This window comes from Condylostylus longicornis, unplaced genomic scaffold (genome assembly GCF_029603195.1).
Source record: "Condylostylus longicornis isolate FDR11 unplaced genomic scaffold, ASM2960319v2 ptg000080l, whole genome shotgun sequence".
Classification (NCBI taxonomy): Eukaryota; Metazoa; Arthropoda; class Insecta; order Diptera; family Dolichopodidae; genus Condylostylus; species Condylostylus longicornis.
The window spans coordinates 3,613,314-3,723,610 of NW_026578048.1; the positions used below are offsets into that span (position 1 = coordinate 3,613,314).

General features: G+C 23.3%; 6 protein-coding genes across 9 annotated transcripts; 3 read left to right on the forward strand and 3 right to left on the reverse strand.

The window, feature by feature from the left end:
* Window positions 1-2,216: 2,216 nt before the first annotated feature.
* On the reverse strand, window positions 2,217-9,003 carry LOC129613102 (probable cyclin-dependent serine/threonine-protein kinase DDB_G0292550). 2 transcript variants are annotated; one of them, XM_055527028.1, is made up of 2 exons: window positions 8,593-9,003; window positions 2,217-6,101 (listed from the first exon to the last, which is right to left on the reverse strand). In XM_055527028.1, exon 2 carries the CDS (start codon window positions 4,967-4,969, stop codon window positions 3,617-3,619), a length of 1,353 nt encoding a protein of 450 aa, XP_055383003.1. In that variant the 5' UTR covers window positions 4,970-6,101; window positions 8,593-9,003; the 3' UTR covers window positions 2,217-3,616. The 2 variants fall into 2 exon arrangements, with proteins under 2 accessions (XP_055383003.1, XP_055383002.1); XM_055527027.1 differs by having other exon boundaries at window positions 2,217-6,106.
* Window positions 9,004-11,407: 2,404 nt separating this feature from the next.
* Window positions 11,408-16,530, reverse strand: LOC129613041 (protein max). Its single transcript, XM_055526934.1, has 5 exons — window positions 16,311-16,530; window positions 16,099-16,164; window positions 14,560-14,667; window positions 14,372-14,495; window positions 11,408-12,994 (listed from the first exon to the last, which is right to left on the reverse strand). Exons 1-5 carry the CDS (start codon window positions 16,350-16,352, stop codon window positions 12,828-12,830), a joined length of 507 nt encoding a protein of 168 aa, XP_055382909.1. The 5' UTR covers window positions 16,353-16,530; the 3' UTR covers window positions 11,408-12,827.
* A 1,122-nt stretch (window positions 16,531-17,652) lies between these two features.
* LOC129613000 (39S ribosomal protein L2, mitochondrial) lies at window positions 17,653-18,862 on the forward strand. Its single transcript, XM_055526875.1, has 2 exons — window positions 17,653-18,064; window positions 18,113-18,862. Exons 1-2 carry the CDS (start codon window positions 17,758-17,760, stop codon window positions 18,697-18,699), a joined length of 894 nt encoding a protein of 297 aa, XP_055382850.1. The 5' UTR covers window positions 17,653-17,757; the 3' UTR covers window positions 18,700-18,862.
* Window positions 18,863-19,000: 138 nt separating this feature from the next.
* On the reverse strand, window positions 19,001-22,451 carry LOC129612999 (rho GTPase-activating protein 32-like). Its single transcript, XM_055526874.1, has 6 exons — window positions 22,255-22,451; window positions 21,460-22,180; window positions 21,239-21,401; window positions 21,110-21,172; window positions 20,030-21,048; window positions 19,001-19,953 (listed from the first exon to the last, which is right to left on the reverse strand). The coding sequence occupies exons 1-6, from the start codon at window positions 22,363-22,365 to the stop codon at window positions 19,034-19,036; spliced, it is 2,997 nt and encodes a 998-aa protein (XP_055382849.1). The 5' UTR covers window positions 22,366-22,451; the 3' UTR covers window positions 19,001-19,033.
* Window positions 22,452-23,709: 1,258 nt separating this feature from the next.
* Window positions 23,710-38,173, forward strand: LOC129612982 (nuclear factor NF-kappa-B p110 subunit-like). Of its 2 annotated transcripts, none has more exons than XM_055526850.1 (16): window positions 23,710-23,865; window positions 31,683-31,799; window positions 31,911-31,964; window positions 32,777-33,158; window positions 33,265-33,388; window positions 33,516-33,657; window positions 33,734-33,838; window positions 34,716-34,861; window positions 34,939-35,251; window positions 35,321-35,425; window positions 36,262-36,400; window positions 36,473-36,651; window positions 36,864-37,153; window positions 37,226-37,408; window positions 37,549-37,812; window positions 37,871-38,173. In XM_055526850.1, exons 1-16 carry the CDS (start codon window positions 23,841-23,843, stop codon window positions 37,958-37,960), a joined length of 2,658 nt encoding a protein of 885 aa, XP_055382825.1. In that variant the 5' UTR covers window positions 23,710-23,840; the 3' UTR covers window positions 37,961-38,173. The 2 variants fall into 2 exon arrangements, with proteins under 2 accessions (XP_055382825.1, XP_055382824.1); XM_055526849.1 differs by lacking the exon at window positions 23,710-23,865 and adding an exon at window positions 23,873-24,128.
* A 2,681-nt stretch (window positions 38,174-40,854) lies between these two features.
* On the forward strand, window positions 40,855-61,413 carry LOC129612992 (uncharacterized). Of its 2 annotated transcripts, none has more exons than XR_008697285.1 (14): window positions 40,855-41,094; window positions 48,294-48,374; window positions 48,515-48,827; window positions 48,934-49,124; window positions 49,193-49,375; window positions 49,482-49,800; window positions 49,928-50,139; window positions 52,777-52,884; window positions 52,955-53,073; window positions 53,460-54,087; window positions 55,157-55,252; window positions 56,290-56,455; window positions 57,779-57,877; window positions 57,974-58,010. XR_008697285.1 is itself a non-coding variant. In XM_055526865.1 (14 exons), the coding sequence occupies exons 1-14, from the start codon at window positions 41,076-41,078 to the stop codon at window positions 58,121-58,123; spliced, it is 2,595 nt and encodes an 864-aa protein (XP_055382840.1). In that variant the 5' UTR covers window positions 40,855-41,075; the 3' UTR covers window positions 58,124-61,413. The 2 variants fall into 2 exon arrangements, 1 of the variants encoding a protein (XP_055382840.1); XM_055526865.1 differs by having other exon boundaries at window positions 56,290-56,366; window positions 57,974-61,413.
* The last annotated feature ends 48,884 nt before the right edge of the window (window positions 61,414-110,297 follow it).

The window sequence follows — 110,297 nt, forward strand, 5'->3', positions numbered from 1 at the left end:
TATTGTCTGTAATTTTTTTTTATTTTCGTTCCATTTTTCATATTAAATAGTTTTTACATTTGTTATTTATATTTTTGAATGACTTTATGCCAATATTATTATTATAATTGTATTTTTCAATTAATATTTTACTTGTATATAATATGATGTATATATATATATATACTAAATGTGTATGAAAAAATTAAGATGTAAGCATTTGTTATTTTAAGTGTGTGCATTATTAATATTTTTAAATAAATATTTTATTTATTATTCAATAAATTTTAATTTAAGTATTAATTCCAATCATTTAAAATCCATTTTTTTTTTTTCAGATAAGTATTGAAAATTTTATTGAAATACGGTAATTTTAATTATTTGTTTTCATTTTTTTATAAATTTTAATATATTTTTATATGAATATAAATTATATAGTTGTAATAAAATAGTTATTGTAAAAAAAAAAATAAAAAATTTAAAATTTGTTTAATGCACGAATAACATGAAATTCCAAAGAAATAGACTTGTAGAATAACGCAAACATTCAAAACACATTGTTGTTTCTACTTTTTAATAAAAATATGAAAATTATTTTATTGTTTTCTTCTTTTAAAAAATTTAAATTATTTTTTTTTCTTTTTAAATTATAAAATTATAATAATGATAGATTTAAACTTTATTTCAATGATGGTACCTATATTTTTTTAATTATTTAAGTAAATTATTTATCTATTTTAAATTTTTATTTATTTTTTTTGTGTTCATATACTGTTGTTATTGTATATTTTTGGTTCTTCTTGATTATTCAGTACATTTTCTAATTTGTTTTCAATTATTGTAATTATTTGTTTAATTAGTTTTATAAGTATCACATATAATTTACAAATTTTTTAATAATAATAATTATTTTAATTTGAATTTTTATTATATTTTAAATAAAAAGTAGGTGTTCATCGTCTTTTTTTTTCCAAAGTATTTTTTTTATAATTTATTAAAAAAAAAACAAATAAGTATTTTATTTCTTTTTATATGCAATTCTTTTATTGCAATCTATTATCAATTAATTATTAATATTTACCATCTTTTTTAAAATTTTAAAATTCTTTAAAAATACTACTACTTTTGTTTTTTATATACACATACGTTACTTATGTATGTATATATATTTGATGGCTTAATTATTTTTTAATTTTCTTTTTTTTTTTGTCAAAAATTAATTAGAATCTTTTTGTAATCTGTTGTTATTTTGAATAGTGTTATTAAATTGATGTTGTTTTTTATTATTTTCTTAATTGATTTTAGAATGTTTTGATTTAATTTTAATTTTAATATTAAATTTAATATTTTAGAAAATTTATTCAAATAATCACTATTATTTTATTATTAAAGTTTTAATAGTAAAAAAAAAAAACATAAAAAAAAATTTAATAAAGGAAAACAAATATTGGTACCTAGGTAGGTACTTACATTTTTAGTTTTTAATTTCCCTAATTGGTTTTCGTGTCTTGGTAGATATTATATTCAGTTTTTTTTTCCTTTTTTTTTAATTACATAATTTTAGTTTGTATTTACAAAGTTTTAAATAGGTGGGTGGTATATATTTTGAAGAACATTTATAATATTATTTAAATTTATTAAAATATTACAAAAAAAAAAAAAAACAATTTTGCACTGCAATAAATTTTTTATATAAATGAGAAACTAAAAATTTTACATTAATTTTTCCTTCTTCTTTTCATCTTACAATTTAATTGTTAAAGGTGTTTTTGTTTTTGTAATTTTAATGATTTTAATTTATAAATTGAGTTTTACTTTTTTCTTGTTGCATATATGATTATTTATTTATTTGATAAAATATGTGATAAAGTTTTATTTTTTCTAAAAGTTTTTCTTTTTCCTTTATATTTTAAGTTTTTTGCTTTTTTATTTTTGTTTTTATAACATTCAATATTCTTTTTATTTTTATTATGTATTTATTTTACACACTACAATACAAACGTATTTTTAATTTTAATTAAATTTTTTTTTATTTCTTTTACTATTTTTTTTTTTTTTTTGAAAAAAGTCTTTAAATTTCCTTTAAATATCACGATTCGTTGGAGATTTTTTTATATAATTTTTTAGGTATTTTTATTTTATTTTTTTTTTATATAAAATTAATTAAAACTTTGATTATTTTTTTTTTCTATTTTTTTTGTTTTTTTTTTTACAACTTTTAATAATGTTTCATTTAATTGTTCTTATACATATTATTATTTATTATATATATATATTTTATATATATTATATATAGTATTCACTTGTGTTTATTTATCAAAATTTTTAAATTTATTTTTTTAAAAATTGTAATTTTAAATTTTCTTTTTTTCTTTTTTTTTCTAAACCATAATAAATATATGTATTTAATTAAATATTGGTAGAAAGAGTTGATTTCTTAATAAGTTGCAATTTATTTTTTATTATTAATGCTGGGCTATGGAATTTTTATAATATATATACAATATTTCATACATACATACAATATATAATTCATTTTTGTTTTTAAATATACAATATTTTTTATTTCGAGCTGTTTATTTTTGGATTTTCTGTTATATATAGTATAAGTATATCTGTTGTCATATTTTTAAGAAAATTTTATTAAATATTGAATTTAAAAAAAAATATTTTTTCTTTTATTTATTTTTATTATCATACAGTAATTATGTGTGTGTTTGCGTGTGATTGCTTTGGGAAATCTTTTTCTTTTAATTGCAAAATTGGATTTGCATTTTTCACAAAAAAAAAAAAAAAAACTGTTCACAAAAATTTCAGTTAAAATTTTTTTCTCTGTTTCACTTGTATTTAGTTTGATAATAATTTTATATTTTGCATATTTTTAATTTTTTAAATTTTTTTTAGTTTTTTGTGATAATTTATGAATTTTATTTTATTTTTTTTTTAATACAATTTCTTACAGACTATTTTGGTATATGATGTTTTTTATTTTCAAAAAATTTTCCATTTATTTCTGATAATAATTATTAATTTGTTGTGGGTTTCATTGATTTAGCTTCTTGTATTCAAAACCGTTGTATTATCAAAAAAAAAAGGAAAAAAAACACAAAATAATGTTTTTTTTTTTAATTTCATTGTATTTTACGTGCATTTTTCATTCTTAAATTCCAGCAAGTATTTATTCTGAGTTAACCATAATTTTTAAAAATAGTTAAGCTCCAATTTTCTTCCCTATTGTTTTATAAATACATTAAGATATACATACAGATTTACTTCATTCATTTTTACCAAAAAAAAAAAAAAAAAAATTGAATAAAATTTAAACGTTAAAAAAAATATATATATACTGTAATATATAATAAATATATAATAAAAGTAATAATTTTAAATATGATGATAAAGCTTGAAAAGGGTCATGAATGAATTCACAATATATATACTTATAATTTTATTCTAGAATTAAATTTTCTGTTAGTCAAATTGTTTTGGTTAAAAAAAAAATGTAAGAAAACACAAAAAACAAAAACCTTTCTTGTATATAATAAGATATAAGTACATATATATATATATATATATATATATATATATATATATATATATATAAAAACTTTTAATCCATTTATAGTAATTTTACAATTTATGATTGCACATTGAGCAATAATTTTAAATTGTGCGTATTGAAGTCATCTAATAAATTACGTTTTGATGATTTTAAAATACTCTTTGTTGCACTGCTACTACAATTTCTTAATATAATATTGGAAGAAGATGTATTATTTATATTATTATAATTATTAATAATATTTTTGTTATTATTATTATTATTTGCACCATCATTAATATTTACTTTAACATTATTATTATTATTATTATTATAATTAATGATTGGTATTGGAGTTGATGTTGTTGATGGTGGTGAAACTTTTGTAGATGATGTTGTTGTTGTTGTTGCTGTTATTGATGCTGCTACTACTGCTGCTGGTGTTGTTATATTTGTTATAACTGCTTCATTTGATGTTGGTGTTATTCTTAATACATTATTCATTACATTACTATTATTAATATTAATGAGATCATCACTATCATATTCATTATTATAATCATCATCATTCTCAATTAATATATCACTATAAACTGTTGTATTATTTGTTGTCCAATGTTGTGGTGGTTTCGGTAATGCAGTTGGAGCTGGAGCATCAAAACATTTACTTGCAGCAAAATGCGATAAAGTTGGTAAAAGTGCAAATGTTGACGATGTTATATTATAATTGCCATTATAACGTGTACTATTATTTCCAACATTTAATAAAACTTGTACACCATTATTACCACCATTATTATTGTTAATGTTATTACTATTACTATTGTTGTTATTTTGATAATGATGTCGCGAATGGTGATGATGATTATTATGATGATGATTATAATTATGACGTCCTGCTTTATTTGAAAATTTTCCATTACTAATATTGCTGTTACCACTATTATTTAATATTGTTTTATGATGATGATGATGATGTTGATGATGATGCGAATGATGATTTTGTTGATTTGCCGAAGAATTAATTAAAATATTATCACCATTGGTACAACGTCCATTTTTATTATTTTGACGATGATGCCATCCGCCATGAGTTCTTGAAGATTGTTGCGAATGTTTGCGACTGGCATAATAACCACCATTACTGCTAGTACTACTGCTACTACTACTGCTACTGCTGCTGCTGCTGCTACTACTACTGTAACTACTTCCACTGCCGCCGGTACTAGATGTTGAAGTAATGTTAAAACTATTATTTGTACTGTTAGGTGGTGAAGCATTTAACAATGACGATGATATTGAAGATGGAGGTGATGATGATGTCGTTGTAATACTGACGGAATGATTTGTACCATTTCCAATACGTTGTTTTTGTGATGCCATTGTAGATGGCGATGTTGTTGTTGCTCCTCCGGCAGCCATAATTTTATTATTGTGCGAGTAAGTCATTCAAAATATATAGAATTTATTAAAGCAATTCTTTTAATGATTTTTCTGTTTAGATTTATAAAACAAAAAATTGTATTAATTAATTTATATCACACACAATTTTAATTATATATTTATTTATTATATATGTTTTACTTTGCTATCTTTTTCTGAAATGCTTTTTTATATAATTAATTGGTTTCATTAAATATAAACTGATTTTTTAGCTGCTCTATTAAGTTATAGGTATTACGGATTTTTAGCTATATATATATTGTAACTTATTGTTTTTTTATTTTTAATTAACACACCCTTTTTAATTTATTTCTATTTTATATTAATATTTTATGAGTATAGGAAAATTTTATTATATAAATTTGAGTTTTTGTTCAACGTTCAAAATTTTTTTTCAGATTTTTTTTATATATGTTTGTAGTTCTTTCTTATTTATTTATAGGATTAATTAATGTTGAAACAAAAAAAACGTTTTTATTAGCTTTTTCCTAATTGATAATTTTCTTTTATATATATATTCTTTACAAATTTATTTGATTGTATATATATATTATTATTATCTATTAATTTTAATGCTTTGAATTTTAAGAAATGCAATTTTTACTTTTAATTACTGTTTAAAATTTATGACTGTTCTTTTTTTTAATTGTATTTTTTTAACATTAAATTTTTTTAAGATAATCAGATCTCAGTTTGTTCTTTTAATATTTTTAATAATAATTTAGATTTTAATTTTCTTATAAACTTGAAGTTTATTTTGTCGCACTAGTATCACAGAATTTAGTGTTGACACTTTGATTTAAAATTCAATTATTAAATATTTAATTATCATTAAATTAAATGTTTTATATTTCTATTATTGAAGTTTATGTTTTATTTTTTTTTAATATATTAATGCGAAATTGAATTCATATATCCGGAAACAATGAAATTTTTATTAAAAATTTTATTGTTTGATATTTCTTAATTCTATTTTAAAATCTGATTATTTTTATTATTCCTATATTCTTGATTTATTTTAAAATGTTTTGCAAGTTTTATAACAATTTTAAAAGTTTGTACTAAAGGCGTTTTTTTTATTTTATTTTTTAAGATTATTTATTTAATTATTTTTAATCCTTTAAAACTGCATCTATAGCTTTTCTTTAAAAAAAAAATAAAAAGAAATAAAAAAAATAAATATTAATTGACCATTTTTTTTTTAATTTTTAATAAACAAATAAAATATATGAATTTACTTCCTAAATTTTATAAAAGTTTGAAAAATAATTTTCGAAAAATTGATTTTGTTTTAATAAAAGTTCAATGTTTTTTTTTTGTTTTAAGGCAAATAGACCCATATATTAGACCTACTACATTTTTGTCACTATTATCAATAAAAAATTTTCGTACGTCTGAATTGTATCTTAAATGTTAATGTTCACTGGTAATTTAGGAATATCGCACATTATAACTATGTTATTTTTTTATTAACAATATTTTTAAAAATTAAGCAAACAGTTATAACATCTAAACAGCAGGGGGCCTTTCTATGCAATTCGATTTTCATGAAACAATTTTCATATTTGCAAAAATGGAAGGACAATATCAACGATAGTTAATCAAATTACATACTAAGCACCCAGCACATATAAAGGTGTCCTAGTCGTTTTTTTCCTAATCAGGTACCCCTGTTACTATCTACATACTTACTTACTTGCTACTAAGTAAAACTTGACATAAAAGTACAGATCGAATGTTACAATCTAGGTTTGATATCAAGAACGTTCATCAAATAATTTTAATTAAATTACATGTTTATTCGATTAATTGGGACTTAATGATCCCATTTACTGTAAACCTTATTATACGATATTGCTTGTATAAATAAAAAACAAATGATTTTCAAAAAATTTAATACAAATATTCAAATAAATACATATACATATAACGAAAACATTAAGAATTAAAATATTTCAGGTGTTAAATTTTAAGGAAAATTTATTTCGTTTTAATTTATATTTTGTAACAAATAAGTAATTATGTACATATTTACGTAGAATATGTTCACATACATACATATTTAAGCAGATTTGAGAAAGTATTTTGAAAATTTATTTGTACAGGACGGTTTTATTTGTAAGACAAATTTAAGGATAGAAGAATGAAATTTTTTGTTATGTACTCTTAAGCCATTATTGAATATTTTTTAGAAAAATAAGTTTTCTTATTGTTTTAAAAAAATATTGAAAATAAATTTTCAATTTATAGGTATATTGTGGACAATATATGTATTTCGTGTATTCAAAATCATGGCTGTATAAGTAATATTTAAGTCGTGAATCCAAGTAACATACCTATTTATTTATAAAATTAAGTAGGTTCCTATCTATAATTTTATTTAATATTAATCTAGCTATGTACTTTATTGCAATCTAACGTTTTATATTTTTTATATACATACATAAGTATTATTTATATTATTCATTTTCAAATATATATGGATATGTAAATGTATACAAACGAATATGGCTGAAAAAAAAACCTGATCTATGTATAAATATAACAATTTTATTTATCGGAATAAACTGAGAATTACATTTCCTTTATATAAAAAATTCATTATATACTTTGGTAAATAATATTTATTTACATAAATATTACACAAAAAAAAATTATATACTATGCTTATAAACCTTTTTGCCCTTTTTTTTCCTCTAAAATAAAAAATGAAACGTTGCCAATTTTATAAATATCTTATATGCATATGTAAAGTAATTGTTTACATACACTATTAAGTCATTATAAAAGTTATAAAGTTTATATACAGAAACAGTATACTTATCTTGTTTCTATATATGTACATATAACTAAACATCTGAACAACTGAATGTAAATAAATAGATCTATATTTTATATTTGATAAAAACTGACTTAAGGGGTAAGGAAATTATATTTATATATTTACAAATGTAGTTGAGTTTATATACTATATAATTTAATTGCTATATACATGTGATTATATAAAAATGACGATTGAATTTAATTTTTATGAAATGTTTGCCATGAATACAATACGTTTTCTCTTTCTCACTGTAATTTTTTTCTCTCTTTCTCACTATAGCACTTCTATATTCCACCATTCATATAATAATAAATTATACAAACATACATACTATTATATATGTTGCCTTTTTATTTTTTGTATCTATCTTTATCTTTTTCATTTGATTTTGCATTTTTTTAACATGTAATTTTTTTTTTTGTCAAATTTGTGGCACGAAAAAATAATATGAGCAAGTAAATATTTTTTTTTTTTCGAAAATTATTTTTTTTTTTACTTTTATATAAATAAAGCAAATAATGTATTAATAATTTATGTTATATGAACTTATGATGCATAAATAATAAAATTATGGTAAAATTTCATTTCAATATTAAATTTTCTACACAATTTTAATTTTTTCATAATCATTTTAAATATGTACCATTTATGTATATTTTTTATACGTATTAATTGTATATGTAATATGTTATACACAAATCGCCTTATATATTTACAAAATACATAAATATATTATATGAAATAACATATAATACACATGTACATACATATCTCCCATATTATAAAATAATTTTTTCTCAATTACCTATTATTTTTCGAAAAAGAAATTTTTTTTTCTATTCCTGGCTATTTTGAAATTTTCAATTTTTCTTCACTTTATTTTTGATATTAATTTTTATAAATTTAAAAATTATTTGAAAGTGCTCACAAAAATCACTTTGAAAACTTATTTATAAATTTATATTTTTCTTATTATAATTTTTTTTTTTTAAATTTAAAACTTAAAAAAAAAATTAAATTCTTTTCCAAAATTTTTCAACTTTCTCTTCTTTTCAATTTTGAATTTTCTTGCGTGTTACGGATCTATTAATTACTAGCTTGTAAGAAATTTGATTTTAAAAATAATTTTTCAACAAACTAAAAAAAAAAAAACAAATTTTCTTTTTATCTTCCTATACAGTTAACTTATGAAATAAACGTCTTAACACAACGAACTCTCTCGTAATTATACCATGCAAATTCAAAAAAAAAACCTATTTATATCAGAGAAATATGTATGTAGTTTTGTTTTATTTTTACTTTTTCATAAATTTGTTTATTTTAATGTTGGCAGTATTGTAGTTTCAATATTGTACAATGTTACCATGTTGCCAGATTTATTATATTTTTCGAAGGCGTGCCAGATGTCCAGATTTATTACTCAAAATGCCAGATATTTCTCATTACCTGGCATTAAAAAATAAAAAAAATTAAACGTAATTTAAATTGCAAATGCAAAACGAACTTTTTCTATTATAAATAACAATAAAATCAAATACAGAAACAAACTATCAACAAACACATTAAATGCAATAAAATACTACTCCTCCACTATTCAACTTGGCAAGTGTTCAGCACGTTGAATCGTTAGTAGCCTAATTGTTCAATAAAGTTAAAAAGCTTGTCGAAAAATGAGAATGTATCCGTAATTCTAAAAAGTAAATGTCATTTGTTAAATAGTCTAATGGCGTTTTTTTTTTACTTCGAAGCAGATTCAGTTCTTTAAAAAGTAGATTCGATTTAGTTTTTTGCCTTAAATTGTTCGGAGCTAAAAATTTGTATTTCCTTTTACGATTACAGCATGCTGACTACGACTTGCTTGAAAAAAAATTTTCATATTTTAATATATTAGTTAAATTAGATTACAAATTTTGAAAAATTGTTTAATTATAGAATAATCGATACATTACATAATTTTCGCGGCGAAATGTGAAAATTCATATAGAATACACATAACGTATATAAATAAGATCGCCCAGAATAAAGCGAATAAAATAGGCAAGAATCCTATTTGACAGTTTTTGTTTGTCTCCATATTGTGTATATGGTAATATATGAAATAGTGAAAGGTAGATTTTGCCGTTTAGCTGTTATTTCGAGTTAACAGCAAAAATTATATGAATATAAATTGAATTATAACGATTTTTTTCTTTATTGAAAATTTTTAAAACGGCATTTATTTGCTATATAGAAAATTTTATTAACATAACATTTGAACTAAAATATAAAATAAATAAAGTTTTTTGTTTAAATTTTATTTAATTTTTTTATTTTTCTAAAATAAATTTATACACATGTTTTGTTTTTTTTTTCCCGTTTTAGTTTTTAATGTATTTCTGTGGTATTCTATGCATTTATAAATTAAATTATAATTACTAAAATTAATTATATTAAATGTTTTTGTGTAATATTATTATAACACATACATAATAATTTTAAATTAAAATCGACAATTTTTTAAGTATTTATAAATTATTCTATGTGTACCTAAATAGTTTACTATAAATACTAAAAAATTAAAGTTATAGATAGATAACGTAACTAATATTGCGTGATTTATCTGAATTCAATTTAATACGGTAAAAGTTTAAGTATCTTCCTGTCTATTATTTTATTTTACTATATATACACCTACATAAGTATAAAAATTCTTTTTTATGAAAAATACCTTATTAGTAAGATTCTAATAATTTTAACTAAGAGAATAAATATTTTTTTTCCATAAAAAAATAAGAAAATAATTATGATTTAGAATTTTAGTTATTTGGATGAAATAATCAAAAAATTTGGTATACCAAAAAGGTTTTAGGTAATTTTATAGCAGGGAATATTGCGTGATGTATTTCAGAGGCAAGTGCTTCTTAAATTTCTTTTTAGAAATTTACCTATTATCGCATTATTTAATATCGATTCAGATTTTATTATCGATAAGTCATTAATAATTTTCTTTAAATTTAAATATCTGTTTTGATTAAATTAAAATTTTTAAATAATAAATTTGCGTTTAAGTCTACGTTACTATTTAATTAAATTCCAATGATACAAGAAATTTTATGAAAACTCTTTAGTCACAAAAACTACCTGTCGATCAAGCATATGAGTAACTAAAATGTTTAAAGTTATACCTTAAAATGAAATGAATTCAATAATATTTTTTTTCAAATAAATTGAAAATTTCTATAATATGTCAGGGAGTCGCAACTGTATAAAGAACAAAAAATTTTATAATTATTTTAAATAATATTGAACAAAACACAAAATGAAAATGAAAAACATAAAATTTTTAGATTTCATCTTATTTTAATTATTGTAATTTTTTTTATATATAATAATAATATAACACTGTAAATATAATCTTAAATACTTAAAGAAAATTTAAAATAATGAGAAGTTATCGATTTTTTAATTTTTTAAATTTATTTTTTTTTTGTTTTATAAATACTTAAAAAACCAACGATTCAGAAATAATTAATGTTTTATATAGAGCCAAGTATATATAAAGTATATATATAATATATCTTACAATTCGAAAAAAAAAAAAATAAAATAAATATTGTTTTTTTTTTTGTATGTTTGTTTGTTAAAAAGGATACCATATCCTTTTTTCGAATTAATTTCTATAACATATGAAATTTTTTATTGCAAAATTTACTTACAAAAAATGAAAAATAAAAATAAATATATATATATGTATTTATAAAATTTATATTTCACTTTTATTCTTAACACTTAAGAAAGCAAGAACAAGTATAGAAATTTTTAATAAAATTTTAATTTTCGTAAAAAAAATTTAATTATTTTAATTTCTTTAACTGAATTATTTTTTTCTTTTTTTGATTTTTTTACGTGTGTATCCTCCCATGCCTAAAGCGTTCTGTTATAGAACGCCGCCCCACAATATCTTTAAAACATTTTAAGTTTCCTTAACATAATTTTTCAAAAATGAAAATTACATACATAATTTTTGATTAAAAAATATCCTTAGAAAATATACTAAATTAATAACATAAAAATTTTTTTTTTAATAATATTTTGATTTATTTTTTTAATTTCAACAAGACAGAAGAAGTCATCGGAAGAGAAATATTAACTTTTTTATAAAAATTTTTTATTTCCACTTGACGAGATATAATCTATTTTAAACCAAATTATTAATCATTAGTAAATTAATTTTAAAAATAAAAAAAATATTGATTGAAAAGATACAGGAAAAAAATATTACCTGTATTATTTATTTAGTATGTTAAATAAATTTTTTATTTTAACTGTATTTAACATATTTAAAATTTTTAATTTAAACTTTAAATATTTTATGTAAATACCCTGAGAGAAGGTAATAAGTTAACTGGTGTGATTAATGGTAAGGGCTTTGAATTTTTATTTATTTATATATAGTTAAGATTAGTCATTACTTTTATGCTTATTAAGATTTCCAATAAGGATATAGAAAAATCGGATAGGATTAATTTATAGTTTTTTTTTCTTTTGACTCTAAATTATGAAATCGGCAATAATTTTGTAAACTTTATTTATGATTTGAAAACATAATAATTCGTAATTTTCAGAAAAAAAATAATAATTAGTTTTGACACGATTATAAAAAAAAAATGCAACCTCATATAAACCAATCAGAATTACGTAATATTTTCTAAAAATGTCCCTTAATTTTTATTTTAATCAGTTTAAGTTGCAATTTTTCTTGTTTCTGTTATTAATATCTTGTTCTTTAAGGTACCAAACCAGTCTTCATATGTATATAATATATTAATTAATTTCATTTTTATTTTAATATATGTATAATTTTTTTTTTTAGTTTTCCAACTGCCACTTTTGAATATAAAATCAAATTACTTCAAAATAAAAAGTTAAATATATAACTTAAAAACAAAAATGAAAGCAATTATAGAAATAATATTATTTTTGTCATCCCGCAATTAGTTTTGTTTTTTGTAGTTTACACTATTGAAAATTATTTTTTTACTTATTTATATACTTTAATTTTTACGCATGATACGCTAATGGAGTTTTAATTTTTTTGCTACGTGGTCCCAAATCCTGTTCGTCATCCTCAGATGTTTCTTCATTTTCTGATTTTATTTGACGTATAATAGCTTCAGGTGGATGCTCTCCAAGCGCAAATGTGTCTTTGGCCCTCTCAAGTTGGCGAACTAAAATATAAAATATATGTATATATTATGTATGTTATATATGTAAGCTTAATTAGATTTCTGAAATAATATAATTTAATATTTTCATGTTGATGAATACATCTGAATAGAAATAATACTGCAAAGAAAATTTTAGATTCTTTAAAATTTTCAACTTATATTTTACCTATTACTATAGAAATAATCATAACTCTAAAAAGTGGCATATTACATTTTCAGTTTTGTAACGCAACTACTTCTAATTTAGTTTGCAAAATACCTATTTTTGTCTTACGAAATACTTAAGTCTAACATCAATTATCATGCCAAAATATAATTGCACATATTTATATGTAGATAAGATTAGTCATTATTTTTGTGCTTACTAAAGTTTCCAATAAGGAAATTGAAAAATCGGATAGGATTAAATAAACTAACAATGAGACCAAAATAGTTTGAATTTGAATTGGAGGCACACAACATCACAGCCATTGAAACGTTCAACCATTTCCTTATTACACAACGTCTTGTAGACTACTCACGTATTGAAAAACAGAAAAAACTCCTCTGAATACACTCAATCCTAAAAAAATCTATAGCTTGATGTTATAACCGAGCCCAACACGCATATTCTAATAGAGGTCTATTTTAGATCTAATTAGAGATTAAGCCTAATAAAATAAGTGTAAATCTTTAACAACGAAGATGTAAGGACACTGTTTTGTTCACCTAATCTAGAATTCACCTTAATTTTACAATATGGATTAAAAAGAACTCTGACATACAAAAGGTAAACAAATTTTATTATTAAGGCTAAACTTGCTAAACTTGATTTATATTTAGAAAAATGTTTTTGCACAAAAAAAAAACTTATGTATGCAAATTTTATGTTGATTCAAAAGTTATAGAAATATTGAAAAATAAAAATGGGAATAAGAGAAATAAAGTACATGCATACTAATATTTCGATAATGAATCAATTATTATCAATAATAGATTGGCAAGAATTACAATCATTATCATAAGCACTACAGATATAGATCTACTTAGCAAAACAGATTATATTTTCCAATATCTTATTTAAATATAATAACATATTATGGAGGTTATTTTTTATATTGCATATTAAATTTTTTTTTTCTGATTGCTGAAATGCAAATATGTATACTCAATAATCACAATATTAGTTAAAGCATTTATGTACATACATAATGGCTGAAAACAAAGGCAACTGATTTACAGTTTTTTGGAATCTAACTTAAAACAGAATAATGTTTGGAAATACCAATATTATATAAGTATATGAAGTTTTTTAAAAATTTTGCAATTTACGATATACATATTAATAAAAGCATATAAAAACTATATCCAATAAAAAGTTACATTTAATAAAATTACTTTGAGTTTCTAGAACGTTATTTTGTTTTTTGAGATCATCAATGTCTTGTTGGTGGGATTGGTTTTTTCTTCTCATAAATTGAATATATTCTGCTGCTTTTTTCAATATTTGTGCTCGGCTCGCCTAAAATTATAAATCAGTTAAAAATAATGTAAAAAAAAATTGTTTTTAAATAAAATTGTCTTACCTTTTCGCCCTGTAATGATGGAACCGCTTCTCGTAAACATGTAAAACTGTCTTTTATATGATCGCGTCGTTTACGCTCTAATGCATTATGGTGGGCTCTTTTCTCTGCCTGAATTCAAGAAAAATCATATAGCAAAATAACATATATTATATTAAATATCTTAATAATATAAAATTTTTTAATCATAAGTTAATTTTATTTGTGTTTCAATATCTAAACTGAAATTTTTGATTTAAATTTTCTTATTTCAAATTATATGAATAAATAGGTATGTATGTATATTATTTTTCAAAAAAAATGTATATGTATCCATTAACTTATATTTGCCTAAAATTTAGTATAATTATTGTTTAAACGCGATCTTGACTACATAGGGCTGTTCATATTTTTACTTACTATGGAAATGAGTGGCATCATATTTTGCAAAATATACTGGGGAGGGTATGTACATAGTACAGTAAATCATATAGTTATAATAAATATACATACTAAGTATATATGTTTGTACATTATTTTATATCACTATTGTCAATCATTTTTTATTTAAACATAAAAAAATATGTGACTCAATCAAGAGTAGAATTTATTAGAAAAGTTTGAAAAAAATTATTGTTTTACTTCCAACTATATTTTTTGAATTGAAAATAATAGAAAATTTGGAATTAATATATGAAATATCATAAGTATATGCATGCAATATAAAATAGGGACCAGAAAAATTAAATAAAAATACGTATGGGTGGAAAATAAAAAAAAAACCAAACTGAATTCCAAATAAGAAAATATGTATTATTTTTATGCTATGTGTATGTATGTAAGTTGCCAGTATGACACTGGAACTCATTTACAGTCTAATTAGAAAATAAATCTTTTCGTTAGTTTTGAAAAAATCATAATTTATTATTGTGACCAACTATGTACATTTGAATAACTTTCTATTACCAATATTTACTTTTATTGAAAATTTCAAATTTTATGTTTCATTCATGACAATATTTTGTTTGTTATTATGTATAAGGTCTTGTTGTTGATTTAGAAAAAAAAGCAAAATAGAAACGCACATGACACAAACACCAACACAGGCTCTTTATTTAAAAAAGAAAATAATAAAAAACCTTTCCTTTTTATCAATTAAGCCAGCAAACATATATAGAACACTACCACCAACATGCATACACACATTTTTTTTCTTCTTTCTTCCTCGTATAGAACTAAAAAAAAAATTTTGCATGCTTATTTCGTCCACGTGACATTTTGACAGCTTCTAGACAGAGATAACAATGTGTATCAGCCAATCACAAATAAGTGTGAGAGCTCAAAAAAGAAACAATAATATAATAATATGAAAAAAAACATGGCGTAATGAGTAATTACTACATTAATGAAAAAAAAATTCCTACTCTCTTTTGACAATAATACATGGAAAGCAACAACAACGAAATGTATAAAAAAAATATTTACGTAGTTAAAATAAGATTCAAAAATATTTCACTTTTTTTCTTCAAAAATTTCAAAATTTAAATTTTTTTAGAGTTTTACCTGAGAAAAACTATGACTGTTTCCATTTCGTTGGGGTATTCTTGTACTATCCGAATCATTCTCTTCCTAAAAAGGGGATAATTTTTTAAAAATTTTTTTTTGTCTTTCTGCTATATAGGTGGGTGATATACATACATATATACGTATGTATATATACGTGCTTTAAAGAGCAAAAATAAAAAAAGCCAATGACAAAAAAAAAATTTTCTTACTTCACTTTCATCCACTTCAATGTCTCTATCATCTTCACTCATAATTTGTAGCTTTTTTCAATAAAAATATTTTTTGCAATTTTCTTTTAGCTTACAATAAAATTAAAATATTATTTTTTTTAATTTTTTAAAATTATTAAATTTCAATTCCCCGTTCTTAAAAATTAAAACAGCACAATAAAAAAAAACTATGACCGATAACCACAGGTACAACTATAATTCCAATACAAAAATTTCATCAAGCAACTAAACTCTACTATTTAGCCAGCATGAAAAATAACAATAATAAACATGAAAGAGAAAGCATAATACAAATAACAAATTTGTATGAGGGAGACGAAAAGGTAAATGTTTTTTGCAAGGCCACGCTGCATTATATATATAAAAGTATTGCCAACTATAAATTATTAAAGATTTGTCAAATATTAGATATTTCCGTAGAATATGTAATTAAAATATTGCTTCACTGCATTAAAGAAAGCAATTTGCGTTAAATAAGTAAATGCTAGCGCTTGAATTCGCTTGAATATGTGTAGGTATAAGAATTGTGAAACTTACGAATGCAATTTGTGAATGCTACTTTTTGGGTTGTTAAAAAAACTACTGACAATATAATAACGGCAAAATAATTAACTTTACTGTGGTCATGTATATTTTTTCCTAATGTATACATATATTATACATTACATAAATGTATGTAATGTATACATATACATAAAAATTGTGTAACCGTCGAAAATATGTTGCGAATTTTAGTTTTCATTCATTTACTTCAGTTCAAGAAGTCAAAAAATTACTTAAATTGTATCTTTATTGCATCTTGATTAGTCTTGCTTAAGACATTGTTAAAGATTTTAAAGTTATAATAAAAAAAACTTGGGTAAGTAAAAATTTCGTGAAAATTCGTTAAAATTCTTAGAGCTTAGAAACCTTTGAGGTTTGGCACCCAGTCCGGAACAAATGTTTTATCCATTTTCGATCCTCTAACCAATGGTATGTTGTTGTATACCTTTCTGAATCACCCTGTACATATACAACTCAGGTGCCAAAAAATACGGGTATTTCTAGAAGGGCTAGAGACATGGGAAAAAGGCATTAGATAGGGTTCTTCTAAGGTCACAGAAAAAGCATTATGGTGTTGAAAATATTTATTCAAATAAAAACATATTAACATGAAAAGGGAATCGTATTTTTGGATTAGTTTTTCCAATGGTTGGTAATACTTTAAATGGAATTATTTTATTTAAAAAAAAAATGATTCTCGATATCAAATTGTCAAAATAATAGACATTAGATTAGATAGGTCTATTGCCAAAATATGTTTATTTTTGTTAATTTTTTAAGAAGCATATAAGATTAAAAAAGATTAGAATATTGAACATTAATTATTGTGAGAGCACTATAATATTTAAAATTTATTGTTTATAAGATAAAACTTAAAAGCAAAATGTTAAATAGCACGAAGCTTTTTGTGAATAAGGATTTGATTAGTTTTATTTCCATAAATTTACGTAATATAAGTTTAACCACATGTAATAAAAAAAGTTCAATTTTTGTTAAACCTAAACCGGGATGTGGAAAACAATACCGTCGAATTATTCATTTTCCTGAGGAATATACAGTGGAACCATTAAAAACAACTCATTTAGCTGGACGTGATCCTGAATCCGGACGGGTTATTGCTAAAGGAATTGGTGGTGGCGTCAAACACAAATATCATTGGATAAAATGGGTTAGAGATGGTCCAACTGAAGGTAGTTATTTTTTTATGTAAACAAAAAATAAAAATAAAAAATTTACAGGACCTCCCAAACATGAAAAGGTTTTAGAAATTATTGATGATGGTTGTAGGACAACTAAAGTTGCGCTAGTGGGAACTGGTGATGAACTAAAATATATATTGGCAACTGAAAATATGAAACCTGGTGATATAATAAAAACTTCGAAATTTATACCACGTATACCAGTTCGACCAAATGAAGGTGATGCATATCCTTTAGGCGCGTTACCTGTTGGTACTAGAATACATTGTTTGGAAAAAAATCCTGGATATCCCTGTCACTTAATACATGCGGCTGGCACTTTTGGTACAATTTTAAGGAAATTCGACGATAAGGTTGTTGTGCAATTGCCATCAAAAAAGGAATTTGCATTTGAAAAAATATGTATGGCAACTGTTGGTAGACTTTCGAATATAAATCATAACAAGGAACACGTTGGAAGCGCACAAAAAATGCGTGAACTAGGAAATAGGCCTCGTTCAGGCCTCTGGAAACGAAAAGATGGTCGTCATGGTAGGAAAATACGTGCTTTACCACCGATGACAACAATTTCCGGCCCCGCTGTTCAAAAAGAAGAACCGATTAAATTGACTTTACGAAACCTTTAAATCTTATTCTTTTTTATTTTACAATTTTTAAGTATATGAAAAATTAAACTTAAATGAAATATTAAGACTCCGATCAAAATATAACTGAAGCCTACAATTTAAGTAACATTCAAAACACACCAAAAAGCTATTAAAAATAATACTTTAATTTTTAATGTCAAAATCGCATTTTATTTCAAATAAGACGCTTGAAATTAATACATATTAATTTTGTAAACATAAAAAACGAAGAACGTACATTTATATAAAACCATTATATAATAAAAAGGATTACGTATACTTTAATAAACCAAGTGAAAATTATGTATATTAGTCGTGTATAAAACTACATTTGTTAAGCGTTATGATTTTTAATAATATTATGTTGTTGTAATCTTGGCGATTGCCTTAAACCTAAAGCAGTGGTGGCTCGAGCAGGAGTTCGATTATTTCCCATGACACCACGATCTCCCATTTTTTTTATATTGTGTCTTGGTGAACAGTTCAAATTCTTTTTCGTTCGCGGTGTTGTACTTTTCCTAGGACTACACCTTATTGTATTTTTTTCAATATTCCTTAACAGGTTATTTTTAGTATTTTCTTTTACTATTATTGAAGAACTTTGAACAGTATTTTCCTTCATTATATTTGATAAAATTTTTTTATCAGGATATTTAGCCATTAGCAGTTTTGGTCGCTTTTGTATATAACCAGGGCTTTTTGAATTATTTTTACGTCGAGGTGTTTTATTTTCGCGTGTAGAGCTTTCAATTTCATTGATTTTTTCGTTAATTTTATACAATTTTGTTTCATTTGCTTCTTCGAACTTTTTAATCGCAAAATAATTGCTTTGTCTACGGTTTTCCGTTACAGGTGTGTTGTTTGATTTTGATAGTGGCATATTTAATTGAGTTTGATGGTGATCCATATCGTTAAATAACTTTGCTTTGGCTAATACCATACCAGCATTTAAAGCACGTAATCTTGCTATAGAAGCTCTTCCAGATGGATTTTCTTCAATAAAAGGAGAAAACAATGTATTTTTGGAATTAATTTCGGTGTTTTTCTTTTGAGAAGAACGTAAATTCGATCCTGGAGTTTTCACACCTCTTTTTGGAATACTTCGTGGGGGAAGCATTGGGGTCTTATCTTGTGTTTCCATTTTTGTAATTGGTGTAGTTAAATTTGATGATAGAGAATTCTTCTTGAGTGAATGTTCCGAATGAACTATAGAAATTTCCGAATTTCCTTTAATTGGAGTTTGTAACAAAATATCTATAAAATTAATAAAAGGATTAGATATCTATCTTATTTAACATTTGTATATACGTATTAAATCTTAGTTAATTACCATTATTAAAAAAAGATGCCCCATCAACCCACTCCTCTGTTAGTTTATCTTGAGTAATTCCATTGTTTGATGTAAATTCCGTTGATTCATCATAATTTTTTTTTTCATTCTCCATATAATTTTGTATTTCTATTGGAAAATGATTAGGTTCGTCTTCTTGTTTCATTTCTTCTGAGGTATGAATATTTGCAATAGTAATGGGAGTATGCAATCCTGATTGAACTGTGTTCGGACGACCACGTTTTAAATTAGCAGTCGCTCTTGGATAAAATGAAATTCCATTTGAAGGTATATTTTGAATATTGTCATTTGTTGAGCTTATGTGCCATGTTGCATTTCTTGAAAGGCGAACTTTTTCACGAGAACGTCGTCGCATTGAACCTATTTTTCTTGCACTGGGGGAACGAATAATACGTTGTTCGGAGCTTCGACGTATTTTTAAATCACGACTTAATCGTTTAGCCAGTTGATCAGTTGAAGTTGAAATTATATTTTCAGTTTCCTCCATTGTTTTCTCGAATTTAGTTAAAACTTTCTCAGGACCGGTCATTTCTTTTTGACAAGATATCACACAAGGTGGCGAATTTCCATCTAATTTATTTAGTTTTAAGGAGTTTTGAACGAATTCAAATTCTTGAGAAATTCTTTTCTCTATGGTTTTAACCCTTTCTTTAATGGCCTCATATTCAATTTTTGGAACACGAACATAATCGATTGATTTGTTTTCATCACTTAAAGATTGTGTATTAAGCGACTGATCTGATTTTGACAGATTTGATTCATCTTGGTCATCAAACTTAGGGAAATCTAAGTTAGGAATGTTGGGCAACGATATTACAGGAGATAAGGTCTTAAGATTTTCTTTTTTAGACAAAACATTAGTTTTTTTTCGTGTCCATGCTGAACCAACCACACTCCAACGTCTTTCAATAGAAGATAAAGACGACTGACTAGCAGCGGACGAAACATGTTTCACACTTTTTTTTCCACCCATGCTAATACGAGTTTTTTTTATTTCTCTAATATGGAAAGAAAACATTTTATATAAAAAGAAAAAGCTGTAAAAATGCAAAATCTTACTTTATACACATTGGAGTATTTGGCAAAATATTCCCGTCTGGAAAAAGATTCAAGAATTCTTTCCTGTTGAAAAGAAAAAGACATAAAAAAATTTTATCTATATTAATTTTTAGTCAAAGGTATGTATACTTTTTTTTAGTGCTGAAACCGGACACTGCTTCAACCATTTTCCTTTTTTTATTTGATTTTGAAATACATGGAGTATTTACTACTGTATTTTCAGGAGTATTTTCCGCATTTTCAGGCGAGGAACTGATTGCTCCAACAATTTTCTTGATTCCATTAAACATTTCTACAAAAAATTTCTGTATAGGTATAGAGTTAGACATTGATCATAAATTTTAACAAACTATTTAAAGATCCACTGCGACGTTTCTTTTTCTTTTTATCAGTAAAACTCAAAATAGAAGACGTCTCCGCAACTGACTTCATTGGAGTAATGTTAGTAGTTAGTTTACAAGCAACATCATTCGGCAATATACCAATTGAATCTGCATTTTGTATTAGTAATTGCATAATTTTTACGTGGTTGTTAAATCTTATAGAATTGATATCATTTGATGGCATCAATCCAGGGGTAAATATAATGGCCAAATTTGATATTGTCATTTTATTTTGCTCCGAAAATGTAGAAACCTTATTTAAAAACTGCATGAAAAAAGTTAGAGTATTCAAAGTTAACGGTGGTAAAAGTAAACATCCTAGTAACATAGCTTTTAATTTTCCTTCTGCTAATAGATAACCCCGTAAAAGTATTTCCTGCAAATGCCCTGGTATAAGAGGATCTGGTAACTCACGGAAAAAAGCTTTTAAAACATTTGCAATATCAATAACATGATAACTCTTCGAAAGAGGTAAACCATTTTCTAAATTAACCTTGATTTCTTTTTGCCTTAGATGAGATCCAGTTTTACGAAAAAGTCCTTCAATTTCTATTTGTTCACTTATTCTTTGGCAAGCTGTTGAGACAAACGATGGTATTTGTACCACACTACCATTAGTTAAAAGGACATCATTTAACTCCAATTGATGTAAGTGCACGTGAAATATACGCTTTCGACCACACTTTTCCTAAATATAAGAAATTAATTATATATAATATACATTACATTTTGTTTACAACGCTCAACCAATTCTCCACCTACTTGTACAAATTTGCTTTTCTTTTCTTTTCGATATTTTACACCTAGTTGTTTTAATTCATTTATTATAACCATTGATAATTCCTCTTTGTTAAAAACATCATTAACAAACATGTTATTTTTTTTTATAAATTGCTTTTCTTAACAATATTAATGATTTAACTTAAAATGGCACTTTCCAAAAATTTTATAGGTTTTGATTGTTTGTTAAACAGGCAAAGCAAATAAGCATAATACCAGATTTGTATTTTAAATATGTCAACGGCTGCCAACTGACTTTCTATTGAAATGTCATTATTTGCTTCGAGAGTTGTCTTGCCGTTTAAAGTTTGTACTTCAAATCAAATTGATTTAATCTAATTATAAGTTTTGTCTGGTATAAGGAAGTTTTTAAAAACCTTATAAAACTTGAAAAAACTTAAATTTTTTGTATGTAAAGCGCTGGTATAATACTTTTCAGCAAAAATAAGAGAAAATGACGGTGTTTTCATTTTCTCAATGTTTGAAATTTTTCAAGTTTTGTAAAGTAAAATTTAGTGTTTTAAAAATTTATAAAATCTTAAAGCTGACAAAACATATGTTTTTCTTGGTCATGTCAAAGGTTTTATTTTTCAAAAAAACTTTTTTTTCATTTACAATCATTTTTTTTTTAACTTTTTAATTAAAAATTAAATAAACAAAATGAAATCACTAGTGGTTTTTCTAAGTTTCACACTTTTCAAAATTAGAAATCAAAATTTTTGGTTTTTAATATAACCATAGCATCGAGAACATAACGTCAGTAAATAAAGAACTGTCTTAGTGTTCCGTGTTCTATAAAAATCCCTTAATTGATGCTGATGCTGATGTGCAGATTTTAATATTTTATTTTTTCTGCATCATACGAGTATTATTAAAATTGATATTTATTTAAAGAATGAAGAGCAGTGAATTCAGATTTCAACACATATACATATATCTTAAAATACTATATAGAAAAGAAAATAACTAAATATATTATATTTTTTAAAGAAGGCTTTTGAAAATATTGACACTTCTCCTACATAATAATATTTAATTTTGTTTCTCTCACATAATAATTGCAATTTTGTTACTTAGTTATATAAAATTTTTCCGTAGCAAAATAATACAGAAAATTACGATATATACATATATATATCATGTTTAAATTAAAATTACAAAGATTTTATACAAAATATCTACGAGGAGGATTGCAGTTTAATTTCTTATTTGACATTCACCATTTTATAAAGTAAGATGTAATAGAAAAACATACACATATATAAAAAAAATTAATTTTACCAAATTGGCAGTTATTGAAATAAAAACAAAATTATCTGGCATCACTTCTTATATGGACTATTTATTTTGTACATGTGTTCATTTTTTTTTTATTATTTTTTGACAACTAAACTTGTTAGTAAATGTGTGTTGTTGTCATTGCATTGATTACAGTGATGAGTAAATTTTTTTTATAACTTTTTTGTACAAATAAAATAAATATTTTACGTAAAAAAATACAAAAAGGAAAAACAATTTCCAATTAAAAGTTTCGGGGAAAAACCATTAAAAGTGTAAAGTTAGAAATTATGGCGAAAAGAATTCATAAAATCGGTAAGTTTGGTCGAGAAAAGTTTTGTGTTAAAGCAAAGTGGAAATTAGTTAAATTTGCAAAAATATTTTGAAATTGTACATACAAATATTGTGAAAAAGGAATTTATTTTTTTATTTTTTTTTGAAAGTATTTTTATCAAGTGATAATAGAAGTGCGAATATATTATATTTTCTATAAATTTTTATATGAACTGTTGAAATTTGCGAAAAATATAAGAAAATGGTTTCAACATATTTGGATTTAGATACAAATGTGCTTTATGGTAATAATATTAAAAAAATAAAGAAAATAGTTACATAGATACATGCATACATACATACATATACAATTAATATTTATAATTATATTTTATAAGAACTTAAATTATATAATTAATTTTTTTATAAAAATAATATTAAATCCATTAAGAGCGTTTAAAAAAATTGGAAAAATATTCAAATTTTGATTAAAAAATAAATTAATTCATGCAATATTTTTTGAATATTCTTTGTTTACAAAGTGTGCGGCAAGTTTATTATCAAAAATATACATATGTATTTACACACAATTTGTGTTGGTATAGTGGTAATGCGAAAAATAAAGTGATTCAAAACGTAAAAACCCATTTTCATCAAATACATGCATACATTTATACATATACATACATATTTGTGTACGATAAACTATATCTCAAATGTAAATGCATATAGTATTTGAACCAGAAAATATTTTGTAATTTATTACAATAAACTAGGTACTTGTAAAAGAACCTTAAGTCCAAGTAAGTGTCCTACAAAGATTTACTAGGTATATTACAGTATGATACGAGTATTACAATTTTATGAAAATATTCATAAGACATAGTATGTAGACAGAGTACTTATATAGACCCACATGAAATTAATACAGTATTGACTTGTGGAATATTTTTTGAATATTGCATCTAACAATTTTTTACTTACAAAACAAGAAGGTGGGCGGGTAAAGTAGACACTATTAAATGTTTTTAATCATTTATAATTTTAAAATTCATATCTTAACGAGCTTTTTTGGGCAAAAATTACAAATTAAAAAAAAAATGAGCAAATGACTTGTAAGATGAAGAGTGAAGCTATTAATCTTATTAATTTTGTCAAATAGTTTGTAATTATTCTAAAATCTACAAGTTTTTTGAAATATGTAATTAATATCTTGAAAGCATACTTAACTATATTTTAGCATCTAAGTATAATATAGCTCATTTTCTTTTACAAATTTTGGAATGAAAATATATGTACATATATACATATACGTACAGAGACAGAACTGTTTTCATTCTTTAAAATTAAAAAGTAGATAATTTTTTTTTACATTTTTCAGAAAAATTTTACTAGAACATATACCACTTATATTTTAAACTTTAACTGTTTAAAGTAGGAGTTCGTATTCCTGTATGTATTTAAAAATGTACGCTTGTACAACAAAATCTATCCAAATTTATAAAAAAAAATTTTTATTAAATCTATCCAATGATCTACGGGAATTTGTTTTAGGAGGCCTAATTCAATGATGTTTTGAAAAATATTAAAATGTATGAGTATTCTATGATAGATCAAATACAATTTTTAAGTTTTTTGCCTTTGCAATTTTTTTTTAACGTGTTTGAATTTTTTTATAAGTACATATGTACGTACATATGTATGTAGTAAACTGAAATTGAAAAAAATCCCCGTTTTTTTTTAGTTCAAAAGCTATAATAATTATCAGCGATAATTTCCTAGAATTCAATTATAGAAAAAAAAATATGGATGACGCATACATACATGCATACATAGGTAGAGCATTTCATTGTTTAATTAAAAAGTTTTAAACAGAATTTATTTGCGTTTTGCTGTATAAAATGTTATTGTTATTTTAATCAAAGTATATTTACGAGTACTAACAAATAATTTCACTTTCAGCTTGCATAAATTTAGTGTTTTTTTTTTTTCACGATCGTACAAAAATTCCTGCAATTAAAAATGTTAAAAAATTTTTTGAAGGTGAATATACACTTATTATAGAGATATGTATGTACTTTGAACAAAATCAGCTCTTTTTTTATTTTTGATGTATTGTGTACACTTTGTAAGTGCTTCGCTTAAATGATTAAGCTTTAAAATGCGAATGTATTTTTATGTGATTCGAATTTTTCTTTTTTAATTTTTGGTTAAGTGTTCTGCGATTTGCATCGTAATTTTTTTAGTAAAACTTCACTTGTCATCTCTTTTAACTTCTAAAATGAAAGTGATCTCCTTTAACGTTTAGAATTAAATTTGAAAATTAAAATGATTATGATTGTGATAATGATTTTTGATTAATGAACTTGAACATGTATTCAATTTCTACAGTTGCGAATTTTATAATTTATGAAATAAAATTATTTACTTATGAGGTGTTAATATAATACTTGAATTCAAGGGTTAATTGTGTGAGTTTAGAAAAATAATTTATTATTCAATGGCATAGCATTTACCGTTAGCTTTCTGTAGTTATAGAAATTTGGAAAATTTCTAGAGACAATAAATTGAGAGGGGGTGAAAAAAAACTTCTAACAAAATTAACTATTTATGAATATATAAGAATTATTAAAATTCCAGATTTCTATAACCTTAGGTCTAGAAGAAAAACGATATCAAAAATTTGTAAAAAAACTAACTTTATGTAACGGTAAATTTTAACGGTCATTTTGTATTTTTAAATGGTATGCTGCGGTAGAAAAAGCCAGCTACTATTTTTCTGCGTAAGAAGAATTTAAAAAATGTTTCTGGTTTTGCTACAATAATTACTTAATGGCATTTTTAGGAATATAAGGGAGTATAACTTTTAGAACGGAGGAGATAGGTAAAAATTAAAAATTTCTAGGAAAGATTTATGTGTATGTACATACATATATAAAATTTCAGTTTTCTATTTTCAAAGTTGTACAAGTTTTTCAAACATGTCCACGGACAGGCAGAATGAAACTAATAAGAATTTTTTTGAAAATATTTTTTAAAAAGTACTTAAAGATATAAAATTAAAGAGTCAGTGTTATTAAAAATGTTTCTTTCTAAAATTGTTGTTATAACTGTATCATCTTCAGAAAGGCTGTAACTGTACTATTTAACTAAGCATAATGTTGAATTGACATTTATCTTGCCTTAAAAAATATTCTATACTTACTATACTTAGTTACTAATTAGTACCTATTTTACAAAAATTTTTTCGTTCGGATAATATATTTTTAATCAATCAAAATGTTTTATTAAAACATATAATATGCTAAATTGAAATGGCTTAACAGAATATTCCCCCCCCCCCCCCCCTTTTTTTTGACTGAAGGCGAAAGCTCAAAAAACATTGTTTAACTTAACGTTATGATTTTAACGTTCAAATATCAGTCCTTGGGTATTATAAAAGGAAGTAGTAAAGTTTTCTTGTATGTATTCGTAAGTAGATTTAACTAGATATGTATTCGTAAGTAGATACAACTTCAGGTTCATTTTACATAGTGCCAAACCTTTGCAGTTTGACAAAACTAACAAGAGTATATTTTTTCAATTGTATATTTGCAATTTAATATTGATCCAAAATGGAACTGAATTTTCGTAGTTTTACCGTTTTACGTAGAAATATAAAAAGATAAGTAAAGTTTTTAAATTAAAAACTAGGCAAGTAAAATAGAAGCAGTTTTTTTTTAAGAAAAAGCTTTTGAATTCTATAAAATTTCAAAATTTTTGCTTTTTAAAAAATTTGATTTTTAGTTGCCATTCATTAATATTTTGTTAGTAGTTTTGATATTTTTGAAAAAACTTTATGTAGTTTCATATTCCTAAAACTTTTAAAATACATAAGTACATACGTATGAATGTACACACGTATGTAGTTATGTATGTACAACACGGTATAGGAGCTGCAAAGTAAGAAATAAAGTTGCCTATAATGGCAAAATTTTATTCATATTTGTATAACAATAAAATTTCAATAGATTTTTTCTTATGACATATATATGTATATACATACATACACATGTATTTTTTTTTAAAATACATAATATCGTCCGAAACCGAGTATGAACCAACATACTTATACGTGTATACATACATATTTGTATAGGATAGAATTATATTAATGCTATTCTATAGTACTAAAAATAAAATTCCGAAATTAAAATTAAGATTTTAAAAAAATCACGTACCATGGTTTTAATTACATTTCCAAACTTCAGGAACTTATACTATACTTACATATATAGTTAATTTATATATATATATATGTATATATGTTGCACATAAATGTGTTTAAAGTTTTTAATAAGAAATTAATTATTCCAAGCAAACATTTTCTTATTTTCATTTATTCAATTTTTCGTAAATTCAATTTATGATTCTATAGTTGTTATGTATCAAATTTAATGGCTATAAGAAGAAGGGTTGGTCATACATCTTATAAATTTTCTTTGTTCCAGTTCATATTCGAATTGGGTATCACTTCAGCAATTGATTAGTTGCAGTAGTTTTTTATTACTCTATATATTACCAAGTGTTAATTACACATAATATTATATGCAAATATATATATGTACGTATGTAGATTACGACTATACCCAATGAATAATCTCTTACCATACGTTTTATGTACATACTTGAAAAAATAAAATACTTTTCTAATTAGCTACATACGTTATTTTAAATTTTATAGATGTTCTTTATTTACCTGTTATATTTCAAAATTTGCCATTTACATACAAACAGACATGCATACATAAATACATACATACATATATGTATATGTATTCTTTAATGGCAAAAGTTAGAATAGAAAACAACGATTTAAAAAGTTAAATATGCATTCTATATAATAGTAACAATACAACGGTACACTCGCATTATAATTTATTAAAATGATTGCCATTCAAATGATCCTAAAGAAAAACTTAAAACTGATCCTTTATTTTAAAAATGCCGATGTATCTACATACTCGTGGCATTCCAATATAATATACATAATTATACAGTCGAACACGAATATATGAGCAACACGTTTAAAAGCTTAACTCACTTTAGAGCAATCAAAAATCTAGTCACATTTTTTTTTTGTATACCTCTTTCCACGTAAATTTACATTCATGAACGTATAAAAATCACATTCATAATGCCGATAAATGTAAAATTCGGTTAAAAATAAAAAATATTTCCAAATTTAGAATGTTTTATAAAGATTAATCTTAACATTATTGAAAATGTTTGATACTCTTTACAATGACACATACAATATATATTATACAAGCAACACATATAATATACATATGTACTTATGTATATGTACATAGAGTACAATAAATTATTATAATTTAATTTTGATCGTTTGCAAAACTAACGTTATGTATATATGTAAGTAGGTGTGTAGGTTTGCAATAATCAACACTTTTTTAAAATAATATTGTAGATAAGATTTTTTTTAAAAGCATTATACACATAGCAACACACACACTTATTCATATTTATTTACATTTTATTATTTATTTTTAATAAGTGTATACTCCATTTTGAATGATTCTGAGTAAAAACAACATTGGCAAAATTAGAAGTTTTTATTTCAACTCAATTTTTCAAGTTATTGCCATTTAACTATAGGATAATTTGAAAAAAGTGCTTAAATTCTCATTTATATTTTTTTACAAAATTGTAAATATGTTCAATTGAATTAGTAATTTATTTTTTTTAAAGAAAAAAAAAAGGAGGAATGGTAGACTTGATCGCGTCAGTTCTGTGATACCCGTACGATTGAATGATTTGAGGAATTGTAAAATATTATCACATTGCCTCATGATGTTTAATGTATGTATGTACGTATTGTATGTACATTTCTACATAGTGATTTTTATTAAAACATTATTTTTATATTTGTGCTCAATTTTGATCTGTAGTTTGAGTGTTAGCTTAATTGAACAATTTTTGAAGATGTGTGGCAGCTATCACAATGAGTAATGCAATTTTAATGACTGTTATCAGCATAATATAGCTTTAATAGTATATTTATTTGAACGGAATTAAAACTATGTAGGTTCAGCGGTTTTTGAGATATAACAAAATAGCTTTTGAAGTTGTTTTGCAAATACTACAAGGTGTCATGCAATTTCAACGACTCTTTGTTTTGATTTACTTCTTTCTTTCGTTCGTTCTTTCTTTTTTTCTTGCTACATACTTTATTTTTTTTCTTTCATTTTTATTTTGTTGTAAATTTGTGATTAAGTTTAAAAAATTTTTATTTCTTTTTTTTTCTGTTTATGTATATGTATGTATAACAATAATAATAAAGGAAATGTACAGTAAACTCTTTTTTTATACGGTAGATTGGTTTATCAGAAAACATTGTAAAAAAATATACGCTTGTCATATCTAAATAATTGTTTCATCACTTACTCTCTAAAAACCGTGTAAGAATGAATAACAACCAAAATTTACTTACTCCTCACTTAAGTAAAAATTATAAATTAAATATTCATCAAACATTATAAACTAAAAAGTTTCTGAATTAATCTATTTTAATAAAAATGCTTCCCGTATATAATTAATTTGGAGTTATTTTTCAAAATTGTATGCTTGTTTAAAATGTAATAAATTACAAACAGCTAACAATACTTTCAAATTATACCAACATCAACTAATGATTTAGAAAATGAGCTTTTTAAAATATTTTTTTATTTGATAGCTAGCTGTACCACAAAAGAGACAAATTATATTCTACAAAATTTTTTTTTGTGCACCGTGTATTTTCAAATTTGTGTAAAAAATGGGTTGACTGTATATTAATTTTATATTACATTAATACGTATGTATACATATAAATTAAAACCAAAGTATATCTATTTGAAAAGAAGTTCGACTTTTTGTTTACATAACACTAATGCAATAACTTACCAATATTTGTATGCAAAAAATTCCCTTAGCTAAATGAGTTAACAAGGTCTGCCTTCTTATTTTCATTTTTATACACATAGCTATTATACGCAGCACATGGCAACTCATATTTTTATAATGTATTTTTAAAAGCGGCGGCACATTTTCTTACTTTTTCGTATATAAAGTATTGCGAAAAATAGGTATTAAGAATTTTAAAGGCGTGCCTTTTATTTCTGAAATTTATTCAAGTACAAGGTGATAAAAATGACATATCGAGAGTTTAAAATTTATTAAAATGTACTAAATGAAAAATAATACTTATACGTACTGAATTTTGAATTACGAAAATGTAGTAGAATTTAATAGTATAGAATTTAGTTATAGTAAAATATTAACCCTTACTTGGAACCAATCGAACAACTTTCTTAAATAGATATATGTAGGTATGTACATACCTACATTGATTAAAACTTAGGAATATCAAATCCAAATAAATAATAAATATTTTTGTTGTATGGTTATTCCATCCATGCTAAATATATATTCACACATTCATACGTAAAATTTTGTTTACGGTTATTTATTATGTATGTGAAACCAATACTAATAAGAATTCAATATTCTATACATATAATATGTATGTATGTATGATGTATGTGCAATATTTCAATATATTGTTTATTTTATTAATATAAAAAGAATTTTGCTTTCTTTTATTCTTTTAACCAACTTTAATGAAAGTAGACGCGTTACAATATATAGATACATTTATTTAAATTTTGAAATTAAAATATCTAATAGAGAAATTACAATTAATTTTTTTAATTTTTTTTAATATATTTCATATTTTATCATTATTTAAATAATAATATTTTTTACAATATCGTAAATATTAAATATTTATATTTACAAAAAAAAAATGAATCAATTAGATAGTGGATATTCATCTACATCACCAGGATCTTATAGCTCTGCATCATCTATGTCACCATCCCAATCAAGTCAAGATGCACCATATCAAGATTTCCAATCTTTGCAATTGACATCAGGTATTTACCTACATACATATGTACATAAAATATTTAAAAATTGAAAAATTTAATTAATTATTTTTTGATTTTAATAAATTTTAACATTTTTTTTTGTTCATTTAATTTCAGTTGTAAATAATTTTGGTGATATAGATCACGGAATTGATATAAAATATGAATTTGGTAAGTATGTTATATTGAATTGATGAGTTTAAGTAAGTAGTTTCTCGTATGTATGCAATTAAAATAAAAAAAAAAGAAATAAGGATTAAATTTTAAATTGTCCAAAATTTTTTAAAAATTTAGGAATTTTTATTTAAAATATTACATTTTTCAATTATTTCAATTTGTTTTTAATTATTAAACTATAAAATATTTATATAAAATATACTTATTAATTTTATATACATATATATATGTATATACAAAAACATTGCTAATTATATTTTTAAAAAATTTAAATATCTTTAATTTCGAGTTAAATTTCGATTATATTATACTTATAGAATTAATAATTCTGTTTATAATATCATTTAATAAATTCTTTAATAAAAATATGGTTAAAATAATGATGATTAATTCTTTATATTAATTTTTGTACATATAATATGTACATAATATGTATGTATTTAATAATTTCAAATTAGAAAAATTTAGCTTATCATAATATGTATTGATATTATAAGAAAATATTTAAAGAATGTAATTTTTATTTGAGAAATCGGAAATGAAGCTTTATCGTATAGAAGTGTTAGAACTACTAAAGAAACAAAAAAATATGCTATTTATATTTTTTATCTAAAGTGGTTAATATTTTTTAGTTTCAATTGCTTTCTTTTTTTTTCATTTTAACTAAGGTACCAACCGAAATTTTTTATTATTTAATCTAAATTTTAAAATCAATTAATACATATGTATATATTTAATATATATAATAATATTATATATATACAATATATATAAATATTAATTTTTATTTTTTTTTTTATTTAAAGTTAATCAACAAATTTCAACACAATTTGAACAACAATATCAATATTTAAATTTTCAAAATACAAATTGCAATACCATTAATCCATTAAATGAAGTTCAATTAGAAATTGTTGAACAACCAGTTAGTAAATTTCGTTATAGATATATATCAGAAATGAATGGTACACATGGTTCATTAATGGGTATAAATAGCTCAAAGGGTAATAAAACATTTCCAACAGTTGAATTAAAAGGTTTTAATGGTGATGCATTAATTCGATGCAGTTTATATCAAATTGATAAAAAGCAACCACATTCACATAGATTAGTTGTTAGGAAAAATGATCTTGATGTATCAGATCCACATGAATTAAGATTAAATAAAACAGTTGGATATCGTGCTGTGTAAGTTATATAATAATAAAAATAAATTACTCAATATTTAATTCAAAATATTTACATATATATATATATATATTTATGTGTATTTATTTTCATTATTTTGTTATAGTTTTCAGGGTATGGGTATAATACATACCGCTAAACGTGATATTGCCGATGAGTTATATCGAAAGAAAAAAAAATGGGCTGAATTTGAAAAAGGATGTGAATTGACATTAAAAGAAAATACAAAAGTAAATAAAAATTATTAATTTTTTATATTTGTAAAAATAAAATATTATGTACAATATGTATAATACGTATATATATATATATATATATATATATATGTAAATATTAATAATTTTATTTTTCATGTAGTTTAAAAGCGATTCAGAAAAGGAAGCCAAATTAATGAATTTGAATCAAGTTGTTTTAAGATTTGAAGCATATGAAATAAATAAAGATAAATTATTGAGACAATTATGCGCTCCAGTATATTCAACACCTATTAGTAATATGAGTAAGTTAATGAATTTTTTTGGCATTTATGTATATATATACATATATATGATATATTTTATTTAAAATTAATTTAGAATGTGCTTTAACTGGTGAATTAAAAATAACACGTATCAGTACGTGTGTAAGCAGTGCTGCTGGTGGAGATGATGTTTTTTTATTTGTTGAAAAAGTTGGTAAAAGTAAGTATCTCATTAAATGTTTTAAATTGATTATTAAACTGAAATTTCAATATTGATTTTTATTATTTATTGATTTTATTAATCTTTTAAAATTATAGTAAATGTTGAATATTAAATTGAAAATTTCTGATTATTTTTTATAAATTGTCCATTTTTTTAATACATATATATATATACATAAAAGATTATATTATACATACATGAATCCTTATCAAACACTTATCTGCAATGAATTATCGAAAAGAAATAATAAAAATATCTGTAGTTTTGTCTTTTTTTGTTAATGAAATAAGATATTGGATGTTCAATGCTAATATTACCAATCTAACAATTTCAAATTCATTGATTGATTTTAAAACGATGACTAAAAGGCAAAATGGTTGTAAAATAAAAAATGGTTTTTGTTTATTTATTTTAAAAACTGACTATTTGACATTTTTTTTAAGCGAATATTTTTCGTAAAACTTTGTTATTTAATAAGTATACTGATGAAATATTCACAATTATTTACTTAAATATTCAATATGATCCGAATGTATTGATTAAATATTTGTTAGTTCTAGAATTACAAATCGCATTTAAAAAAATATATTTGTAAAAATATTGTTTTGCTCATTTACAACACAAAAAAAAACTGTACTCAGAATCATAATTAAAAATTTTTATTTACTTTATGTTCATTTGATTATTTAAAGGTTTAAAATTACTTAATTGATTATTTAATTAATAATTACTTAATTGTTAAAAGTAATTAAAAAATAAAATAATATTATTATTTATGACATATTTTTTAATACACAATTTTTTATGCTTTTTTATTGCTACGGTAATTAAAAGTTTAATGTTTTTTTGAATATTTTTTTTTTTAATTTACAAGAAAATATTAAAGTGAAATTTTTTGAAATGGAGAATGATGAAATAGTATGGTATGATTATGGATCATTTTTGGAAGCTGACGTACATCATCAGTATGCTATAGCTTTAAGAACACCTGCATATAAAGATAAAGATATCGAGAAATATGTATGTTTTAAATTTTTTTAAAACAAACGGCTACAATATTATAATATAAACTAAAAAAAAATTTTTTTTTGTGTTAGGTACAAGTATATATACAATTGGAAAGACCTTCAGATGGTGATACAAGTGAACCAATTGAATTTAAATATAAACCAAGAGATTGTGTTTCATCACGTAAAAGAGCACGTACATGTTCATCTGGTATAGGTTCACATGAATTACCAGCAACAATTCATAATAATACTATTAATTGTAATATGAATGGTGCTGGTAATAATAAAGGTCCGACAATAAGTGAAGAATTTAATAAAAATGCAATTCTAGAGAATTTAAAAAGTTATATTTCATCAAGAGAAACAGAATTTTTAGAACAAGTTAAAAATAATTCAGATGGTATTTTTTTTTTTTTTTTAAATTATTTTTTATTTAAGTATATAAATTTAATTTTATTTTTAATTTTAGAACTGTTGAATATTGTTGATCCAAGTATTTTTGATCCTTTTGATGAAAATGATAATCTGGAAACAGATTGTCATGGACTGGATCTGTCTTTACATCAAAGGAGAAGTAATTTACCTTTTTATTAATAATTTTATGAACTATTTTTTTTTGTTGTTGTTTTGAATGTTGTTTTTTATTTTTGTTTTAAGTTAATTACTTGTTAATTTTCGTGAACAAGTAATTAATATATATTATGTATATAATTGTGATAGAATAACTTTTTGTATTTTATGTAATAAAATGTATTATTTTAAAATTTTCTAAATATAAAATGAAATTTTAAAATGAAAAATAAAGAGCAAAAAACCCTGCAGTATATAATATTCTTTTTATATATTAAAATAATGGTGTGAGTTCTTCATTTGTTCTATGAGTTTAAGAGCTTTTAACATTAAGAGAATATTTTTAATGAAATTAGAATGTAGTTTCAGAATTTAAATATTTTCTTACATTTATAAAAATTGCAATTGCATGTGGTTCCTTTAGTTATTTCTTGGCTTTTGGGGAGATAATATGAAAGATAAATGTAAAATAATTTATATTTAAACGAATATCTTTAAAATAGCTTATTAGTTATTCATTAAGTTAAAATTATGAATAAATTAAATATCACAAATTAATATTTTATTTTTAATAAATTTAAATAACATCCTGGTTTTGTTATATGAGTTGGGGAATGAATTTTTCTTACAATTGTGACATTCCAATTATTTATTACCTTAATAAATAATAATATTATAATATTATTAATAATAATATTTTCGGTTTTGCTTTCCTTTCGCCTTACTTTGTCTCTTTTGTTTTTATTAACTTAACCATACCATTTTTTTAACTCTTGCTTGTTTTGTCATCAAATTATTACCATTTTACTTTACTCTACTTATATTTTTATCTTTTCACAGCAAATTCTTCATTAACAAAACAAATGTTATTTAGGATAAATAATATATTAAGAATTTCGAAAAGGGATGGAATTGAAGCTGGAAAAATCAGAGAAAATATCGAGACGTTGTTATTGGAGTGTTATGAAAACGATAAAGAGTAATATTAATTTAATTCAATTAATTTTAAAATAAACTTATATATTTATGTACTGTTTTTAATATTGTTTAGTTTGTTACATACAATCATAAGAAATAAGGAAATAAAAGAAGGAATATTTTTGATGCGAATTCTCGATAAATTCAAATTATATGATATAGTGAATTTAAAAAATGATGATGGTGATAATTGCTTACATGTTGCATGCACATTCGATCGCTCTATGTTTATAAGATCATTAATTAATTTAGGTATGTCAATAATTTAATAATATATTTTAATTTTTTTTTTAGCTAATAATAATAATAAAAAAAACGAAAAGTATATGAAAAACTTGAATATAAAGAAAAATCAGTAAAAAAAATTTCCATTACTTTGATTAATGACATATCACAAAAGATGTTACATAATTTTTATTCTTTAATTATTAATCAATTATTACATTTCAATTTAATTACAACAGGAGCGAATGTAAATACACAGAATCATAAGGGTAAAACTCCTTTGCATATTGCCGTTGAAGAACAATTCGAAAATAGTATAATAAAAATACTAGATGAAAACAGTTATTGTACACGTAGTGAAAAATTAAACATTGATTTAGCAAATGATGACGGATACACAGCATTACATGTCGCTGTAAAGAAAGGAAATCTAAACATAGTGAAAAAATTAATTGAAGTTGGAAAAGCATCAACAAAAATATGTTGTTCTAAAAATGGAAATAATGTTTTACATTTGGCTGTTGAAGAAGTACGTAGTAATAAGGATTTTGTTTTATTTGTATAGAAAATATATGTAATCAAAATTTAATAATTATTTCAGAATAATCCTGAAATAGTAAAATATTTATTAGATTTTACAAATGTCCGAATTCATGAAAAAAATACATCTGGATGTACAGCGTTATCGATAGCACAATCAATGGGAGAAAAAGGCAAATGTCTTGTTGATGCAATTTTACAGAGAACAGAAACTATAACTAACAAGCTATACGAAAATGTAAAGGTAATGAATGAAAAATTATAATAAAAAATAATTATTTTATTTAATATAGAAATATTTCTTATAATTTAGTAATTAGAATGAATTGAAAAATCTACTTGATTATCCTTAAAAATTTATTTATAATTTCTCTTATTATATAGTCAGAAAAATCAGATAGTAGTTCCGGAGAAAGTGATGATGATCGTTCAATAAGATCATTAAAGATTGTTGAAGATTCAGATATGGCTTTTGATGAAAAAAAAAATATTACTCTGGTGGATCATTTAGACGATAGTACAATTGAAAAAATATCTACGTTGTTGATAAAAAATGAAAAATGGATCAAATTAGCTGAACTTCTTAATTTACATTCGTCTATTTGTCACTGGAATTCCCCAAAAGCTATGTTTAATTTTATAAATGAGGTACTATAACTACATTACTATTAAAATTGTTGAGTTTTTATTTTGGTTTAATTTTTAGTCGAAAGATATTAACGTGACGGATGTCATCGATGCCCTTTATTTAATGAATGAAGATGAAGTAATCAGTCACATAAAGACTGATGTTTAATCCAGAAAAACAAAAGTTTTTCTACATTTTAATTTTCAATTATCTAGTTTAATATTACTTTTTGTCTCTAATTAAAAAAAAATTGTATTGTATTTTCTTGAAAATTTTGTTATAATTTCGTTGTTCTTTTCGGTAAAATAAAGTATAGTCTTATGTACTTTTTCTTTTAAATTAATTAAGAATTACTATGGTTAAGTATTATTTAGTCATGTATCATAAAATGAAATATATTTTTAGAAGTATAATTTGTAATTTAATTAAATATAATCAAATACAAAGTGGAAGTTTATTTGGTTTTTCTTTAATAGGTTCATAAATTGCAATTTACTTATAACAGAAATGCTGATACTGAAAGTAATTTCCTAATGAACTATGTAAAGGAAAAATAATGGAAAAAACGTAATTTCGTTTTGTTCATAAAATTTTCTTTTCTTAGCCAAAGTTAGAATAGCCATGAAGAATACACTTTTCATTTCATATGTTACATTTCTAAAAGCTTTTGAAGATTGTCAAAAAATTAACCGAAGAATTCTAAAAAATAAAGTATAATATAAAAAGAAAATAAAGTATAATATAAAGGAAAAATTAAATCCATCATGTTTTCATTGTGTCATTTTTTTACTCGGTTCTAAATTTATTTTTACATTTAAGCAACACGAATCGATACATTCACCCATATTCCGCATGAAGTGACACTATTACATCTATGAATTATTCTAGTAGCCAAAGACGTGATAATTAAAAGTGGTACCAATCTTGACATGATCGCAGATGTCAAAATCTTCGCGTGTTCTCTTTCTGTGAAACTTTTCATACGTAGTCATTTTTTATCACCTCAATATTTACACTCGATTAACCATCACGTCAGGGTTCTTTTAGGTTAAATGAAATAAAATGGAAAAATCGACGATGTTGGTAATTATAAAAATTATTTAATTAATATTATACCAAAAATTTGAGTATATCAATTTTTATATTGATAATCACATACATATTTTTGTATTTTACAGAATAAAAAAGAATAACAAATATGAGCATTTTGAGCTTCTAATAAAATTAATGGTGGACAATGTTGATATAGCCGAAGAGTTTGAGGGATACTTAAAAAAGTATTATTAAGTTATTTTCAAGCTCCTCAAGTAAATGTTTTAAACTTTTTTTTTGAAGTACTTTAGAAATCTAGAAAAAGATACGTAAATTTTACTATAATATTCAAATATATACAAAATTTCTTTGAAATATTGTGAGAAATTGCATGGGATTAAAAAAATCTATAACTATTGGTTTTAAATAACTAAAGTATTCATAATTTCATTCACTTTGAATTTTTTTGTGACTTCAAGTTAGTTGTTAATGCTATCAACTAGCATTGTACTAGTGGTAGTACTTTTTGTCAGGTGACGTGACTAACAGAATATGGGTTATTATGAACAGTTGTTATTAACATTAAAATCTAATTACATTGAGTACTCAAGATTTATTTTGCAAAAACCATATATTCCGCTTTGCCAATCCTTCCAAAATATGTTAAATATATCCATGAATTTCAAGAAAAAGATATAATGTTCAAATAATGTGAAAGAAAAAAGCAGCCTATAAATATATGACAAACAGTACAATAGTATCATAACACTTCCCTATTAATGTTATTGAAATTTTTCAAAAAATAGGCTTCTTACTATCAAATAAAGTTGTTCTTCTTATTTTACTTCGACCCAAAAGTCCGCCTGTGTTTAAAATAAATGACCGTTATTTTTAATCGTTTTTAGCAAATTTTCTCGTAAGCGGCTCAATTTAAATTATCCACAATTTAAATTATTCAACACTCTTCAAAAATGGCAAAATTTAAGCTTTTTTAGTTTACAGTTGCTAGTTTTATTGGATAATTCAGTTCTAACTTGGTTCTTAATATAAAATACGCTCGATAAACTGCAAAGTCTGCAAATATGACAGTTGTGCTTAAAGTTCTAAAGCAATATTTAAGTTTTTTAATATCTTCTGCAAAAATACCATAAATTAGAAGAAAAATTACGCATATTAAAGAATTGCTGGAGTATGTTAAAAATTTGCAAAAATTTAAAAGTGTAATGTTCAGTTTCTGCAGTTTGTGTGAAAAAAATTAATTTAGAACTTTCAGCTCCTGCCCGAATTATCGAAAACCCCCAATACAATATATTATTACAATATGTTAAGTTTTACAATAATATCAATGTTTTTATAATAACCAGAACAATTATGTTGAAATTATTAATTCTGTTAAAGGCATATTTAGTAACTGAACATAATGTAAGTATGTATATGTGATGTAAATATAATTTGCAAAAAACTTTTAAATCAAAATAATTATTGCCAATCAATTTCAACAAACGCTTAAAAGATACACACATAAAAGCAAAAAAATATTAGCACAATGTATACTCGGCATTTCGACAACCTTTTTTTAATTTGTTCGTTGTGTCATTAAAAAATTTCAGCTTCATAAGATTACCTTTCTCTCACAATGTCTATGTGGCTTTTATTAAAACATTTTTGAATTTCCAACACATTTATAAAATTAAGAAGTATTAAATAGAATATACATATTATATTTGTGTGTTTGTATGTTTTTATGAATCTCATTCCCAAATAATCCCAATTCCCAACGCACACATGTATACGTTTCTCTCTTAAAACAAATAGAAATGAGAAGCTGGAGAACTACACCTCCATAAATAATTATTAACACATGTATTGTATTATCAATTTTGCAAAAAATTGTATGTATATTTAATCGCAAACGTAAATGACTTAAACAAAAAAAAACTTTTTTGCAGAAATATAAAGCTTTTTGAAATTTTGAATCAAAATTTTAGGTCTCGTCAGATATTTTGTTCATTCTTCAGTGAAGTGCTTAAGAAAAAGGTTTAATTTTCAAGAAAAATTAATTCGTATAAAATATTTGAATTCATAAAATTTAAATTGAAAATAATTTAAATAAAAAATAAAAATTTTAAAAAGTGAATAATAAAAACAAAAATAATAAGTAAAATTTTCTAAATTTTTATAAAAAAGAAAAAAAAAACATTTTATTCTTAAAACTGTTTAAAAAATCGTACATTGTGTTTTGATAGTAAAAATGGCTGTAGTAAATAACGGTATGTAATAACAATAATATATTTGTAATCTAAAATATTTTTCGTTATTTTATTTATTTTACATGCTCTTGTATTACATACATATATCCATGTCTATGACGTTAGAAATAATATTTTTAACTTATAAAATTAATGGCGAAATTTATGGCGAAATGAATTAATTGCGTTGATTTTATAATGCATAAAGAAAAGTTTTCGAAGCTGAACTAAAATAATATTAAACTGTCTGTCTTTAAATAAAAGATTCAAAAATATTGAAATAAGTACATTTCTTTTTTGCAAAATACAGGAGCACATATTTGAGCAAACAATTTTCGCTTTCAAGTATTTTTTTTTAATTTATACAAGTGGCCTATTGGTTCATGTCATTGGTGTACAATTTAGCGTACAATTCCTTTTTTTTTTTGTGTTCCTTGAAATGGCAAACTGTCAATTCTTAGGGATTTTATTTTTTTTATTTTTCTCAATTCTTAGGGATTATTCAAAAAATTTTTTTCAATGGTTGATAATTTTTCCGAAATATAATTTTTTTATTGGTGTGAAAAGAAAACTTCCTTTTATTCGGAATAAAATCAGTTTTGATAAAGTGCGTATGTAGCGCACGAAATATAAAAAAAAAAAAAAGTATTTTGTTCCGAATAAAAGGAAGTTTTCTTAGGGATTACTTGATCAATCTCTTAATACCATATTATGATGTCATAAATCTGATCTGGAAGAAAATTATTTACACATGTAAATGTAAAATGGAAAAATTAAATAACAAATATGAAAATTTGAAAAAATTAAAATAATATTTTGACATGTTTTAGGAATAAAAATGGAAATTAAAACCAAAATTGAATTTTGTATTTGTAATTTCAATCTAGAAATTTAGAAATTTACACACAAAAATATTTTAAAAATTTTTACATGAAATAAATTTTATTAAGAAAGGAAATGCTTTAATAAAAGAAATGCTTAAGAAAAAAATTATAATTAAGTTTTTATTGAGACAAGTTGCGTAGGGAATTATCTAAACAGATTGTTTGAATGCTTTTTGAAAGATTAAATTTATTTAAAGGTTTTAATAATGAAAATAGACCCGTAATGAAATTAAAAAAAAAAAACAACAGATAAGAAAAGTTTTGTTTTTATAGTCCACAATTTTTCATTTAAAAAATAAAATTATATCCAGAAACTTTAACTAATTTTACTTACTTAAGTAAAACAAATAAGGTAGGTACCTCCCTACCTATGGAAATAAATTACAAAAATTTAACAAAAAATTTTTTCATACCCATTTTTCGTTGTGAAAAATTTTTTTGGAAAATTTAGCAATTATTATATAATATTATTTTGTATATATAGATAAAAAGGTGTACAGTTAAAGTTGTAATGCATAAATAAGGAAGCTATTCAGTTTTAATAATTTCTTTGTTCTTCCTTATGCTTGCAGTTCATTAGAAATTTTATTTTTAATTACATATGCATAATAAATAATATTATTCATAATCCCAGTAACTTACTATTCTCTTAGACTTGGGTGTAGCTATAATATGGTTTGTTTCGTTTATTACTATAGTAGAAGTATAGAAATTTCCTTAGGGTTCGAGCAGACGTAATTTTTAATTTGGCAATTACTGACTTAATTGGAAAATCAAGGCGAATAGATCTAGGCAACTTAACTATGTGTCATTTTAAATCGACTACGTTAATTAAAAAATGCAATCAGTTTATAAAAAATTGTTAACTGTTTGATTGCTAATTTGCATGCGATCATAGAGAGTTGCACGTGCGCGAAGTTGAAGTCTATTATAAACCTATCTAACCTTGAGCAATATGTTGTACATATGTACACACTCACATTATGTACTAAAGCATCATTTTTTTTTTGACTTATTTACAACTTTGTACAAACTTGATTATCTTTAATTTCTTTATTATGAAAAAATGAATCATTTGTATTTACAAAGCTAGCCGGACGTGCTCGTTTTAGAATTTTTCTGTAGCATGTACATATGTATATATGTATATGTTACCTTTTTTCAAAAAAAAAATTAATCTTTTTGATTAGTTTAATATTTTTTTTTAACTATGTTATCATTATCGGTTTATAAAACACGCCGTAAAAAATATTCGGTTAGCTTAATGTAGGTGTATTTTTTATTGTGCGCAGATTCGACTTGTAATCATACATAATAATAAATAAATGCAGATATATGTATGTATGTATGTACACATAATATATATGTTCCTACGCTTATTACATTTTTAAATATTTATATTTAAATGTACTTATAAAATTATTAAAGAGTGATAAGGTATCAATAAATGACAAATAGTCTAAAAAATATTTCAGATGCTTATAATATTGCAAAAACTTGTGAAATTCTTCATTTTATTTGATTGCTTAAATGGAGGCTTCTATTGAAAGTAGATTTAAAAAATAAGTCATAATTTTATTATATACATACGTATGTATGTATGTATATACTAGTTTATTAAAGTTTATTATCGGTTTCAATCCTGGAAATATTGTTTTAAGTTAAAATTTTGAATTAAGGTTCTTGAATAATGTTCTGATGAATAATTCGATGAGACATGTATGTTTGTACACATTTGCTTTTATAATTTATATACTATGGTGTATACATACATATGTACATCCAGCCCCTATCTGGATGTTATATGACCTTCGGGATCACATTTAAAAATTTTATGAATTTATAGTTTTAAGTGATTTTTAGAAGGAGTTTGAATAATTTTTAGTAGAGTATTAATATTTAAATAAATATACCAAGGTACATTCATACATATATACCTTAATTTGCATGTTCCAGGCGGTGAAAGCCTAAGAAAATTGGTGTATTCATATAATATGTATGTACGTCGTGTGTACATATTTCATTTCCAAATGTACACATAATATGTGTTGTGTGTTTGTATACGCAATATACCTATGTAAAAATATCTATTTAGGCATTATTATAATGAAAGTTATTAACAACCAATAGGAGGATTACACATTCTAAGAAATTTATATAATTATTATATTTGCGCATATGACATATGTACATACATACATCTATATGAGCTTATTTTAACAATAAGTATTTGTATTTTTTTTTCTTTTTATTATTTATTTGTTTGTTTATATTATTATTTTTAATTTTATTTTGGAGTGTTTCTGAGAAATTATTTCTGTGGTGGAATTAAATATTTTTATATTTATAACACGTTTGCATATTATGTATGTTCTGATCGAAGTTGCATATTATAAAATATTTTAATATGTGACGTACATTCCTATTAGGTGAAATATTGAAATAAAGAAAATCAACTTTAATTTCGTTGAACCTTTAAAATGAAGAGTAGAATATTCTTGTAGGATATTCTATTCAATTTAATATTTTGCATAGTTGACCTGATTAATTAAGTATGTGTGTATGGACGTACATACTTAATTAATCAAAAAAATTTTTTTTTCAAGCCAGTTTTCTAAGGAGTTGTTGCCAAAAAACGCAATTTACTTATTATTTTACAATTTCAAAATTCATCTGATATGTATGTATTGCTTTACAAGAAGGAGGTGACCTTACAAAAGATTTTTGTAATGTGAATTACAAGTTCTTGACAACTATTTAAACTAAAAATTAATTGTTTGATGTTTCTTGGTAGTGTATATGAAAATTTCAATAGAATTGATTGTCTTTCCTTTGTAACTTAAAGTGTAGCAATGGCCTAATTGTGTACATTAGTTGAGTCATCACTCAATTCATTACAAGATTATATGGAATCCTTTCATTTGAAATGTATTTTTACTTTTGTAATTTGTGGTAGCAATATAAAAATAGTTAAAAAAATAAAAGTTTGCATTATTTAGTTATTGAAAGGTTCGTCAACCTTCTACAAACAATAGAATGTTTGAAAGTACAGTCTGGGTGCATTCGTATTTGTTATTTTTGATGAGATTAAAAATATTTTCTTAATAATTTATTGAATATGTAAAAACAATAAATTAGAACAAAAAAGTACAATGGAAATTAAGTAAGTTCACACTTATATATATATATATATATATAAGTACATTACATACATACATATTAACAGATAGAAAGAGAAAAACAAATATTTCTGCTAAATTAATTACTCTATTTTTTTTTCAATTATACCTAGATGTAGGATAATGTACTAACGCTCATAAATTATTTTTTATTTGTACTTAATGTGTACTTACTATAAAAATAATAAATATATAATTATCTGCTTATTTTTAATATTAGATAAGCAAAGCTGTTATATTGTGTTTATAAATTTAAAAATACTTTAAGTATGTTTGTACTTTATATATAAATTTATGTACGGCTTTTAATTTAACTTAGTGTTCAAACATAAATACTTTCTGAACCGAACCTTCTGAAACTCTCGAATGCCGTTCCAGAGATTTTATTGTGTATTAATAAATTTAAATATTTTCAAAAGAAAAAATTGGTTTTTTGATTTTCTGTTTAATAATCGATTGTTTTGGTTCCCAATGCGGAAACGCATATAGTATATTAAACATGTATACATTTTGTGCATACATATGTACGGGCTACGTAGTTTATTAGTTCGTATTTAAATAATGTTCTAGCACATAATACTTCTTTCAACGTTTCTTCTCTTGTACCTACATTGTTGTATCAATTAGAAATATTTTTTGTTGTTTGTCACGCGGTAAACGTAATACGATGTTACTCATTCCTGCACTATAAAATGTTTTTTTTTTTATTAAAAGCTTAAACAAAATATAAAAATATACATGTATAAATATGTATGTATGAAAATTATTCTCATTTTATTGCTTAGAAATTTATTTTTATCTAAAAAGTAATAAATATTAAAAAATACACTAATGAGGTGAGGTACATACATATGTATACAGAAGTACGTGTTAATAACTGATACGTTTATAAAATGTATTTAGAAAAAAATCTTGTAGAAAGTATAATTTAAAATGTATAAATATGTTCATTTATGTATAAATTTTTGTGTTCATACATTGAAAACCTAATGGTTATCATTTTATAGATTTAAAATTGGGGACTTAAATAAAAATTGGTGACTTAAACCTAGTTTAAGCTAAAAATAAGTTTTTAATTTTTTTTATTATAAAGAAATTATAGCTTGAAAAACCACAAATTTTATTTTTAAAATTCATAGAGAATACCTTTACGTTAACAAATTTAATGTCAATTGACGTAATTATATTAAAAATGAATACGTAATTTACATATAAAAGTGAAATGTTTCATTAAAAATTTATTAAGTTATATTTTCGAGGTTACGTTATCAAAAGTAGTTAATAAAATTACAGTATTAATTATTTGTAGGTATAAAGAATTGAATATAGAGTTATTATGGTATAAAGAAAGTTCTCAAATTGAAATACTTAACTAGTTTACATTTTGACTCATGAATGGGTTAAAATTATTGCCTTATTGTTGTTACATGTATGTAAATTTCACAATTAAATAATTCTTCTAATAAATATTAAAGATTATACATATTACAATCTTTAATATTAAAATTGAAATATTATATTATGTAGCTTTTGAATATGTATACTTGTACGAATCGAAATTTTTACATGATGTGCTTTAAAAAATGTGTTTGTTTTTTTTTTATTGAAATTAATTTTATTATATTTATCAGGCAATTGCGTTAACGAAAACACTATGATCTCATATTTTATTCTTCTTAATAATAACAAAAATAATCGTATGATCGATAAAAATGTACTTAAAATTTTTAAATATACATACATAAATATTAACGTATATATACTACATATTACATATGGAAAAAGTATAGTGAGAAATGGGATAAAAAACAATGAGTATATTAAGTTGTATGTACCTGCAAATGTATAAAAAATTTGATTAGAGAATTTGATTGCAAAATGAAGATGTAAAATAAACGTACTGACTTTTATTATATTAGAGTTACGCCAAGCTTAGATATTTTGTTTTTTATATACATATTTACATGAAATGAAATTATTAAAAAAAGAAATTGACTGTGGAGGACGAGTGCTGAGAGCCAGCGTCATGGTTTGAGTTCAATTGAATGAGTTATATATATATACATAAGTATATTTTTTTTTTGTTAATTTCCTACGTATTTGACAGTTTCACGCTGTACATCGTTACGAAGAGATTATTTTTATTGTATTCGATAAAGTTAACACATATGTATGTGAATCTTGCGAGAATGTATTTGAATTAAAATACAATTTTTCTATTTAACATTGTAGACTTTCTAATTCAACCTGTTAAGAGGGTTAGTTATAAGTAGTAAAAGCAAATTCATTATACCTATGATTTAATCATACATAAGTACATATGTATGTATATACATATAACCATATACATACATATTATATTTACGTGCAAAACATTTCAAAATAATCCGCGAAAACAAAATTAGATTATTGGAATTTGAAATTAGCGCCATGTTTCGATTATATTTTTTTTCTTTTTGTAAACATTAAAAATGAAAATTTTTCTTCTTTTTATTTTATACATTCCTGAAAAATTATAAATTTTATAAATGGATTATAATGAAAATTTGTATGTATGTATGTACATATGTACATACGTGTTATATGAAATGTAGTTATAGCCGTAAAAGTTTATTATTTTTATTATTTTTCATAACAATTTAAATATTTTAGAACAAATTTAAAATTTACGGTAAATATATACGGTATATGTACACATGTATGTATACGAGCATAAAAATTTTAAATGCCTCTACAAATTATTATGTGTATAATATTTCTCTATGATATTATTATTTGTACGATATATGTATATGTATTTACGTTCTATGTGTAATACTTTTCTTACAAATCTAGTCTTTACGAATTGCATTGAACTCAACGAAATTTTGGAAGGCTTTACTCTTAAATGTATTAAGAGCTCCGTTGAAATTATAGAGTAGACGTATACTCATCTTGTAATAATTAAGAATTAATAATATTCTCGTTATTTGTAATTTCTTTGAATCTTTATAGACATATGTATTTATATAAATATATGTATGTATAAACATTCACAGAAATACAAAAATATATTCTGTCTGAATTTTTAGAAATTATTTAATATGTTAGAAAAAATATTATACAAACATTATCTGAATGGATTTCAGTTTTAATTAAAATACTTTTTATTTCATAGAATTTATATTGGATGAAGAAGATGTTGAAATTGATCAACTACTTACTTTTTCATCAGAAGAAGGATCACCACAAGTTTCTGGTATAAATCAATTATTTAATTAATGTTATTTTTTAATTTGTTTACATATTATTTATTATATATATATACGTATATAAATATAGATATATTATATGAAATTATATGAAAATTATTAATTAGTTTTCAATATCATTTCATAGAATTGCAGACACCACCAATTTTTTATATATCTAAACAACCTAAAGACTCAACGTTTTTTCACTCATTAACAAGTTTCCAAAATAATGCGAACATTGATGAAGTAACAGCAACTGTAGAATATTTTGCAAATGGTTACAATGATAAAAAATTGTTATTTACATGTACCCCGTATGTTCAAATGAAAAATTCCTCAATTAAAGAAATTCACCCGTGTCGATTAGTTAATCTAAAAGATAAAAAAACATCTAAATTGACTTCAAATTTAATGGACCCAATAAAATTTGTTTCAGAACTTGGAAATAAATCTTCATTGTAAGTAAAATCCGAAAGGAAATAATTTATGAATATGTATATTTTTTTTTTATACATATACATATATGCAAAATTTCAGTGTATTAATTTTTTTCTTTTTTTAAAGCAATGTTAAATTTGCGATTGTGAAACCTGGAAATCGGTCTAAAGCTTTTAAAAGAGAAATAAAGTTGTCAAAACCTGAAAAAAATTACGACTTAAATAAAGTATTTTTGAAGTTCGAAGTTAGGGAATATAAAAATGGTGTCGTAGGTGACATTATATGTGAAATATTCTCTAATCCAATTTCCAATGATGGTATGTACATACATATATACTTATTTTATTTTATTTCAAATTTAATAATGAAATGAATATATTAACAGCTGGAAAAAGTATAACTCCAAAAATTTCAAGTCCATGCTCGTCTTTTTCATTTGATCCGTCATCACCGTCTGCTTTGTCATCACTTGAATATCAAATGTCCTCATCACCATCATCATCATCGTCATCTTCACCAGTACATGATCAATCTGATTTATTATTGACAAATTTGCCTTCCACAAATGGTAATTACATATATATGTATACACATATCTACATAATTTTTCTATATATTTTCTACACGTTTCTATAGAGTTTAAAACAAATTTCAACTTTTTTTCTCTTATTCAGATTCCGCTTGCATATTGGTAATAACGAGACAACCAGAAGAAACTACATATTTTAGAAATGAATCTGAAATAGATACAGATAAGCATGGTCATATTAAAGCTAGAGATGATAAAAAAGAATATCCAACTGTAAAACTTACGGGGTTTTATTCACAAGATGATGTTCTTATAACTTGTACACCACAAGTAAAAAATAAGTTAAATAATACGTTAAGCATTCACCCCTATCGATTAGTCAGACAAGATAGAAAACTTTTATCTGATGATGGAGTTATGGATCCATATGTCTGTATAGCTGAATTCAGCAAAAATTATACAGTGTAAGTTTGGTTTTATTAATTATTTTTTATGTATAATATTTAATTTATGTATAATATTTAATATTAGTGTGTATATTTGGTTGTACCAATAAAAATAAAGTTTGATCTTTTTTTATTTTTATTAAAGTGAAATTAAAGCTACATTTTTGATACCCGGAAAAGATTCTCATTATTTAAGAAACGGCGTAAACATTACTAAAAGAATGAGAAATATTTATGAATTAAATGAAGTAATATTATGCTTCGAAGCATTTGAATTGAAAGATGATCCTAATGGTAAAGGCAAATTAAAAGGAGAACGAATTGCAAAAGTATATTCTGATGTAATTGGAAATCAAAGTAAGTTCTTTTTACTAATCATTAAAAATTTATAATATGCGCATACATATGTATGTATGTAGGTATGTAAGCACGTATATATTTATATATATTATGCATGTATGTATGCATGTATAAAAATTCTTGTATTTTTCCACTGATATAAATATCGTCTTATGAATCATACAAAAAGTTCTAGTAAAAAACGCGTTTTTTTGATTACTCGTATTAATTTAGTTTCTATTTTAATCGAACGATTGCATATGTTATAAGCGAAGTCTTGTTATCGCACCAAATTTTACCAGTCCAAACTTTCAGTGAAAGTATGCACATGTTATTATGTTTAAAGCTTTATGGTATAGAAATTCAAAGGAATTATTTTTAGTGACATCTTCATCTAAAATCTTGTGTCCATACTTTTATTTAAATTATGTACATGAAAACCTGAGTGTTTTTATGGTTCGGTAAATTTCATTACTTTTGGGACTTTATTTTGATTTTATCTAAAACGTTAATGAATATAAATATTTACTTGAATTTCAAGCTCTATTCTAAGGATTTACTCTGTAATCTGATCACGGAAGCACGATCTATAAAAAATTTGAATTTTATATTTTTAGAGCTACTTACATACAGATATCAAATAAAACTATAGGAATTTTGAAATTAGAAATACATAAATTTACGTGCAATGCATGATACAAATCTAGATTTATTTTTATACGCATACAATTGTTCATTAAATAGGCCACATCAGATTTTTACATACCTACTTACTTGTCTATATAATTAGCATGTTTCGGTTGTTTGTTCAATTCGTAGATTAAAAATATTTCAATTTCACAATTTGGGAAATTCCCATTTATATTCCTTATCTTTATCTGAAGCTTTTTTTTGCAATCGCAAAACAAAAAATATGTACATGAGTTTGTGATTGTTAAGGGATGTATGAGCTCATGTATGCTTATGGGTACGAATATGTACACACATATGTATATTTGGACGAACAGTCATAATAAAGTTCAAATTATTTTATATTTAATAATTAAAATATTTCATAATGAAAAAATCTTAAAATATTTGTAATTTATATGAAAATATGAAAGTGTGTGCGTGAGAATATATTTAAGTTAGATATATTTGCGAAAATAGTTTTGTTTGTGTAAGAAGGCAAGAAAAACCAGCGTACATATATTAATTATTGGGCTTGGACATTTAAGAATCACGCAAAAAAAATTAATTTGAAAAATTTCATTTTATAATTATAGAAGAGAAGTACGTACGCATGCATGCGCGCGCACACACATGCGTAAGTTTGATTTTAAAGTAACTATGTACAGTGTATGTACATATGTACATATATCGCGTATTTGTTTTATCTCTTAACCTTACTTAAGATTTAATTTTTAGTTAATTCTCTTTGTTAATTTAATGTTAATCCGTTTCAAGGATTAAACTCATAAATATTTGCATACTTATATAAAATTTTATATTTTTAGAATCGGTGTTGTTTTTAACAAATTTGGAAATTACGAGTATCTTATTTTTTATTATAATCCAAACGTTAAAAAAAAATTAAAATACATGTAAAACTTGAATAACAGAAAGTATAATAATATCATTTTTAAAAATTTTTTGACGAATGAAAGAGAAAGTACCTATCGGTACGAATAATGCAAAAATTTGAGTAAAAAGCACATTTTAGAAATACGTAGCATGTCCACATGTACATATGTAGTAAATTTTAAAAATACAATAAATAAAATTCTAATACAATTTTAATCTGTATGTACATACATATTATACTTATGTACTGTGCCACTGTTCTAATACAAATAAAGCGTTTAAGTATTATTTTCATTTACAATAGAAATAAATATGTATGTATACATTCCTAATAAGATTTATACATATTATGTTATATGTACATACATGTTTAGGAATATACATATTTAATAACTTTCATAAGCATCAATATTGTACACAACTTTATTATTTCTAGTATTAGTATTTTTGCCGAGCATGAAAGCTTGCTTTAACATTATAGAATACAGAAAACACGTTAATTTATTGCACATGTCTTTTGCTATCCCTTTTTAAATTTGTTATGTTATGTCACCTGTGCATGATAAATAATGTAAACAAAAATTTTTTTCCATAACAAACTGAATCGGCGTGTTACTTATTTGGTTTAAATAGCTTTCAAAATATAAATACATATGTAACTATGTATGTACATTCTTTATAATAGTTATCTTCTAATATTATAAGCGGACTATATATGTACATATATGTATATGTTAGCCTTTTGTTCTACTATTTAATTAGGTGCGAAATGAATCTATCATATCTCAATATGAAAATGTAAAAGAATATCTAAATACAGAAGAGTAAAAGAATATCAAAAAATGAATACACGAATTAAATGAAATTGATAACAGTGAAAATTTCTTAAAAACTAGCATGTTATCAATAAAAATTTTATTAATAACTAGTCATTGGTTATATATAAAATTGTTTTCCGGCGAATTTTTGCATATTTTGACGTTTGTCCGAAACATATTTTGAAGTTCTGTTACTTAGAACAATATTAATTAAGTGTGTACGATATGAACTTTTAATGAACTGTAAATGAACTGGTAATTTTGTTTCTTACAGGAAATTCTGATACCAATAAATTGGAAATAAAAGATTTTCCAAGAAATGAAGGAAATATAAAAGGTGGAACTGTAGCTTGGATAAAATGTTCACCAGTAAAACCAGATGGTAACACAAATTATTAAAGTATATTTTGTAACATTTTTTAATAAATTTAAAATTTTTTGTCTCTATTTAGCCATTAAAGTTCGTTTTTCGCTTGGAGAAAAAAAAAGCTATGCTCATATTGAAGCAGCTGACAAACATTTAATTATTATTCGTACACCACCTTTTTGGGACAAAGATGTTGCACTCCCAGTAAGTGTTTACTTAACTATATAAAAGAAAGTAGTTTTTAAAAAAATTTGAACTAATTAAGAATTATAATAAAAATACACATAAGCATGAGTATTAGAGTTCAACTCCGGTTGTGAGTAATAAATTTTAATTTCAATTACTAGAAATATATTTTTTCGTTTTATTTGCTTATACCAAAAGGAAATTTCAAAATTTTATACATTACATTTTAAAATGCAATTCTGTTTATATTTCCTATCTTCTTAAAAAATTTGCTGCAGGGTCTGTGAAAGATCTTTACAATATCACAAAATTAAATTTTATGCACTTATGTTTTCATTCTTCTCATCCCAGATTTAGATCCGCATACTCGTTAATATAAAAATTCTTATATTATTCTTTTTTAGGTTACAGTGAACGTACAACTGGAACGGGGTAACGTTCTAAGTGATGCAGTTGAATTTAAATATGTAACAAAAGCAAGGAAATCTTTAAAAAGAAGTGCAAAAGAATCAGATAGTGGTAATCTATCTGATAGTGATGAAAATGAGGGTCGGCAAAATATGAAAGTAAGAAAAATTTCAAGTAAAAGAAATACAAAACTTTCCAAAAAAGTTGAAAAAACTTCAGTCGAGTATAGATCTGATTCTAGTAATGAAAACGGTGTTCAATGCAAAACAGTAGATAGTCAAAATGTTGTTACACATTTTGAAATGCTTGAAACCAATGTTTCCAACACAGATTATCAGCACGTCAGCAATCAAGAAAATGTACACGCTTCAAATGTTTTACACGAATCTTCTGTTCAATGTGAAACAGTATATATTCAAAATGGTGCTACTGATTTTCAAAGGCTTGAAACCAATGTTTCCAACACGGAGTATCAACATGTCAATAATCAGGAAAGCGAGCACATTTCAGAAATTACATGCAATATTAGTCAACCAATGTTGAAATCCCCGTCAAATGAATTTAGTGATATATTAGACAAGATGATGGTTGATTCAAACTTTGAATTAAATGCTGAGCCACTAAGTAAGTGATGAAAGCTAAAGAATGTTTTGTTTCCTATAATTTTAAAATAAATTGTTACTTTTGTTTTGAATTATATAACTCGTAAAAAGGCTATAATTTCTTACATAATACCATGGACTTTACCGTTATTTTATAAATGTGTATGTATATAGATTTGAAAGTATTCTTATTTTAAATAGAAAAATATAAAAAACTGTGAAATGTGACATAGCGAGAAATTTTTGTTTAAGTTTTAATTTTTGAAATCGTTATTTGAATCAGAAACCAGTATATGTATGTACTGTTGAATAAGACATACTGCCTAAAATTTTGCGTATTATGTGGTTTCCGGTGACAGTGCATTAACTCATTTCAAAATTGACAATTTTAGGGAATCTTAATGCCCATTCATTCAAAATTGATTAGATTTATTTTATAAATTTTTGTTTGAGAACTTAAAAATGGCTTAAAGCATACTAAACATACTAAAGTATACTAAACCGTTCAAGGACCGACGATATAAAAAAAAAGTCCTAATAGAATTTCATCAAATGTGGTGAATAAATTCATATTGCAAAAATCTTACAAGAAGATTTATATAAAAATATTTTGGGGATTTTTAAAAAAATCACCTGGGATCTATTAGTTTTAGCCACTTCAAAAAGTATTTTCTGAAACCATAGTGAATAGATCGCACGTAGTTCGTTCAGAATTTTAATTCAAAATAGTAATACAATACATAAGAGTCAATTTACTTCTTCTAAAATATTAGTTTCTTCTAAAATATTTTTTGCATACAGTGGTTCTTAGTTTTAAAATGTGACACACACACAAACATATAGCGTTACGTATATAATATCGTATTACAGCGCAAAGACTTTTGACTATGATTGAGTTAGCATGTATTTCTGAATATGAAATTTAAATTGATATGAAGAAATTATTATTTATGATAATATCTAAGAATTTTTTTTTTTAAATACATAAACAAAAAATTTATAAACCTTTTATTTGATACATATGTATACATATGTATGTATGTATATACAACTGTAATAAATGCTTTATTATATTAATTTATCTTGCTAAGGTAATTGGAATGAAAATGGATTTGAATCCTGGAATTGGTGGCAGGCAAATGGCGATGAAGATATTGATACCTATATAAATTCATTTGGTTCATTAGGTGAAACGAACACTGATTGCAAGGCTGCTTGAATCAATTCGATTTTGTTTTTATATTGGTCTTTATATTTCACGTTTAAAAAGTATTGAAATACTTGTTCGATATTTTGTTTAATATCTTAATTAATTTGTTTTGTAATTATTCTTAATTATGTATGGTATATAATAAAGTAATAAATTGTTGTAATAATAATTTGTGAAATATTATATACATATACATACAAAATACATATATTGTCATATATATTGTCATATAATATATTGTATTATAGAAATTTATGTACAAAAATAAAATGTAATATTATAAAGAATAATAAAACCGGGGAAAGCCGCTTTCTCTGATACCTTTGTTCTTTATATTATTATATTTTTGTGTCATAATTGTAATAATACTAGTCGGTAATAATACAATATATTTGTAGAGTCGGTGTTCTCAGACGAGAAAAAATTTGAGATTTATTTTTTGCGTCTTTTATGGAGACGCAAATTTAATTTTAATTTTTTTAATTTACAAAAAAAATATATTATTATTAAATTTATAACAAATTAAAAATCGAATTGATGCGCAGCGTTTTGATTGCACAGTGGTCATTTATTTGATTGTGTTTTTCTTTATTCAAGTTGTAATGGGTAAATAATTGTTGCCAAAAAGTTTGATTGGAAAAATTATAAATTTTGACATATGTATGTATAAGTATCGATTTCCTTATACTCTTACATATGTTTTAAAAAATTAAATTTCAAAAACAAATTTTAAAAATTTGAAATAAAATATTATATTTCTAATTATAAAATTATAGAAACGATAGACGACTTTGATATTTTTGATTTTAAAATATTTTTTTATGCTTTTTTATGGTTTGTTATAACATTATATTAAAATTTTTGACGACATTACAAATTAAATTAAAATTTTTATAATATTAATTATTAAAAAAAATTATGGCAGCTTCTATTTTGAACATAATTTACTCATTACAATCAACTGATAAATTATAAAATGAAAATTTTATTAATATTTTTTTTTTTTCATTTTAGAATTTTACTCACAAAGAAATAGCTATCTTTCGATTATAAAAATTTTTTTTTTCAATATAATTGAATTTGCCATAGAGGTAAAGTATATAATGTTTTAGGAGCTTTTTTTTTCAGGATTCCCAACTAGAATTTTGTGTCATCAAGATAGCGGAAAAATTCAGGAAATGTATGTATATGGGTTTTGCTGCAATTTTTTTTTAGACTTCGAATTAAACGGGCCGAAATTTGATATCTTATTTTGAAATAATAGTTTTTTTTTTATTCTTAATAATATAATAGTTACGCAAACGTATATGATTTAACGCGCATACATAAAATTTAAAAAAATTTAGCATTTGTTGGATTAGTCAAATCGATTTTTAGAATAAAGAAATTTTTATTAATATTTGTATAAGAACATTACATTTCCACATCACTATTCCTTTAGGAAGTAATAGCGAAATTTAAGTTAAACAATACATTTATCCATTACAAGATTCGAGTATATTAGAAAGAAATTGAGAAACGCAATTTTCAAATATTTAATCTTCCAGAATCAGCGTTTTTTTAATAATATTTCAATATTTTGTTTAATGATCTTTTATTTGATAAATTTAAATTTTAAAAGTTTTTTTTTTGTGCTTCAATTTAAATTCTTAATAAATATTAATATAAATATTAATATAATAAAATTACCATTTCGGAAACTTAAAATTTTTTTTTGACTTAAATTTTTTAATGTTCAGGATTAATCAGAATTTTTTAAAACTTTTGGCAATAATAGATATTATTATTTTATACATAATAATTATGTAAATTCATATAATAAAGTTAAAGACTAGATTCTGGTTGGGCAAAATATTCTGAAAAATAAATACACTTTGGTTAATAAATTTAACTATAAAAAATCATTGTGGAAGAGCTTTTACGGTGGAAAATGTCGTTTGTGAGAATAAAATGGGGTGTCAATGATTTATAAGGGAAATGTATATAATATTTATTATTATTAATACAATAAAATTAAATTATTTTGAAACAAGAATAAATCAACACAATAAATATGTGTTTATTGTATAAAATAAAAATATTAATTATATTTAGTAAGAAGGGTAATATTCTCGTAAATGTATAAAGTTATTATGGTAAAAATTTTATTTTGAAAGATCTAAGAGTTCATCGACCCTATTTAACAATTTTATACTTTGTTATGCATAATATACGTTATGTATATACTTATTATGCGTATTATTTATAATTTTGTTTCTTTATAAGTTCTGATGATCTCCTTTTGATCTCTATATGATATTTTGTGCCCTAAAATGTCCTAATTTTTAATTCAAATTCAGTTCATTAAAAAATGCTTTACAAAAATTTAATTTAATTGACTTTCTTATAAACAAATAAAATTACCATAAAGCATTTTTTAATAAGCTGTATATTAAATTTTTATGAGAATCCTTTATTTAATAATTGTATTAATTGATTTTATTTTTAATACTTTTCTATACAGATTTTGGAATCACAATTTCAAAAATTCAAGTCTCGTATTTTTACCTATTTGGGGTACAGTGACACATCTGTTGAAGATATCAAATTTTATAATGATGAGGTAATTCAATTTTCATGAAATTTTCAATTCATTTTTCAATTCATTTAAAAACATTTATTTTCGCAATATTAACTATCATTATTATATAACTTGTAGGCGCCAGAAGTTAATATCAACGATATCATAGAGGATAATATCAATAAAACTATTGAAGCAGTAAACAACGAAAATACTCAAAAAGGAACTTCATATTTTAAATATTTTTTTGAGAAAATCATGAAGTTAGATAACAATAAGTGGTTTTAAAAGCAATTTCTTTTAAATTACAAGTATACATATGTATATTATGTTCCATATAGTTGAAATAATGATTACGGCTTATATTTTTTATTAAATTGAATATTTTTCAAACATTGTAAATAATTTATACTAGCTCAACGTCATTTAAATTCTTGCGGCTTATAAGTTGCATTAAAACATAATCTGAAATGTTCATTACCGAAGCCACATTTTCAAAAAACTGAAAATATTAATAATTTGTTTTAAAAAATGCAGTTAATTTTTAGCGTAATTACGAGAAAATTTTTTTTCAATTTATTTACAGTAACAGAAAAATAATAATATTAATTCTAATTATTTAAATTCGATCAGTGAAACGGAGTAATAGAAAGAAAAAGAAAACACACCATCCTGAATTTTATAAAACAAAACCTGAAACTTGGAACTGGCGCCTCGCACCAATAGAGGTGTATGGGACTGTTGCTCCAGCCAAGGAGAACATCAACTATGTTTTGATGACGGAATAGCGAATGCATAAAAATATTGAAATATTAAAAATTAATATTTACTTTCACTAAACAAATTTATCCAGATAGGATTTTTATACTTATACAACAAGATGACGCCAGTATGACAATATGGCAAAGAAGACAAACAAATGGTTGAAATTAAATAATGTTAGGGCATACGAATAATCAACATTCACCCCAAATCTTAACATTATCGAAAATTTATGAGAAAAATAAAGAAAACAATATTAGATGCTAGTCTTCAAGTAAAACCTGTTTTGAAGAAATGTGGCGTAAAATTAAGCTGGCAGAAAATTTGCATGAAATAACTTTGGAGTACGCCTAAGATAATTACAATTCAATGTAAACACGAAAACAAAGCATCATTAAGGTGAAAGGAAGTATAACATTAAACTAGAATTATTTTTGCTTTTCTGTTACTGTAAATAAGTTTGAAAAAGATTTCGTTGTAATTACATACGCTGAAAATTAACTGCATTTTTTGAAACAAATTATTAACATTTTTTGTTTTTTGATAATGTGACCATGCTAAGGAATGTTTCAGTTCATGTTTTTATTTTAATTTATAAGTCAGACGGAATTTGGAGTATGATGCTAGTTTGTAAGCATACTTTTGGAAATGACTGGCCGTATAGTTGTTTCATGTTAATTAATAAGCTAATCGTAGTAATCAAATTGGTTTAAAGTAATTGGAAAATATTGAATGTATGACATTTGAAATTCGTATCATTATCGAACTCAGTTGTATGGTAAATTAAGGATATGATAATATTTTAGGATAAATGTATATTAATAACTTATTCAAAGTAGTACCTGCGTTTAGTATAACAATTTCATATAAGCAAAATGTAAGTCCGAATGTAACATGTATCAACAGAAACTATTTTTATATTTTCTGTTATTTAATTTTTAACTCTAAAGAATACTTGTAAATTTTATAAGCAAATAACTAGATAAAATGATAGCTTGAGATGAAATTTTTTTTAGATTTTGAGACTTACTATTTAATGGAACTGACATATTTATTTTCATTGACACAATTAATAAAGTTACATTATTAACGCTAGTATTTGCTTGACTACTTCCAGTTTAAGAACTTTTAATTTAATGTTTACTTTTGCGTTCATTTCAATTTATTATAATATGTTGCATGTAACACAATTTAACAACATCAAATATTAAATTTTTTTAACTTTTAGTCAATATAATTTTATCTGTGATATTTGGTTTATAGCTCTTATCGTTTTATAAACGTAACATAAACAGAAAAATTTTTAATGTAGTGAAATTTCTGCATTATATATAGAAAACAATGTGCAATGTACAAAACCAGTTAGTATAAAAATTCCCCAAAAATCTTATTTTTTTTTGTTACTCATTATATGTTGATAGTAGTACAAAAAATCTTTTACTAGATATAGGAACTCGAATTACATACTATGTATGTGTAGTACATTGGTAAAAGTAAATAAGTATACATATAATATTTTATATAATATTATATAAAAATTGAGTAATTATAAAATCGATGTTGGTACTACTTTATTTGCGTTCTAATTAAGTTGTAAAACATTCTCTACAATATACGAACTCCTATAATAAAAGATGTTACGAATAGTATATTTTATATTGGTATATAGAGTTTCACTGTTTTATATCTAAATTAAACGTGAAATATTTAAAATTTAAATTTATAAGTTAGTTTTTATTCTTGTTAAACAGTATTTTCGTACAAATTAATGTTAAATTTAGAAATTATTCTCAACTGCTAGAGCGTAGCTTAAACTCTTATAATATTTTCTTAAATTGAATGTGAGCAGTATTAGTTTGAGATAATGATTACGTTCTGTTGAATAATGTATAACACTTTACATTGTGAACTATTCTAAAACATTTTAGTATGAAACGAATAAAATATTTTGCCTACTTTTAGGAGAGCACTAAAATGTTTATTTGAACGTAAAATAATTCATTTTCATACAAATTATAGATTTTCATATTTATACCATTCTATGTATAGTAGTAAAGTAGGATTTGAATGTATGAATAATTAAATATAATGAACTATATAATGCTAAATTCAAGTAATAGTTGCAAAAACAAAAAATTATATCGTAATTTTACCGTATGTTTTATATACACAAGTTTATATTATCTCAAGTTTGTTTTAATAATTAAATACAAAGTTTATTATTTAGTCAAATTATTTACGCTTACCAATACTTTAAGTTCTTACTCAAAAGAAATTCATTTTACTAAGTGTCGTAGTAGATGTTTCATAATTTTATTTTGTTACTGCTCAGATGCAATAAATTTAGTATATTTCATACTATGTTTCATTACGTGCATATTAATGGAATCAAATGTTACCGTCCTTTTTTCATTATAAATGCTCTATAAAATTCGTTAAGCCTTGGCAGTTTATAAATCTTTGATAGAGAGAATAATATTTGTAAAAATATCAACAACTTTAAAACGTGTTCAATTATACTTATAAAATATTTTTTACAATTGATGTCAAGTATTTTGTATTGATTTAATTTTAGTATATTCCCGAAAAAACGGGAAAAGTGTTCTTAATTTTATATGTAAATTTAGAATAAGGAGTAATAAATAGTATTTCGATAATGTATATAGAGAATGTAAGATGTTTTAAAAAAAGTTTTAATTCAGATACCACTAACTTGATTAAAATTTTGTGATATTATATAATTGTTAAAATAAAATGAATGTTTAATTTATTAAGTTTTGTTATTCAAAATATACAGAATTATATTTATTCCTGTATATTCTGCGTTGTAATAAATATTATTTTTATATAAAATTTTTTATTGCTTTTATCGTAACAAGCCTGAAAAATTGAATAAATGTATTAGAGAGTTCTTAACATAAATTTAAGTTTAAATATTTTTTATTTAAATAATGTTGAAATTAAATTAGTAATGCATTCTTTATACTGAAAAACAATTTTTATAAATTAGTTTTTTTTATGTATTTTAGGAAAAGAATAGAATCTTTAGAAAAAAGAAGAATTTCTAAAAAAGAATTTATTTTTCTAGAATAAAAATTCTATTCTTCCTGATTTTAGAATTTAGAAGATTACATTTTTTATTAATATTTTTAATAAACCCTTTTCAGTATACATAACATAAGTATTTTCAGTATTCGTAAACATATTATGTCGCTTATATAGTTTATTAGTTTATAAACATTGTTGAACTATTACCAATATAGTGAAATTGTTATGAGTAGGTTAGGTAAATCATATGAATTATTTAGTCAGAAATAACGTATATTTTTATAATCAAAAGATTTTTGAAAAAATAGTTAAAAAAAATTTAAATAATAAGTAAACTAATAAAATTTGTGTAATCAAATGATTTGCGGAGTAGCAAAACACCTATTTGTATCTTGAATAAAAGATGTTTTGTCAGTGAACAAAATACAGCTTTAAAATGTCCGTGAACAAACGCTATTTTCAAATTTTCGCACACTCATATATGAAGTTTTAAAAATCTTAAAATTATTTACTTAAATTTCATTCTGATTCAAAGTATGGATTTTTTTTTTAAAATTGATTTTCCAGTTATGGAATCTTGTTTGCTTTGGTTTAGTTCTCTTTTTTCTTTTTTCAATGAATATTTTTAGTTATTTAGCTCTTTTTATGTTAACGTTTATTTTGTTTATTTCATTATTTTTAATTGAAAATTATCGTTATTAATCAGCCGACTCGACTTGGAAAAATACATTTTGTTTACTGTTTACTTCTTATATGTGTATATGGTAAATATTATTTTTACTAAATACATAATACGTATATATACCAAGGCGTATATGCACTCTTAAATTCAAGTACACATTCTAAATATAGTTATTCTCATCAAATGCATTAAACTTCAAAAAATTTACCTTGTTTTTTTAATATATTAAAACTGATAAGATAATCAATTTGGGGTTACCAACTTTATTTAAATATGTATATATATTATGTACAAAGAGATTAGAATAAAAAATTCAAAATAAGCATTAAAATAATGATATTATTCAGAAAATTGTGATAGATCAAGAAAAAAACTCATATTACTTTAATTATTCTTTAATTATTTAGGATTTTATATAATGTGATCTATTTTACAAATTGTCCAAGTTACTAAAGTATTATTTGGAATTAAACTATTGTCACCTATATAATAATGAAAGCCTGTATAACAAAATTTGTTTTATCTTGAGTGCATAGAATATAAGATTTATTTTTCTCAATTTGCATCTATGATGCGTTGAAAGGAGAATGAAAAATGAAGGATCCAAAACGAAGAGATTTAAATGGAATCAAAATTTTGCAGATGAAATAATCTGCTGTAATAGGGTTTTTAAGGCAAATGAAAAAACTTTTATGCTCCTGAATAAGGAAAAGTTATAGCTGGTTATTTCGGAAAATTTAATTTTAATTTTTTTAACTTAATAATAAAAATGTATAAAATTCTATCGGAAAAAATCTGATTAATAATTTTCTTAACTACTGCGTTATATAGATTATTTATACAGCAGTAACGATTGCTTGAGGTGTTGTACGTTTTGTTATATTATGTATATTAACATACTGTTAAAAAAAACAGTGCGCTTATATACATACAAATCATTCAATATAATATGGCAACCCCAGTGCAATAAAGCACACATGTATTTAATTTTAAAAATTAAATAGAAATTTTATTCAATATTTGTTGAAATTTTGTATTTTAATAGTTGCTTATACATATGCATAAAATTATTATATAATGTACATATAAATGCATACATGTATAATAAACTAAGTAACGTATGAATTATAGGTATTTGATTTTCATTCACATTTTCTTTAAATCATTTAAAAAGTTAAGAAGAACAGTTAAAAGAATTGATAATTGCATTGATTTCCTTACTTTGACATTGATATTGATGATTATTGATATGTAATGTTAATATAATATAATAATAGCAATAATAGTAATAATAATAATTTTATAGATTGATCATGAATTGCAGTTAGTTCCCAGCATCAGTTGATATTTGTAACTATAATATTTACATATACAGACGTATTTAATAGAAAAAATACATTAATATTTATATATGTTTATATACATACTGATGTATAGCTTAATATTTTATGAGCTAGCCTTGTGTTATAAGAAAATGAATATACAGTGATGAGTATACACATATCAATAATTCATATTAGATGATGGGAATTATAATTGTAATTTGCTCATATTAATTGAATATTAATTTTATATAACAAGAATACGGTTATAAAGAGAAAAATCTTTGCTTTATAAATTGAAGTTCTCCATTAATTTATATTGAATTATACGATTAAAAATTTAATTGACGTTTGACGTAACTCATTTTTATTAAATCAAATTTCACTGTTTCAATTATTTCCAGAGTTAATGAAAAAATAGTAAAAAGTTACATTTTTTTTTTTCATTAAGTTTTCAATTAAGTTTTCCGCGAAATATTTACTTTTATTATAAATAAATAAATCTAATGATGTTTTTGACGAATATGAATTTTTAGTATTATGATCTGTAAATTCGACAAAATTTGTGTTGTCAAAATTATCGAACGAAAATTCTATGTAAGAAACTTGATGAATAAAATTAACAATCAAAATAAATACATTTGTTTTTAAGGCATTGACTATTTTTAGGTTAGAATAATGTCATTTTTTAATTACTTGAGCTAACAATATTTTGGACTTAGAATACCAAATCATTCGCCGATCATAATTTGAAATGTTATTCGATTTGCCTGGTTCATTCGATTCGCCAAAACATTCGCTTCGTCGATTCAATTTATTAAGCATAAATTTCTTAATTGAATTTAAAAAATTTGATTAATAAATTACGGAATGAAAAATATTTATTTTGTTCCAGGTGATTTTTTCAAGGTGAAACTTCATTATTATATATTTGAAAAGTGTCTTTAAATACTTTTCAAATATTTTGCGACGTTCATGTAAATTTTTGCGGCATTTTTTAATAGTTTTTGTTTTTTTCTTATTGCAAATTAAGTTGTGATATAAAAAATTTCTTCGAAAAATTTAAATTACAAAAAAAGGATTTTTTGTTTTAAATTTTGTTTTCCCCTGTATATAAAGAATAATATGACTAAAAGTATATATAAGTATGGGAGTGTGTATATGTTCCATTCTTTTAGTGTTTTTTTTTCTAGTAATTTGGGTTGTTTAAAAAGTTTTTAAATATTTTTTCACATCGAAAGGGAAATTTATGTTTTTTTTTTGTTTTTCTTTGTTTGTTATTGTTTTTATTTTTAATGTTTTCATTTTGGGTTGATTTTCCAAAAGAAAAAGGTTTGTTTTTTTTTGTTTTTATTTTTTTTAACCATGAATTAGAAAAGAAAGTTTATGATTTTAAAAAATGCTTTTTTTTCTTATTTTCTTTTTTCTTTATATTTTTATTAATTATAATGAAGTAAATAAAAATTAAAAAAAAGAAAAACAAAGAACAAAGAAAAAAAATTGAAAGGCTCTATTTGAGCTATTTTGATATTTTTATATATATATTTTTTTTAATTTAATAGTTAAAGTGAGTATAATAAACATTAATTTTTATTTTGAAACGAGAGTTAATAATCCAATATAATTTTTGTGGCTTTCCGCTAATGTTAAAAATTAATAGCATAGCATATGAATGTTTAGTGTGAGTATGTTCAATAATGTTATATACCTTCGTATGAACATGTTTATATGAATGTATTTTGAAAATAGCAGTGGACATATACAAATTTGTGCGAGTAACCTAAATGATTCCTTACTTTGAGTATATTGTGTGAATTTGAAATTTTAAGATTTTGTATTCGAAAAATTTATGGAATTGGGTATTGATATTTTTTTTAGGAAAAATATTTTTATTGAAAAAACAAAAAAGGAAAAGTATTAAATTTTTAGGGTTAAAAAGAAAAATTTTATTTTTCTTTAGGATTTAAATAGCTCTTATGTTATTTTGCGCCAGTTTTTCATATACATATATTATTATACTCGTATTATGCAAGACTCAAAATCATCACATGTATCTGTATAACAGGAAGCATAATTATGTATATAGACAAACAGAATTCCAAAATATGTTAAAAAAAATATATATGTACCTGTATACAGGTACAGTATACAGTGATATATATATATAAAGTGATATATATATACAGGTATATATATATATCACTTTCTGTGATTATTTTGTATATATATATGTATATCACTTTCTCTGATTATTTTCAACCAATTTCACTTAATTTGTTTTGTATCAAAATTGAGCTCATTGAAATATCTTTAATTTCGAGCAAACGAATAAAAAAAAATTCGATTTTGTGAAAAAACGACTAATCCTTTAATAAGGCCAATAACGCCAAAATTTGATTTATATTAAACGGTTTTTATTCCTGAAAATTTTTAATTATTTTTAGAATAATTATTTATTAAAATTATTGCCTTAACTATTTATAATATCATAAATTAACTAAATTTGTTATTCAATAATATAATATGTATATATACATATGTATGTATGAAAATTGTTATGTTATTTTTCTAAAAATTATATACATACATTAAAAGCAATATCAAATAGATTATAATTAGTACACTAACAAGAGGTCTATGGTCAGTTAAATTTTAATATTATATACATATAGAAATAGTAATTTTTTCGATTTTAAATTTCATAATACTTAAACAAAAAGGATATTTATATGTCAATCCAAACATGTAAAACATTATTAACGTAATTTGTATTTTTATTGCGTATAGTCATTGAATCCATTATAATTCATATTTTACATATTCGTATAATATAAAATATATATGTATATATATTCAAATTATATATGTTTTCTAATTATATATATTCAAATGTATATATATTCAATATATATATATATATATATATATATATATCAAACTGTATATATATATATACGGGGTGCCTCGTAACAAAGTACACTGCTATATGAAATTGTATAAGCCCCGCTGAGTAGACAAAACTTTTGTATAGAGACCATGTTTACAGCTCAACGATTTCGGAGCTACAGAGGAAATTTCTACTGATTTTTTACTACATTTGAACAAAAGAATTTATATTTCAATTTAACAACTTGTCTGAGAAAAATTCCTCTTCATAACTTTCAATTAATATATATATATATACTTATATATCATAATATATATTCTATTAGTGATTCGATTTCAATATATAAATTTGATTCGATGACGGGATGAAATTCCAATAGAATACGTGCTTTATGCTACATAAATAAAACACGATTTTATTCTAATTTCAATTTTTATATTTTTTTTTTAAATTTAACTTTATTTTTTTACATGAAACTATGTAAGAATACTTTAAGAGATCGGCTGTTATTATATAGACAAGGTACATATATGAAGATTTTTTTGATGTATTAATGATGATTACAAGAATGATTAGAGATTATTTTATGGTAAATGAACGTTTTTTTGTAAACCGTAAAAAAAAAAAACAAAAAATGTATAAGTTTATTACAAAATACATTTTTGTATATATGTATATATATATATGTATATATATATATATATATATAAATATATGTATGTATATATATATGTAGATCTATATAAAATGTGTAAAAAACAAAATGAAAATCAATTTTCTTGCATGTAAAAGTGAAATTTTTCTTATTTTAATATATAAAAATATTGATATACATGATGATCGTTGATAATGATAATAATTGATGTTATTAATAATGATGATCATGTTATTTAGTTTATGTTATTGAATTTAAGTAAAACACTTCGCTTTATGAATGATAATTAATATTTTAATTATTTGATATTTATAGTGTAAATGTATATATATGTGTATATACAGTGTATATTATATTTATATTTGTATATAATATTGTAAAGTAAAGGTTTTATTTTTTCTTGTTAATAATATGTTGGCTTTGCAAATATTTTCGCTAATCTTATAGTATATATGTATGTTCCTGTGTGTGTAAACATTTTCTATAATTAAATTTATGGAACTAAAAATTGAAAATGCGCAATAATGTCAAATTGATTGAAGTTTTGTATATAAGTTGGTTCTTTCATATAGGGTATGTGAATATGGTATTAAGAAATTCCGGAAGACATTTTTAAGGAAATGTTATTATATTTATAAAACTATGAATTTCTATATATTATTACTTACTCATTTACTGGTGTCCAGATATCTAGCGGGGCAAAAGGCATCTACAATAATTTTCCAACGAACACGGTTTTTGGAGATGTTAATTAGCTCCGTCCAACTGTAATCAAGCTCCGACATTTAAGCTTCCATTGTTCTTCGCCAACGATTGCCTGGGCCGACCCACACCTCTGCCAGATTGGGTGAGCGGATTCCATTTCAAGGTCCAAATATATTATTAAGTGATATCAATTAACTTGTATTCCGAAAAGCTTACCAATCGGTGTTTAGTAATCTATTTTGAACTTGCGAAGTCGTAAGTCTTTTTAGGTTGTTCGCATGTATTTAATTTCAATAATAAGTATAAATAAGTAAATTAAGAAGTTATAGAGTATTAAAAATTATAAATATTGTTTTCATATTTAGAAAAATTTTAGTGAGTTAAACAATATATTAAATATTTTTATACCTTTGAGTTAGTGCAGTCATTATTTAAATAATGGAATATGTTATATAGTTCGCTTCACTTTGTTTTATATACAAAATTATAATTCACAAACTAATTACTACATTGCAATATTCTTCTCACATATTAATTTACTACACTATGCCTTAATGTAGTAAAATGCATATGTGCATTGTGTGATGTAATAAATACGGCTAATACAATTTCTTACGAATGACATTTACTATTAAAAAGCAGTAAAAATTACTTGTATAAATGCTAATATTTAAAACAGTTACTAATAGGTGGTAAATATGTAAATAACTGCTGACTTTAAAATTATAGTTAATGATAGCATTGTAATAAATACGATTTTCCTATACTAAATGAATATTGTGATTTACATTTATTTATTCGAGTAATTTGAATTTATAAAATGCCCACTTGACCTAAGACAATAAATTTTTCCAAAACAATAATAACAATTGTAAAACTTGATAAATTTTCCAAAATTTCACATAAATTTGAAATGACTTTGGAAAATGTTAGTTATATATGCAAGATTTTGCTAATACAATTTATTGAAAGACTTGATTAAGATTTTAATTTTAAATTTTTTTTATCTATTGTACTCTTTCTGTTAGCTCATTTTTCACGGCTTTATAGAAAAAACAAAACAATAATTGATAACAATTGAAATTTTATTATGCCGCGTTTGTACATCAAACATTGTTCAAACATAGACTTAGTTTGATCTGGTGAAAACTCAACGAAAATTTAATGTGACGGATTTTGCCAGATAGGAAAAGTAGAAGTTAACAATATTTAAAGTGTGAACACTGATTTATACGGAAATTTGTCATTTTCTATTTTTATAATATATCGACAAGCTAAAAATACAGATATGCATATAGCAATCTATAAATGTGAAAAATATATTATTGCATGATTTCACATATATTATTCCAAGAATACCATTTCTACAATAACGCCCATATTAAAGACAGTTTCCTTTATTTTTTCAATTCAATAGAATCTATGAAAATTCTAATTATTATGTTCTAAATTTAAAATAAAAGAAATAAATAACAAAATTCTTTATAATTTAAAAAAGGTTGTCAGATATTGAGATGTTTATAATATGAGTACAATAATCTTTCAGTTTCATTTTCAATGTATTGTTCACATTTAAAACTTCAAAACGAAATATTAATATAGTTTATGTCTACTAATTTATAAAAGGGCATATTTACATATTCTATGTTCCAATATACTTTCACTTCAATATTTTTAAAGAATTTTGTTTGATAACACTATAATATGTTATATAAAATTGTGAAGTCAAAAATTCAAAATTCTAAAAATTTAAATATTAAATTTTTTATTTCAAAAAATCACAGAAATTATCATTTATACATATTTGTATAGCTATGCATAGAATATGACAAATTTTAATTAAATATCTTACTTAAAATTGCATATTTTTAAGAAAATATATAAGGTACTTCGATAAATCGATACAGTTTTTGAAGTAAGAATAGGTTTATAAATTTCTTTAATTACTTGCCATTTAACCAATATATAGTTATGTATGTATATAATTTACAATGATATTCATGTTTAAGTCATGTATGAGTTTCAGTAAAACTTTTAAAATTTTTTTAAAATCACATAATCTCGTTGTCTCATCATAGTTGACCTCGTTAATTTTCTACTATTTAACGGATTAACATCGTAACTGCTATAATATTTGTTATTTTTACTATAAATCCTGATTGTTTTTTAATCTTTTTCCGAAAATCCAAATTTTATTATTATTATTTGTAAACAGGAAAAAAAATCTAGGTAATTCCACGTACTCCTACTGTATCACCAAAATTTTTTCATACTTGTATATGATTCATTAATTTAATGAATGAATCGAGAAAAAAATAAAAACCACTTGTATGACGCCTCCTTCTCTCATTCATTAAAATTAAAATGGAAATGATTGAATGGTTACCAGTAGTAGGAAATTTAAAAAAAAATATTTTTCGATTCCGTTTTCACAACATAATCAAAATTATGTAATACAAATAAAATTTTATCATTATCACTCATATAAAGCTTGTCATTGAACTCATTTTGTTGTAGTTTTTTGCTTTATAATTTCTTTTATTTTTTGTCTGTGGTTGATATTTTCTTTTCTTATTAAGCAAAGAAAAAAAAACCCATATGCGTTGTCTTAATATACCGCAATTATATGCTGTTTACGACAGTTACTGTCTGTGTCAATTTACATATTATATATTATGTGCAATTTGATTTGAGTCACGTCTTTACAAAATATATATTGTATTATGCACACGTGTGTATGTTTTATAGAAAATAAATCTAAAATGAAAATGATAGTTAATAACAATAATAGTGAAGTTAAATAAAGAAAAAGAAAGTTAAGAAAACGTAAAATTGAAATGTTCCAATCTTTTTTTTTTGTTGTCGAATATGCAAAATCATTTAAAAAGAAAAAAAAAATGTGAAATAGTTTCAGTCGACCTTAACCGACTGAAATATACCCTACACCATATGACAATGTACTTTGATAGCTGTAATAGATCTATCCGAATTTGTTGGTTCCAAATGGCCTAAACTGCGAAATTTTAGATATGCGACAAATATTTCATTTCAGCAATTGCTTGAAATGGCTCATACAATTTGGCAAGCCATTTCAAAATTTCTAAGAAGTAATTGACATAATATATATCTTATTAATATTTTTTATATCGTATTTAATATTTTATATCGCATTTAATAATTAAAATAATTTTTTTGAGTTGAATGGTAGCTTACCGAGCCCATTGTTCGAAAGAGAAATAATTTCTAGAACTTTGTTGCTATTTGTTTTATTAATTTTTTATTTACCGTGCGATCGGGCGGATTCGCGCTGAGTATTATGTATATGTTCATCCGGTAGAGTGTAGACGACTCCTCCAAATGCTTCAAAAACTCCATATTATATCAAAGTTATATCAAAAATACCCTTCATTAAGGTACAAGTCTAGGTACCTTCATTAAGGTAGAAGTATAGGGTATAAAAAAATGAAATTATTCTCTTTTTTAATATCTCTGAAGTTTGATGATGCTTTGAATTTCAACCAAATTTATTATGTTCATTGTGATCAGATGAAATGAAAATAAAAATGTTTTCTCTAAATACAAAAATAATTACTGTTAGATTATTAATTGTTTATTAGTATTGTTTAATGATTACAATAATTAGTATGTTCTTATTATTTAACAAGAACAGGATCTTATTTTTTTAACAAGAAGAGAATAAGCTATCCAGCAACTATATACGCCATCTATTTTGCAAATAAAACATAACACTGGTAATGTTATAAGATCCAAGTTGCAAAACAAAAAATTTTTTAATAACGTCATATGATCCAAGTTGTAAAGTTTACGTTTTGTTTACGTTTTAACTATAATTGATGACGTCCAATAAAAAGTTCAAAATCATGATCCAAAATGCAAATAGCAAGCAAAGCAACAAGACTGTTTAATAAAGCATTTCTTATAAGCGCTCGATTTGTGCAAACTTTGCAATTACACTTGGATAATGAATGTCACGGTATGTATTCAACTTTAATAAATAAAGTTCATTAAACTTAAATTTTTTTCAAATTTTTTAAACATTTTCTATCGTTTTACTCTCAAAACAGAAATAAAGGATAAAATTTTCTTAAAATCTTATTTAATTGAAATTTTATCTTCGTAAATTGAATGTTTAGCCGAAAATTTAAAATAATTAAAAATGTGTACATAAAAGCTCTAATTAAAGGCTTTTAAAAAAATGTTTGAGTCACGTAGAATTTGATAAAGAAGGAAAAACACACCATATATGCCTTTGGAAGGATTCATGAATTAACAATGTAAACATAACAAATTCAAATTTTTTTTGGCAATACAAAATATCTTTATGGTATAAGAAAATTGAAATTGGACTTGTGATGTGAAATAATTTATGTTAGATATTGAATCAGTATTATTTAAAATAGACGTGTTGAAAAAGACGTATTCTCTTTCATTAGTTTAGACGCTTCATGTAATTTGCAATAAAATTATGAAATGATTTTATAGGTATATAAAACTTTTAATATTTAAATTCTATATGATTATTTATTGCGTGTGTACATTGTATTCATGAGGAGTTTGTCGATATAAATAATCATTCGGCATATCACTTTTCAATTCGGTAAGCCATCCATCGGTAAATGAGAGTACCCAATACGATTGAAATTTAAAATTCATCGATTCATTGTCGGTCACAGGAACTAATGCCTTGTGTGTTTATATATATGAAACTTTTCTTCTAAGATCTGAACTTGATCAAAATCATTGACTTATATTGAAATCAAAATTTGACCTTAAGACGATTTTCAAATATTAATTTATCATTTGACGTCCAAGAAGTTTAAAGTATCGGCAAAAGTAATTTATGCTATTCGTAATAAAGAAAACACCTTAGACATCAATATTGTTGTTACAAAACTTCAGCAATAAGCCCTTAGTTAAGAGCAGCTGTGATAAAAAATCTTACTAAAGCAATAATAGCAAATCAAATTGCCATAAGAATAATATTTTTGTGTTAATATTAAATTCACTTGTATCTTAGTTAAATTCAGATAAATTGCTAATATGAATGAGTGTGCCTAAGTGCATACGGATGAATTTATTTGCTTTCTCTCAAAAAAATCCCTTTACTTTTTGAAAATAGATTTGAAGTGAGATACTTTTTAATGGTGATTATTTCGGAAGATGATAAAATATCCTAAGGAACTAAGGTTTGTTTTGTAATTAAAACATTTTAAGAAATACAAAAATCCCAACAAAATTGAAAAAAAAAAAATAAATAATCCTTTGTTCATTTTGTTGTTTTCTTTCATCTTACTTTTGTTTTTGCTTTTTTTTGAAATGTTATAGCGTAAAATTTATAATTGACCCTTTTCTTAAAAGAAAATTACAAAAACAAAAAAAAAAATAAAAGAAAAAATAATTACACACTATTTTAAAATTTATTGATTGGATCTGTTCTTTGTTTAATGTTTCGCTTTAACATTAATATCGTGCTTCCGATGAATGCAATTAAACTAATTACTTTTTACAACTGCCATGGCAGCAGAAAATAAAATAAAAAAAAAGAAATCAAATCTTTATGCGTTATGCAATTATTATTGAGGTCAATTTTCTTCGTAAATTTATTATGTATTGTAAGTATGTATATACCGGTATATTTTTGGTATCAACTAATGTACCGTTATTGCATGTTATTGAGCGTATTAAATTGTCATGTTCTTTATAAAAAAAAAATGTTTTTTTTTTATTCTTAAATTTTTGCGATTGCAATTTTAATTTTTCTTTTTCTTTAATATTGTTTTTTTATTTTTTTTTTTATTTTTTGGATGAAGAACGTTCAGGTTCCATGTTTGGATGTCTTTACGCTTTCTGTATTTTCCATTACCGATTTTTAAAATATAACAAATTTATTTGATCAGATTGATGAAGAAAATCTCATTAAAAATCGCTTTATTTTATAATGAATGTGGACATACTATAAAAATTTTGTTTTAATGAACCTTTAAAAATTTTAAGGGCTTTACTTTTGTAATATGCTCTTATTATTATTTTCCTTTTTAATTTATTTAATATTTGTGTTTCTTTTTTCTTAATAAAATTAATGATACAAAAGAAAATTGGACATTAAATAACTGGTAAATATCATCCTTGTCTTTTTTTTATTTAAAAAATATATTCAGAATTTATTCGAAATTCTATATATGGTTAATGAGTTCAATATGTTGTGGTGGATTTAATTAGGATTTTGTGACATTTGTAATATAACAAATAAATAATTTCTTTTAATATTGTGTTTATAAAGAGTTTCGCCTTAATTGTTTTAAATTAAAAACTTACATTTTTTGAGGCTAAAATATTTCCGGATGAATTTTAGAATCATATATGAAAGTATTAAAATATATGTAATAATTGTATAAGATCTCGCCCCGGATGCTTCCAACATGTAGACTTTTGCATATACTAGTTATAAGAGTAGCCTATTAGGGATAAAACAATGTTTGAAGTGCATATACCCATAAAACTCTTATACATTTTTAACAAATTCATAGAGATATACACAAATTTATAAAATTTGAATGAGGTATTTTATTGTAAGAGAGTAGAGAAAGTGTTTCTAGTTAAAAAAGTATAAACTTTTAAAAGACTTCTGCTAAATGAATGCCCTTAAAACTTAAACTTATAACAAATTTGTTTTTTTCATTCATAATTTTGCTATTATACCGAGGCAGATAAACGCATGTTCGATTTTATTTAATTCAATTTTTGTAAGATAAAAGGAAAAAAAATTATAAAATGTTCTTTATTTTTTATCTTAATTTTCATTTTTTTTAACCTAGAAACTTACTTTTTCTTCTTATTTCATTATTGCATCTAAAAGTCATGGAATGCGCGCATAAAAGAGGAAAAAAAAGAGTTCGTTTATGAGAAACTTAAAATTTATAATGGAAAGTATATTGGAATGACCGATGCGATGCGTTCAATTTAAGAGTTTGTAAATTTTTTTTTTCGTGTGCGTTTTTCTTGTTTCTTACAATATCCCAGCTAAAAGTTATACTATATATACAAAAAGAGACAACGCCCTAAAAAATACATTATTAAAAATCTTATTTTTCTTGTATCAGTCTATATACTTGTATATGTTTTAGTTTTACATTATATTTACCTTTAGGCTTTAGGACAATACTGACACTATTTATATGTATATATAGCAATTATTAAAATTTAAAATTGGTATAACATTATTGTATTAACAAAATGCGTAGGTATTTCATGTGTTTTTATTACAGGAATTAAAATAAAAAAATAAATTAATGAACGAAATTATGCTGTAGGGATACAAGATTTTAAATTTTCATGTGTTGTCGCGTTAAGGTTTTTAAGTGGAAAAATAACATAAAAATATGTTGTGTATTTATGTGCGATGACTATTTAAAAATAAAATTTTTAAAATTTTTATTTTAAATAAATTAATATTTAGTTTTTTTTCTATTATGCATACGTATGCTTAATAAATTTACAAAAACCTGAAGGTTCAAGTTAAATTGAGATGGAACAACTGCGTGGAGGCAAACTTTCGAGGAGGCAAACTTTTCGGGTTGTAGAGCAATTGATGATGATTATACGTATAGAATATAATGATAAGATTAATGCCGAATAGGGGTAAAAATTCTTATATGAATATTAAAAAATAAAAATTTATTTGTGCAAAAAAAATTATTAAGATTTATGCAACAGCTTTTCAACTAGAATTGGAGGACCAAATACTTACATTTTATATACATACTTATATTATAAATATATTTTGTAAAAAATTTCATCATATACGTTATTATATTAAAGAGATTATGACATTTGGTTAATGAAGACGCCAGGTTTTGCACGCCATTTATACTGCTCATATACATATGTATATTTCTTAGATTACTTGCTGGAAGCCTGTTTGGAGCAGATCCTCATTAGATTTGTAGCGTTGTAGTTGTGAGCGTTTAGTAGTTTGAACTTCTAGCATTTAAAAGTAATAATAAGTTCATGAAGCACAAGTTCATAATCGAAATTTTTTTTAATGATATTTCGTGTTAATAATCGAAAAAATAATTGATTGTATATAATTTAAATATTTAATGATTGAACTTTAGGAATTAAAATTAATCATTAATATTAGATTGATAAAAATTGGAATTAAAAATAAAATTTATAAATAAATAAAATTAAAAATTAAAATATAAATATTTTAGTATTAACTCTTATATTTTATATGTATTAGTATGTATGTATTTCTATAATATGTTTTGAGGTTAGTTTTTGTATAAAGTGTAATTATATTAAATTAGTTTCCGAATTTTTTTTGTGTGAATTTTTTTAAGTATTTTAATTTCTTAATTTTAATTTTTTTTTTGTGTCCTTGAATTTTTAGGACCATTTGTCATTAACGTACACTTGGAATTAAGAATTATTAAAAAATTAATTGTTTTGAACTTATATTAATATTAAATTTTATTAATTTCCATTATAATTATTAAATGTTTTACAATCTGGGTCCATATATTTAAATGAGGGCAAAATGTTATTATTTCAAGTAATTTAATTGTAACTTTTCTTATATAATAAATTTAATTTTTTAAAATTATTTTTTCTATTTCACGTAATATATCACTTATATGCATATTATATTATGGTTATATAACATTTCAGAATTATACAATTTTTTATTATATTTATTTTATCAATTTTATGATTATGGTACAGATTTTTTTTCTATTATCTTTTCACATATCAATATTTTTAAAATTCATTGCCTGTAACGCTATGAATATGTTAATTTTCATTTTCACAAAAAAAAAAGTTTCTCATTTTCAAATTCAATTCTTCAATATATGAGAGAAATGATAAAATTTGAATTTTAATATTAAAACTTAATAAAACTTATATCACTTATACTCCGTTTTTACACGGAAAATTGCTTTGTTTTTTTTTCAAAAATCATACAATTCGTAAAATTAATTTTCATGTTTGAAAAATCATTTTTAAAACGAAGAAGACTGACTATAAATACGATTTTTTTTGTCATTTAATTGAGTATAAAAATAAATTTAGTATTATACATACACATACGTATATATATTTATATACATATATTGTGTAAATATATAACGAATGAATTCGTTCTGTTGTTCGATATCAACTAATTTAAAAACTAAATCAATTTAAAAATATAAAATTTTGGTTCGAACATCAATACGGTAAATTCCCATTTTCTTGTAGATTGTTTTCAATAGATATATATATATATATGTAATATGTATACATACGAGTATATATATAAATTTTTGATTAGTATATGTAAATAATATTACATTTGAAGTCTTACAAGAATTGTAATTGAGTGAAAATAATATAAAATTAAAATTTCTCGTGAAATCAAAATTCCCTATAAAATTTAATCAAATAGTAAAAGTTACAGGTTGACAAGCGAAAAAAAAAAAATACTTTTTATTTTTAATTTAATGAGTTTGAAATTAATAAATAAAAGTACTTATAATATATCAAATGAGTGAGAAAGATATAAAAATTATCATTAAATGAGAAAATTATTTTGAATTTTTCTGCGTTATGAGATTTGTTTTAGGGTAGTGGGGCGGCATCTATCTATAATCTGAAAATATATGAAAAAATTGCCTTTTTTAATTTCTAAAATTGTTTTTATTATTTCGAAAAAAGAAATTGAGTGTTATTTTTAATTTTTTAATTTATACATTTCGAATTTTTTTGTGAATTTTTTATTTAAGAACTATAAAATTCTCTTTTTGTTAAAATTAAATTATTAAATTGCATTATTCTGTAATTTGAATGGTGAATATAACAGTAATTTAATTCAAGTTCAAGTACAAAATTCGAAAATCTGCATTTTAATAATCAGTATGTGTAGATAATGAATTTATTCAGTGTTTGAATGAAGAAGCTTTGTGAATTATGTGGTCAAATGTGACTTATGTGAGAGAAAAAACAAAGAAGAGCGAAGCATTGCTTTTATTGCCTTATTCTTTTTGAATTTTTCGAACCATGACTTATGCTAATTTTTGAAATTTCTTGTGTATTATACATTGTACTTATTGAAAGTTAAACATAAGACAAGTTACTATAAAATTATATAAGAGTGCTGAATATTTTAATAATATTGGTTATTATATAACTGTAATAGTTAGCGCAATTAATTCACAGTCATAATTTAAAAAAGGAAAGAATAACAAAATTGTCAATTTGTAAAAAGAAAACTAAATGACATTTTCATTTTTTTTTGCTATTTAAAAATAAAGTGATGTAGCAATGAATTTGTGATTCTTCTAACGTACTGGTAGTCTTCTTTTTCAATAAAATAATAAAAACAAAAAAATTTTCTATATACAGTAAACTCTAGCATTAAGCATTTTTCAAAAAAAAATTGAAAGAAAAATGCTTATTAAAAGAACTCTGTCCGTCTGTTTGTTTAAAAAACTTTTTTACCCTTTAAAATAGATAGCTGAAATTTTATGAACGAAATTTTATGAACCAATTTTATGAAAGGATCGATTCTTTACTAGAAACTTATTTCTGTAGAAGGAAAATTTTTGTGCGTCTTCTCTCCCCTCTGAAAGTTATATTTTATCAAAGCAAGTTCATCGAAACCACAAACATTTTTTAAGATCTGCAAACGTAAAAAAGTACCTACTTTGGCTTCAGTAATAATGTAGAAACAATGTAGTCAAACGTCATGGTAAAAAAATGGTCAATAACAAATATAATTATTTATTCTAAATCACATTCTTAACCATATTGTTCGACAATTTTTTTTTCTCATCCTAAATGTATGCAATATTTTGATGCATTCGATATATGAGTGAACGTAATTTAAATAATGTAGTAGATTTTTTTTAGCACTTTTCCAAAAAATTTTTGAAAAAAAGTGCTTATTAGTTTCACTCTGTCCGTCCGTCCGTCCGTCTGTCCGTGTGTCTGTTTACAAAACTTCTACATCCTTGAAGATAGAAAGCTGAAATTTTGTATGTACATAGATATTTACTAGAAACTTATTTCCGTAGAACAAAATTTTTATCTATCTCCCCCCCTCTAGAAGTTATACTCTCCAAAAACCCTAAAAATGGTCTTTTTTAACTATTTGTTGCAATGAAACCATAAGCATTTTTGAAATTTTGCAAACGCAGAAAGGCAGTGGCTTGCTTCCCCTAGCCCGGTATACTATAGTTAAACTTTAGAAAAACAAAATGGCCGTTCAAATTTACCGTTATCTAAAGACCTTTTTTTTCAAATTTTTGATTTCGTTCCTCTTTTAGACCCGAGCCTGTAGAAGCTTGAAATTTTAGGACCTTTTAGACATTAACAAATAGATTTCTCATTTCGTTAGAAGAAAATTTTTTTTCATCTCCACCCCCTCTCAAGTTATTGCCTCTTGAAATTTGTAGAATTTGAATTTTTGACACCTTATATTTTCGGAACCGTAAGCTTTTTCAAATTTCTATAAACACAAAAAGCTAACGGTAAATTCCATGACATTAAAAAATATAATTATTTTTCTTAACTCACACAATTAACCCTTAAAATCGAGCATTATGTTAACCCCTCTTTATATTAATTTTTGCTTTATTTCAAAGACTGCATGTATGCATCATCCTAAATATATGCAATCCTAGAAATAGCTTTGTATGTGAATGAAAATAATTTTAATAGTGTATTACAATAGCAGAATTTTCACTTGTTGAAGGGAAAAGTGCTACAATACAAACCCTAAAATTCTAGTGAAAAAATTAGAAAAAAATAGAAATGCAAAAAGAAAAAAAAAATTTACACTAAGATTTACACTTCAAAATTTATTTTTAGTTTTAAAGTTCACACCGCTAAAGAATGCAAAAGTAAATAAGTGTTAATTATACCTTAGTGCTCTTAAAAGTTTTTTTAAATAAAAAGTATGTACCTATATATGTATGCATAATAAGATAGGTAAAAATAAAACAATAAAAGACGAAAGGGTACTCAAACAAGCAATTATATTATAAAGATTAAGAACGCGAAAGGTCTTAAAAACAATAAATAAATACTATAGAAATTTTTTTCATTTAAAATTTAAATAGAGGATTCCATTAACAAAAAAAAGAAAATAATAAAATCGTCTGATGCATATTGTTATTGGAATTTTCAGCGCGTCTTATATTTTCAAAACTGCAAGCTTTTCCGAATTTCTATAAAGCCTAAAAGTTAACGGTAAATTTCATGCTACCAAAATATATAATTATTTATTTTTACTCACTTACTCAATCCTCAAGGTCAGACCATTATGTCAATCAATGCTAATTCTTTAGTTTTTTTCTTTTGCTCATCCCAAATATATGCAATAATTTGAATTAATTTCAAATCAATTATAGTAGATTTTTTTTAAAAGCAGTATTTTCACTTGTTCAACTCTGGTAGCTTGGTTTAGTTTTGAAAACTTTTGCATCAGCCTATTATCCTTTTAGTATTTAAGAAACCTGCTTCTTTTTGTTTTTATTTTTATAGCTTTTTTATTTAATTGTTTTTATTTTTTATGCGATTTATGAATTTTTTCTTTTTCAATTTTTTATTTCTTTTCGATTCTTTTCACTTCTCTTACTAAATCACTGATGCGGTAATATTTAAAATTTTCTACTTAAATGTTTGGTTAGTATTCTTTGCATTTCTTCGCTGTTTTATTTTTTGAAAATGTGTTTTCTTTTCCGTGTCATGATATTTCATTCGATTATAAATTCTTATTCTTATTTATTTACACATTCTTTTATTTTAAGGTAACCATTATAATTTGTGATATGGAGAAATTGACCAAAATAAAGATTTTACATGGATGAGCCTACATGGAAACATGGATGAGCCTATATGCAGCAAATTGTGGAAAAAATATGAAAATTGGCAGCAATATGGCGAGCAAATAGATTTTCTGCTTTAATGAATAATGGAACTGTGATGAATTTGGTGATGAAATTTTTGAAATTCTTCTCTGAAATTTAGCAAATTAATGTTGTTAAATGTGATTTTTCGTGTTGTATCATTCACTTAATTGGTTTATGTTTCAGTTTTTAACAGTTTATTCATTGTAATATTCTCCAGGCGCTATTGTCATTATGAAATCACTAGATAACAATCTAATGGCGTATAACAGCTATATTTTTCCTCAGTAGCAATAATTTTTAAAATTTACCTAAAAATATGCAACATATTTGGAAATACGAGTATGCTTATTAAAGAAAAATATACTAAAAAAAATTTTTTAATATTCTCCTTTTTTTTCTGGGAAATTTTTTCATGCAACTTCTTTTATTACAAGCATTAAGTTTGTATGCGTGTTTAATGTTGGCAATATTGAATATCATTTGATTAAAAGGAGAATGGTTTTTTTTTTTACTGAAAATGTTATTTTAAGTGTTAGATCGCTATTTTGCGATGGTTGCACTAAATGCGGATTTAACACTTAGTTGACTTTAGAAATAAGTAAAAAGGAACAAAAAAAAAAAAAAACAAAAATTTAAATGAACAAAAATTCTTTATTTTTGAATTTTTATGGGCGCATTAAATTTTTTTTATCCAAAATTAAGGTTCACATTTTCAATTGATATATTTTTCCCCTATATAGCTGATATACGTATATAGCTGAGTATGTATTAAGTATGTATTGAAATGAAATTGGAGTCATTACTTTTATCGCGTGTGAGCTTATAAATACGAGTATATGTGTAATGCTCCTGTGACTTTTGAGATGTTTTTCAATTCTAAAGTGATGGTAGAAAAAAAACGTTCTTTTCTTTTTTTCTTATTTTTTTTTTATTTTTATTTTTTCTGTCGCCAATTTTTACAAAATGCGATTGTAATTTAATAAATAAAATAAAAAAAAATGTAAAAAAATTAAATCGATAAAAAGTCCACTTTCTAAAAAAAGAAGAATGCAAGAGAAAAACGGTAGACTAAAGATTTAAATAAGAAAATGAAAAGATTTTAAGTGTAAGAGAGCGCGAAAGAATGTTGGGACTTTATTTGAAATTTTGTATTGTTTTTTTTTCGGGATTCAGTAAATTGAAAATTTATGGTCATTTTTTTCAACATTCCTACTGAAATTTAGACGAATCGATTTGTTATTCATGATTTTTTGTTTACCACTTCTTTTCCACTTTTTTTATTGTTATTTGTTTTTTGTTTTTAAAGTGTTTATATTATTTTTTTTCCTCGTATGTTTATGTTGACTTTGACCTAAAAAAATTATTTTCCTTATACAAAAAATTATTGTTCATATCACATTCGAACAAATATTTCGAATACAATACTAATTGTAGAGTGACCAAATTAAAAAAATATATTCGAACATTTAAATTTTGATTATTGTAGAACAGATTACGTGACTAACTATAAATATACACTTTAATGGCATATTTTAAAGGAATACTTTATATAAGATTAAAGCGATAAAAAAACGCTAAAAAATCAAAACGCAGAGTATAAATTTTTCGAAATTTATTCTGTTTTGCCATCTCTAAATTTGCTCTTACCTTACAATTTGAACTTTTTAATTAGGGGTTTAGAAAATATATTTTTCTTTTCTTGAAATGTCTATTTTCTTGGGAACTAGATAGTTAAAAAAAAAACGTTTGAAAGTAGAAATTAATTTTTGATTCGCTAGTTTTAATATTGTAAAATAATCTTTCATAGAATCATCCTGTACAATACACCTGTATAATTTGTATTAGCTGGTAACCTTCAAAATTTTATTATCCATAATATTATGTAAAAGTTTATACACACAATGTTTGATATCTTGATTTAAGAAATAAAAAAAAATTTTTTTAAATTTTTAAATTGAAATTTAATTTTGGTGGAACAATCAAAAGATGGAAGTGAAAAATAATAAAAAAAAAAAATTTTTTTTTAAATATGAGATTTTCACAAATTCTTATTTTTTGTTTCCTTTAATTTATGCATGTATACGAGTACATATTACGTTTTTGACATATTTCCAAAAAAAAAAAAAAAAAATTTGGAAACAAATATGCCTATTTGTTTATAACAGTTTGTCCTCCTCTCCGTTTACATACGAAAAACCTTTGCAACTTGCATCCTCTATCAAAAACTCCTGTAACAAATCTTCCTGTACTAAAACTCTTTATCATTCCCTATTTTTTTTCAAGTTTTAACTCTTAAAAATCATATGAGTCAATTGTTTAAAGTCAGAAAGATTATGGATTGCTGAATTGGTGCTTCAAAGCTAAATATTTCTTTTTCCTCCAACGCAGCTGCTCGCGTAATTCTCAAACTTGAATGTTGGCAGTTTATATTAGATATGTATCAATAAGTACTTTATTTCATTGGAACAGAATCCTTCTGAATCTTCTCTCGTTGGTGAGTTTTTACTTCATAAAGTTTACAAAATGTCCTCTTATTAAAAATAATACCCTTATAAAGTGAAATTAGGGTAATAAGTAAAATATTTTTATATAGAACATAAGTTTTATTATTTAGAGCTATATAAGAGTTCAAGCTAGAAACTTGAGTTCTTAGAGGAAAATGTGCTATTTTACGAAGCATGGATTTGATCCATTGCGTTTTTTTTTTGTGTCAGGACCATTTCTGGTTTAAAAATGTCTTTTTTTGTTATTTTATTGAACGGAAAGAAAGTTTCTTATAGAATATGTTCTTAAATTATTCATTGATTTTTTAAAAATTGGTAAAAAAATTTTCGTTATAATTTTTAATGAGAAAATTAAACCGGTTGGACAAGCAAGAAAGGCAAACCATATTAATTGTTTAAAATTTTTTATGTGGATGCAAAAATATTGCACAGAAAATTTAATGTTGCGGGAATAATGTACACGTATCCAAATGTATAAATTATTATTTAAATTTTCATTAACATTATTAAATTTTTTTTTTTTAAAATTCATTAATGTGTCTTAGCGTACGTGCTCCAGATCTCGGAGCACGTACGCTAAGACACTTTATTTGAAATTTTGTGAGCCATCATACTTTGCAAAATAGTTCTGAAAAGTAAAATTTTTTTTCATTTAGGAGACATGATTTCCTGTTTATTAGTGAATAAAAGAATATATATCACATTCTTTTTATTAAAAAATCGGTATGAATCCCCTTTTTCCTAACAAAAGCTTTTCGTTTAGTTTCAATCCAAAATATTTCCACGCAATTTCAACGTTGTCAAGTTTCAAACTGGTAGGAGATCAGTCCTCTGCTTTCTACTGGAAAAGCACGTTTGAGTCTTAAATACGTTGATCTTAATCTTCCAATTGTAGTATTAATTTTTAATAGATTTATAATCACGCACCAGGTTGTGGGATATAACTGTGGCATGACTATGCGTACTGAAGATCGCTGTGTCATCAGCAAATATTGGCTGATTATAGAATTAGATAAAATTAATTAGATTGTAGAATTAGGTGAAAATATATTTGAAAATTTAGGTCATTATTTTAGAATAAATTTTCTTTTTATTCAAATTCTACACAAAATTTCCCTTTTCTTTCGTATTTTTAAATTAAATTTCAAACAATACGAAATTGGGTAAAAATTTCATTATCATCACAAAAACAAATATTAATTTGACCTATTTAATTTTCTTGTTGTTCCTTACCAATTAATATACAATTAAACTGAGCATAATTTGTCTGCGTTACAAATAACAATCGATTTAAAAAAAAAAGGTTAAAAGATAAGGAATTTATTTTTATTTTTCTTTATATTTATTTTCACTACATTTTCCTTTTATAAAAATTTTACTAAATCAGATTTTAAAAAATTATTTTTTTTTATTATTTTTCTCTTATATACGTAACATTTTTATTTTGTACGCATCTGTATATACTATTTTCTATTATAAAATAACATTGATGTTTAAATTTTAATTAAAAAATAAATTTGTGCAATTTATGCTTTTATTTTATACCTTTGAAAATACTTTTTTTTTCGAAAAAACCCAGATATACTTATAATAACTTTCAAAATTCTTATAGGTACTCGTATATTGGCATGGTATGCCCATTTAAACGACTTATTTTCAAGATACAAACAAAATGAGGAAAAATAAAATAATTGAGTTTATAAAATCTAATAACTTAAAAAAATTCTACATTATCAAATAATTGTATATAAAGAGTCATTCATTAATAATCATTAAAGTAAAACGTTTATCAAATATTAAAAATAATTGCTGCTAGTTGGCAGAATTGTGACGGTCATTATTACGAGTGTAAATAAAATAATATCGTAATATTAGATTCTCGTATCCCTGGCTACCTATGCTAAATTTTACTTGTAAAAGCAATATACTTCGTTTTCCTACTTTTCATTATTTAATGCAATAGTGTATTGTGAAGTGCCACTATTTATAGTGATTCTAATATAATATATGATCTTATAATAATAAATTATAATATAAATAAATTTGTAATATGAAAATTGTAATTAAGTTAATAATTGAATTTGAATAAAATAATTTAGTAATAATAAAGGTATTATTAATAAAATTACATGGTGGTATAATCAACCATCTACAAAATTTTAATAAATTTAATTAGGGTTTCAAGGGGATAGTAATGATTTACTATGATAAGTAACGTAGCCATTGAAATAATTGTGAAACTTTGATTCCAAGTCCATGTTTTCCTCATAGGCTATTTATATAAAATATTTGAAATCTAAATGAGCAAATTCGGTTTATTAAAGAGAATGTTTTAGGATTGGGAAATAATTAAGGAAGTTTTTGGGAAATTTTAAATGCGTTTGGTAAGGTACAACTAGAGAGCAATTTTAAATCGTATGCGTATATAAATATTACGTTAAGTTTATAATTTTGTTTTAGGAGTAGCCTGTTTTGGGACTCAGCTACCTTGTACTTGGTGCTACAATTATTATACACAATTATTTTAATAAATCTTTAAATTTTCAAAACTATCAATAGGATTGTTTTACAAGCACTTGAAATATTTCAATTATAATTAATTTAAAATTAAATTTTTAATACATTATACTTTTTAAAACATTTTAAATCAGATTTTATATATATATTATTTGATATAAGCAAATAATCTGAATTTAATGAATTTTCATCAAAAAAACGAAATCTTTTGCGGAAGAGAAATTTCTTTATAATATGATTGACATTGAACCTCGAATCAGGATTAATGTTAATAATGTTTAATAAATTATTAAGAAATAAATAATGAAATTAGTTGTGTGGCTATAATAATTTTTTTAAATTGAAAACAAGAAAGTTTTACTTAATTCCTATTGAAAACCTTTTAAGTGATACTCTATGTATGCGTTTATTTATTTTTTACAATATAATTTTCATTGTGTATACAACATTATATTATTAGTTTGGCCCCCTTAGCCTAGAGAACTTTCCGAAAAACAATAGAGAAAAAAAAAGGTAAAATAAAAGGAAAACGCAAGTTATTTTTTTTATTTATTAAGTACCAAGGTGCGGTTTGGCGTGCACTAATAGGTAACATGTTTGTATTAATTTTATTTCTCTATATATGTATAATATTTTTTTTTATAAAATAAAAAGAAAAAAATAATTTTTATTATGGTATTGAGATATACATACATTTATTATATTTAGACAGGGATCGACATTGAAAATAATGTATGTGTACACATATACACATGTATAATATTATCTTTACAATTATACTTTTATAAAATCTATAAAGTTAATCATGCGAAATTTAACATCCAAAATGCACTTTTACTCTTCACATCAAAATTTTCTCTTCACAATTATTGCTATGATTTTGTTGTTATTTATTTCGTTTACTATATGTGTGTATATATGGAAGCATATATACACAAGAGATTGGTATCTTTTGTCTCCTATAACAAATTATAGGAATATAAAGAAGATTTCATTTCTCAGATAAAAATATTAACAATTTTGTATAATTATTCATGTAGTTTTTGTTATGAAAGAAAAAAATGTGTAAATTATAATTTGGCACGAAAAAATAATAATAATGTCAAAAATTTATTTTCATAATTTTTTTAAAATTTTATATACATATAGTATATAGTTTGAATATTCGTTAATAATGTAATATATTGTTCTTATGTCGGGAACCTTCCATATATTTCAATTTTGGAAAAAAATCAATCTTTCGGAAGAGCAATAAGATTTGGGTACTCTTCGTGTGTATTTCGGAAAAAAAACCGTCTTTGGAAAAATTCGTATAAAAAGCGATCCCTAAGTTTCGAATTGAAATTCGTTCAGGAACAATTTAGAAATGCAATAGTCCGTAACTTTTTAAGTCTTTCTGTTCCGTAATAATCCAAGAATGTAGAATAAAGTATTAAAATAATCTATCGGGGCCAATCTCCTTGTAACCTCATAAAAACGGTCTTCTGTAAGTTGACAGTGGTGATTTCGATATTGATAGAGCTGTATGATTTGTTTGCGTCTTCACATTTAAAAATTGGGCATGTAAAAAAATTGCTTCATTTGACCCAAACCCCATAACCATGCCAAAGTTTCTTTTCTCGCCTGTTTCAATATTTTTTCGCAATTTTGAAATTCTGCGAAGGACTTTTTTATCCTCTCGTCACTATTTTGCTTTACTATAATAATTTACTTTACTATACGTTTATATAACGTATAATTCTGATTTCCTTTCAAGTTTAGAAAAGTGAACGCTACAATTTTTCTATATTTACTTTTCATTATTCTATATAAAAATGTAATAATAATTGGGTCACTTCCTGCGAAGATTCTCTTCAATATTTTTCCGATTTCATTATTATATCTTACAATCATTCGGAACAACTTTCAATTTACATTGTCAATATTGTATTATAACATTATGCGTATTGTGTTTACTTTGAATTTTAAATTTTTCTTTTTATTTTTATATTTTTTTTTTTGCACTTCATCTGTAATGAGAATGTCAAATAATTGTGAAGATTCACGTATAAAAGCTAAAATTTTCAACATGTTAATAATAAAACTGGAATAATATATATATATATATATACATATATATATATATGACAATATAAAAGAAGAAACTGACAATCAAAAACTATTGAAATTAAAATTTAAACATGCATTTCAAAATCCCAACCAAATAAGTATACACTTTCAATGTTTAATATATATACTTAACTTATTAAATTACCATTATTCAGGTGCAAAGTAAAATTCGCCTTGTAATTGTGCTTATGTACTTATAATTAAAGATGAAAAAAGTAAAATTATTTGCGAGAAAAATTCAAAAAGTGTATTATTTGAAAAAGAAATAAATTTGAATAAATAAATAAAAATAAAATTTATATCGCATTTTGAATTGCTCATTTTCACCATATTATGCATAACTTTTATGAAATAACATGTAAAACATTAATCATAAATGCTATATTATATAATATTGCTTACTCTAATTGGTATTCTGGTTTAAATAATGATAGAAAATTAATTCTTAAAGGCAATCTTAGAAGTGAGATTTGGAAGTTTCATGAAGTTATTGTTAACGTGACATACTCATTACACAATATAAGAAAAATATTTAAATATTCTGTGGTTACAAGAGAGCTATATAGAACACAGATAAGAGCTATATAGAAGCCATTATCCAAATGAGTTTCAAAAAGTGAGCAATCAAACAGCTGAAACAACATAATGTATCTATAATATCCAGTATAAGAGTAACTATTCTCGTACGATGTTGTTGCCGATCTGCGCAGGTCTTAAATCATAAGACGTAAAAAAAATTGTGATATAGCTGATGTATTTCAAGTATTTAATAAAGTTATGGATATTTGATATGCCTGCTTTATTTTGCAACATTAGCTGTTGCGTATATATGGTAATTATTTCCTTCTTAACTTTATACTTTATTATTAGATATTAAATATATTTTTATGTAGAGCAAGTATAATTAGTTGCCCAAAGAAAAGTGCGACATACTTGAATCTCTGTTTATAAAATTCAGATATAATTAATTGCTAACAGTAGAGAGCAGCATACTTGAATCTCTGTTGTCCATATATAAGCACTACTATCTCGTGCATAATTTTCTCCGTATATTTCTAAACGATTGTGCCCATAATCAATGCTGAAACCGCCTGTTGTAAAAAAAACCTTCATATAAGCAAATATTTACTTTTGTTGAAGTTTAAACTGGTATAGCTCTCGAAAATATTGATTTTTCAAAATTATTGACAGACATACATAATATGTATGTACAAAAAATAAAATGAAAAATGATTTTAACAGACAATTTTTAATAAATATTTTTTATATTCATAACTTATAAAGTGCTATTTATTAAAATTAAATAAAAAATGTTCGATTCCTTTATATACGAATATTTTAGTGACTAAAAAAACAAAAAATTAATTTGACAGCCAATAAAGGTATTTTTATTATTTTGACATATATATTGTATACATATATTGTACAAACATCTACGTATGCACATTATGAATATTCAAATGGCTTTATATTAATCAATATTGAAATTGCATACATAAAGTATAAGTGATATTAAGGTACATTTTGTCTGTACTCATTTATTATGCACACCTACAAAAACGAATGTAAATTTTGGTATTCCCCATACCTTTAGTGTACTCGAACATCACAAAATAATCATAATAATATGAACTATGTATAATTAACAACAAAGCATGTTTCTATATATATATATATATGTATATAGGAAGAAAATATATTTCTTTTGAATTATTGTACCTTACCGTAAATGAGATGTGATGATGATGATGACTGTATACAATGTTAACGAATTCGTTATATTTAATTATAAGTTGTTATATACGTACTCGTACATACATACGGTAATTGGTCCAAAAATAATTATACATGAAATGAATATATAAATATGAATATGAAATATATGTATATATATATATGTATGTATATGTATATTTATATAAATTTAAATTTAATTAAGAAAAAAATATAGAAAAAATCAAGCACAAAAACAAATATTTTCTTTTTCTTAATTTTTCATAATAAAAAAAAATAATAAAAAAAGGAAAAATAATTTTAATGTGAAAGTTTTGAAAGTGCTAAAAATTTCGCTGCGAAAATTTTTATTTTCATTTTCAGATAAGTTAATAAATAAAAAACAAAAAAACATATATATATTTTTATTTATTTTTACCTGGATTCTTCAATCTGTATGAGTAACATAAGGTTATGCAGGAATTTTTAATTATCATTTTTTCTTAAATTTTTTTCAAAGGTACATAAATTATGAGTACTTAATTTTTATAACCTAATAATAATGAATTTTAGACCGAGATATATGTATATGTATGTATTTTTTTTATTTTTAATGTTTTTATTAAATTCACAAACTTATTTGTTTTTAATTATCTCTCTGCATCCTCAAAGGCATATATCACAAAGCTCCTTGTCAATTTAGTAAAAATCAATTGACGAACCATCAATTGAACCACACACTATCATTAACACAGATAATAAATTAATGTGCATTCAAACTTTTTGGAATGGACATCCAAAATAAGAAATTAAGAAAAATTAAACATAATTCAAATGAGTGGAAAAATAAAAATTACTTATCGATGGAATAAATAAAATTGACAAAGTTCAGAATCATGCTCAGAAAGCCTGTCTTTGCTAATTTCACACATACCATCAAGAATAAGAAATAGTGAAAGTAGGTGTACAACAATATATAAACTGAAAATTATGATTTTACTCACTATTATGAGTAACGCTATACTATGTAATAATATGCTCATCTTTTAATAAGCAACAACGTTGTGACACACTGTGATTAAATATATCATTAGTATGAAAAAACGGATTCGATATACATGTACATATACGTATTGAGCAGATATTTTTGAGTGTTTGTAATAATCTATACAAATTTTCAAATTTGAATAATTTTGTTAAATTTTCCCTAAAATCAATAAAACCGATTAATTTTGACACAACTATAAAATCGCAACCGTCGGCAAATATTATGTACATACCATGTCAGTATTAGTGTGGATCACTCGAGTTTCTTACATTATCTACTTACATATAAAACAAAATTTAAAAATAACAAAAATATGATACTTAAAAATTGCATATTTTTAGGTAGCTGAATAGGCAAGATATGTTTAAACTACAAATGCAATTAATAATTCATGTGTTTTGTACAAATAGAATATAACGAATTAACAGATACATTAAAAATTACAATTTTCAAAGACAAACACAATGGGCTCATATGCAATTATAGAAATAAGGCACATTAGACATTGGAGATAAGGTATAATTCAGGATTGAAGCATGTAATACAGTGATTCAATCCTGAATTATGAGATAATATAATATTGCGTATGATTATATATGTATGAAAGTTATATTTTAAGGAAAAGTTCCCAATTTTTCAATAACATAGCCTAATATCACAAAATTTATCGTTTAACATCATAATATCTACAGTTTTAGAAATGGTTGATAAACTATATAAATCATAAGAAATGCGGAATTTCTTTGTAGAAATTTTCTGACTATTAATTTAATGAATGTTCGCGTTACATTATTTCAAAAACCAGCAAAATGGAGTCGCAAAATAAAATTGTCTAGAACAATTATCGTATTTCATTGGAAATATCCTAATTCCTAATGTAAGCTGGTCAACTATGAATTACTATATTGAATATAATTTTATTATTATCTTTCTAATTTTGAATTCACGGTTACATTTCACATTAAATTCACAATTTTCAAGTTTTTAATTAAAACACTCGTGTTCTTGCGATTATTTTTTTTTTCAACATACTTATATATTTCAAGGAAGATAAAAAATGAATTCATTCGTATATATGATTAATAGTGTTTCCGATGATGAGTTATAAAATTTAGATAGTAACTCAATTAAAATTTTTTCTTAGAAATTAGAAGTTTGTACTAAATAACTCTTGGTTACTACTTTTCATTCCTGTCACCGATTTAAAAAGAAATAAGAAATATTTTAAATTCAAGTTACATGGAAACCTACATAAACCAATTAAATTTTAGTAAAATATTATAAAAATCAAGCGCATATATGAGTAGCAATTATAAAAGAATTCATTTTTTTTTTAATTTTTATAAAAAATTTTTACATAATGAAAAAAAATGAACATTGAACTAAGTAATGAAAAACTCTTTTTTTTTTAAAAATTATTTTAAAAAAGTTTATTTGATCTTGAAAACTAACAATTTTTTGTATAATGACTAGTAAGGTGTAGGAGAATGTAGGTTATGAAATGCAATTAATTTTACTTTTTTTTTTTATTCATTTTATGAAAAAATAAATTTACTTTCTTCTAAAAACAAAAAATGTTTAAAATTTCAATTTTATTTAAGCATACATTTTTGCAAAATTTTATGTTTAACAATAACAATTAATTATTTTAAAAAGAAAATGGTATGTCACATTTTTTATGTACGAGTCATGCAGTAACATCTTTGATTTAAAAAAAACATTTTTATAAGATATAGGCAGACTCAAACTGTCGTCAAACCTATCAATAGTGGTAAACTTTAACCCAACCTAAACCACACTGGCTAAGCTCCTAAAACAAGTGAAAATGGCTAATCATTAATTTTGCCCTATCGTGTTTTTGTGTCTACATCTCAGCACTTTAGACTGAATCGAGAAGTCCTGTTCGCTTCAGTTTTTTTTTGTTCAATCCCTCCCCCCCTATAACTCCACAGACCTCAATATTTACGTACTGTTCTAAACGAGCCCAATGTTTCATGGCACAGTTCCCTGTTTCCTCCCTTTTGGGGACACACAAATCCCTATGAATGTCACTATTGCACACATACCACGGAGTATTCGCCATATCACAAATAACTATGTTCTGGAGAATTTGTATTGTTTGATATGTGTTTGCTTGGCACCACCACATAGCAGCAAGCCATACATCCATTTAGGCTTCATTATTTGGTTACATACCAACACCTTGTTGCATGTTGCCACTCTAGACCTACGACCTAGAAGACAATAGTTTTCTCTATATTTGTTTTCTAATTCTATTATTTTGTTTTTGACACGTTCTTTTCATCTGAGCTTCAGCCTAGGTATTTCGCTGCTTTTTAGATTGATATTCTGGCATCATTCAAATTCAATTATGGTGAGTTTATTAAATTTTTGTTTTTTGTTTACAAAATTTTCTATAGTCTTTAATATAGAATCTATAAACATTAATATATTGTTAGAATGATGGCTTTTCTAACACTCTGTTCCTCTCTTTATGAGTAACTATTTTAATGATTAATATGGCAGATCGATTTTTAAAAATGTTATACAAAAATAAGGCTTTTCTCAAGTGTGTAAAAATAAAAATATTTGATGATCTTATTTTTTTTTTGAGAGAGATTTTTTCAGAATTTAGGAGCCGATTTCCAAAAATTAAAACTTCAGAAATTTTCAAGATAACTAATTTTTCCATCTGAATCGTCTGTAATGCCTGAACTCCGAACTGTAACATTGTCTTTCATTTTGACCAGATTATTTCAATGTTTCTATATAGGTACTTGTTTGTTACCTTAATTATTTTTTTTATATACATATGTAATTGTTTTTATATTGTACATACACATATGTATTAAGTATGCAATTTCTTTCATATCTATGTGTATGTGCATACGTACTTGCTCTTGCATTCATTTATGAGCTCTATTATATTATTATTTAAGTTATAATCAAGTTTGTTAAACAAATATTTAATAATTATACTAATATGTACTCGTATATACACATATTTACATATGTACATATGTGCATCTATATCTTCATTTGAAAGAACTTGCATTGTTCATTCTTGTACAAATATATATTTATGCATAAGTACTTAATATTTCTTTTCTTTATATTTTCTTTTTAGCTGCCTGTGTTTTTTTTATAAGGGAAGCTATGTGATAGTACCAAATTGTGCATGTCAAATTATCGGCAGAAAAGCAATTTTTTATAGTAGGGAAACATAAATAAATCATTTTTATTCAAATACCTCAATTTTGACTGAACTGAGTTTCATAAAAATTTAAACCTGAGTCTATTTTGGTTAAGTCACGATTTGATTAAAATTTTTGACAAATCATACATATTTCAAGAACTGGAATCTTGAAATATTTAAAAGACTAACATGAAATTTTATATGTATCAAACTTGGTCTGACAATGCGAAGCCACCTAGTCTTGGAAATGAGGAAATAACTGAAGAATTTTTCACGGAGTCAAATATTCATTTTTCAAGATATGTTAATTAAAGACTTAGTATGTACCTTAAAATTTAAAAGGCGTGTGTTCAAGAACATTTTCATAATTTTAAGCAAAATTTTCACTAAACAAGACATTCAACCTTGCGGTCGGTTACATGTTGATCGCATTAAATTTTTTCTCTTGTTCTTTTAGTGATTTTTCTAAATAGAAAAATAAAGTGTTGTGGTCGCCGTTCTTGTACTCTTGTGATAATTTTTCTTTTTCTTTTAACTTTTCTATGTGATTTAATAATCTTTTTACTGTTTCTCTTACTGTTATTGTTGTTGGTTATCATATAAATTTTTTTTTTATATAATATATTATGGAAAAAGTACTTAATTTCTTGTTGTATTTATTAATGTTATTTTTTTTTCACTTATATTGCAACACAAAAATTTATTCTAAGTAAATAAAACAAGAATGAAAAAAAAATATGTAATAGAAATAATAATAAAATATTGAAGGCTAGAACAACTATAATAATAACAATAAGAATAACAAGGAATGGAATAGAAATCATCTAGCATCACTTTATGTATGTATGTAGTGATTTTGATCGATGACGATCACAATATTTTTAGTTAGTTGATTTAACATAGTTAGTTTTCTTAAGATCGCGTTTAAGGACAGTTGATGGAGTAAATTATTTGAAGAAATAATTATCATAGAGCAAGAATAAAAATTAAAAAATTCTAGTAAATTAAAATGAAAATTTTTAAATTGAATTAAGAAAAAAAATTTCAATAAAATTTATAGAATTTTTATAATTTTTTTGAACATAATATGCTTAGTGAATAAAGTTTAAATAAAAAAAAAATTTGAAAAAGAAAATTGTCTAAAATTTTTGATTTAGTGAATTTGTTATTTAATTAGAAAGCAATTTATAAAATTATTTTAGAAAAATTGAAATTTAATATTAAGATTTAGAATCCGAAATATTTTACAAAAGATTAAGAAAAAATGAACAAAAATTTTAATTCTTTTATTAAATAAAAATTAATTGAATCAATTGAAAATTAAAATTAATTAAATTTAAATTTAATGAATGTAGAATGTGTGTATAATTTGCAAGAAAATTATTAAAAAATACATTTTAAAATTTTCGAAATTGCAACATTTTGTAGTGAAATTATAAATATCGCTATTTTCAATTAATAGCAAAAGTGAAATCCAATAAAAATCAAATAATTTTTTTTTTTATCTAATAATTAATGAAATTTTTTAATTAAATTAAAATTTATTAAAAATTAATTAAAAATAAATATTTTTTAAGTGGTGGTTTTAGTGTGCTAACCAATAATTTAATAGAGTTTTAATTAAATAAGTGTATTTTATAATATTGTGGTGCGATTATTCAAATTTGCTAAAATAAAATATTTAAAATAATTATTTTAATGCCGTTTTTGCATCTCATATAATATATGTGAATTAATTTTTATTATAAAAATATTGTAATTTTATTTTTTTGCTTAATTATAAAAATTTTAGTATTTAAAATAGTATATTTAGTATTCATTTTATGTACATTTGAATAATTAAAATAGGTGAGTAATTTTTTAAAATACCATAAAAATTTTTTTAAATATTTTTGAATAGAAAAAAATTATAAAAAATGTTTTGTTGTCTTTTGATAATTGAAAATTTTCTTTAATTATTTACTAATTATTTGTTATATATTAATAATATTTGATTGGTTTTATGATTTTGAAAAGTTTCTTGTAGCAGCTAAAACTTATTAATATTATTCGCGCTTCATAGTTGATAGGTTTAATTGAATGTCACAATGTACAAGTGAAAAAAAAATATTTTTTAAAATTTCAATAATATTAAAATAAGAACATGCACACCCACACATACACACTTCGATTTGAAAAATTTTTTAGGAATACAAAATTAATAGAAGAAAATGAATATTTTTATTAAATATGTATAAGAAATAAATTTGTAAATTTTATATTAGATAAAAAAGCTATTTTGGAAATCAAATATTTATTAATTTATTAAATAATAATTAAATATTTAATAATTATTAATTTATTATATTTTTTCATAAAATTTATTCATTTTAATTTAAATATTGCCTCCAAAATTATTTTTGCAAATTTATATTACAATAATTTTTTATATCAAGTTGTAAAGCTGGCTGCTGTTTAAGGGCTATAAGTTAGAGAGAGTCATTTTTGAAAATTTTATATTATATACAATATATACATAACAAATGTACTTGAAAATATTTAAGAACATGTAAGCATTGGAAAGTTAAAACACTCTTTACCATTTTTATAAACCTACGCTTCAAATTTACTATGCAATTAATCGCATTTGTTTCTATATTTTTAATATTTAAGATTTATAAATTAACATAATTTTTTAAATTTAAAAATCATAAAGCTATAAATTATTAAATTATGCTTCTAATTTCTAATACCTGTATGTAGCCAGCTATAATATGTATACAATCATAAATTGTAAAAATTGATTGTACTCGGCCCACAAAATTTTTCAATTAATAATATAGGACCATAATATTATGTGGCTGCTATTACGCACATACCTACACATACATATATTATTTTCTCTTAAATATAATTGATTTTAGGTCAATACAATATAACAATATGGAAATTATATGCAGTATAACATTGTATACATTATTGTATGTACATTTTATGCACATTATTTTTGTAGCATTTTTTTTTTCTATTATAAAATTTGCTATTCTTTAACAAAATATTCTGAAAAATTTATTCTAACTAGTAAAATTATTTTTATGAGTACATTTTATTTTCAGTTTTCTCTATCATATATACTTTTAATTTTTCGGTCTATAATATTAGAAAAGTTTCAGCATAAAAAAAGGAAGAACATATAAAATAAGAAGGAAAATATCGTTTAATAAAATTCTAAAAGAAAATTCACATTCAAACATATTGGTATTTTATATAATTGTATAAATTATATTTTATACACATAATATTTATGTACATATTTGCAATAAAAATCAACATCACCAATAACAGCTTTTGCAACATAAGATTAGAATGTGTTAAAATTGTTTAGAAGAAAATCAATAAAAAATCATTTAAAATGACTAGGTATTTGTACATATATGTAAGCAAATGGAAGGTATACTAAAAAATAATAAAATAAAAAAATAAAAATCAATAAGACAAAAACAAAAAAACATAGAATTTTCATAGTCTTTAAATGGACTTCCTTGGACTTGATCATTGGCAGCATAAACAACAACCTGTTGCACTAGACCAAACATAAATCCGTTATTATGCATTATATACCAGTAATTTGAGTTCTTTCTTGTTTTTTTCTCAATATAAAAATATAAATGTACCCCTTATATATAACTATATGTACATACCCATATACATATATACAATATAACATATGTAAAATGCATTTTATTTAAAATGATACTGATTAGTACCGAAAACCGACATGGTATTTTTATAAGAATTATTTAAAATTTTGAACACTTTAAACTAACGAAATATTTAATAATTAATCGATATCGTACATTACACATATTATATACGTGTTAGATACCTACACTATGATATGAATGAAAATAGTAATTGTTCTTAACGAAGCGAATTTCGAAAGTTCAATTTTAACGGTTGCAGTCCACCATATGGAATATAAACATGCTGATTCTAACGAAACCACTAAAAACCTAGCTTTTTCGAAACTATGTCAGCCACGTTTTTAAACAGAAAATCAATTAAAATATAATTTTTGCGATGCCGAAGTGAAACAATTGATCCATTAAATGGTTTAAAGGGAGTTGAACATATTATATGGAGTTTGTTAAGGCTTCATCCACTATTACCACATTTAAAACATTTTTGATCTTTAACAACTTTGTTAATGTTAAAAGTAAGGCTTATCGACGACAGATTTTCAAAGATAAAATTGAAAATTTGATGAAAAAATTTTAAGAATCCTTATACACTCTTCCTTCTAATTGAATCAGTAAAATTAAATTTTTTTTTTATGAAAAACTAATTGAATTTTTATACTGTCTGTGACCACACTTGTGGTCGCGATGTTCTAATTTAGAACAAGTAATGCTAATACCTTTTCAAATTGATTTTAAATCCAAAAATTTGTAATAAATTTAAGCATTCGGAAGTAACATTACTTGTGACATATATAAATATGTTAGCAATATGATGTACATATGTCCATTTAATAACATAGCATAAGTTCGTTCATATATGGTTACTTTCTATAAAAATTTTTTTTCTATATTCCCGGTATATAGTTGTAAATTGATAGGGTGAACTTCTTGTTTCAATTTTAAATCAATTTTTTTGAACAAATTCGTATTTGCATTACTTTTATACCTGTATAACATAATAAGGGTACAAATTATCTAAATAGTTTAAAGTCGGAACAATACAAAAATTTATTAGAGCCTATTACAATAATTTCAAATATTTACATATTTGAATTAGATGCAATAAGTTAATGATATTGGGCTGGTTAAATTTTATGCAATTGAGGATTGTTTAAAAGATTTTAAATAATCCTCACTGTTATAAGATAGTGTAAGTGATTAGAGAAAATATTAATACGTTCTTGTTAACATTTGCAATTAAATTTTATAATTATGTTCTAGACTAATTAATATGCAATTCTGTTTATGCCCTAATATTGTTGTTGAAAGCGATCGGGAAAAATTACTCAATATAGTTACAAATTTTTAAATTGTGATCTTATGGCTGTTATAATATTCTATGTTGCCGCTGTAAATTTTCTTCTTGAATGTCATACATAATATATATATGCATATTTTATGTATGTGTATGAATTACATTATGCACTTATAAGAAAAAATTGCTTTGTAATGTTTATATGCACTTGTACTAAGTAGTTATAATCATAAAAATGATGCAGCAACTTTTTTTTCTACTGTTATTACATATTTTCTTGACTGGTATGTTTTTTTTCTGCTTTTAGTATTATATTATTATGTAGGTCTCAAGAGTATTAAATAATTTTATATTAAAAGCGCTATTATATATATATATATAATACAAATACGCGTTTGCCTATAATAAAAACATATATGAATAGTGTGTTAATTGTATATAAAATTGCACTTAGTATACACGCAAGTATATTTGTGATAAATATAGAAAAAAATTTTTGATGAAAATGTACAGATACGTACGTGCAAGATGAGATGAAGTACAATGTGACTTGAAATATTAGGTAATGTAGAAAAAAAAAAATTAAAACTAGATTGCACAATATTTGAAAAAAAAAATTAAATAGAAATAGAAGTAAATGAGAATTATATAAGTAGATGTCATTTTTTTTTAAAATACTCAAATATATTATGATCCAAACTTTCTACATTTATAGAGTAAAAGTCTACCATTTTTTTTAAAGTTTTATACCCGTATACGAACGTATGTCCGAACTATAACTCGAAAACTAATTAAGCTAAGCTCACCAAATTTCACGAATGTAAAATGTAAATTGTAAGAGTAAATGACGGAACTGTATTTGAATTGGATGTGATCGAGATAGAGGTTCGGGATCGTAGTGAGTATAGTAGTTACCCTACAACTAATTAATAAAACTTTAAAAGTTACTTAAAGGTCATAACTTAGTCATTGTAGAAGCTACAGTACTGAAACTTTGTGAAAACAACTATGGTATAATTGCCCTTATTTTCGGTAGAAGCATACTCGTAGTATTTAAGATATCATAAAGGCTTATGATAGCTGCCGTACAAGTTCAAAAACTATTTGGCTACTGATCTTAGAAATTGTAGAACCTACAGTTTTGAAATTTCCCAGAAGCAAATATTTTATTAGGGATCTTGTAGAAATAACTGAAATTTTTTGATTTGTGGTGGTAGCTGCCATACAACTTCCAAATTCATTCTGTCGTTTATTATGCAGACTATTGAAATTACAGTGCTGAAATTTTGTATAAATGAATACGATAATGATGATTGTATAAATATACGATAATTGTAAAAATAAGTGTTACCATGTAACAAAAATTTTTTTAAAGTTTTAATATTACTAAATAAAATATCATATTATTTCTAGGAAAAGGGACGAACAAATATCTGTAAATATCGTGTGTTATGACATAAAGTGTTTTTGAAATTCTCTTCGCTCAATAAATGAAATCTAAAAATTTTCATTCGTGAATTAATTAATTTTTATTAATTTTTATTACAATTTTATTTTTTATACGAATATGTAAAAACATTTAATAATTTATTTGTTAATATCAGTTTAGTTAATTAACGGTAATTATTTGAGGAATCACTGAGATAAAACGTAATAAAAATGAAATGAAGAAAGAGTTTTTTTTAATATTTTTATTTTCAAAATTTCATCAGTGCTTTATGAATTAATGACAGTTTAATCGCATTTTATATTAACGGTATAAAAAATAAATAATTTTCATGAATTTACGTTCAGAACGATTTTAAAGTTAAATGAATAAATTTTCAATATTTTAAAGTTTTTCTTTCATTATTTTTTTTCCTATAACTAAATCCAAAAATCTGCTATATTTGCAATGAAATATTTGTATGTTCCCTTAGGGTATCTCCAGTTTTATACTTGGAACAGAGATATTATAAGCGCGATCGTGGAGAGGCTACAATTATTCGCGGTTGGCTACGGGAGCCCGGGGGATAATTCATCTTGCTTTATTCGGTTCCCTTGGAAACGACTTATCTACCAACATCAAAGTTTGTCCAGTTTGGGCCTATTTAATAATGCAATTTGTCTGTCCAGTTTGGGCCAGAACTGATAATGCAATATCGTTTTGTTTTAAACAAAGACCATATATATTAGAAAAAAATATAATTTAAATTCTGTAAGTTAGTTAATTTTTTACTTTAATAAGTAAAACCAGATTGAATAATATTAGCAAACAATAATAATACGAGTATCTAAATCTTGGGTTTATATTTCTTTTTTCAATAAAAAAATTGAATCATAAAAAACTTCAATCATAAAATCAAAAAACTTGTATTAGTCTTACTGCCAGTCGACAATTTTCACGTAATGTGTACATTTGACACTCATCTACTTGAGATCAACAATATGGGCTATAAAATTTAATAACGAATATATTTAATAAATGTATAAATATATATACATATTTTGAAATCTGTTATCATGTGAAACACATCCATAGACTAACTACTAACATTTTTTACGATAAAAATGTCAGATGGAAATATTGATGTAAAATATCTTACGAGTTTTGTTTTTTATTTTTTTTTAATAAAGAGATAAACGATAAAAATACGATTATTAATTTATATATATATATAATGTATATGATGTGAAGATAATATTTGATATCGAATGGAATTGAAGATTAAAAGATAAATGGTGGTTGTCTGAAATTGAAAAAGGAATATAATTAAATTTATTTGTATATTTTCATATATTGTATACACACATATACTGTCAATCATAAAACAATATGATGTGTTAATGTGACTCTTTTAACGCAATATCAATTATTTTTTTTAGTGAAATCAGTTTTCCTCAGTTGATATGCGTAAATATACTTTGTTTGACTTCTGACAATTTCATTTCACTGATTTGAATAAAAAAAAATATTATTTCTCTCCATATGAGCAGAAATGTAAATTCGGCCTGTAGTAAAAGTCCACTTGCTGACTCCTAATTTTTTCAGAAAATTAGATGGCATGTTGTATTATCAGACGGAGCCTATATAAAATTTCAGAAAAATATGCTGATTTTTTTCTTAATTCTAAAAGTAAACTCAGATATTAATTTTCCTGGAAATCGGTTCAGCTGATTTTCAAATACTCATCTGGTCACGCAGATAGACAGACAGACTGACAGACCAGCTGACAGACACACTGACACACAGACTGATAAAAATAATTTATTTGTGCTTCCCTAGCAAATGTAGAAACACATTTTAGCCAAAATCTAGGATAATACCAAATAATGCATACAATAAGGGGAGGTTATGTAATAGCTTATGCAATGCGGTTGTTAAAAATAAATTTATAGTATTTACAGTATTATACATATTGTAAAAATTAAGATATTTCAAGTTGTCAAAATACCCTTAAGTTTCATAATTTTGTAATTACATCTATGTATACGAGTATATTGTATTCAAATTTTCTAATTCCTAAAATTTTTATGATTAAACCGAATTTAGTAATTTATTCCCATTGACGAAAATTCCGTTTTGTATATTGAATATGCATTAAATATTTTTCTATATGTGTAACAGTTAACATGAATTTTCCAAATCTTTACTATTTAATAGTATATCTCTTTTGATGTGAGGAAGTAAATAATATATTTTTAATTTATTTTACAAATCAATTAATAAATTATATAATTTATTAAAATTATTATTTTATTTTGAATTGATTAAAATTTTTATAAAAAATCATATTTTGTATAATGAGTGAATAAATTATTTTATTCGAAAATTGTAATGGTAAAAAGATAAAGTCTATAATGATTTTATTTTCAAAGGCAAATTAAATATGTGATAGTGCTACAATGTATCTGCTTCTGAAATTATCTTTATAGATAAATTGTCAGCTTTTCGAATTAATCTACTCGATAAAATAATATGAAATTAATAACTTTATAAAGTGCATAATATGAAATGAATGTTATTTTAAAATATAAATTGCATACCTATTGGCGTTCAATTATTTTAAAATACAAATATTTTTTTAATAAGTATATTAAATTGCAATATTATTATTTAAATTAAATCTATTATTTTTATAGTATAATTTTTTTATAAGCGGCTATCTTGATTACAATCAAATTGATTTTAATATTCAACTAGTACATATAATATATATATATAAATATATACTTATTTATTATTAGTAACTCTTCTCAATAAAATTTTCAAATCGTGACAAATGAAATTTTTTTCGCTCTCATATTTTTGATTTTACTTTTCAATCTTTTTTTTTTAATTTTTATTTTCCTTATCCAATCTATTTTATTTTTCAATAATATTAATGGTTAAGAAAATCCCTTTAGTCATTTATTTATAAGACAATATACAAACATACATATAAAAAATATTACTATAATTTCATAAATGAATTTTGATTTGAAACACCTTTACCTTTACTTGAAAAATTTTTGCAAATTTTTGATTTTTTTCTTTTGTACTTTAAACAAAAAATTTCGATTTATTTAACCTTGAAACCTAGTTATTTAAAAATGGTGTATATATTATATTTATATGTATATATATATGTATATATTTTTAGTCAGAAAATTTTCCTAGCTCAGTGAATTGAAATTCATCATAAAATTTTCAATATTTTCAAAGTGAAATTTTTTATTTTTTTTTTGTTTCCAATTTATAAGCAATAAAATAGAATTTGATTATTGGCTTCTGGTTAAAATTGAAATTAATACTGTAGTATTACAGGCATTAGTGATTTAAGTTATTTTAAAATTTTATAATGAAATTATTGACTGATTGTATCTCAAATTTTATTTAAAAAATATTTTATTATTATGATTAAAATTTTAAGATTATAAAGTAATTTAGTTTTAACACTTTTATTATGATGATTAAGTTAATTTTTATAATGGGGTCTAAATAGTCTATATTAGTCATTTGAAGTTAAGATTTGGATGACAAAAAAAACAATTTAAAAAAAGCGTAAACATAAAACAAAATTTGATGGCTAAGTTTTTTGAGCGAAAATAAATACTCGTAATTATCCTTTTTAATGGCATGATATTTTCCGTTACCGTTTTGTTTTTATTGAAATTTCGAAAAATTTATAGTTTCGGAAATGTGCCATTAAAAAGGATAATTAGGAGGGCCAGAGAGAGGCAATAATTTGGGATTGGGGTGCAATTATCTTCTAATAAAATAAATTATTTATTAGTGTCTGGTAGTTGCCAAAATTTCAGTCTTCTACAAGTTGCCATCTAGAAGAAAAACGATATCAAAAATTTACAAGAGAATGTGTTTTAGGTAACGATTAATTTAAAAGCCATTTTTTCTTTTCAATATTAAATTGTGCTGTGCTGCAGTACATAAAGCATGTCACTAACTTCTTGCATTTGCGGAATTTAAAAAATGTTGGCATGGTTTCGTTTGAAGAGTTGGGTAAAAATTATCTTCGACAGAAATAATCTTTTTTCTAAACGTTTATATGTGTAAGAAATTTCAGCAGACAAATGAAGTATATAGAGGAATGGATGAACTGAGTGAAATTAATAAGCACTTTTTTTTTAATCGTTTTTGGAAAAATGCTAAAAATAATTGGTGAGAATATGTTGTACCGTGTTGTACTTTTGTCCTGCTCAAAATGATTTAAAGAATTTGAAAAGAAAAATTTACTTATAAATTAAAAATGGTGTAGTTTTAAGAATTGTTGAAATATTTAAAAAAATTAAAATTATAGATACACTTATAGCTGCTAATGAAATTTAATGATTTAAATTTTTTACACCGAGTTTATGACAATATTATTAATTAATGTAATAAGTAATTGATGTTTTGAAGGATTATTATTAATTATTATATATATATATATATATATATATTTTGAAATAATAAAATGAATACAAAAACTTTCACCTTCATTTTCATTTTGAACACATAAAAAATGAAAATCTTTAATATTTTTTATATAGAAAAATTTTAATTTACTTTTATCACGGTGAGATTTTCCAACACGATCATATTTGGTATACTCGTTCATATGAAATTCACCTTCACTTTATCATCCTCCATATTGTATCATTAACTATTATATCTATTTTATATATATATAGTAAAATTTATATTAATATAGCAAATATTTATAACATAGCGTGTGCTGTATGCAATTATTATAGAAGATTTCTGATTAACTTTAATATAATAAAATGGATAAATTCCATACTATTATTATATGATATTAATATTTAATTAAAACGGCTATAAAATAAGAAAAAAAAAAATTCATTCATAAATTTAATAAATTAAAAAAATTTACTTTAAAAATAACTACATATATGAATTAAAAAAATTTTTTTTTTAGTATATTTACTGAAAAGAAAAGAAAATCGCATGAACTAAATTTTGTAATGCTTCAATATTTTCTATAATATTAATGAAGATTAATTAAAATATTGCATGAAAAATTTCCATTAAAATAGAGTTACAATAATAATTAAATATGTATATAAAAAGTACATGGACTTACAGATGCATAGAGTTTAATGTTTAAGAAAACAGTATGATTGTAATAAATTGTATTTAGTATTACAATAATCAGCAGAATTCTTGAAAACGTATAATACTTAATTATAACATGATATTTAGCGTATAAGAATTTAAATTTGATGTGGTCAGAATATGATCGGTCACAAAATGTATTTTCTGGTTTGGTGATTACAAAAATATCCTTTAAATATAAGCGTCTAATAAACATATCTAGAAATTTGTAAATTTGACCCTAATGAAAGTTCAGTTTCCGAGCTCTGGAATTTCCAAAAATTAAACTTTTTCATTGTTTAAACACTTTGAGTTAAAAATTTAATATGCGCGAAAAGACAAATCTAAAGACCGACACACTTCTCTCTAAAAATATTTTAATTACGATTTCCTATCATGGAGAAATTTATTTTCTGCCGAAAAGACGACATGTGAAATATGGCGCTAACACATATTCTTCCTTATAATTGAGATCATCAAAAAATTCCGATTCAGCGCATGCAATGCGGTTTGTGTTTGTATAATGACAATTTTAAATTTTCTTATCATAAAAAATACAGCAATTGGGGCGATGCGTTTTGTAAAGAATTTGCGTAAATCATATATAATTTGGATCGCTAAATACCATTGTTCTATTCATTCTACTCATCTATGTTGCTGTACAATATTCTAAAAACAATATTCGTTTTTTTATAATACTTAGTTCTTAATTATAATTACTTATTTTCGTTTTTCTGATTTTTGTGATTTTCTCTTTATTACTCGTATAAGATATATGAGATAATAAAAAGATTAAAAATTAATCACAATTTGTAGGATTTTTTATGATAGATTTTTTATAAAATTGTTTTAAAGTTTTAGTATATAAGTACACAGATTTTAAACTGAAACGCCCAGATTGCATATTCAATATTGTCTAGAAGTTTTCTTGTTAAGGCAAATCAAGGGCGAACCAAATATATCTATGTTGTATTATAGGCATAAACCCTTAAAAATGAGCAAAAATTACTAATTTTTCTATAAAAGAATATACCAATACTTTAACAGACTTTCGTCAACAAGTATTACAAATATGTAGCAAATTTATTAAACTGTTATAAATAAAATGTTTTCGCAGATGGCAAAGATCTAAAACCCGAAAATGTTCAATAAGAATATTCTGGAAATATTTCTCAATACTTTGAACTCAACGATTTCTATGAGTGAAGAGAGAAATATGAACTATAATTAGACTGGTCGAATTTATCCGCTGATTATAGTTTCACTGTTAATTTTTATTGTTAAATCGTAGTAGTGAAAATACATACATAAATTTATAATTTTCTTAAATAATATTTTCAAAAAAAAAATATTTTGTATGCAATTTCCAATTTAATATTTTAATTAATTAACTACGAAAAAATAAGATTTAAAATTTTTTTCTTTTTAATTTTATTTAATTTCGAGGTATTACAAAAAAAATTATAAGTATATAAATATTTCTTTTTCTTAAAGAGCATAAATAATGAGATAGAAAACTATTAAAATTAAAAGTGAAATTCTAACTTTCATTAATTAAACAGAGCGTTTTATGCCATTCAATCATAATCGCGATATTTTGCTTTGTTTTTCCATTTCATTTTATTTTAAAATTTTCGTTTAATGTTCAATTTTTAGTATTTAAAATATTTTTTTTTTTTTCATTTTTTATTTTGAACACATGTATTTTTTGATTTGGCTTACAATTTATACAATAATTATTATTTATCTCATTAAATACATACTACAATGATCATAAGCATATCATATACAATGTATAGCATTTGTATATCGTTTTTTTTTTGTATTTTAAGCGTGTTACCACAATGGTTTTTTAATATTATTAACAAGTATTATTGAGTTAAAAAATATATATACACATTATTTTCATTTTGGTCATTAAATGGTAATTAACTAAATTAAAATTAACCATATTGAGTAGATTTAAAAAAAAATTAAAAGTGATTTAATAAAATGCATGATTAATTAAATAATTTCGTTTTTTCTTACAATTTTCTATTTTTTGTTTAAAACTGATTGAGACATTGAAAAATGATTATAACTACATACTTATATACATAATTGACTATTAAGTGAAATCATATACGACTATAAGAGTATTATGAATTAATGAGAATATACATAGGTATATTTTTACTTACATATAGACAATTTGAGTATTATAATTTGAAATAATGTTATGTATTGAATTGTTAATTTTATTTATTTAATTTAAAAACAGATAAATTGTTTGTTTAGGAATTGTTATAATTGTTATTGTCATGCATATAAAATATAAATTTTAATTGAGGAGCTCAACGCATTATTGGTCTATCTAATATTTTTGCAAAAATGAGTTATTATGTTCATTAGAGCTGTAACGGCCTAAAGAATTGTTCTTTATTTTCAAAATACACAATTTTGTTTGTTCATTTTAAAAATTTTCTTAAAAATTAAATATTTAACATTTTAATTACAATTTACTCGAAATTCCATTTTTGCAAGTAGGCCATTTATGCACTGAGCGCCTCAATTAATATACAAAATATTTTGTTAAGTAAAAGATAATAAAACAATTGAATTTAGTTAATTATCTGTTAATCGATATACGAGATTTCAAATCAAAGATTTCAAATATAAAATTTAAATTTTTTTTATCATTTTTCCAAAAAATTTGTGCTTATTAGTTTTACTCTGTTCGTTCGCCCGTGGATATGTTGACTAAACTTCTATACTCTTGAAGATAGAAAGCTGAAATTTTACATAGATTTTTACTAAAAACTTATTGGCGCAAAAAAATTTTTTGCCTCAAAAACCTAAAAATACCATGTTTTTGAACATTTGTTGTAATGAAACTATATGCATTTGAAAAAAGAATCTATATTTAAACTTAAAAAAAAAACAAAATGGCCGCTAAAATTTACCGTCATCGAAAACTAGCTTTTTTTTTTGAAAATTTTCGATATTATTTTTTCCAGAAGATAATCTGTAGTAACATGTGGCTACCTTTATACTTTTCCAGAGTTTAAGAATTTCTGTGCTTCTGTTACAATAAATATTTAAAAGATAACATTTTTTTCGGAATTTTAGGGGCTATAAATTTCAGAGGAAGAAGGATAGTTTAGTAAACAGACATATAGTCGGTTGGAGGAACAAATTATGAATGAACAGGCAGAATGAAATCATTATGCATTTTTTGCTTCAATTTTTTTGCAGAAGTACTAAAAGTGGAATATTTACAAAAATAAATTTTTGTTTTCCATTTTTTTCTTAGTCAAAACAAAAAGAAAGTTAAAAAATTAATTGAAACAAATCATTTTTTTTTGTGTCCCTTTTCAAGAATATGGAAATTTCTATTGAAAAATACAATGTATTTTATTTTCGAATCAATTATGGTTTATGAATTGCCATATTTGTTTGAATAATATTTATGTTTAATTTTTAGAACATTTTCCAAAAAAAAACGTGCCTCTTAGTTATATTTTATTCATACGTCTATCTATTCCTTGCAGTTAAACCCTTTAAAACCTATATTTTCTTAACAAGTGCGAGAAAACTACTTCATGGACACTATATATAAAAAAGAATGTCAGAGATTTTAACAGTTTGTTTATTGTTTGTTATATTATTCGAATCTTAACGAAATTCGAATATTCGTCTTCAATTTTCCAAAATTTTATTTTAACTGACTCAATTAGTCTAATTATAGAATTCAAAGCTCTCTGCGCAATTAACTCAAGAGAATTTAGATAACAGAATTGAAAGTAGTATACAGCAGATATATAATATAATTCTAGTATACTACGGCGAATAATTCAACTTTTTTTCAAATAATTTTTACTTGTTTAATAGAAATGTGCTAATTTACAAAACTTAATTAATTTTGATCAAAATTTATTTATTTTATTTCAATTGTAATTTGTCCAAAAAATTTTCACTTTCTAATTCACCTTAATCTATTTTAAATTGCTAGATCATTGTTTTAAATGCAATATGAGAATAAAGGAATAAAAAATAAAATTTCATTTGAATAAGAAAATATTAAAAATATTATTTTTATTGTTATTTGACATCGATTTTATGCAAAACAACAATGTTAATAATGCATAACCAATGCATACTTAACAAATGTATAAAATTACACAGAAAAAAATGGAAATCAAATTTATTTCCAAATTTGTAAAAATAAAAGAGCAACCAATTTTTCAAATTGTATTCTAATTTTTTGGTTATTTTTTTTTACAATTAATTTGCAAATATAATTTTTATTTTAACCAAAAACAAAACATAAATGGAGGATAACAATTGCCAAAACAGTCAAAATATTTATTATGCACAAATATTCCATTTATTTATGCATGTTTGTGTGCATATGTATGTGAATTTGAAAATTTTTTAAAGGCAAGAAGCATAAATTCTTTGTACAATTTATCAGAATAAAGCACAGAAAATTGCAAAAAAAATATAGAATAAAATTTAAATATAAGGAACTAAATGTAGGTGAAATCGTGAATTTTTGTACAAAAAAAAAAGAAGAGAAAAAATCTTGTATTATATCACAATTTTTCGTTAAGAAAAATATTTAAAATTCCTTTTTTTTCTTTTTGCATTAAGTCACTTTAATATATATATATATATGTTTGTATATGTATATATATATACATACATATATTATGTGCACTTGTATATTCCAATACATAAGGTTGTAAAGTATTTTGTATAAAATTTTAATACAAAAAATTGGTTCGTTAAAAATTTTCGTTCTTATTACCGACCGTATTGTGTAAACAATAGGTAGGTTATGTGATGGCAACAAATTTTGCATATCGAGTTT

Coding starts and splice junctions, on each gene's coding strand:
- LOC129613102 (XM_055527028.1), bottom strand. CDS start 4,969: ATGACTTACTCGCACAATAATAAAATTATGGCTGCCGGAGGAGCAACA.
- LOC129613041 (XM_055526934.1), bottom strand. CDS start 16,352: ATGAGTGAAGATGATAGAGACATTGAAGTGGATGAAAGTGAA. Junction 14,496..14,559: donor CATCATTACAGGGCGAAAAG/GTAAGACAATTT, acceptor TTATAATTTTAG/GCGAGCCGAGCACAAATATT. Junction 12,995..14,371: donor TAACGTTCTAGAAACTCAAA/GTAATTTTATTA, acceptor TTTATATTTTAG/TTCGCCAACTTGAGAGGGCC.
- LOC129613000 (XM_055526875.1), top strand. CDS start 17,758: ATGTTAAATAGCACGAAGCTTTTTGTGAATAAGGATTTGATTAGTTTT. Junction 18,065..18,112: donor TAGAGATGGTCCAACTGAAG/GTAGTTATTTTT, acceptor AAAAATTTACAG/GACCTCCCAAACATGAAAAG.
- LOC129612999 (XM_055526874.1), bottom strand. CDS start 22,365: ATGTTTGTTAATGATGTTTTTAACAAAGAGGAATTATCAATGGTTATA. Junction 22,181..22,254: donor AGAAAAGCAAATTTGTACAA/GTAGGTGGAGAA, acceptor TCTTATATTTAG/GAAAAGTGTGGTCGAAAGCG. Junction 19,954..20,029: donor GGCATCTTTTTTTAATAATG/GTAATTAACTAA, acceptor TTAATTTTATAG/ATATTTTGTTACAAACTCCA.
- LOC129612982 (XM_055526849.1), top strand. CDS start 24,086: ATGGTTTCAACATATTTGGATTTAGATACAAATGTGCTTTATG. Junction 33,159..33,264: donor ACAGTTGGATATCGTGCTGT/GTAAGTTATATA, acceptor ATTTTGTTATAG/TTTTCAGGGTATGGGTATAA. Junction 37,154..37,225: donor TACATTTGGCTGTTGAAGAA/GTACGTAGTAAT, acceptor TAATTATTTCAG/AATAATCCTGAAATAGTAAA.
- LOC129612992 (XM_055526865.1), top strand. Junction 50,140..52,776: donor TGATGTAATTGGAAATCAAA/GTAAGTTCTTTT, acceptor TGTTTCTTACAG/GAAATTCTGATACCAATAAA. Junction 55,253..56,289: donor AAATTCATTTGGTTCATTAG/GTGAAACGAACA, acceptor TTTTCATTTTAG/AATTTTACTCACAAAGAAAT.